Below are 144,179 nucleotides of genomic sequence, written 5' to 3'. Positions count from 1 at the left end.
TATCTGCATTTGGTGATCTGTCAGGGAGTTAATACTGTTCTATGGCCTCTGTGAGGATCTGAAATAGAATATATAACATGTTCAATAATTTACAGAGAAATAAATTCAGACTTAACACCTGGATAAATTACCAGAAATGGCCAATGGCAGAAGAGATGCCTGTCCAGACTCCAAAAATGTCCTGGAGATTCTAGTCCAGGATGCTCCTAGCTTTGAGCCCTCCAGAGTCCACCGGGATATCGGGGAAACTAAAGGACCACTACTATTGCAGAGTTTTTATTTTAAAGTAGGATACAACTCCGACATAACATTCAATAAAAATGTTTTTTCCTACTTTTTATTACCCATACAGTTACCATATTTGCTTTTGAGCACAAGTAATATTGTTTGTTTACAAATTACAAGTTCCCAAAGTACAGTTTATCTGGTCTGAAAGCTGCCATTTTCTTGCATAGCTGCTGAATTTACATATTAAAATCTTGTGATTACTTCTCAGCTGCACCCATACTAAAAGCAGAGAGAGCTCAGTTTCAGCATTTTGCTAATGTTTACTAATTGTAGCTGACAAAGGAATGTAAAAAAAAGATAATGTTATCACCTCTTTGGGTGTGGCAGGAAGGTTTCCACTGAAGGAGAAAGAGCTGTGTTAACTGTTTGAATGCTGTTCTGCTACCAGTGTTTTCTCGTAGTACCTTTTTTGCTGTAAAGAATCTTTTAGAGCAAAGAAGAAATGTTGAAGAAATTGAGTTTCACATCACTTTTAAAATGAAGTTCTAATTTTCTTTTTAAAACGTATTTTTTCATATCAATTTGCCATGAGCGATTAATTTCCAAAATTTCAATCACAATATCGCATTTCTTTGTCAGCATGGAGTCTGTATTTTCTCTCTGCGTGAAGAAGCACTGACTGGGAGCTGCTGATACTGATTACTCATCTTCAATACCTGGTATAATTTTGTGTTTGGAAAGAGGTTTTGATGCTTCCATCTGTCCCTACACAACCCTAACAGTGGACAGGTCACCTGGCTAGTAGTTGTTTTTTTTTTTTTTTTTTTTTTACAAGATTCATAGCTGTAGCCGTCTCATTTGACCCAAATAGGTAACATCGGTACAAACAGCTCAGTAAACCATCAGAGCTAATAATTAGAATTGTGCCTGTCGTTGGGTTTAATGTTATATCTATTTAAATGAATCACATTTGTGACATTTGTTTACCTTTCACATTGAGATCATAATACTTTTAATTAGATGTTGGCCAGCAAAGCAGAAAGGATTTTTCCCAAGAGAATTCTGCGTAAACACATAATTCAGATGAATCGTACCCTCAAGTGACTAAATGATAACAAATGGCAAAAACAGCTTTTCACTTTGCAAAGTAACAATTGGGTAAACTGTCTCTTGAAGAAAAGACATAGCAATATAAAGGACACAAGAACTATAAAATAAGTCAAGTTTTCAAGAGGTGGTCCGTCCCATAAAAAGTCCCGTATTATACAACGACAGTCACAGCAGTGTACAATGGATGCTACGGAAATGTCCATATGTAACTTCTTATTTGTTTAAAAAGAAATAAAATAAGTACACTTAATAAAAATATAAATCCTTTCTTCGCTCTTGTGAATGGAAAAACTCCTTTCGCCTTTCCTGGGCATGAAGGCCTACAAGGAAAAGATACAAAAAATAAGATTAGAAATTATATTCATTGGAAGCATGATGATACACGTTTATTGAATTGAGATATAGTTAATTTGAAGTTTGAAATGTGTTTATTTTATGTATACCATTAGCCTGGATGTTATTGTGATATTTTGATATTTTGTCTATAATAAAAATACCTACAATAAAGAATATTAACTCCTACACAACCGCCGCATCGTGTATTTACGCCCCCCTGCACAATGCTTCACAACCAGGGGCGTACATACACGTACTCGCGCTGTTTACCTCGCCGCTCACAATCGCTGCACTTTCATCGTTCATTTCCACCGCAGTTCCGCCGATAAGGAGATCTGGGACTGGGAACAGCTTGTTCTCATCCCAATCGCTGTCCCTGCGATGAATGAAAAGCCGGCATCACGCTGACGCCGGCATTTCATTCACGTAAACAGATACACTAATTACTTCCAAGTACTGTTTACCGTACTCTGAAGTTAAGTGTAGTGCCATCTTGTGGCTAAAAAGTAAAATGCACTCAAACATACACCCACATACACCCACATACACTTTATATACAGTTATACATACTTTTTATTACATTTTAACTCATTACACTCCTACCCTATAGTTATCCAAATAAAACACTTAAAAAAAATAACACAATTTAAAAAACAACGTATAGACTTTTTAATATGTATGTCAGGAAGGAATATTACTGTTAATTTTGCAAATAAAGGATTTTAATTAGATATATAGAACTAAAAATCACTAAACTGAAAAAAGCACCTTTATTTCCAGATAAAATATTGTCACCAGACATTGCACTAGGGAAATATTTTAAATGTTGCAATAACTGGGACAAATGGGCAAATACAATGTGTGGGTTTTAATTATGGCAGCATGTTTTATTTTAAAACTATAATGGCCGAAAATTGAGAAATAATGATTTTTTTTTCATTTTTTCTTATTATTCCCTTTAAAATGTATGTAACTTAAAATAATTCTTAGCAAAAAGTACCACCCAAAGAAAGCCTTATTGGTGGCGAAAAATACAATATATATCATTTCTGTGTGATTAATAACAATGACGTTATTAGCGAATTAATGAAAGGAGCATGATATGAAAATTGCTCTGGTTTTTAAGGGGAAAAACCTGTGGTTGGGAGTGGTTAAAGAAAAAAAGAAAGAAAGAAATTATATTAATTGGTACTATAGGAATGTAGTGCAACAGGTAAGAGTGTCTATTTTTATCCACTTTTACTTTACATTATTATATCTGCTCCAGCGTCAGAAACTACTGAAAATGTAACCTCTGACTATGTGATTTAGCTTCAAATCATAGTTGAGTAGTTTATTTAAAGGCAACCTGAGATGAAAGTCATCTCAGATTTTATACTTACCTGGGACTTCCTCCAACCCCCTTGAGGCCCAGGGAGATGGCGAGGGACCAAGTGGCCTCAAGGGGGCTAGAGGAAGTCCAAGGTAAGTATAAAACCCGAGGCGACTTTCGTCTCATAAACACTTTTAACCATCTGTCTCCACCCTTCATATTCTCATAACTCCAAAATGTGTCCCTTTTTGGATGGACAGTCAATGTAATTATACATATATGCTAAAAATCTGTTTAATTAACTCGAAACTTTATTCCCATCCTTCAAATTGATATATTTCTTATTTTCAAAATGCTAATATTAAGGAAAACTAATAATGATAGAAAGGACCATTGTGGTCTGGATTATATTACTATGTCTTTTGCTTATGAATTCTTAAAGAGAACGCGAGGTGGGTTTTACAAATCCTAATTGCATACAGAGGCTGGGTCTGCATATAATGCCCAGCCTCTGTTGCTATATTATCTCCCCCCAGGCCCCCCTGCGCTCTGCTGTGCCCCCCAAAGTAAACCGCCATGCTAGCGACACACAGCTTGTCGCCAGCAGGCTGATTACACGTATACTGGCATTCTCGCCGCTTCCCCGCCTCCTCTATGCTGCCACTCCCTGCCCGCATCCCTTCCATCCCCGCTGATTGGAGGGATCCTTTAGAGCTTCCCTTGCCCCCTCTTGGTGGAATTGTTCCAGTGCTGTCTCCTATTCAAATTTGCAGCCCCAGAAGCCCTCGTGTCCCCGAGACTCCATTCTACGCATGTGCTCGCTCGCGCAGTATGGCACCGCATGTTTTCAGAAGCACTCGGGGACACAAGTGTATCTGGAGGTGGCAAACTTGAATGTGATCGTGTTTAAAAGCTCTTGCAGTGTTACACCCATACAGACATACTGTGGTCTGAATGTGAAAGCTGAGACACATTTTTTAAGAAACTGAGAGACAATACAAAGCACTGGCAAGCATGGACATGTGTTAAGGTGTGCTGGAAAGCAGGGACACACAGATGAGGGTACCAGAAAGCTGGAGCACACAAAGAGAGCCACTGGAAAGCTATGATGCACTACTAGGACATGGAAAGTTTGTTGCACATTTTTTTTACACGTGATCTCAGTCCTCCCTTGCACTCAACTGATTTATATCAAAAACCCCTTATCTCCAGTGGCAAGATCATCCCCTTTACCCCCCCCCCCCCCCCCTCAACCTCAGCATCTCATTCCTTTTGCTGCACTCTTTACAAAATAAAATAAAAATGCAAAAGTAAGCAAAAGACCTTTGCATTAATAGAAAGAGCAGGGGGAAGAGTCAGAAAAAGAAGTTTTGACAGAGCTGGTGACACCTGTTCACAATTAGTAGGTCCAAACCATGTTCAAACCACTCGGGCTAGCGTGAAAACTTACTTGCTTGTGAACTTGTTCTCTGATTCACTTCCTCTGATATCGGAGGCCCAGTAGCGGCTGATGTGAGGTGGTCTGGCTTTGACTCCTGCAAAGGGCCTGAATACCTCTCAGGTTGAAGGAGATTAAGAAATGAGCCACATTTTGTATCTGGGTTGGAAACCATCTGAAACTCTGGAACTGAATGGTGATGATAGACAGAACTGACATGGCCTGGAGGTCCATAAGGGTGAAAATGCCATAGATCTGCTGGGTGTTGGTGCTGCTGGTAGACCGCTGAAGAAGTGTAGTGTTCCGATGGTGAGGTCAGTGGTGATAGCACAGGAGATGCCATTTGGGCAGATGGGTTTGGCTGATAGTGCTTTGGCCAGTTGAAATCTTCCACCATCATACTGGCTGAAAAAGCAAGCATAGACAACGCAATATTTATTTACTTTTCTGAATATTGCTTACCGCATATATTTAAGATGTTTACTTTATTATATCAAGTTTGTGAACACTTTTATCATTTTTATTGATAATCCTGGATATTTATAAAGATGGGGAATCTAATAGGGAAATTCTACTAATGTGGTTAGTTGTTGATTCAACAGTTCTCCAGTCACAGCACCCTCTACAACTTCAAATGTTGTAATAGGCCGAATAGTCTGGGCATAGTTATTACTATAACCTATCCAAAACCTAAAAGTTGTAGTGGGAGCTGTGACTGGAGTACTGTTGAAACAGCAACCAATCACGTTAGCAGAATTTCCCTATGAGATTTCCTGCTAGGTCAGCTAAAGCATACTAGCGCCAACAAACTTGGGTCTGGAAAAAAGGGCCCATTCTCACTGCATGCGTTTTGATGCGATTTTCAGAACGTTTGCATTTTCCAATTGCAACAACACTGGAGTGGTAATGTATTTCACAGCGCAGCATTTCCACTAGTGCAATGACATTATGGCTGCTGCAGTTTTTATGTGTTTGCATTTGTGTAAAGTCAATAGAAGAGCAAAAAAAATCTGTATACAGCGGTTTGCAAAAGTATTCGGCCCCCTTGAAGTTTTCCACATTTTGTCATATTACTGCCACAAACATGAATCAATTTTATTGGAATGCCACATGAAAGACCAATACAAAGTGGTGTACGCGTGAGAAGTAGAACAAAAATCATACATGATTCCAAACATTTACAAAAAAAAAATAACTGCAAAGTGGGGTGTGCGTAATTATTCAGCCCCCTGAATCAATACTTTGTAGAACCACCTTTTGCTGCAATTTTAGCTACCAGTCTTTTAGGGTATGTCTCTACCAGCTTTGCACATCTAGAGACTGAAAACTTTGCCCATTCTTCTTTGCAAAACAGCTCCAGCTCAGTCAGATTAGATGGACAGCGTTTGTGAACAGCAGTTTTCAGATCTTGCCATAGATTCTCGATTGGATTTAGATCTGGACTTTGACTGGGCCATTCTAACTTATTGATGTTTTATTTTAAACCATTCCATTGTTGCCCTGGCTTTATGTTTAGGGTTGTTGTCCTGCTGGAAGGTGAACCTCCGCTCCAGTCTCAAGTCTTTCGCAGACTTCAAGAAGTTTTCTTCCAAGATTGCCCTGTATTTGGCTCCATCCATCTTCCCATCAACTCTAACCAGCTTCCCTGTCCCTGCTGAAGAGAAGCACCCCCAGAGCATGATGCTGCCACCACCATATTTGACAGTGGGGATGGTGTGTTCAGAGTGATTTGCAGTGTTAGTTTTCCGCCACACATAGCGTTTTGCATTTTGGCCAAAAAGTTCCATTTTGGTCTCATCTGACCAGAGCACCTTCTTCCACATGTTTGCTGTGTCCCCCACATGGCTTGTGGCAAACTGCAAATGGGAGTTCTTATGCTTTTCTGTAAACAATGGCTTTCTTCTTGCCACTCTTCCATAAAGGCCAACTTTGTGCAGTGCATGACCAATAGTTGTCCTATGGACAGATTCCCCCACCTGAGCTGTAGATCTCTGCAGCTCGTCCACAGTCACCATGGGCCTCTTGACTGCATTTCTGATCAGTGCTCTCCTTGTTTGGCCTGTGAGTTTAGGTGGACGGCCTTGTCTTGGTAGGTTTACAGTTGTGCCATACTCCTTCCATTTATGAATGATCGCTTGAACAGTGCTCCGTGGGATGTTCAAGGCTTTGGAAATATTTTTGTAGCATAAGCCTCCTTTAAATTTCTCAATAACTTTATCCCTGACCTGTCTGGTGTGTTATTTGGACTTCATGCTATTGTTGCTCCCAATATTCTCTTAGACAACCTCTGAGGCCGTCACAGAGCAGCTGTATTTGTACTGACATTAGATTACACACAGGTGCACTCTATTTAGTAATTAACACTCATCAGGCAATGTCTATGGGCAACTGACTGCACTCAGACCAAAGGGGGCTGAATAATTACGCACACCCCACTTTGCAAGTTATTTTTATTTTTTAAAATGTTTGGAATCATGTATGATTTTCATTCCACTTCTCACATGTACACCACTTTGTATTATAGGTCTTTCACGTGGAATTTCAATAAAATTGATTCATGTTTGTGGCAGTAATATGACAAAATGTGGAAAACTTCAAGGGGGCCGATTACTTTTGTAAACTACTGTAAAATGCCAGCTGTGTGATTTTCTTGCGATTTTCCTGTTTTGATGTTATTTCCTTAGCTAGTGCAATAGAAAATTCCAAACAACAGAAAATGTATAAAACATACAAAAATCACATAATGACACAAAACAATGCAAGTTAAAATTGGCAAAGCTTGTGATCCCAGTGTATTTGCATTTGCGCTTTTGTTCTTCGTAGTGGAAACAGGCCCTACAAGCTCAGGACTTATTAACTCCTTGTCCACCATGCAGGTTGGGTGGTCAGGAAGGTGGAGCTTGTGACTGTGATGATTTCTCTCTTGACCAATACCAACATTTAATGTTATGCAGCACCTTGCAAGGATGAAGTGGAAAATCCTCCCCAATACAAAGCAAATTTCTCCTAATGTTAAGAACAGGGGACTCTTCCTTAAAGTGGACCCAAATTAAAAATACAAGATTTCAAAAATAAAATCTATTTTCTAAATTATAATAATAAATAGCAGCCTTTTTTAAGCTGCATGATGACAAATATAAAATATTTTACATTTATTGGAGGAACCCCTCCCTTCCTTTCAAATTGCCGGGATTTTTCCGGCAAACTGGTGGAGTAGATGGTGTCCGGCAATGGAGGAATTGCTAATGGCTGCCCCCAGTATAACCCTAGTTATGGAAAGAGAAGGGTGAAAAGCATGCACTGAAATGCTCATAGGCTTGAAGGAGTGTTTATTTATCTTTGTATGTGTCAGAGTGGTGCCACGAAATATTTTTAATTAAAAAAATGTTTGGTCCAAAAGGTCACTGCCTGTTGATAAACTGGGGGCTTTAGAGCAAACCTGAAGCAAAAAAAACAAAAAAAAACTTATCATGAAATAAATTGTATGTGTAGTACGGATAATGAATAGAAGATTTTTTTTTAAGTTATATAGCTTATTTGTTACAAAATTGCATCATTCTTTCATATATGCAGTTTAGAAATCACACTCACTTCTTTTAACCCCCCTGGCGGTATGAAAAATTTCGCCAGGGGGCAGCACAGCATTTTTTTTTTAAATCATGTAGCGAGCCCAGGGCTCGCTACATGATAGCCGCTGCTCAACGGCATCCCCCCGCCCGCTTCGATCGCCTTCGGCGATCTTTGATCAGGAAATCCCGTTCAAAGAACGGGATTTCCTGGAGGGCTTCCAACATCGGGAAGTCATTGGGAGTCCCGATCCACCCCTTGGCGCTGCCTGGCCCTGATTGGCCAGGCAGCGCACGGGGTCTGGGAGGGGGGGGCGCGCGCCGCAACGGATAGCGGCGATCGGGCGCGGGCCGGCGGCGATCAGTGTGCTGGCGCAGCTAGCAAAGTGCTAGCTGCATCCAGCAAAAAAAAAAAATTATGTAAATCGGCCCAGCAGGGCCTGAGCGGCACCCTCCGGCGGCTTACCCCGTGTCACACACGGGGTTACCGCTAAGGAGGTTAAGCTATAAAACAGCAGAAGCAGAGCACCTTTGAACGTTCCTGCAGTAAAATGTTATCTTCTCAAGCTGCCACTTACTTTCTCTTAACTATTTAAGGGCTTCAGAAAACGGGACTGTATTGACCCAGTGAATCGAATAGCTCAGAGAAGCTGTTTTGCATAGATAACAACTGAAGTTTTTTTTTCTCTTTCTGTACTGGAAACAATATGAGACTTTTTTTTTGCGACTAATGCTCTATTTCTTAGCTGTACTACACATACAATTCATTGTCTCATAAGTTTATTTTTGCTTCAGGTTTGTTTTAAAACATAAAGCACACCACATGCCTGTGTGGACTGGAGACAGCTATATGGATAAGCAATGATGTCACTATTCCAGCTGTTATTACACAGGGGTACACCAAGGAAATAGGAGATGTACTCACACAACTCCCATGAAAGGTCAGTAGGAAAGAAGAAAACTATAGTGGAAAAATGAGTACAGGGATTGTGTTTTGGCACAATAGAAGGATGTGATGCAATGTAATAAATGAATCACCTTCATTAGCTATAATCATTTTTCAGGATTTGCAAACCATGTTATGAGACACATCCAAGACAAATGAACCTATGTATAGCATGCTAAAGTGTCTGTATGAATCTGTGCATAATAATAATAATAAGGTCTCTCGAGGAGCACAAAGAAATGCTAGCCATCTGGTGCTCTGCATCTCAGTTATGTAACAAATAATAGCATCACATTAATATCACAAACATCCTTTCATCTTCTGTATAGAAGTGCAACCAGCTCAATGCTTGACTGAGCTTGCGCCTCTAATTCTCTAATAGGCATAGGCAACAGAATCACACACTTAAAAGCCTTATTTATAGCGCACTCTGCTGGGGAGTGATTTTTTTAAGCTTTTTTTTATAATAAGCCAAGCATTTTACAAGAGAACTATGTGCCTTAACTGGACATACTGTTTTGAAAGGTGTACAGTTGGAGTGACAACTAAAGTGGTCCAGCATGCAAGCAGCTATTAAGACCAGAGAGAGGCTGAGGAAAGAGTGCTTTATAACGGTGTTTGGTCAGACTTGGACTGCGCAAGCGCAGAACGCTCCCAGCTATGGGAGCGCGATCAAGAGAGGTGAGAGGTGTGAATGCGCAGAAGACGACAACCCGTGTCACAGATCATTTTGGAGGGGACGGCGGAAGCCTGAAGCACAGCGTAACTGCAATATCGCACTATAGGCTTCTACAGGCTGGAAGAAGTCCCAGGTATGTAAAGCTGCACTTGTGTTTTTTTACCTCTGATTTCCTTTAGGATACAGTCAATATGTATAGTTGGTTGCCAGAAGACTTACCATTCTTTTGAAGGAATTCATCATTTCTATTTTTAGTACTTAAGTCTTGTGGGTCTTTTGTATTCCGTAATGCTCTAGAAAAGTGCTCATCAACTACACTGTTAATGTCCCCCTGATAATAGGTGAAAACTACGCAACGCGATCCCATTTCTGTAGTCTTCACTGGCTGATCTTTAGTCCTATATTCCGCTGGGCTCTTTCTCAAATCTTCCATGTCTTATTAACAGTCAAGCCTATTAGAGAAATAAAAGAAAGGTAATCTTAGTATACCAAACAGCATTCTGAATGTGATGCTACCAGCAACATACATGGACTCTTATTTATTTATTTTTATTTCTTGACTTCCATGTTTGTTTTTCTTATCTTACTTATACAAAAAGTAAAAAGTAAATGCAGTTACAGTCACATAATAATTAATGGGGAAGAAAATGGGGTAAATGCTGCTGAAAGTCATCCATAGTGAAAATAAAAATAAGTCTTAATTACAAATATCAAGGTAAACCAAAAACAATTCCCAGTAGGGAAAAAAGAGGGCAGAGTGGAAGGACAAGCAGAGAACAATTATATCTTCTCAAACGAAGTACATTTTGTATTGAAGGCCCACATTGTCAGCGTAAGTGATCAAGGGGCCCCAGGTCTTCTGAAAGAGCTGTATAGGATCATGCTTAATTGCCAACATGCGTTCCTAGATCATTATACGGTGAACCATTTGGATGACTGGGGAGACTGAGCGGTTGGGGGATTTCCATTGGGAAGCTAATTACCCTTAAGCTGCTGTGGCTATGAATTGGGTGAGATGGTGGGTGGGATATTTAGTACAACAATCCTTATGGCTCATTAGCAGGATTGCAGGATCAAGCTTCGCTGCAGAACTGAGGACCGTGGCTATCAACCTCCCTCCAAAAGACTGAAACCTGAGGACAGCTCCACCACATATGTACCAAGTTTCCTCTACTTCCACATCTCCTAAAACATCTGTCTGAAGCATTTGGGAAGACCTTATTCATCTTAACTGGGGTAAGAGAGGTATGGTGGAACAGTCTAATGTTGTCTCAATAAGAGAAAGATATAGGCTACCTTTTAGAAGGGAGTCAAAACAATGAGACCAGTGTTGGAAGGACAGTGTGATTCCCAGTTCAGCATTTCACCAGTCCTGATAGGCAGCAATTGGCGAAGAGGCCACAATCAACAAAGGTGCGATATAAATAGGATATAAGGACGCCCTCAAGTGGGCGGGTTATGCACCACTACTCAAAGTATCACTGTGTCAAGCAAACATAATTTTTCTTTTGCGCATGCCAATCAGGCATTTTTAGAAGGTTTGTGTTATTTTCCTATTAAATTGTCAAATATTTTAATGAATTAACATAACAATATAACAATTTTTGTGTATTGTACTATGTAATTGTAAAGCTTAACTGTTTTCTGGTTACCTTTCGTTAAAGAAGAGTTTCACAGAGGGTATTGTACTTATACTTAAGTGTACTTGAAATGTCTGTTTGGAATTTGGTCCCTTCTGCTTCCTGCCCCCTCCTACAGGTCCATTGTCCGCTGGTCTGATGGTAAAATCCATGGTAATACTCTCCACCCAGCAAAGATTCTACTCCTTCCAGTCACAAATCTGGTGACTGAACTACACAGCTCTAGCCATCAAGGCAAGCCCCTAAAAAAAGTGAAAGTCTAGTAGCCATCACAGATTTAGGTATTCCTGAGAACTTCACTGTTGTAACTGGAATCCGAGGAGGCAAAAGACCAGAAATAAAGTGGATAATTAGGGGCAGAGGGGGACTTCCTGGGGTGGTGATTGACTACCCACAGGCTGTTTTTTTTCTTGGGTGGAATTCTACTTTAATGCCACAAAATCAATATATATAATATTGTGCTGTTCTAGAGAACATCATGATTTTAGCCTTCATTTATAACAAAGTCTCACAGTAGTCAGAAGTGACAATTGTAAGTAATTATCTTTAGTTCCACAATGTGGTAGAGCTGAATATAAAGCACAACAGTTCAGAAGCACTAAATACAATCAGAATTGCAAAAATTATTTTGCATACAGAAAAATCCTTGACTGAACTAAACACTAGAATATAGTAATTTTATCAAATTGCCTATTGAAAATCATACATGAGTCTGAGAAACTTCTAAATGGTTGTATAATACAGTTTTATTAGTCTTGCTCCAATACAAAATGTGAAATAAAATCTATTTACAACCTACAAGTACTTTCAGGCTAGTGTGAATAGATATTAGTCATTTGTGTAATAAGCAAAGTGTAATAAACGAGAATCTAAAGTATATTTTGAAGTTTTAAGACAAGACAAATAACTTTTGTCTTGTCTTGTCTTGCTTTGCCTTGCTTTGCCTTACTCTGCCTTGTTTTGCCTTGTCCTGTTCAGTCCATCACGGTGGCATAGTGGTTAGCACTCTTGCCTTGCAGTTCTGGGTCCCTGTTTCAAATACCAGCTAGGGTACTATCGGCACAGTATTTGTACGTCCTCCCCATGTCTTCATGGGTTTTCTCCCACATCCCAAAAACACACAGATAAGTAAATTGGCTTCCCCCTAAATTGTCCCTAGACTACGATACATATACTACACGAGACATAGTCCTATATCTATCATATAGACATATGACTATTGTCACGGACGATTGCGGGGACGCAGGCGCGTCCTGGAACCGCCCGTGAAGAAAAGAACGATCGCACTCGATTCCTGCATCGATTGCGCCTCAGATCAATAAAGCCAAGATCTGATGTGCAGTATCCCTCTGCTTAGGAACAGCTGGGAAATCTGTCTTAGCTGAAATGACAGCCTGGGGGGAAGGTGTTAATTAGCTTGGACATATTCCCTGTGGAAGGCACAATTTCCCTTTTGGCTCTGGGAACCAGGTGACACCTAGATGTTAATTAGTCAGCAGAGAACTCACTCTGCCATTTGGGGAAGACAGGATGAGCTCCCAGCAGGGGGCTATTCAAAAAATCTGCTCTGCTCAGACCGGCCGGAGCCATATTAGAAAGCATGGAGTTTAGTATTTTGAGCATGTTTAAGCAATACCGTTCAGGTGAGAAATGTGAAAGTTATATCATTCTGCTGGTCCGGATCTTGTGAGTGTTTTGATATTAAATTTGGGCCACTGTCCTAAACAGAACTCTGGGAATTCCACCGTTTTTTAACCAGGCATGCAAACATGCCCAAGTTTGATATCATATTAATCGGTAGGTTCTGGGGATCGAGAATATGTACTTATTATTTGTGGGCCGGCCGCGCAGGTCTGCCTAGGGAACATGTCAGGATTATGAGGTTGCTAAAGCCCCTGCCCACATGTGATTACCATAGTCCGGCCTGGAGGGCCGACTCTGGGAGCCCGCCTCTGAGCTCAGCTCCATAAAAAGTGAATGAGCTGCCTGGGAAGAGGTCCTCCACACTGAACCATCTTGCACTCATCAGATGCCAGCTTGAGGATATGCTGGTATCCACCTGGTCTGAACTCTGGACTTTGAAACCAAGGACTTTATGATTCTTCCCACAATAAGGACATCTTTCCAGGAACTAAGTATTTTTCTCCCTTCTTTTATTTTTCATACTGGCTATTACTGTTTTAATAATTGTTGATTTTCATAATTGTCTGTATATATTAATTATTTATATTGCGTGAATAAACGACTTTCCCCAAGTCATTCACTGTTTCGCTACCCTGCTTATCAGCACACACAGAAATGATCCCGGGTCTCTGAAGATACGCTACTGTTTGTTTGTTGTTGGCTAGACAGAATATCGTGTGTTTAACCGTTTTATTCGCAGGATTAGTCAGTCAGTTAGTGGGCCCCACGGTCCCATAGTAACCGCGGTGGTGGCAGTTTACTCTGAACCAGTAGGTGACGTTGTAATTACCCGTGTCTCACAGGCTCCCTTCTGAGTTGTCTGCGGCTAATTCTTAACGGTTCCTGCGCATTGACTGCGACCAGAGTTCGCACGATCTGTGCGCTGGCACCGTTTAGAAGGCTAAGTGCAGTCAGCCACTAGAGCTCCTGTGACAGTGTTAGGCAGCGGTTGGGACCTGTGTTGTGCTGAAAGTATCTGCGATAGCGCTAGCGCTATCGAGAAACGAACTAATTCGTTGGTGTAGCTGGAAGGCAATATATTTTTTATATATACAGAGAGACTGTGTAGCCAGTACCCCTCCCCAAAAGTTTTATTTTATTTGGCATGGAAATGTCCGGGAACTACCAGAACATGTGCCTAGCAGACCTGGAAAATCTTTGCGAAGAGAGGGGCATTGGCATCCTCCGCAAGAACAAACGGGACCTGATAGCAGACTTGTCCAGATGGGATGCCCAGCAACTGCGGGAGCCGGGAGTGTCCGCTGAAGTGGATACCAGCCCATCTGACAGTCTAGGGGAACCAGAGACTGAAGATCCTAGGCGTACAGAGGTTGAGCATCCTGCGGGCCCTGTTGCAACAGTTACGCCAGAGACTGTCAGTATGGACCCCAATCCCAGAGTTTCTGACAGTACTCGCCCGGAACTGGCCAGTACTGGACTGTCCATGGGTGCTGACCCGGTAATGCAGCAGGCATTACAAAAGCTGATGGAGACTGACCTGGACAAGTACCTGCAGTACATGCGTGAGGAGCGTCAATCTGCGGAACGGGAGCGCCAACGACAGCATGAGCTAAACATGGCAAAGGTGCAACAGGCCAGCCGGAGTTCACCGCCCAGCCTCCCTGCTGAAGGAGCTGCAGCACCCGTAAGTGCAAAATTTAAATTTGCTAATATTGAAAAAGACACTGACATTGACTTGTTTTTGCGGTCTTTTGAAAAAGCATGCCGTCAGTATCGTCTGTCCCAAGACCAGTGGGCCAGACATCTGACACCTTTGCTGCGCTACAAAGCGCTTGATGCTTTCGCAGAATTGCCTGCGGAAAAGGATAATGATTATGATGCTATAAAAGACGCTATCATTACTAAGTACCAGCTGACGCCAGAAGCCTATCGGAAAAAGTTTAGGGCCTGGCAGAAAAAGTCTTCTGATTCGTACCGAGATGTGGCCAGCAGCTTGCTCACCACACTCCGCCAGTGGACGCTAGGCCTCACCAAAGGGTCTTATGGCGTCCTGGAGGACTTGATAGTCCTCGAACAATTTCTGAACATTTGCCCTGCTGATGTACGACAGTTTGTGTTAGAACGCAGGCCGGCTTCAGCCACTGTCGCTGCAGACCTTGCTGAGACTTTTGCAACTACCCGGGTGGCTGATACCCGCAGAACTGTCCCATCCAGCTGGAGAGGAGGTCAGCCCAATACCTCGGCAGACCCTCCTGCTACTGTGAGCCGTCCGCCACAGAGGCCACCCAGCGCAGCTGCTGCACCCAGGCCTGCAGCGCCTGGAGAGGTCACCTGTCACTACTGCCGCCAGCCCGGACACATGAAGTTCGACTGCCCGGAGCGGAGACAGACATCACCTGCACCTCACCCACAGCAGAGGCAACCCGCCAGCGAACCACAGCCTAGATCATCAGATTTTGTCCTGTTTGCACGCGGACAGGAAATCCGCGACCGAACCGACCAGCAGCAACTTGTTAGAGTGAACGGCAAAGTTGTCACCGGATTTCGAGACACCGGAGCTGACATCACGTTAGTTCACTCACATCTTGTGCCAAAGGAGAGCATCAGCTCCAGCCGATCCCTTGCCCTTACTGGAGTAGAGGGCACCCTTTTCCACATAGCCCACGCAAAAGTGAAGCTGGATTGGGGAGTGGGAGGAGTCCAAGAACGGGTTGTTGGGGTTATGAAGGATCTCCCAGTCCCTGTGTTGCTAGGGACTGATTTGGGCAAGCTTGTGTCCTACTATGAACCTGCCACGACCGCCTTGTCGCTCACGGAAGGAGACGGACTCTCCACCCACCACCAGGTACTTTATACACTTGGGGGAGCACCAGGGGGAGGTGGGTTGAATGTGCCCAGTTCAAGGGTACCAGGTTCAATAGTGCCTGCTTCAAAGGCACCTGAGTTTGATGTACAGACTGTCTGTTGTGATGATGCTGTAGCTGTACCTGAGTTTACTGTACAACCTATCTGTAATGAAAAAATGTCTATACCTGTCAATGTCATTACTGCATGCAATGATGATTTGAGTAATGTCCGTCTGTGCCATTCTGACAGTGTACCTGTGCTAGCAGTACCGCGCAGCTGCACTGCTCAGAACCCGAGCTCCGAACAGGTGGAGGGGGTTCCGGCCTCCTCCCCCTCCTCTGACCGCAGGGATGAGACCTTTCAGCCGCTGGCCTCGTGTGACATGAGCCAGTTGGCTGAAACTGACAGCGCCATATTCTCAGCCGCACTACAAAGTGACCCAAGCCTGGAGGTGCTCAGGCAGCAAGCCGCTGAGCCCCTCGCAGACGGGGCCGCTTTCAAGGTGTACTGGGAAGGTGGGAGACTGTACAGTGAGTCTGTACAGCCCCCTACAGGTAGATCCCACGCGGATACCAAGTGGCTTGTGGTCCCGAGTGCGTTCAGGGGACATGTGCTGAAATCCGCACATGGTAATCCTCTGACAGGGCACTCGGGTGTCCGCAAGACACTCGCCGGTATTCGGAACCAGTTTTATTGGCCCCGGATGAACAGGGATGTAGCAAACTACTGCAGGGCATGTGCCGTCTGTCAGGAGCTGGGAAGGTCCAGGGATTCCCGCGGGGTTCCCTTAGGTCCACAGCCACTCAGCAGGGGAACCCTGCGTGGGCTGGCTGTTGACCTAACCAACCCACTGCCCGTTGTCAGCAGTCCCGGCAGGCACCACGTCCGACTGCAGTGGCGCAAACGCCCTGTCCAGAACGGTCCAGGTTGGGTCAACCCTGAGGGTAGCAGACCGCGACCGGTCCAGGGGAACCGAGCCACAGGCTCCAATAGGTTTTCCCGCCGTACCGGCAACTCGAGGCCCGTCAGCCAGGTTAGCGGCGCCGCCACACATCTTGCGGATGAGTGGCTAAGCCACGGACAAGGGGGAGGGCTGTCACGGACGATTGCGGGGACGCAGGCGCGTCCTGGAACCGCCCGTGAAGAAAAGAACGATCGCACTCGATTCCTGCATCGATTGCGCCTCAGATCAATAAAGCCAAGATCTGATGTGCAGTATCCCTCTGCTTAGGAACAGCTGGGAAATCTGTCTTAGCTGAAATGACAGCCTGGGGGGAAGGTGTTAATTAGCTTGGACATATTCCCTGTGGAAGGCACAATTTCCCTTTTGGCTCTGGGAACCAGGTGACACCTAGATGTTAATTAGTCAGCAGAGAACTCACTCTGCCATTTGGGGAAGACAGGATGAGCTCCCAGCAGGGGGCTATTCAAAAAATCTGCTCTGCTCAGACCGGCCGGAGCCATATTAGAAAGCATGGAGTTTAGTATTTTGAGCATGTTTAAGCAATACCGTTCAGGTGAGAAATGTGAAAGTTATATCATTCTGCTGGTCCGGATCTTGTGAGTGTTTTGCTATTAAATTTGGGCCACTGTCCTAAACAGAACTCTGGGAATTCCACCGTTTTTTAACCAGGCATGCAAACATGCCCAAGTTTGATATCATATTAATCGGTAGGTTCTGGGGATCGAGAATATGTACTTATTATTTGTGGGCCGGCCGCGCAGGTCTGCCTAGGGAACATGTCAGGATTATGAGGTTGCTAAAGCCCCTGCCCACATGTGATTACCATAGTCCGGCCTGGAGGGCCGACTCTGGGAGCCCGCCTCTGAGCTCAGCTCCATAAAAAGTGAATGAGCTGCCTGGGAAGAGGTCCTCCACACTGAACCATCTTGCACTCATCAGATGCCAGCTTGAGGATATGCTGGTATCCACCTGGTCTGAACTCTGGACTTTGAAACCAAGGACTTTATGATTCTTCCCACAATAAGGACATCTTTCCAGGAACTAAGTATTTTTCTCCCTTCTTTTATTTTTCATACTGGCTATTACTGTTTTAATAATTGTTGATTTTCATAATTGTCTGTATATATTAATTATTTATATTGCGTGAATAAACGACTTTCCCCAAGTCATTCACTGTTTCGCTACCCTGCTTATCAGCACACACAGAAATGATCCCGGGTCTCTGAAGATACGCTACTGTTTGTTTGTTGTTGGCTAGACAGAATATCGTGTGTTTAACCGTTTTATTCGCAGGATTAGTCAGTCAGTTAGTGGGCCCCACGGTCCCATAGTAACCGCGGTGGTGGCAGTTTACTCTGAACCAGTAGGTGACGTTGTAATTACCCGTGTCTCACAGGCTCCCTTCTGAGTTGTCTGCGGCTAATTCTTAACGGTTCCTGCGCATTGACTGCGACCAGAGTTCGCACGATCTGTGCGCTGGCACCGTTTAGAAGGCTAAGTGCGGTCAGCCACTAGAGCTCCTGTGACAACTATGGTATGGATTACATTGTGAGGCCCTCTGAGGGACAGGTACGTGATAAGACAATATACTCTGTACAGCTCTGTGGAAGATGCTATATAAATAATAATAAAATAACATTTATATTGCACTTTTCTCCTGGTGGACTCAAAACGCTTAAGCTGCAGCCACTAGGGCATGTTCAGTAGGCAGCAGCAGTGTTAGGGAGTCTAGCCCAAGGACTCCTTACTGAATAGGTGCAGGCTTCCTAAACAGGAAGAGCCAAGATTCAAATCCAGGCCACCTGTGTCAGAGGCAGAGCTCTTTACTATTACATTATCCAGCCAGCATTCTTACTCTATGCAGCCACCATCCACCATCCACCATGTCCGAGACGTGTATGATGAGATGGAACACCTAGCATTATATTGTAACTCAACTGAAAAGACAAGTATGGTGCAGAAACCTTGACAAATGGTGTCTGAGCATTGTGATATATGTAGGAGCTGTTAGGGGAAGCAAACGTCTTAGAATTTTGTTTTATTCTGCCCCTAAACATCTTCTGCCCCGAAACATCGAATTCACCATAAAGTCAAGTATTAAAAAATATGGTGAACACCATTAATTACAGCCTGAACTTGAAGTCGGAAGAAGGTGCAGAGCTAGTGATGACTGGCTAAGCACTACCCTATATCCAATAGCCCAGGCAACTCTTTCCCATAGGATAGTAGGTTAGGCTTTATCTGTTGCTGGATAGTGTCTGTCTTCCCCTGCTGGCTTCAGTGTCTGTCTTCCCCTGCTAGCTTCAGTGTCTAAAGCTTTGTACACACATCCAATTTTGACTAGCCAGTCATTGGCCAATTTTACAACTTTAATGTAGTATGAGAGCTACCTACACAATCTGTTCATATTATTAAAATCTGTTGGCCCTCATACTACATGGAGGTGGAAAAATTGGCCAATGACTAGACAATCAAAACTGGATCTGTGAATGGGCCCTAATGCTGGGCATAAACGGCTAGATAGTGTGCCGGTATCCCCGCAGTTGCTTTCTAATCAGCGCTTCGTTTTTACTATTGTTCTGCCCGCCGGTATCCAGCGCGGAATCGATCCGGCGGGCAATCGGACCTGTCGGAAATTATCATTCGAGCCATCAGTGGCTTGATTGATAAGGAGAAACGAGCCGTGTATGCCCAGCATAAGAAAAAAAGGCAGTTTTATGTCGACATTGCCTTGTTTGAGACTTTTCTAAGTTTACACTTTTTTAAGATTCATTTTAGTGATATACTGTAGCTGTAGTGCGAATGCAGTTACATGCTGTAGTGTGAATGCAGCGAGAACCTGATATAATAAATAAAGGAGATATTGGGCTTTTTTAACTGCAAATGACTATAGTTGTATGGCAGCCAGTTCACTGATCTTTATTGACGTCTGATATGACCCAGGCAAGATCAGCAAACAGTTGCTACCTAATAGCAGATGATAAAAAAAGAAAAAATTCAGATTTCCAAGGTCACTTATGTTCTCCACTCTTCTCCAACCTTGAAAAACCTTAGAAAGCCAGGCCCAAGCATTCAAATGACCTTTAAAACAACCTTTAATCATATTTCCTCTGTTGTTTTAAGTAAATACTAGCCAAGCTTGTTTTCCGACCCTTAGGCTCTGTTCACATAAAATGTTCAAAAGCAGCAAAGCACAGGGCACTTACTGCCTGCCATTGATCCATAGGTGTGCTTCTTTTCACACTGAGCAGTGATAGAGAGATAGGGAAGTGGCATAAACAGAGTATGTTATTAACTCACAATGGGCCTCAGGCTTAACTGTTTCAACTCTGTCTTCACATTCCCTCCCAAGTAGCCTCTTTCATGATTTGAACCAGCTTTATTCATGGCCAGGAGAAGATGTTTGGTTGCTAGGGGCAAAATGTATACAAAAAAGACCTACTTAAAGAGGAACTTTAGCAAAAGGGGTAAAAAAAAAATCAATACATTGCAACGTGAGAAGTAAAAAAATAGAAGAGATCATGAAATGATTGATATTCGCCATGTAATTTTTTAATATTGTTTGATCCACAATCAGCCTGCACATAATAATCTTTACTACTGGAAGGGCCTGTACACACTGCTGCGCTTGCGCTGCGCTTTTCAAATCGCATGCGCTTTTTAATCGCAAGGTCTTCTGAAAAATAATGAAAATCGTGGAGACCTGTACACACTGGTGCAATGCGCTTTTCCTATTCACATGAAGGCTTGCGCTTTTAAAAATCGCATGCGATTTTAAAAGCGCAGCAGTGTGTACAGGCCCGAAGACATGAAAAAAAACAGACAGCACTAACTGCCATTATCTATAACCACACCCTCTAACAGCGTGATAGGCTAAAAGGTTGTTTTTTAATAGTTATACATATGCACAGAGGAAGATGGCAGTTGGAAGCAGCTGTTATTTCTCACAATGCAACAAGGCTCACAGACAGGAAACTGTCAAGACCTAGGTCCTGACATCACACCGTGGGAGGGGTTTCACCACAATATCAGCCACACAGACCCCCCTGATGATCTATTTGAGAAAAGGTAAATATTGCTCATGGGAAAGGGGGCATCAGCTACTGATTGGGATGAAATTAAATCCTTGGTTACAGTTCCTCTTCAACCTCTCTGCAACCGCCTAACGCAGATTTGCGGCCGCAGAGTGGCTCTGTTGATCCTCAGCACCACCATATAGCATCATCTCACGAGAAGTGAGATTTGACGGGAGCTCACATGAACGCGAGCTCCCGACACTGTAAACAGTCGGCCCCAGCGATCAGCCTGCCAGCGGCTGATCAGCACTGGCAAGCAGTTTTTTTTCAGTGAATTGAATTTCATCATTTATATAGCGCTGCCATCTTAAACAGGTTTGTCACGTAACCGTCCCACGGAAGGGCTCACAATCTAATCCCTGCCATAGCCATATGTATATGGCTATGAAGTAGTGTAAGGGCCAATTTGAGGGGGGTAAAATAAATAGTTGTTTATTTTTCAAAAATATAGGTCTTATTTTAATTAATATAAAATAATAGCAGCAGCAATCAAATACCTCCAAAAGAAAGCTCTATTTGTGAGAAGAAAAAGAGGTAAAATAAATTCATTTGGGTGCGAAGTTGTATAACCAAGCAATACACCGTTAAAGTTGTAAAGTGCTGAATTGTAAATAAAGGCCTGGTCAGTAGGGGGGTATAAACCTCTGGGGCTCGAGCGGTTAAACACAAAGAAAGAATGCACAGGAAAGCACAAAGTTTGTATGTACTTTTGTGTGTACCTTTAAAATACATTCAATCACACTGAACGCGGGTGCGAACAAGCAGGCACCAGAAATGCAGCATGCAGAGCATTTCCCAATGTGAGTGCAATGTGCAGCCTAGTTGGCATACTGCATGGGCTTGTTCTGGCAAATTGCATTCCTTTACCAATTTGCAAGCTTCATTAGAATCAGCACTGGATAGTAACACTTGAATATTATTTTTTATTATTATTTATTGTATTTATAAAGCGCCAACATATTACGCAGCGCTGAACATTAATTTAGGTTACAGACAATATTTAGGGGTGACATACAGCAATATGACAATACAGGAATACAAGAAAACCAGATCACACAGCACAGTATTAGTACAAGGTAATGCTTAGTCAGTCACTGGATGAAGCATGGAGATTAGGCAAGTTAGGTTCACTCAAATGCATGGCATGGGTTCACAGTAATGGAGGTGCCAGATCAGGTAGGACACAAAAGGAGGAGGACCCTGCCCAAAGGCTTACAATCTAGAGGGAGAGGTAAGGACACGAATGGTAGGGGACCAGAGTTCAGCTGTAGGTTTAGAGCACTTGTGAGGGGTAGTAGGCCAGAGTGAAAAGGTGAGTTTTGAGAGCTTTCTTGAAGATGTTGAAGGAGGGGGCTGCCCTAATGGGTGGAGGTAGGGAGTTCCATAGTGTTGGAGCAGCTCTTGAGAAGTCCTGGAGGCGTGCATGGGACTGGGTGATGCGGGGGGCGGTTAGGCGAAGTTCATTGGAAGAGCGGAGTGAGCGGCTAGGTGTGTACCTCTGAGTAAGATCGGAAATGTAGGTTGGACAGGTTTTGTGGACAGATTTGTAGGTCAGACACAGTATCTTGAATCTGATTCTGGACTGGATAGGAAGCCAGTGGAGGGATTCTAGGAAGGGATCTGCCGTGGTGGAGCGATGGGAGCAGTGGATATTTCTGGCTGCCGCATTCATGATGGACTGCAGTGGGGCTGTTCGGGTCATAGGGAGACCAGACAGCAGGGCATTGCAGTAGTCAAGGCGGGAAATTATGAGGGCATGGATGAGGAGTTTGGTGGTGGCAGAGGTCAGGAAAGGGCGAATCTTACAGATGTTACGAAGGTGGAAGTTGCAGGACTTTGTGAGGTTTTGGATGTGGGAAGTGAAGGAGAGTGCGGAGTCCAGGGTGACACCCAGACAGCGGGCTTGAGAGGTAGGGCGAATGGTAGTGTGGTTAACAGTGACATGCACATCTGGGAGGTTCGTGGATGGCCGGGGTGGGAAGATCATAAATTCCGTTTTGTCTAGATTTAGTTTCAGGAACCTAGCAGACATCCAGGAGGAGATGGCGGATAGGCAGGAGGAGACCTTGTCCATGGTAGTGGTGGATATGTCAGGGGTGTGGAGGTAGATCTGGGTGTCATCTGCATACAGATGGTAGTTAAAACCCATGGAGGAGATAACCTTGCCAATGGAGGATGTGTATAGGGTGAACAGTAGGGGGCCAAGGACCGAACCTTGGGGGACTCCCACCGAGAGGTGGTTGGGGGTGGACGAGGACTCATTGAAGGTGGTCGTGAAGGAGCGGTTGGAGAGGTAGGATGAAAGCCAGGACAGGGCGAGATCGTGAATGCCCAAGGACTGGAGGGACTGGAGGAGTAGGGGATGATCTACTGTGTCAAAAGCTGCTGACAGGTCAAGGAGGAGGAGAATGGAGTATTTACCTTCAGCTTTAGCTAAGGCAAGGTCGTTGACCACTTTGGTGAGAGCAGTTTTGGTTGAGTGGGCAGGCCGAAATCCAGATTGGAGTGGGTCTAGCAGTGAGTTAGCATTGAGGTACTGGGTCAGGCGTTTGTGAACCAGACGCTCAAGGAGTTTTGAGGCAAAGGGGAGGAGGGAGATAGGATGGTAGTTGGAGGGTAGCGAGGGGTCGAGTGAGGGTTTCTTGAGCAGGGTTAGTACAATGGCCTGCTTGAAGTCTGTGGGGAAGGTGCCTGTGGATAGGGAGAGGTTGAACAGGATAGTGAGGACTGGGGCCAATATATATTTGAATATTCTGAGACTCTATATGATAATGTGGTACAAGCATAAACAATTATTAACATTTCAGTCTAAAGAGGCATTTTATCACTCAGGCTGAGTTCACACTCAGGGTCGGCCTTTACCCTGAGCGGCCGCTCAGGGCATCACAATATTCTGCTTTGAAAGGACGCCTGCAGGACTTGGTCAGCCTCCTTTCCTCCTGCACGGTGCACACACAAGCCATGAATTCAAGTGCAGCTGGCCACCCAATGTACAGACACTTATGCCTTCCGCACCTAGCCAGTAGGAGCAGAAGCGCTCTTCATGTCACACACTCTGCCTCCCGTCCTGCACCTAGCAAGGCAAGGCAAGTAAGCATCAGCAAGGATCGCCGAGGAGCCAGAGGGTGAGAGCAGTGGGATTGTGCCAGCAACTGCTGGATCTGCATGTCAAGCAACAGAGTAGCTGATCTTTGTTTCTAAGGGCCCTTTCACACCAGAGGGCTTTTTCGGCGTTTTAACGCCACAGCCAAAGTTGGCGTTTTCCTAGGTAAAATGAAAGTCCATAGACTTTCATTTTACCTTTCACACTTAATGCTACGTTTTGGAGCGTTGCGTTTTGAAGCTCCCAGGAGCTTTTTTAGGGCTGACCGCTGCGTTTCTCAATACAATTGATACTAATGTATTGGCGTTAAAATGCCTTAAAAACGCTTTGAAAACGCCAGCAGCCAAAACGCAGCGTTTTAGCCTTTTACTGCTGCCTGTAGTGTGAAAGAGCCCTAAAAGAGATACAGTGAAAAAAACATGTTGTTCCATCAACAAAGATTAACGTTGATAAGTGTAAAAGTAGTTTTGTTTGAGGTCCAAGTAAAACCTAAGGCCAGCCGTGTTCACACTAGGGGCCTGATCTAGTTCACTTCTTATAAGTTTTCTCTTAAGTGATAATTTTCACATCTTATGAATAAAAAGCCCTTTAAACCAGCAGGGACAGCCATACTATACCAGAAAAAAAACACATATATAAATAGATACTTGTTCCACTTACATAAGTGGACTATTATCAACTACTCGTTGCACTTACATAACAGATGTATTGTACTGTCCACATTTTGATTTCAGTGAATTTTATACGGAAAATAAAGAGAAAACCGTTCCTGCCATTTTCTATCTTAACTCCCGCTGACTGAAGCCAATCCTGATGTCATTTCCTACCTTACTTTTTTTCTCCTAGAAACTGCACTGTTATAATTAGCTTGCTTTGTAAACACACGTGAGCACAGCATAGATCATATTTCAGCAGCTCATTGAACTGCCCTCAGCCAATCAGTGAGGAGCAGGAATGTAGTTATGACAAGCTTTATTCTCATCGGCAATTTACCAAATAGAGTCAGGCTTACTAAGATAAGATTTATTACAGCAGAAACATTTCCGAATAGATTGGAGTGCTTGCAATGCAGGGTAAGGTTACAGGCTGCATAATAAACACAGAACAGTGGGTAAATGGAATTTGATTTTTTGACTGACAATCCCTCTTTAAGCCACCAGCAAGCAAGAAAACACTCAGATTAATTTTGACAGTACCTTCTCAGCTCCATTTTGGTACTTTTACAACGGCAGGATGCTGAAAAGTTATTTTTATAGGGCTACGGGAAGATGGCATCTGAAGTCCTGCACTGCCCTATTTGTGTCTCCAGTACAGGGCTTTGGGCACCATCTTCCCGTAGCCCTGCTCAGCCTATGTCAGTGCGGGAGTTTTGTAGCCGCTGGCTGTAGGAAGGTGATCGGGGAGCTGCGCGCCGAGAGAGGAGTCTTCTGCAGGTGAGTAAATGCTTTTTTTTTTTACAGGTGCACATTATTTTCTGGTGAAACATTGCTGCATTACAATTATTTTCTGGTGAAACACTGCCCATATTACGATTATTTTTTAGTGAAACATTGCTGCATTACAATTATTTTCTGGTGAAACATTGCTGTATTACAATTATTTTCTTGTGAAACATTGCTGTATTACAATTATTTTCTAGTGAAACGCTGCCCCATTACGATAATTTTATGGTGAAACACTGCGCATTACAATTACTTTCTGGTGAAATGCTGCCCACATTACGATTATTTTCTCGTAAAACAATGCTGCGTTACGATTATTTTCTGGTGAAACGCTGCCCACCAAGGGATAATTTGTACTTTTTGCCGCCCAAGGTCTACTATCACCAGCTGCCCCCAGACCAACAGCATCCTAAGCTCCCCTCAGAAACGCACTGTACAAAGTGCATTAGGATGACATGATTTTTTACAACGCAGAGATGTGTGAACAAGCCTACACAGTGGTATGGGCAGTGCGTTCACATCCTGCAATGCACCCAGTGTCAATGCACATTCAGGCTGGTTTTATACCTGGCCCCCTTGCATTGCATCGCAAGGCCAAAAAAAATCTATTAATATGATCCTGTAGCAGAGTGCGCCAACATGGTCATATGCATAGTGGCGCCCTCCTGCATGCCGCTCGTAGGCCTTATGTCGCCCATCACCACCCCTCGCCCAGTGATGTACTGTCTGCTGGACAGGAAGTATGTCACTGGGATTCCCGGCTTCCCATCACATTTGTGGCATTCCATGCATGAGCGCCGCACCACTGCCACCAACAAATTAAAAATTTCTGTGTCGCACATTGACTGTGACGCCGCAGAAGTCACACAATAATGCGCTGTTGACTTTGCTGTTACATTACTCTGCATGCAGAAAGGGTAGTGCAAAGCAAAAAGTGTATAAGTGTAAAAGGGGCTTTAATGTTAGAATGTAGCTAATTCTATAACTAGGTTTTGTTGGTGCAAATAATTAATGTACTGCATCTCATACCGGTGCATTCACATGAATACAATCACCTTATTTATATGTCAATGCATGAATAGATTTATTACACTGAAACTAGAATAACATACCTCTTTATAAATTCTGTAGAAAAGTAAATAAAAGTGTACGGCATAATATTGTGTAGGATGTTATAAGGACAGTCACAGCACTGTGTTTCTGGCTGCGTGAGTAGAAGTATGTACCGTACTTGCAGAATAAATATATAATGGGGGGAGGAGAAGCAGAAGTACACAGAGCCAGGGATGCTGTGTGCCCAGGAGTAAGGAAAGGAGTGGGTGTAAAGCAAACTTTTCTCTTTGATACCAACTTAAAAAGCATTAAAACATAATATTTACTTGTTACTTCTTTCTGAATGCCGCCCGGCAGAATCTTCCACTGGCAAGAGTAAAAATTGTTGCTAGGGTGCTACTATTCTTAACTGATGTCAATCATGTCATGTGGGGCAAGCAAGCACCTGGCAGCAGCACCTGGCAGGGGAGTACTGCTGGCAGCCAAACCTGACAGACCACTGTACACTGGCAATTCTAGAAAGGAGGAAATCAGCTACTGTGAAATGTGTGCTATTGACAGCTGTACATCTTTTTGATAAAATAATTCTCATTATGGGGTACATTCACTTCACATATCTGACGTAGCACGCATTGCGCACTTAGCGCAACTCACATTACCTGTGTGTATTATGCGTAATGCACATTATACCAGCAATGTGCTCATTTCAAGTGGACCTGAACTCTTGCACAGTACAGGAAGAAAACAGATAAATGCACCCTGTGTGTATTTAGAGCGTTTAGCCCAGGCATGGGCAAACTCGGCCCTCCAGCTGTTACGGAACTACAAGTCCCACAATGCATTTGCCTTTGTGAGTCATTACTGTGGCTGTCAGACTCCTGCAATGCATTGTGGGACATGTAGTTCCTTAACAGCTGGAGAGCCAAGTTTGCCCATGCCTGGTTTAGCCTGTCTAATTCCCCCTCAGCTGTGACTAATCACAACTGTAATTTGATCTCTCAGCCTTGTCAGCTGACTGCCTCGGCAGAGCAGCTAATTTGTAAACACAGGATGTTAACTCTATGTCTGCTTCCAGGAAAGCAGGAAGTAGACACACTGCAGATGTATTGCAGGATTTGTATCAGCTGTAACAGAGAAATATTTTTCTTTTGCTTATCTTTTAGAGCAAGAGGAAGTTCTGAGTTCAGATCCGCTTTAAAGGTTATGATTCTAGCGCTATGTGCACAACATGCACTACGTCAGTAGTATAAATACTGGTAACTCTTTCATTCAACCAGCAAACAAGGCTGTCCTGTCTCTGACAGTTTGCTCAGTTGACTCAAGATAAGACACAGAGGGCTCCATTCACAAAAGAGTGCTAATTCAGTTAGCACGTCTAAAAGCTTTGGGCGTGCTAACTAGGGTGCTAAGCATTTAGCATGCCCAAAGCTTTTATTGATCACGCACAAAGTTTAGTGCTGCGTGGTGCGTGCGAAACGTCGCACCAGATGCGACTATAACGTTGCACCAGGTACCCCTAAACCATCAGACCGGGTGCGTCTGAAACGTTTCCGGCGCACCCAGTGCGACGTTTTAGGGGCACCTGGTACAACGTTATAGTCGCACCGGGTGCGACATTTCACGCGCACTACGCAGCGCTTAACTTTGCGCGCACAAACTTTTTGTGCGCGTATTAGCGTGCGCAAAGTCTCTTTAGGTGTGCTAAGGGGCTTTTCACAGGCGTGCTAACACTTAGCACCCTTTTGTGAATCAAGCCAATTACATTTATATCATGCTTTTCTCAAAGCGTGTCAGTGCTGCAGCCACTTAGGTAGGGAGCGCTTCATGGGCAAGCAGGATCATTAGGGAGCCTTGCCTAAAGATTCCTTACTGTTTTACTTACTGGCTTACGCCGGGATTCGAACTCTAATCAAAGGCTCAAAATCCCACATCAAAGTGAACAGCCTTACCAGTATGCTTCAAGTGAAGTATAATTTTGAGGATCCATCTGCTTCATGTGATATTTTGAGTGAAGGTATATGCTGCTGGTATGAGATACCTACCTATCTCCTTATTAAAAATCGGCACTGCAAAATGCCCCACTCTTCTGGTCAACTCAGTTTTTCAGCAAGTGTATGGGGAACCATCGTTTTGTTCAATTCCATGGGCTTGATTCACAAAGCCGAGATAACTCTTAAAACGACCGCGATTTCACATGCAAATTCGCATTTGCGCACTAAAAAACGTTACGCGCATTATAGTGAGTGCAAAACGCTAGTGTGACCGTGATAAGCGTTATTACGGCATTGTGAATCAAGCCCCATGTCTATGTTGATTTCCTCTCATAGCCCTAAAACATACATATAGGTTCATTGGCATTTCCCTATTTTATTCTATTTTATACTTTTAAATACAAGAAGTGCATCCATCTTTTTTTTTACAGTTTCCCAGCCGTGTTGTGGTACTCTGCGGATGAACAGCTGCATACTTGTGTTTTTAAAGTGAACCTCCGGACTAAAAATCTACTCAGCAGAACTGAAAAGGCTTGGTGTTTCTTAACAGTTCCACAGCATCAGAACTTTGTTTTTCTTACCAAAGCATCATTTTTAGCTGCATTTTTAGCTAAGCTCCACCCATCAAAGAAAACTGCCCTGGCTTTTTTTCCCTGATGCTGTGCAAAGCATGATGGGATTTCCTATGTTGTTATTCACATTGTCTAGCAACTGGGAGGGGTGATCAGCACACAGGACAGTTGGAACTGTGTCTCATGCTCCCTGTCACCGCCTTTCAACCAAAAAGATGGCTGCCCTCGTGAAATCAAACATTTGCCTGTTCTTTTAAAACAGGGTGGGTAAGAGATTATATTACCTATCTATTTTAATTAACATAACTATTGTAACTTAATGACAGTATGTTTGTTTAGGCTGTAGTTCCTCTTTAAGCTTGGAACTATTTACTGTGTGTGAGCTTCCCCATGGACTAGGGGTTTACTCTACAAATATACTCTGTAAAGCACTGCGGATGATGTAGGCACTCTACTGTATAAACACTAAATAATAATAAGTCAATGTGATTGTTCACACCTAAATGCAAGTTTCACATGCGAAAAAAAAGTCACAACAATGCAGCATAAAATCCTACATTGTTGATCATTAGCTAATGTGAAAAAAACATGCACCATTTAAGGGACCCTGAACAGTACAAAAAATGAAATTGGTACTGACCTGGGGCTTCCTCCAGCCCACCGTAGGCCACAAGGTCCCCCAGCATCCTCCTGGCTCCTCTCCTGGTCCCGCTGATGGCTCAATTACCGGCGACTTTTGGGCTGCAGGTCGGCTATATACTTCCTGAACGAAGACACTCCACGTCATCACGCCGCCTGCTATGCGTCATTGCACCGGCAGTTGTGACAGTCCTGTGCATGCCCGGCTTTCTAACTCTGAACCACGCATGCGCAGGAATATCACGCCAGCATGATGATGCGGAGCATCCCCATTCAAGAAGTATATGGCTGACCTTCAGCCTGAATGTCACTGATAATGGAGCCGCCAGAATCCTCACACAGCACAACAAGCTGCTTTTCCCCAATAATGACCTCTTCCCCTTGCTTGCTCTCCTCTCGCTTTTCCTCCTACTCTGACTGTATGCTGTAAGTGTAAACACACAGTACAAACATGCTGCCCCTGTAACCTCTGTGCCTGATGCAAGTGTTTCACCTTGCTTTATGAAAGAACTGGCCCTGAGTGCCTGGAGCCCTAGTGAGTGCCAAGGGGCCTGACTGCCACTTTCTTTGACCCCACTCACACCTCAGCTTAACAGAGAGATTGTCATGTGGAGCCAACGCTAATATCTTGCCTTGGGCCCTGTTTCTTCTTAATCCTTCTCTGTTTGCATACAAGGAAACCACACAAGATCCTGTGAACCTTGCCTTACTGTAATCCAACTCATTCATTGTGCAATACAACTTCTCCCCACCAGATGGCAAAGTCTTACCAGTATTTTACATTACAATATTTATCAGACAACAGCTACACTGCTATTGACTACTGTTAATTTAGGACAGCATCTTTACAGACTGTACTTATAAAAGTCTTTGGTATATTGGTCTGTCAAAGTATTTACCAGCAGCTGATTTTTTGTCAATAATTCCTGTTTTGAGCCCCTTTAATTCCCTCTTGAGTTAAAAACTAACTCCAAGGAAAAATCACAGGAAAGATAGCAGCTTTGATACTTGTCATTTACATGTTTGTTATGATAGATAAACAATGTAAAAACAGCATGTAGCGGGTCGATGCCTACCTAAGAGGTGGTGCTGTGCAGCGTTCCCGCCTCAGAAGAAGCCCACTTTGATTAATCATGCTTCAAATATATATTTCCTCACCATAAATCAATAGTCAGTTTCAAGGATACAATCAGTCAAAATGCAATAAAGCGTGATGCAAACTCTCCACAGGATTGAGCAAGAGGAGCAATGGTATGATTCATGCTTTACAGTACACAATAGAGCAGCCTTTCTCAACCTTTCTACCCTGGAGGAACCCTGCAGATAACTTTTGGATCTCGAGGAACCCCTGCAAACAATTTGTTTTATCTTGAGGAACCCCTGCATTTATTGTGCAGGAGGCATGGTCTTTAAAAGTATGTGTAGCTGTTTATTTCACTCCCCCCCATTACACTGCCACTCATTATACTGTCTCCTGAGCCCCCAATTTAGTGCTTCTTGTTACAGTACCCCCTATTATAGTATGCTCTATTATACTTCCCCCACGATGGGGTAAAATGCCAAGGAACCCCTGCAGAGTACTCAAGGAACCCTGGTTGAGAAAGCCTGCAATAGAGGCTCCAGCATGGTGCATTGTCTGCTATATGTCCAAACTGTGCCTGGCTTGCTGTGTAGGTGGCTAAGGCTTTGGTCTCACTTAAAGAAGAACTTTAAACAAAGATTGAATTTCATTCCATTAAGTTGCTCATTCTCCTTTCTCATGAGTGAGCTTTACCTTTTCTCAAATAGATCACCAGTGGAGTGGGGGGGCCGGGGGGGAGTGGGTAATATGGCTGATATTGTGGTGAAACTCTTTCCACAATGTGATGTCATGACCAAGGTCCTGACAGTTTTCTGTCTGTGACTCTCGTTGCATTGTGGGAAATAATGGCTGATTCCAACTGTAAAGCAGTAATATCTCCCTCTGTGCATAGAACTCTCAGTAAAGAACATTTAGTACAGATCAGTTGACAGGACTAAAGAAAAAAACTCTGAATGTTAATCAGGGAGAGGAAAGATTTTACATTGGGCAAACACTAACTAAATAATATATGAAAAATTAAAAAAAAAAATAGCAATTCTATTAATTTTGTTATTTTCACTACCGTTCCTCTTTAAGACTAAAACAGACATTTTTTGTCCGTTTTACTACATCGCACATGACAGTGATCCTATTTTATAAATAGGAGCCATTCACACTTGTTAGTCTGCAACGGATCTGTTGGATCTATTACGGTAAGCGGACCACACCTCTGTGCAGTCCGCGATAACCCCGGACAGGTGGATGCATTTCCCATATAGACAATGGTGGAGACACATCTGCCCCTGGCTCCAGGCAGACCACAATGGACCATCGAAGCAGACACTACACTCCTGCTGGCCGTAGATGGTCCGGCTGCAGATGGGAACCGAGCCTTACAGTCAACGCTACATATACTTCAGATTTTCATCTGAAATGACTAAACCCACATACACACCTCCAAACACAATCGTGTGAACTGATCGATGATAGAAATTTCCATGATAAGAAACGATGTGTTGTGACCGACAACAGAAGACTGCACACGAAATTTCAAACGGCCGTCAACCAGTAGGATCATTAAACAATGCAGGATCTAGGCGAAGTGCCATAGACTTAGTGGACACATGATTTAATAATCTCCATAGCTCTGTACATGCTAAAGATTATAAACAATCAGAATAACAATCTGTCGAAGTGATTGTCATGATGGCCGTCGAAAATGCCCAAAAATTGTCACAGATCATTCATTTAAGTTTTTGTCTTAAATTATTAAACATATGACCGCTGTGTTGTTCTTCATTTATTTTGTATGATTTGTTCTCCCCATGTCTATGAGTCAAGAGAGCCTGAGGTCAAAAATAATATTTAAAAAAAAATCAGATACCTAAGGAGAGGGAAGCCTCTGAATCAAATCAGTCAAGTGTGTCCCCTGCCTTAATCAGAAATATCTGAATGATAGCTTCAGCCAAAGAAAATCTACAATGTATACAGATGTTCTTAACTGTATACAGATGTTCTTAACTGTATACAGATGTTCTTAACTGAAGCAAAAAACCCAGGCAATTGTAACACATGTACACAAGAAAGGATGCTGTTTTTTAGAGTGTCAGGGGACTCTGACCATGGAGGGGCGCAATTTCAGTGTTTGCCATAGGCTCTATATTACCCAGATACGCCCCTGCTTTCATCTTCCCCTTCTCTTTATCAAAACAGGCATTTTAAAACCATCACCCAAAATGATAATGAATGTCTTAAGCAGGAAGGAACATTGGTCAGTTTAGAAGCTTAACAGCAAAACCCCAGAGGATGCCTCAATTGTAAGGGAAAAGGTAACTATGCAACTCTGTGTTATCATGTCGCAGGTACTGTACATTGTGTGCAACTGTATATTTGGCGGAAAGGTATCGCTGCTCAAAATAGCTTATGGCTAGAAGCCCTATCAACAGTTTGCTGTTGGGCTGCATGACTTGTAGTTACACCTCTAAGTTAACGTATTATTATCAATAAAAGTCACCTGTAGAAGGGGTAAGAAATCTTAAAAATGGGATCTGTTGGGGTACTGGAGGCCTGAAGCTGATATACACTGACTGGGACACAAAAGTAAAATGTATCTAACTAAAAGAGAAGACATTTGGTGGAAGCATTACTACTGTTACTTTCTTGTTATAATCTTTTTTGTCAGCGTGTGTACAATGTATAGGCTATGTGGGTAGAAAAAACACAATATAGCTTTTCATCCCCAACAAAAGTAGAAAAAAGTCATTCAGAGTATGTTCTCCAACGCTGACCATCACAGAATCACTTGGAATTGTGGAAAGGAAAGTACTATCAAGGTGCAGAACTAGAAATTGCCGGACCCCCAGCAAGATTTTGGATTGGGGCCCCCCAGTAACTCACTTCAGATATAATTAATAAATAATTGACCAGCAGTGGGACAGGTTCTCATTCCTCTCTTCAGTGCAGCTCAGTGTTGTACAGCCTATCTCCCTACGGCTCCTGCATTTTCTGTCACATGCTTCAGAAGTCCCAAGAAGGTAGACTGTATGGACAGCACCTGCACTGTCCTGTGGTGGACCACGTTTACTATTGGCGCTTTACCTCTCTTTGCACCATGTTTGTGTTCCAAGGATTGCAAGGGCACTGTGATTACAATGGAAATTGTCGTGCCTCTTTGCCACCAATGTGATTAGATTTTTCTCCAAGTGCAAATGTAGTGCATGCTGCATTTTTCTTGCATTTGGTTTAACGTCAATGGGAGTGCAAAAAAATTGCATGCCAAATACGGCGCTATGCGATTTTCTTGCAAGTTCTATGTTGTATTTATTGCTTCATCTAAACAAATTGTTGGGAAAATAATCACATCGTGAAAACTGTCACACAAAAATCACACCAAAGCACACAGAAAAGCGCTTTGGTGCAAAATAAAGAAATTATAATCACAGTGCATTTGTGATTGCAATTCACAATGGGAAATATGGTTTATGCTGGTGTCCCTGAGATTATCCATTATCACCAAGTGTTACAAGATAGCCCTATATGCACATACTATAATTCTTTGCTGGTCAAAACTAGAGATGAAATTGAATATTTCATAGGATTTTTTTTTTTTTTTTTTTTTTTTTGCTCCATAGGAAGCGGGATTCTCCTAGGCTGAACTGGAACTAAACTGGAACTGTGCATGGGGTCAAAGAACAACTTAAAGGGAACCTAAACTGAGAAGGATATGGATTTTTACTTTTAAAATAATACCGGTTGCCTGACTCTCCTGCTGATCCTGTGTCTCTAATACTTTTAGCCACAGCCCCTGAACAAGCATGCAGATCAGGTGCCCTGACTAAAGTCAGACTGGATTAGCTGCATGCTTGTTTCTGGTGTGTGATTTAGCCATTACTGCAGCTGCGTGCTTGTTTCAGGTGTGTGATTCAGCCATTACCGCAGCCAAAGATATCAGCAGGACTGCCAAGCAACTGGTATTTTAAAAGGAAACATCCATATCCCGCTCAGTGAAGGTTCCCTTTAACTAAATGTAACTTAATAATTAAAATTGTTTATATTGAACAATATTCATTTATAAATTAATGCTTGCCCATTGTAATTTTTTTCTCTCTCTCTGATTTACATTCTTAAATTGAACACAGCTGACTACATCTTTACTGTTGGTGCATCACTGCAGGGTGTGTGTTTGTTGTGTGTTCCAAAGTAAGCAGAAACAACACCTGTTCTACCAGAGTACTCTGAGGCAAAAGACAGCGTAACCAAATAGCCTAGGGTAAACATCAATAGGAGGGTGGCATTACAAACCAAAATACAGGAATATATAAATATAGGAATAATTAACCTAAAATCCTGAATAATGTTGTACATTCTACTATAGTATAGGTCGTTGCCAGGGCCGGCACTTATGCCAGTTGCACAGTGTGTGTTACAATAGCGACAGGCACATTACTTAGATAATGTGGGCTGTGCTAATACCCAACTGGCATAAGTAATGCTGCCTGAGCATGTTAAATTTACCCCAATTCCAGTATTGCCCAAAACCCAGTATTAGGTAGGCAGAGAGGGCACCCCAAGTATAGGTAGATAGAGAGCCCCCCCGTATAGGTACTCAGAGAGCCCTCTAGCCCCAGTATACAGTAGATAACCAGGGAGCTCTGATACATAGGTTGCTAGAGTGTCCCCCAGTATAAGTACCCAGAGAGCCCACTCCAGTATAAGTGAGCAGCGGGCTGAAGCGCCCTGAAATGCAGCAAGCCATGCACGGCAATTCAGAGGTGAATCGCCGTGCATGAATGGAAATGGCAGACAGTGCAGTCTATGCACAGTCTGCTGTCCCTGCGATCGCGTTTCCATAAGCACACATGAAAGCGCTCTATTTGGAAACAAGTCCTCACACACCCAGTTAAAACATCTACCAAATAGCATTATTTTCCCTGGAGATAAGCATTCCAGTCAATGTCTGCTGTTTTCTTGCTGTGTCTCCAGATGTTCCTTTTCATTGCATCAAAAGTCAATGCTGGACTAAGCAGGGCATTTGTGTTGATGTGTCTGTTGGCGGAAGGCTTCATAGGCAGGGAGATCTTGCATGCTTATTCCATCACCCTCAAGTTTACGGTCAGCATAACAAAGTACTTAACTGGTGTCAACAGCACAGAGGAGCAATACATTCTACTGACGTAAATTTCCACTAACTTGAAACTGAGCGGATGAACTACAAAGTGGGTCAGTGGAAATTCACATATTTTTAGAATTTTTACTGAACGTCTGTTACCAGCAGCGATAAACCTAAAATTTAACTAAATAGTAAATTCTGATTCCACAGGAAGTTGAATTTCCCAAAGCTGAAGCAGAATTTTGTAGTCCCTACTCTGATTCTGGTGCTGCCAATTAATTAATGGGGAGCTTGATTAGTTTACAAGCGTAATTAAACAGCAGGCCCTGTATCTGATTAAACTCCTGAAAAGTTTTGGTTAGGTCACTGCAAATTGTGGTTCTGGGGAACTGAATTTTACCATTTAGCAGGTTTGGATTTACCAATAAGCAGATCCATGGCTGATGCCAAAAAGCATATGATAATATATGATCTTTTGCCTCTGAAGAAGCAGGTTTACCCTGTGAAATGGCTGTAAGGCCAAGATTCATTGTTATGTATGCTAGAGGTTTCTGGAGTTACCTAAAGGTGACTTGCAAAGTTGGTTGGTGCCCAGAGCTTTCTATTCTTCTCCTGCTACGTACGAGTCTACTATCTGGAGGCACAACTAACTGCACCTGCTACCCCAGAACTGCTTGTCTGGCATCTTGTGCCGATTCTCTTCTCTACATGTACAATATGATGCTAAAAGGCACCTGAATATGGCCAGCCCCACCTCCTTCTCCATCAGAGGTGCATTAAGATGTAATGGGGCTCTAGGCAAGGTAGATTTGAGCCTCCTTGTGGTCCTTTTGGTAAGCTGAAGTAAAGAGAGATCAAAGAAGGTGGCAGGTGGGTTCTTTGACACCCACTAGGCCCCAAGTACATGCCTAGGTTGCCTGGTGGATAATCCAGCTCTTTTCTCCACCACCAGCTAATTCCCACCTCCTCTCTCACCTATCAATTCAGAGTTTTTGTAAGGAAGCCTGTATGGCTGCACATAAGACTTTGGTATAGCAGTGTTACCTCTACTTTTTTAAACTCCCCTTATTTTAGCTTTTCAATGTTTATCGGGATAAGAAGGGGGTGACTGAGTGTGTATCACCAGTGGTGTAGCTAGGGAGCTTTGGGCACCCGTGCAAGTTTTATATATGCCCCCATCAAACACTCTCTATGTGACAATTGATATGGACACCAAAACTTGCCAATGTCACAGTATCAGAGAGGTATAAGCAGAGTAGGGGGTCAGTCAGGTGCATAGCTAAAAATTAGGGGCCCCCAACAACATTTTGATTGGGCCCCCAAATGTTCACACCCTTTCCCATGCCTACACCTGACCTCACAGCCTGGGTGCACATCTTGCAAAGGTCATAAGACAAGTGTGGCCATCACAGTCTACACACCCATAACAAGTGTAGCCACAAAAACACCTGATCTGAATAATGGACCCCTCTATTGGAGGAAGTGAAGTAGTAGCTGGGGCCCCCTTACAGCTCTGGGCCCCCCTGCTGTTGCAGGGACTTCTCCGCCTGTAGTTACGCCGTTGGGGAAAGTTTGTTAATGATTACCACTATTCAGATCACCTACAGAGGTGATCATTACCAGCATAAGGCCAAAAAAGATTGAATACAATGGTCGAAGGAGGGCCCTGGTGGTTTCTGCTCTAGGGGCCCTGGTGTGGTCACTACCTCTTTAACCCTATTAGGACTTTCGTGTCAATATACTCATGAGAAAGAAATACAGGCAACTACTAATTTCTAGTTATCATATTAAAATATGGGTGTCAAAAGAACTCATGAATCCAGCACTCGTGTACTTAACACTTTGCAATAATGGTTGTCTGAAGCAATTGTTGTTGATCATTTCAGGTGGTCTTTATTTGTACATATACAGTGTTCAACAACCTTCTGATCAGTGTGTTCTGCTCAATGAAGATGAGCAGGAGAGTGTGAGCGGGTAACAAGTGAATGTGGTACTACATAACAGCCTTATGAGCTGTCACTCATCACAGTTCCAAACAACACATGACATCCCGTCTACAAAATATGTTTATATGGGTCTTGTTAAATATCAAACAACAGTCCTGAATGACTGTGTGCAGTAATATTGAATGGTTGTTTGTAAGAATGTTTGAATGACAAAACGCGTCCAAAGTCCAATTTTTGTGGAAGGTGTAAAAGCTTAAATCTATGTACACGTGCTCAACGAAAGTCATTGTAATGAACGATCCTTGAATAATGACCACCTTCCACCAACCATGCTTCCTAAACAACTCCTACTGATTGGAAACAATACTCAGCAATGTCTACCAACATGATCGTTCTAGACAGCAGGAAATGACATGGTCATACAGGTGCATTGAGGCCGGTTTCAGACTATAGATTGGCGGCAGCGGGGGCTGTACCGCACAGCCAAAAACAGGCCATTGGGGATTACTGCGTTAGTATGCGGTAAACTCCTTCTGACTGACATCCAAACAGGAAGTGATGCTTGCTTGCGCTCACTTGCTGTTTTGGAAATACGGAAGTGCACGAAAATATATTGTAAAAAATACGCTTCTGCGCATGCGTGCCGCACCACCACCGCCATAATTTTTAACACCCCTATGTCGCCTAAACGTACATGACTTCCGATCCGCCACAGATCGCCGCAGCTCGAAGCCTAACTGCTTGGTAATGTAGGTTTGTTCAAGTGTCAGGAATGTGGCGATTACGTCACTTCCATCGCATTGCACCGTACTTCAGTCGTACGAAAGTCCCCATAAACTTTCATTGCCCTGCGGTGTGGTGCGGTAAAATTACCACACTGCCCCATTGTGAAACCACCCTAACGGATGTGGCACCTCAGAAGTATTTGTTCTATTGATCATTGAGGAAGCAATCTAGAAGTGTGAAGAACAGAGAACGTTCAGGTAGAGGCCACCTAAAATACTCTTTCATCATAGCTAAACAATATGAGATAAAGACATCAGTTTGTTAAGTTTCAAAGGCATCATATATAAAAGATTATTTGACCCAGAAGATTTATCTTTCACAGACACATTGTTCGTGGGTCATTCATTTCAAATGATATTTATCTAAAGTGTGATCATAGCTTAACAACACCGATTGGGCATGGTTTTCCAGATTCCAAGCAAGCTGTCAGAGGGAGTCATGGGAATCCAGTACAGCTGGAAAAGGTGCTTGACATGATCTTGAACTATCATTTTGGCCAACCTAAAGCCTCGTACACACTAATGTTGCACGGCAGGAATGGGGCACGATATCTTGGGCGGCCTTTTGTGGGCAAAGCTGCACAGACACGTCTATAGTACATCGATGTGCGGCACACGAAGAAGGGGGAACACTGGACAAAACAATGCAGTTGGGCAGCATTCAGGTAAGATTATCCCGCATGCTGGATCTCTCACTGATGTCTTGGGCCGTTGTGCACACACTAGATTCTCGGCAGGGACGGTCTTTAGCAGCTGCCTCGGCTGAGTTTAGTCTAGAGTGTATAGACTGTAAGGTGCATGTGTGTAGGTCCTCATTCTCTTAAGCAACTCTGTATGTTTGCTGTGCCTCTGGCTCAGGATCATTGTAAAGCTACTAAAAATACTGCACACAAATAATTATTTTCATGACATTTGAAAAACATGACGTGAATCAAATCAGGTTTAGTTTGTAGGGGAATTTTTTCTCATCAACAGAGCTTTCTTCCTGTCTTTTAATCAAATTGACCTACCCCGCCAACAGTTTACTTTTGTTTGTATTGAGAAAAAAACTGCAGTGCACACACAGGTGCACAGTACTGTAAGAAAGTGACCAGATACGCATTCCTAAACTTCCTCTTCTAATACAGCGCAGATACTTAATAAATATTGTCATTAGCCTGCCTACAAAGTCATTGGAGTCCGATGCGAACCCTAACACCTCCCCAACCACATACACATGTCCAGCCCTCCACCCAACTACAGAGACCGAGTACAACAAATAATAGTTCCCAGAGGTCAAGAAGATACCAAGGCCATATGCAATTCACTTTTTCTCCAGAGTTTTCTCCTAGGAGATAATTTTTCTTCTGTTTAACCACTTTCTAACCACAGGTTTTTTTTTTTCACCTTAAAAACCTGAGCGATTTTCACATCACACTCCTCCCATAGTTTGCCAATAACAAGATATCATTACTTATCACATCGAAATGATCTATGTATTGTTTTATTCGCCCAAAATAAGGCTTTCTTTGGGTGGTACTTTTTGCTAAGAATTATTTTATTTTATAAGCAATAGGGAATAATAAGAAAAATATGAAAAAATCATTATTTCTCAGTTTTCAGCTATTATAGTTTTAAAATAAAATGTGCTACAATAGATACAACCCAAATGTTTTATTTACCCATTTATGCTGATTATTACAATGTTTAAATTGTGTCCCTAGTACAATGTATGGCAATAATATTTTATTTGGAAAAAAGGATGTATTTTTTTACTGGTTTTTATACTATATCAATAATTACAAGCCTTTATTTACAAAAAAAAAAACAGTAATATACCATGATGACATACCGTACATATTAAAAATTCCCTAAGGTAATTATTTATGGTTTTTTTTTTCAATTATGTAATTTTTTTATTTAATTTTTTACAAGTGTTTTATTTTGGTAACTATAGGGTAGGGATTAAAGGAGTTAAAAATTCATTTTAAAAAGTATGTATTTTTCTTTATAATAGTGTCTGTGGGTGCATTTTTACTTTTTGGCCTCACTTAATTTCCAAATACTGTAAACAGTTCAAGGGAGTACTGTCTGCTTTCACTTTTGTGAATTAAAGCCTGCATCTCGCTGACGCCAGCTCTCCTTCATTACAGGCACTGTGATTGGGTTTGGGAACAAGCTGTTCCCCTTCACTGATCACAGAATGGCAGGATTGTGATGGAAATGAACAGCAGTGGCGCAAAGATTGAGAATGGCAAGGTTAACAAAGAAGTACACATATTTACACCCCTGGTGCGCAAATTAAGTTTCCAGGGGCATAAATATACATACCAGTGGTCGGGAACTGGTTAAAATAACTTTTCAGCACTCTGCAATTGAAACTGTACCACAAAGTAGGTGAAAAGTTACTGTCAACATGTTTGTAAGTATTTTCTTGCTTGCTGGTGGCTTAAAAGGAATTGTATTGATTATGTGTGAAAATATAATCTAGGAAGAAACTTAGGAGAAAAGGTCAATTGAATAAGGGTCCCTGTGACTTCACATCCCTATATCCATGTTTTGTGTGCACTGTACTTTGCATGTGAGTACTTTGCAAGTGTACATAAAAAATCGTAGCGCTAATGCACACTTCTATTTGAATGCAGTGCTTCATGACTCCTGATGGATATAAGCAGTGGAGTAACTACAATTCATGGGGAAAACCATCAAAACTTACAAGGGTGATAAAACAAGTGTGGCCATCATGATCTTCACAACAATAAGAAGTGTAGCACAAAAGCACCTGATCTGAAGTAGCACAAAAGCACCTGATCTGAAGTATAGTCCTCTATAGTAGCGGAGGAAGGGAAAGTTAGTAGTTGGGGCCCCCCACATTTCTGCCCCCCCCCCTGCAATTGCAGGGTCTGCTCCCCTCTAGTTATGCCCCTGGATATGAGGTATAAGCCACTGAAAGACATAATAATCACAAGTGATCAATGGAAAAGTTGACTTTGTTGTTAACTAGGCCATATCGAATCTGACATTACATACAGTGTCAGTGACATTACCTACAGTGACATTACCTACAGTGACATTACTACAGTGTCTGATCTTGTTTGATGCTGGCCATTACAGTCTGTGCACTCTTTGATGTGACTTCCCTGGGGCTTCTATAACTATAAGTGAGGCTTTGTAAAGGGGCCAAATCCTCAAGCAGTGCAAGAACTCATCCACACTCACTCTACTAATTACATAGTTTTAAGGGTAACATCTTGTTTATTTCTCATGCTTGTTTTGGTGAAAATAAACTAATGAAATAAACAATTGTATCTACCCTCCTTGTCCTAAAAATGACTTTTAACGATATTCCACAGTTTTCTTTTATATTTAAATCTACTTTTTGAAGTACGCCAGAGCTAAAATCTATGAACTGTTGACCATTTGTATCTCTTTCCTGCTCTCAGAAGCCATTTCCTGCTAGGAAAGTGTTTTATAGTTGTGACTTCTTATCAGTGAGGGTCACACTGCAGTCACTTCCTGTCTGAGTCAGGACTGAGTCAGCCACTTACATACCTGATATTTAACTCTTTCAGGCAGAGAAAGAAAAAAAAGGAACACTGCCTAGTTATTTGTGTGCTAGGCACTGTACATACCCATGTCTATCTCATCATGTCATCTCGGGTATCCTTTAAGAATATATTAAATTGTACATTTGTTAGTGCCTCACCTGTTGGTTTGATTAGCTAATTTGGCAAGCAGATAAGCACCATGCCCACTGATTTGGTGATTGATTTAAACTCTGTTGCTATAGGAGATGCAGAGGTTGCGAGCAGTGGCATGACTACAATTCATGGGGGCCCCCCAGCGAAATTTTTATGTGCCCCCCCCATGTGTAAAACTTCTTCCCTTGCCTTCCCATGTTGCCCTTCACGCCCTTAGGGCCCGTCTCAAAATGGTCATAAAACTAGTGTGGCCATTATGATCTTCACACCCATAACAAGTGTAGTAACAAAAACACCTGATCTAAAGTAAAGTAAAAAGTATAGTCCCCTGTAATGGAGGAAGGGAAGGATAGTAGTTGGGGCTGTGAAACAATTCTGGGCCCTCCTGCGAGTTCCTCTAGTTACACCCTTGGTTGTGACCACACCAGGGCCCTTGTACCTAGGTGGGTCCGCATAAGGACCCTCCTCCAGTCACTGCAATAGCTTGTTATTGCAGCTGTACTGGTAATGATCACCTCTCTGTGTGCTTTGAATAGTGTTAATCATTAACAATCCATTCTCTGATTACATGTCTCTTGCATAGTGGCTGTCTTTGGAAAGGCAGTTTTGGTGGTCTGTATCATGTCATATCACATGATCTGATGCTGGGAAAGATTGAGGGCAAAAAGAGCAGGGGACTGCAGAGAGTGAGATGGCTAGAGAGATACATGGAAGCAACAAATAGGAGCTTGGAGAGGTAGTAGAGAATAGAGGGGCCTGCTGTGGTCTGTGGGTTCGCAAAGAATCCGACTGAATAGCAACAATCATGTGATTATCATACATACAGTGCTGGATGGAAGATCATGGCTCTGTAGGTATGCCACTATGTTTAGGCCTGGGGTCAATGATCCCTTAAGGCCCCTTTCACGTGGGAGACTGAAAAGCCAGCCACTGTGACATGTTGTGTCTGAGCATGGCCACAGCCATGCTCAAATGGGACTCCAAAGGGGACAAGAGGCAGTGAAGTCACCACCTTTGTCCTCCCTTGTGAAAGGGGCCTAACTGCAGGATGTATATTTTGTCCGTGTTTAATTTGGGCACAGGTAGAAGCAGAGAGACGACTCTTCCTACGCAAATAATCTAGAGGTATATAAAAAATATATTTCCCTACTGATTACCTACTTCCTCCTCTGCACGTAATTTGGGGTCTGGCTATTGCAGGCACCCAAATTACAGTGACTGTATTGGGGAAGCCTGCTGACTTGCTATGCCTAACTGTGGCTTATGATGAGCTACATGCACCTCTTAGCTACTAAAGATATTGCTGGTATAAATAGCCTCAGTCTTGGCAGAGTCACTTGACTGACACCTACTAAGTTGCAGGTAAACAAACATTGCACAATTTACATAATAAAAGTGTTTAGTGTAAGCAATTGTTTTCAGTATGTGTACCACAGCCACATTCTATAGCTGCAAAGGTTTAAAGGTAGCCATACATCAGGCGATTTGGCGGCTGATTGACCATCTGATTCGATTATTACAATCAAAACGGATCAAAATCGGTGCAGCTAAGTGCATGCCCGATCGACAATGCGACCAATTTGAGAACGAAATTGGGTGCATAAGTCAATCCCGCATGCTGCAAGATGTTGGGACGTCTTGCTCGATCGGGTGCACGGCGGTAACGGCGTACAATTTCAGGACGATCGACGAACCTGACGAAACCGCTTGCGCTGTTCCCCCTAATGTTTAGTGTGTCCCCCGGTGCCCAGTGCATGTTATACATTTCTTTTCCGCCACTTCCGCTTGTCCCCTCTGATTCCAGGCGCACTTCGCTCACTGTACATGTGCGCCCCACATGGTTGCCTAGTAAGGTCGCTCCTATGAAGTCAGACGTCATACACGTGGCCACTTTACTAGGCAACCACGTGGCGCATCTGTATGAAAAACAGAGTTCACCCGCAGCCAGCATGGACAAGCGAGGTCGCGGACAGGTAATGTATAACATGCACCGGGCACCGGGCGAGGGGACGACACTTAACATTAGGGGGAAAGCGTCAGGGTAGCGATGCAGTCAGATGTGGCATCGCAAGGTCGTTTCTGGATCGATTTCAGCATGAAATTGATTGGGAATCAGCCTGTTGTGTATGGCTAGCCAACAGATCTCTCTCTAATCAGATTTGATTAGAGAGAGATTTGTCTCTCGGTGGAATCTTCCCACCATCGCTAGATGTATGGCTTCGTTACGATAAACGGGATCTGCTACTGTCAGCTGTGTGGAGATGCAATAGCAACTAGACAAATAATTTAGCACTTACAATCACTGAAGGGACATTGGGTACAGAAGCTAGATATAAGTCGCTGTTACCCAAGATGGCAACATGTGAGCAAAACTGTATCATCAGTACAGGTATGGCGCAACTTCATTTAGCAATCTGCCAAGCCATATCACTAAATGACCACTGCTATTCCTTTCTCTACTGTTCATTGTGTTCTCCCTGCCACAGAGCTTTCCATACAGCATGTCTGTGCACTGATTATTCCTAAAACTGTTCCTTAGAATAATTACAAATGATTATTCCCGGGAGATAGCAAGTGAGCATCTTAACGAGCCTTAAAGATCCTTTTGCATGTCTTGGACTATCCCTGCAAAGTCGTGTCCAGTACGGTAGGTTCAGTAGGGTAGCCTGGTGTCTTTGGAAGACTGCTGTCACTGCACCTTGTGAAAATCACATCCAGAATGCTGCTATCAAGAAAAATCAGCATCGCACTGAAAGGCACCACACAGATTTGAACCTGATCAGTGCAGATAACGAGAGTGGACTTCATGGTTTTCAGGAGAAGACAGTGCAAATGGGCCCTAATGATAACCATACATAGCCCATTCCATGCAAACAATAATCATTCTTCTAATGATCAGGCATGGTGTGGCCCGTGTAGAGATTTCCAAGAGCATGACAACTCAGTACACAGAGACATAAGAGTACCAGGCATGGTCATGTTGGCCAAGACACAAAGAAAGTCAAGGATAGTCCTGAAAGCGGCATAAATAAGGGCAGGGAAGAGACTTCCTGTTTTATAATCTCTGGCCTCATCAGTTTATGGCATCTATTTTGCATCAGCGTTGTTCCTTAGATTCCATCAAACTTCTCATTTTCACTTTGAGGTATTTTTCTTTAAATGGATCAAAACCATAGTTGGTGTTCCTGATGCTGTGCAACTGAAATTATGATCAATAAATCCTGATCCTGGCATTCTTTAAATGGTTTATCGCGTTCATTTTAGTCAGAAAGCCATTTTGATACGTTTTAGATCAAAAGAAATTATACAATTATTTAACATATAACTAGTGGTGTAGTAACATAGCCATCGGCCTCGGTACACATTTTACAACATCTCCACCCCCCTTCCCCAGCACAGGATGCACAATAATCACATGATACAGACCACCAAAACCAGCTTTCCAAGAACATCCACTGTTTGAGGGAAGTGTAAGCAGAGGAACAGGACAAGTTAATTATTACCACTATTAAAAGCAAACCTGTGAGGCTTATGATGCTCAAAATCAGATACTTACCTCTGGAGGGAGAAGCGTCTGAGTCCTCCAGAGATTACCGCCATCCTCTTCCTCAGGGCTGAGATCCCCAAAGATCTTATTTTTTTCACTGAAGCCTGAGCAGATCCACACTAATCCCCATGCATGAACCATTGACAAGGGACACAGCGCGGAAAGACCCATTGTTGGAGGATGGAGGGGTCTCTGGAGGACCCAGAGGTTTTCCTCTTCCGAGGTGAGTACCCCTTTGGGTCCCTTTTTTTCCCTACAGTTATCCTTTAGAGCACATAGAGAGGTGTGCTATACCACTACAGCACCAATAGAGATTTTACACAGTAAGCGGAGGAGGGCCTCATGTGGGGGCCCTCAGTTCCAGGGGGCCTGATGCTATTGCATCCTTTTCATCCCCAGTATCCCACTGCATAAACCAATCAGAATATTGAAAGCATCTGATTGCAGCATAGGAGCAGGTTCAGCCTACCCAAACCCAAAAGACAAAGCTTCCTATTTCTGCCAAGCTTGTGGCCAGTTCTTCAAACAAACATTGCATGTGAAAGATTATGCCGTAAGTACCACAAACTTTCCCCTATCAAAAAACAAACAAAAAAACGCATAAAATATCATAAAACACACCCTAGTGCCAGGTTAATATCTTGATATATATATATCTTTGCTCAATAAAAATAGTTAAAGGATTCAATCAAATTTCATGTTGGCGATTCTGTTTATAAAGCTATTCTGGTTTTTTTTTTACCTTAAAATATGAACAGCCTATTTTAGAAGAACCACCATCCATTTCATAACTGTGATCTTTGATGTGTGTAGGCAGAGTTCCTACTTGCCTACACCATGTGTAATAATGCGATCATGTATTTACCTTTTCAGATTCTTAGAGAGAAAAATGTTGCTCCCATGTAAAAGCTCTACGCATGATCCTGGGTGTAGCACTGAAGTTCCTGAATCAGTGCCATGCAGGAGAGGCCGCAGGGATATCAGAGTCCAGGGATCAGAGAGGTGAGGCTGATTCCTGCCTGCTTCTTTCAGCAGCACAGCACCAATGTCTGACCTGACAGCTCCACTCTGATCTTCCACCCCGAGATCTGGTGTTAAAGGCGTTTCCAACTCACTGACAAGGAATGTATAAAATGTACCCAGACTTGAAAACCAGGAACAAGGAACCTGGGTTCTTCTGGGTTTCTGCAGCAGTGAACAATGAGCAAGCAATGCTTACTGCAATAGGCTTTTGTTGAAAACAAAACAAACATAAATCAATTAACTAACTGTACCATAGGTAGGGTGTCCGGTGTATTAATATGTCAGATTCTAGGCAAGACATTAAGGTGATTTCAGGCTTCATTTTTGGACAAAAATTGACAGCTCGCTAATTCATCTTATCCACCATGTTAAAGTGCACCTGTCATGAGAGAATCCTGGAGTCTCCCATTTCTGACCTTTACTTTAAAGTGCTAGTTGTGATACAGATCCCTTGGCTGCCATCCTCTGTGTGTCATTCACATGGAAAATGTGTGAGGGTGCATACACACATGCAATTTTGATTGGCCAATCACTAACCAATTTTACCACCTCCATGCAGTATAATGGGCAACAGGTTTTGAATTCTATGAACAGATTATGTAGGTAAGTGCTCATACTACATGCAAGTGGTAATCATTGGCCAATCAAAATTGGATGTGTGCATGCATCCCGAGTGTCTGAGAAAAATACAGTAGATCTGTACTTCTGGCGATTGATTTAGAAAGTATTACAGCCAAAACATCAGCATTACATCCAGCAAACTAAAGCCTGCTACCCGCTTTTAATTATGTTTGGCCAATCACTGACCAATCTTACCACCTCCATGTAGTATGAGGGTCAACAGATATTGAATACTATGAGCAGATTTCGTAGGTAAACCCTCATACTACATGGAGGTGGTAAAATTGGCCAGTGATTGGCCAATCTTAATTGAAAGTGTGTACCAGGCTTAAGCTACATACACACATTAGATAACTATAGTTCAAAACAACAGATGATCATGATGATGAACGTGTGTTCGCTGACTGGAATGCCGATCTCGTAATTGAGCGAGCTCATACAACATATACGGACTGGCTATATTTTCAATCGACCGATCAGCAATAAATATTGGCTGCACATACGTGCGACATCAGAGTTTGTTGGGTGACGATTCTGTGCATGCGCGAAACGATCGTTATCTAGCAACAGCCATACAAATAAACCATCATCGATCATCAGATCCGTTCTGACAGATCTGCACCTCCACCGATATTGGTCGTTATCAGTTTTAATGATCGTTTGCGAAAGTCTTGTGCACAATTATCTGACGATTGGTAGTCTCAGAGCCGTTTCAAACGGCTATAGTCTAAAGTGTGTATGTAGCTTCAAAGCCTGGTACACACATCCAATTTTGATTGGCCAATCACTGGCCAATGTTACCACCGTTGGCGGACAACTGATGTGCAGCCCAGGTGAAGGTAATGTTCATGTTTTCCTATTGCTCAGTCCACATTATATGCATGTTAACTGAAAGCTTTTTCACAATGCATGGTTATGAAACAACTGAACAGTTAAAACACATCCCTTTTTTAGCATACAGTGTGAAAGAGGCTAAGGCCTTGTTCACAGTAGTTATGCACCACCTATGCAACATTCACAGTGCGGTGGTTGCATTGCTGAATACTGGGCTGCCGCATTGTGTATTGCGTTAATGCTAAACGTGCACGTTAACAGAAAATCAGCGCCTGCGCGCCGTGGGCCACGCCTATCTTCCTACGCGTTCCCTCCCGCAATAGAGTCCTGCACTATAAGCGCAGGGCACTATTACGGGCGGTAACGTGAAGAAAGATCCGTGTGGCTCGTCGCGCGGGCGCCGTTGCTGTCTACTTCCAAGTCTACGATATGACAGTAACGAAACTAGCTGGCGGAGGGGCAACGGAGAATCATGGAGGACCGGCGCGGGACAGGAAGGCTGCAAGGGGCTGGCAGACGCCCCAGGTAAGTGAAACACACATTTTTTTTTTCTTTCAGTTCAGCTTTAAGTTACAATGGCTCATATGCAATTACTTTTTTTCTCCTGAGTTTCCACCTAGGTGATATTTTTACACTTTGTCATAATATAATTTTTAAACTACAAACAAGCAAGAAAATATTCAAAATAATTTTGATAGTAATTTTTCACCAACTTTAGGGTACTTTTTCAATTGTAAAATGCTTGAAAGTTATTTTAAAGATAATATGAAAATGATCTCCTAGGAGATAACTCAGGGCTCTTTCACACTGTTGCAGTGGGGTACGGTAAATTTACCACACCCCACTACAACCTAATGAAGTCTATGGGGTAGTTCATACATTGCGGTGCGGTGTGCTGTGCCGGAAGTGCCCCACCCAACGCGTGGACATACCTACGTTACTATGCGGCTCCTGCGGTGATCCTGCGGACCGGTAGTCATGTATTGCGCATCGGCGCGTGCGATCTCCAGCAAAACACGCCCCCAGGACTGCATGCCAATTGCCGTTAGGCGGTCGCCTAGTAGTTAAAGGACAACCAAGGTGACGTGACATTATGAGGTAGACATGTGTATGTACAGTGCCAAGAACACACATAACTAGACTGTGTTCCTTTTTTTCTTTCTCTGCCTGAAAGAGTAAAATCAGGTATGCAAGTGACAGTTTCTGTCCGGGTCGGGACCGGGTCAGACTATAGCATAACCCATACAGCCATAAAATACTTTCCTGTCAGTAAATGACTTCTGAGAGCAGGAAAGAGATAAAAAGAGCCAATCATTTATAGATTTGAGCTCAAGCATACATCAATGAAGGTGACATTGAGCAGAGACAATGAAACAGTAAAAACTTAAAAACTAGATTTAAATATAAAATAAAACTGTGGGATATCTTTAAAAAAAGGGTCATTTTTAGGAAATGGAGGATGGATACAATTGTTTTTCTCATCTGTTTATTTTCAACTCGGATGTCCTTTAACCATGTTTCACCATGTTTAACACAGGTTTCTACTTACCAGAATGAAAAATGTTTGTAAGTAGTGGACTGCCATGTGCGACACAAATAACAATATAATCGCATCAAAACACAATGCAGTAATGTTTCAATGGTGCTTTTACTCTGACATGTTTGTGGTATGGTGCATGCGCAAGCGCGAAGTTCAGGGTGTGATACAAGTATGAGTCTATGGACTGTATGATGACTGTATGTGTTGTATTTCCACTTTCCATCATTGTTGCGATCATATTTTTGTGAATGTAAACTCAACAAATATAATGTGAAAGAAGCCTATGCAGTTCTATGGGGCTGTTTACATCTCTGCATTGTAACTGATGGCATTATTCTTAAAGGTGGCCACTAATGATCCAATCTTTTTCATCCAATCTTACCATTTCTATGTAATATAAGGGAACTGCCTGAAGTATCCATTCAGTATATTCACTCAATTTACCCTTATACTACATAGATTTGGTAAGGTTGGATGAAAAATATTGGATCATTAGTGGCCACTATAACTCGCTGCATGCAGGCTCTGAATTAATGTCTATGTCCAGTCTCCATTGAAGTTCACACACATTACAACGTGTGCGTAATGCAACTGACCACTGTGAACTTAAGCCAGTTTTACACCAAATGTTTCCATTGCGGGGGATACGATGCTTCTACTGCATCCCACCGTGACACAAAAAAGACAAACATATGACCCTGCAGCACAATACGCCGACAGGTTCATATGCATAGTGCCGATCCACGCTTATTGATGTACTCCCTGCTGGTCAGGAAGTACATCACTGGGATTGCCATCGGTCCGCACGTTTGTGCCGCACCACCCTCTCTCGTTTACACTAGGTGCGTCACCCATAGAATTACATCATTTCAAGCACCGAGCGTTAAGTATGGGGCTTGCAGTAATGCGCGGTTGCCATTTCGTCGGCTTGGATACTTCCAGTACACCACAATGGACCGCAATAAGTGTGAAAGTCTCCATAGACTTTCATTGCTATTGCGGCAAAATAGGGTAACGCATTGAGGCTAGATTCACAGTGGGACGTTGCGTTTTGATGCCACGTTAAAGTCGCACCGCAAGCTTACAACGCAACGCGCCCAAAAAGTGGCAACGCAGCGTTACCGTCGCATACAACAGATACAGTAAAAAATACAGGCAATGAAAAGTATGCTTCCAAGTCATTACTGAGCATGTGCAAACAGTCCAACGCAGCTAATAACGTGTATAACGCACTGCATGCAGTACTATTACTTAACGTGCAGCGTTAGACACCAACGCAACGTGTGCACTGTGAACAGGGCATTGATTTTTCATTCCAGTGAGTTATTCTGCGTTAAATGCTGTTTTAACGCGCGACTTTAACGTCCCACTGTGAACTTAGCCTCACTCTGCTAGTGTAAAAGTGGCCTAAAGTGCTGCAGAAGATGTCGGTGATATCTGAATACAAATGAAATAAAAAGACGGCATCAAGCTATATAAAGCCCAGTGCAAAGAGGTTGCAGGATACATTTCTAACATCTAAAAAGCACCTTTCTGCTGGTGGGACCAAAATATAAAGTGACCACTTATAAGCCTATGGCTCAGTTTTGCCTGCACTGCATCTTCTTGCTCACAATGTTGTCTGCAGTGACTAGCAAGATCTGACTGTCCAGCAGTGAGTACAATGCAAGCCTGGCAGAACACACAATAGACATCAGTAACCTCTTTTCCTATGTGTGACATCAGAGCCTGGCGCATTCATTGAGTAGTTATCTAAAACAGCCAATTGCATTGCAATTAGCCAGCTATTTCCCCAAATACCTCCTTGCTTAGTGTGAGTTCTTCTGAATTACATAACTAATTAATTAGTCCAGCGCGCGACACATTCAAATTGCAGGTTTGAACCAACTGAGTGAATTAAAAATAGACTTCAATCATATGCTTGGATTAGTCATTAGCAAAACATCCTGCGAATGTTACTACAAGGCTGGATAATATCCAGCTTTCCTCCCGGCAACAATTGATGGGATGCATCAGCTGCTCGGTAAATAGGGACAGAATCCAGGTTACATTACACAATGTAGCAGTCACTGTCCTAACAAGAGCAATTTAGAGATTTGTGCCCAGTAATGGCATTTTGAAGGTGAACTCCACCCATTAAGTATGTAGATGGTTTCATCTGCAATTATTTCATAATTAACAAGTTAGCAAAATGAGAAAAAAATATTTATGGAAAGAGAACTCCAGCAGATCAATAGCAGGCAATGGAAATGTAACAAAGCCTAACTACTATATTTTCAGTGACTACAATTAAAGCTAGTTACACATCTTGTAAAACAGGAGTGCAACAGAGAGGAAAAGTAGGAGACGGGGAGGTTAGTGTAAGGCACAGGAGAGGGGATGTTAGTGTAAGGCACAAGAGAGGGGAGGTTAGTGTAAGGCACAGGAGAGGGGAGGTTAGTGTTAGGCACAGGAGAGGAGAGGTTGGTGTGAGCAGGGATGGGCTGAGGGCTCCAGCCTCTGAGCACAGGGCTGCAAGGGCGCAGAGAGGGGGGCTGACATCCATATCTAATTTTTCCCTCTCCTCAGCCCCCCTCCTGAAGGTTGTGTGTGGTGCGCTCACCACCTCCCTCCTCCTTTCCGTGGCAGCATTCCGGAGCGGGGAGGATTACAAGCAGCCCACATACACTCACTTCTCCTAGGTTCCAACGCAGGAGGTTCCACCTGCCTGCCCTGAAATACTGTCACTCTGCTTTAAGTTCCATTACACTGCCAGGGGGTCATGTGAAGCTGTGGTGGTGAGCGCAATGCTCAACCTGCAGGAGGGGGCACACAATGAGAGGGAGAAGTTAGATATACATGTAGGCCCCCCTTTCCCTGCGCTTAGAGCCATGTGGGGAGGGGGGTTCCAGTCATCAATAATTCTGCCAGGGAAAGGGAGCGCATTTTGGAATCTCAGCATCTAGTGCTGGAGATCCTTGTCCCGGCCCTGGGTGTGAGGCACAGTAGAAAGGAAGTTAGTGCTATGCTGGGAATACACCATGAGTTTTTTTTGGCAGATAGATAATTTCCGACAGATCCGATCTGACTTTGATCGTTTTTCTGAACTTTTTTTTTTCATAGAAGTGAACGGAAATCGGTTAAAAAAATGATTAGAAAATCGACCGGTATATTAAACGATAAAACGATCGGCCAGTAAATATGCTGAAAAAACTCATTGTGTATTCCCGGCATTAGGAATCGGAGAGTGGGAAGGAGGATAAAGTAAGTGCTAGGCAGAGGAGAGGGGGAGGTTAGTATTAATCAGAGAACAGAGCAGGGTAGTATGAGGCACATGAGAAGGGAGGTTAGTGTTAGGCCGAAAAAGGGGAGGTTAGTAGTGTTAGGCACAGGAAAGAGGAGGTAAGTGTTAGGCACAGGAAAGAGGAGGCTAGTGTTAGGCACCAGGCATGGGCGGAAGAGCCAATTTCCGATTCCGCTGTAATTCCGCATACCGCCATAACAAAATTCCGCTTCCGCTACATTCCGGTGGAATTCCGCTACATTCCGCGGAATTCCGCCACGTGCACTTTCCGTATTTTTAAACGGATTTCCGTAAATTTAGGAGGAATTACTCAATCGCTCATTTGAAATATCGTTTTTGTATCTGAAATTTAAGATGATCATCAATACTGTTGATAACAGTCTATTGTTAATAAAGTTGATTTGTATTTTGTAAATTTGGATTAAAAAAATGTTGAAACCGTTATCTTAGCGCGGTAACATTCCGCTAATTATGATTGGTCAACTCATTCCGCATCTCCTGATTGGGCAATTCATTCCGATTTTGCCGGAATTCCGAATTCCGGATTGCAATTTCCGAATTCCGCGGAACCATGCAGAAACCCCAATTCCGGCGGAATTTCGGAATTTTAGCTTCCGCGGAATTCGGAAGCCCATGCCTGTTAGGCACAAGAAAGGAGAGGTTAGTGTAGGCACAGGACAGGGGAGGTTAGTATTTGGCAGAGGAGAGATGTAGGTTAGTCACAGGAGATGGGAGGTTAGTGTTAGGACCAAAAAAAGGTGAGGTTAATAGTGTTAGGCACAGGAAAGAGGAGGTTAGTGTTAGGCACAGAACAGGGGAGGTTAGTATTTGGCGGAGGAGAGATGTAGGTTAGTCAGAGGAAATGGGAGGTTAGTGTTAGGACCAAAAAAAGGTGAGGTTAATAGTGTTAGGCACAGGAAAGAGGAGGTTAGTGCAAGGTACAAGATAGGGAAGGTTAGTGTAGGCACAGGAGAGGAGAGGTTAGTGTTCGCCACAGGAGAGGGGAGGTTAGTATTAGACAGAGGAGACGTGTAGGTTAGTGTTAGGCAGAAGAGGGGGGGGGGGGTTAGTGTAGGCCCAGGAGACGAGAGGTTAGTGTTAGTCACAGGAGATGGGAGGTTAGTATTAGGCAGAGGAGATATGTAGGTTAGTGTTAGGCAGAAGAGGGGGGGAGGTTAGTGTAGGCCCAGGAGATGAGAGGTTAGTGTTAGTCACAGGAGATGGGAGGTTAGTATTAGGCAGAGGAGATATGTAGGAGAAGAGTGTTATTTTTCCACCCCACAATTCAACGGCCCTGCCCGACATCACAATCTCTGTTGTTGGTACTTCAATAACGCCTGTCCCCCAGGCACGCTGCCTACATGTATTACTGGACTTTACTGTTTCATTCACCACACATTGACAAACTATCTTCCTCTTGTCGCCTCGACCTAAAAAACATCTCCCGCATCTGCCCTTTTCTCACACGCAGGCGCAGAAAGCTTCCGGCGGGTGACGCGAAATGGGGGTGCGGCCAGGCCGCGCATGCGCACTATGCCACGGACCGGAGGACTTACTAGGGCCGAATGTGGAAGATACAGTAGGCTGCGGAAGACGGCGTGGGAGCGTTCAGCCTGAAGGGGGGCTGGAGGAAGCCCCAGGTATGTACACATTTTTTCTCCGGCCCCATCTCAGGTTTAATTTAATGCTGTGTAATGTATGTGCATGTATTCCACCTTTATGTAAAAATATGTTATTGATTTGTTCACTGCGTAAACTGTAATCCACATTTGTCTTGTACTGTTAACTGTAATTTATATTGTATAGTTATACCTTGTATTCTGTCGTACAGCACCACGCATGATACTGGCGATATGTAAATCAATAATAATAATAAGTAACCAGTAGATTCATAAAGGTTTGCAGAGATTACAGGTATTTTTAATTGCTGTAGAAAAATATTGCAATTAAACAGTCTTTACTGAGCACACTGCTGGATTAAGGCTGCTTTCACAGTGCGACGTTAAAGTCGCACGTTATAAAAAGGAATAACGCAGACTAACGCACAGCAATACAAAGTATGTGCCACATTCACAGTGCTCACGTTGCGTTGTGTGTAACGTGTAGCAACATTTAGAAAGTGCTGCATGCGTTATATGCGTTATTAGCTACGTTGGACTGTTTGCACATGCTCAGTAATGTTTTAGATTTTTTTTTTTAAATGTGACGCATGCTCAGTTTTCGTTCTATCAGTATGCGACGAAAACGGCGCATCAAGAGACGCATAACGCAGTTCAATATAACGTCCAACTTCAAAACCAAACCTTAACGTTGCATCAAACGCAACGTCCCACTGTGAAAGAGCCCTAACTGGTGATTCTTTTTTACTTGCTTGGAATTCAGCTGCAGGCTCGTTTTCCTCTGGGGAGATCCAATCCGACTTTCGGAACACATGCGTTTGGCGATAGATCTCTACTCACAGAAGCACTGTGATTATAATGCTTATTGTTTCAGACTTTGCATTTAGGGTGAAATGGAATCCCATCAATGAAAAACAGCGCATGCTTAATTTTTTCTTGCTTTTGCATTTAGGGTAAAGTCACTGGCAGTGCAAGAAAATCACATACCAAACCTAGTGCTATTTTCTTTTGCAGTAATGAATTGTTGGAAAAATGCAAACAAAATCCTCACAAACCATCGCATGAAAATTGCACTAAAAAGCATGCTTGGTGTAAGTAAAGAAAATCACGCATCTCAGTGTGTTTGAAATAGTGAAACGCAGTGGAAAACTATGGAGCTATTGGGGTTGATTCACTAAGACAAATAGCATGCCTTATAAGAGTTAACACGCCTTATAAACGTTAACATGCCTTATCAGAGTAGCATAGCGAGCGCTACAAACTTATACCTGCTAATTAGCAATGACGAGAGCTCCACTCCACCTACCCTGACCGCCTGCGGGTCCAATTACTTTAAAGGACATTATCCCCGCACTTTAATTGGCCCAATAGGCTGCCTGTCAAGTTTCCTGTCAAGTGACAGGCAGCCTATAGGGCCAATCAAAGTGAGGGGATGTCCTTTAAATTCATTGATCTGTAAGCAAATGGATGGCAATTGTGGCGGGACACAGGGTGACAAAGGGAGCAGCAGGGATGGCACTTGTGGCCGGACACGGGACAAAGGGAGCAGCAGGGATGGCACTTGTGGCCAGACACAAGGGACAAAGGGAGCAGCAGGGATGGAACTTGTGGCCAGACACAGGGGACAAAGGGAGCAGCAGGGATGGCACTTGTGGCCAGACACAGGGGACAAAGGGAGCAGCAGGGATGGCACTTGTGGCCAGACACAGGGGTCAAAGAGAGCAGCAGGGATGGCACTTGTGGCCAGACACAGGGGACAAAGGGAGCAGCAGGGATGGAACTTGTGGCCAGACACAGGGGACAAAGGGAGCAGCAGGGATGGCACTTGTGGCCAGACACAGGGGACAAAGGGAGCAGCAGGGATGGCACTTGTGGCCAGACACAGGGGACAAAGGGAGCAGCAGGGATGGCACTTGTGGCTGAACACAGGGGACAAAGGGAGCAGCAGGGATGGCACTTGTGGCTGAACACAGGGGGACAAAGGGAGCAGCAGGGATGGCACTTGTGGCCGGACACAGGGAGACAAAGAGAGCAGCAGAGTTGACACTTGTGGTCGGACACAGGGGGACAAAGGGAGCAGCAAGGATGGCACTTGTGGCCGGACACAGGGGGACAAAGGGAGCAGCAGGGATGGCACATGTGACTGAACACAGGGGGATAAAGGGAGCAGCAGAGATGGCACTTGTAGCCGGACACAGGGGGACAAAGGGAGCAGCAGAGATGGAACTTGTGGCCGGACACAGGGGGACAAAGGAAGCAGCAGGGACGGCACTTGTGGGGAGACAGCTTTGTGCCCCGGTCCGAATTGGAGTATTCTGACTATAAGACGCTGACTCCGCACCACCACCAAACACACGCACGCGCGCACGCACGCACGCACGCACACACACACACACACACACACACACACACTCTCTTTTAGGGGAGAAAAAGTGTCATATGGTCCGAAAAAATACATGTTCTGTCATCTGGCAAAATGAATTCTAACATAAGAGCAATCATTTTTTAGGACATTATTCTTATTAATATATATGTTGAAAAGACAGTTCCAACCCTGGACACATTTATGATCACATAACATTTCCCCTGTACACATCACTATGTACTGATCTGAGACAGGCTTATGCGCTTTGGTTCCTACAGGAGAAAAGCGCTTTACAAATAACTATAACTTTCCATTGAATTACCGGTATGTGAGAACGAGAAGAAGCTTTTGCCGCTTTCAACAGAAAATAAATGGTTAACACTATAGTTTTATGGAGATGAATCTAAATGGAGTTGACAAACGTAGAAAGAGATTACATAAATTCCATGAGATCAATGTTTCTGAAAAGATACCGGGGGTTGTGTTGTATAGTTCATGATTGATCATGTTTGCAACATTGAGTTGTCAATTCCATTTGCTACTGAGGAGAGATGGTCTCTGTATGAGCCCTGCTAACCTTTACTGGGGTCACTTGTAAGTTATGTGCATTGATCCATGATAAACTACACATACAGTATGTTCTATGCTACTACTGCTGCTTAAAGCTGGTCTACAATTTTGTTTTCTATTGCGCCTCTCAATTAAAGGGAATCTGGAGTGAAGGGGATATGGAGGCTGATTTATTTAATTTTAAACAATGCAGATTGCCTGGTAGTCCTGCTGATCCACTGCCTCTAATACTTTTAGGTATAGACCCTGAACAAGCATTAAGATCAGATGTTTCTGACAAAAATCTGACAAGTTTAGCCACATGCTTGTATCAGGTGTGTGATTCAGACACTACTGAGGGCATAATGATCAGAGCAATTTTCACATCATGCTCCTCCCATTCATTCACCAATAACTTTATTGCTACTTATCACAATGAAATGATCTATATCTTATTTTATGAGAGACAAACTAGGCTTTCTTTGGGCAGTAATTTTTGCTAAGAATTATTTTATTTTATATGCATTTTATAGGGAAGTAGCAGAAAAACATTGAAAAAAAATCACAGTTTCTCAGCTTTTATCCATTATAGTTTAAAAATGAAATGTGCTATTGTAGATAAAACTTACACATTTTATTTGTCCATTTGCCCTGGTTATCACAACATTTAAATTGTGTCCCTAGTACAATGTATGGCGATAATATTTTATTTGGAAATAAAGGTGTATTTTTTTTCCTTTTACTGTTTTTTTTTTAATAATATGTCAATAATTACAAACCTTTATTTACAAAAATACCATTAATATACCCGCATGACATACATGTTAAAAAGGTTTCTAAGGTAATTATTTATGTATTTTTTTAATTATGTAAAAAAAAAATATTTTTTACTTACTTTTAAAGTTTTTTTATTTAAATAACTATTGGGTATGGGTGGAAGGGTTTAAGAAAATCTTAAAATGTATTAATCTTTCTATGTAATAGTGTATAATCGTGTATGAGGATGTATTTTTACTTTTTGGCCACAAGATGGTGCTACACTACGTTCCCGAGTACTGTAAACAGTATACGGAAACCCCTAAGTATAACTGTTTACTTTCACTTAGTTAATAAAAGCCGACGATTTGCTGACGCCAGCTTTTATTTATCACACACACTGTGATTAGGTTTGGGAACAGCTGTTTCCCATTCACTGATCATGGAATAGCAGTATTGCAAAGAAAGTAGAAAGGGAGCGGTGCAGCACTCGTGAATGGCTGCAGTAAGTAAATAATACGAAGTAAGCCACAATATCATTGAAGTGACCCAGCCTCCTGTTAACACTACTAGGAAGGGCATAGTTGTCACACCATTCAACCCCACCATGATGTTACAGCCACTGGCCTCCATTATATCAAGAGGCCAACACGGGTGGGAGGAGGCACTAATATGGGAGTGATGCAGGGGTTTCTGAGATACAGCATGGTGGGTTGTGTGAAGGAGATTCAGGACAATCCTGATCAAGGCCAAAGTGGCTCAGAGAGCTTTGGGTATCATGGATGTTCAGCCAGATGATGGAGTCATCTGACCATGAGGCACACCTTCCAATACTAGGGTTACAGTTACACATAGAAGCTAGTGCAATGTTTGTTTGATTAAAACCATATCTTCCGCCACTCCATATTTTTAGAAAGTCTGCTTGTTGGAATTAAGGGATTCATGGAATAACTGTCTAGCAGTGGAAGAACAAGTAAACAAAGAGGGGGGGTGGGGGGGAGAATAACTACCAACCACCAAATTGATAGGCTGGATAGACCACACGTCCAATTTTCTGGTAATAAAGGGTTGGGAGTCAGAGGACCTCAATACTCATCAGCTTCTGCTAAAATGGAGAATGTCTTGGGCCAACTTAATCCATGGTAGACTAAACAATTTTGAGAGATTGAGGGTGAATTTAACTAGGTGTTAAGCTATCGAGAAACTGGGGAGGATAAAGAGTAAAAGAATGGATAAGGATTTGATAAGGATAATCATCAAAGGACAACCGAGGTGACATGTGACATGGTGAGATAGACATGTGTATGTATAGTGCCAAGCACACAAATAACTTGGCTGTGTTCCTTTTTTTCTTTCTCTGCCTAAAAGAGTTAGGTATGCAAGTGACAGTTTCTATCCGGGTCAAGACCGGGTCGGACTGGGTCAGACTATGGCCTCAATTCACGGAGCATTATCAAACGTTTATCAAACACTTTATCAAACGTTTGATAATTTACCTCATGGGTAAAATCTCACTAAGGTGTTATATATTTGTTGAACGTTTTATCGGTAAAACATTCGATAAATATATAACACCTTAGTGAATTTAAAATGAGATTTTACCCATGAGGTAAATTATCAAATGTTTGATAAAGTGTTTGATAAACGTTTGATAATGCTCCGTGAATTGAGGCCTCTAGTGTAACCCTCACTGACAAGTAATTACAGCCATAAAATACTTTCCTATCAGTAAATGGCTTCCTGGAGCAGAAAAGAGATAAAAGGGGTCAATGATTCATAGATTTGAGCTCTAGCATACTTCAATGAAGGTGTCATTGAGCAGAGACATTGAAACAGTAAAAACTAGATTTAAATTTAAAATAAAACTGTGGGATATCTAAAAAAGTCATTTTTAGGAGAAGGAGGATAGATACAAATGTTTATCTCACCAGTTTATTTTCACTTCGGATGTCTTTTAAGGTGCATGTCTGAGTGATGGTGTATGCTGAATGAATGAGTGATCCATGACATAATTGTGGTTTCTTCACACTAGGTTACTATATGAGCGCTACTCTGAAGTCACCACAGTAGATAGACAAGCACAACGGAATTGACTCTCTAGGTGGCAGAGTTGGTCGTTGGCTTCCCAGGCATATTTCATCCATGCGCTGATAACATCAACAACTCAATACTGCATGAGCGAATGAGTGACATGACGCATGATGGTTGCGCTTCCTTGGGAGTAAGGCTGCTTTCAGCGTCATTGTATGCACATGACCATGGTATGCGCAGCTTTTTTGCAGGACAACCAGGCAGAGTTCCTGCGTTGCTATCGCTACATGACTTTGTATGAGCGTGCGGCACACATTATACACACATACTTGAAGAGAAGCACACAGATCGCTGCACCTGTTTTATTGCAATAAAGTTATTAATAAGATATTCAAATTATGATGCAAACCTTGGACCCAACAAAGAGCGCAACGATGAAGTCAATTGTATATACCTGGGTCAACTGATCACTGAGTTTGGAAAAAAAAAAAAAAGTAAGGGGGAGCAGATTGGTCTAGTGCAGGAGGACTGGGCATTCACACTTGGCTACATGGTGGTAGTAGTCATGTGTACTGGTGGTCATGAGGTGTTCAACAGAGAACAAAGAAGATTTCTATAGAGGATTGAAAAAAATTGGGTACCAAACCCTAAGGTTGAAACAGGTTATGAAAGGATAGTATTGGAGGGAGTTAGGCACAGATAAGGAAAGTAAAAGGTTCAAATTGGGCATCAAAGGTTTTCACCAGGAAAGCAAGGATAACGTTCAGCATCAGAAAGGGGTTATTGTCAGGACAAGGAAGTTAGTTAGAAGTCAGGAAGGGGGTTTTGATAAGGGAAAAGATTGAGGGCCCTTTTCCACTAGCAATCGCTAGCGTTCGCGCTAAACGCTAGCGATTGCTGAATCGCAAGTGCAGGAAACTTACCGGCGATTGTGTTGACGTTTTTGCTATGCAATGCACTGCATAGAAAAATCGCGGCAAAGATCGCTCCGCGGTGCGATCGCGTTTGTGTCAAAAACGAATCGCGGTAGTGGAAATTACCTACCGCGATTCCTATGTTAAAAAGCAAACCGTAGCGATTTCAAAATCACTAGCGGTTTGCGATTTTGCGATTCAGCATCGCAAACGTCGCTAGTGGAAAAGGGCCCTAAGGGTAGGTTTTATGCAGGGACATCAGTTACAATGAGGCAAATGACAAGGAGAAAAAGTACCAAAACCCCTTCACCAAATTAGTGTTGTACTGCTGAGTTAGAAAGCCACTGGGAATTATGTATAGGAGAAGAGGTGTAACCAGGGCCCGGGACAGGCTCCTCCAGCACAAGAGACTCAGACACCAAAGGGAGGGCTGGCAAGAAATGGTTAAAGTCCCCGTTTCAATCAAAGCAAAATTTAAAGGGACCTGGGCTTAAAACTCACAGATAGCCAACGGCTAACACAACATCCCAAAATAAACAAGATTGTTGGTACCACGTATCCAACAGGCATGTGGGTTAAGTCCCTCTGCCAGCTTCAAGGCCAACCTCCTAGAGGGTTCCCTATGCCAACAGGGTGCAAACTGACATCAAGGGGGGACCACCAGTAGATTCCCCTGTTCCTCTGCACACATAAAACAATACACAGCATAAAGATGGTAGTCACTCATTCAGACTGATAACCATCATATGACCAAGGAAGACAGGAGTTGGATATACTCCAAGGTAGAGCGATCAGGCTGGGGAATGGTTTGGGCTGGTCTGGATCCACTAACATGCAAAAATACAAAAAAGAGCGCTCTCAAGGAATGTAAAAGTGGAGAAAAATGTCCCTATCCAGGACTGATCTCACCACATGTAGTGTGGCTGTGTTTAGAGACCAGCCAGTAGACGCTTGCGTCTCTCTTAATGGCCGGGTCCAGGCTCACCATCAGGGGTGGAGTGCTGAGGCTTCCCAGGTGGTATCTCCAGGATGGGTGGCAATTTCCGAAATGGCAGAAGCCGTATGCTAACCGCAGAGCCCACACACTCTCCCACTACAGGAGGGAGCGTAGGCACGAGGGATGTGGATGACACTATGTTAAAGAGCCACGTCACCGCTAATTAGCTTTGCAATTGACAGCCATGCTGGCAAACAGTGCGGGCATCCAATACCAATGATCTGATGAAACGGAGGAGAGACTTCAGAGAAACGCGTTGTCTGGAATAAAACAAGTTTATCCTTACCTTCCCTGCATGCCCGCACTGTTTGCCAGCTTGGCTGTCGATTGTGCAGCTAATTAGCAATGACATGGCAGCACTCTGTTACAAACATCCCTGAATTGACTTCTGAAACCATTGTCTATGAATAGGCAGGGGCGTAACAATAGACCCTGCAAGGGATGCAGCGCAGGGGGGTCCAGAAGCTACAGGGGGGCCCTGAGGAGGGAGAAGTTTCTTTTTCCTGTCCTGAGAGACTTACAACTAAGGGCACGTAGAGAAAAAAACGTTCTGCTCTCTGCACAATTGTTCTATTGACTACATCTGCTCGGCCACTGATAAGGAATCAGACAAAGTTTTGTAGGCAGTCCCTATTCGGTGTTCAGCAGGGTCTTGTGTACAACGCCCCAACCTCTTTACCCCACCCGAAGTGCTCTGTACTGTAGTGATGCTGGAGAAGTCTGCAGAGCCAGTTCTGCTCCATCAGAGATGGACAGAGTAAGTGTAATAAGCCGAGGCTGGGAGCACACTTGTCCATCGGTTTTCTGTATGCCCTTTCTGCACATGGTGTGTGACTGTATGAGTGAAAACAGAAAATGCCTGCAGTGCATCACTGCTGTCTGTTTTTATTTGCATAGGGAAAACACATTCAAATGTGCACTAGCCAATTGAATAACATTGGTTCTCAGTTTACCTGTGCAGAAAGTGGGAGGAGATGGCCGCATCTAAAGTTTTACAGGGGGGCCAAGTGATTTCTAGTTACGTCCCTGTGAATAGGGATAATAAATAAGATGCAAATAATTCCATGTTGATGCAGGATTATGCAAATCTCATATGCAAATTTATGCAGGTTGAAAGTGGGCCAATCAATTTAGCTTAGTGAGCGATTATAGGTCCATTTTCAAAATGCATAAAATTACATGTACAATTTATATAGTCTTGCATCAACTAAGAATAATATGCAACTCCTTGTTGCATCCACAAATGTAAGTGTAATGCTTGGGGGGTATACTCTCTGAGTCAGCGACGCGTGTATGCTCAAGACCGGAGGGCTCGCTCTTCACCTGCTGACCCTGCCTGGTACTCCACTAGCTGACCCTCAACATGTCCCTGCCTGGCACACCACCTGCTGGCCCCAACAGGACTTAGGTGAGCAAGTATACAAGCTGATGCAGAAAGCACACCTATCACCAAGAGCAACAAGACTATGTAGCTGGTTAATGGAAGAGGCTACACAGGTGGCCACAGGAGTAATGAACAAGGGAGCAAGATTGCCCAGAGCAACTGTAGCTTTGGGCTTCCGATACCGCCTATCACACTACATGCTATGTGATACAATACACAACAGACATAGTCGGTAACAGGCTAGGGTTATACACATTAGATCAGATGGCTGCGGTACAATGGAGTTGGCAGAATCGGAGTCGGTAACAGGCTAAGGTCATACACGTTAGATCAGATGGCTGCAGTAAAAAGGACTAGGCGAATGAATGGTCAGTAAAGCTAAGGTCGTATCAAAGTCAGTCTGGCAGTCGCATTGAAATACAATAATTGAGTAATGAAAGTCGCATTAAGACACAATGTCTGCTTAGTGCAATGCCGCACTAAGCCTCAGGCTGAGTAACAAGACAAACAACAGACAGACAGACGGAATGCTTTGCCAATCTAGTCGCTGCCCCAGCGACGGCAAACATTCACACTGACATAGACAAGACAAACAGGTAGGAGTGTAACTAATGGCAACCGCTACTTCAGTTACATCCTCAGGAACAAGGCAAGAAGGATAACTACAAGTCACCAGCGTGGTGAAGGCAGTCTCCAATTAGCAGGATAGTGGACTTCACTGGCCCCCCGTGGGTGCAGCAAACATCCAGCAGTCATGGAAATACAAAGCAAGGCAATACACAATACTTTCACAGCATGGACCCAGCAACAACTCAGGGAGCTGTACCCTATGTCGGGCCGAGTCTGAAATGGGAGGCAGACTTTTATGTCGACATCAGCCAATGGATGCAGGCATGCAAATTCCCACACAGCTGAATGGTAATTACTCAATCCCGAGATAGCTTGATTACAAGCTGCTAGCTGTGAAAAATGACTCTCATAACAAATACATGCAATATTATGCAACAACATGCATGTAGGAAATCCAGGGCTATCTGGCTGCAGTTCAACTGCAGCAAGCAATAGGAGGAATCATGACAGCCTCCTGAGCTGCTCTAAACTGCAGAGTGATTGCAAATGACAATGAGACTTATTGCAAATGCGCAACCGAATGCAAGCAGATAAGTCAGAACTGCCCGGTTGCAGTTCCACTGCAACCGACAGAACATGCTACAGGAGAGATCCTGACATTAAGTTAAAACTATATCATGCAAAGAAGAAACTATATAAAAACAAGATCCAGAAAGAGCCCATCACTTTGCAAATGTACTAGACTGAAGCAAAAATTGCCTCAAACAAACATCTGGAACGCAACCTAAAATGCTGGGACAATACATCCTTTTGTTCTTTTAAAACACCTCAGTATAAGAGCATGACATTTTGAGCGTATATCAGCCCTTTATCTTAGAGCGTTTGATAAAACACCTGTGTAATCCTGAAGTGTTATGCATTTATTCTATGATATTCTAAAAGAATAGAAAGAATAAAAGGAAGCATTCCCATGGCATTTCTGACTGAGTCCTTTTTTGAAGTTGGATTGTATGCCCATAGTGGTTGACTCCCTGCAGAAAATGGAATATTACAACGCATACATTTATACACTTCATAATTTATCAAAGTACAAAACTTCAGAAATTGTGGACACCACATTCTTTGCGCTAAAGAGTACAAGCACCAGATCAGTTAGTGCACAGTTCAAAAGCCAGCATCCATGATAGTATGGGTATGGGGGCACATTAAAGAGTATCCGAGGCGACAGCTCTTAATAAAAATATGTACCTACTTTGGTGTATAAATCATACGGGATGCGGAATGTGTCCTCCTTTACCCTCTGATTGCCTTCAATTACGTAGAATAGTGCCCCAACTGGGCCCTGCCCTTCCCCTGGGTCGGGAGCCTTGACCCAGAAGCAGTACAATGCAAAAAGCGCTGTGCCTATGCAGTTGGGCAAGCTGTGCACGCGCCTGCACACTTGTAAGATCTCGGCTATCAGAACTGTTCCCGGTGGCTACCAGAATGCTGTGCATGCGCGCTGACCTCACTGACACGTGCGAGCATGCACACACGGTGTTCTGGCGGTGGCCAAGATCTTACAAGCGTGCAGGATGTGCAGGGGAGCCGTCTATTGCACTGTACAGCTTCCGTGTCAAGGCTCCAACCCAGGGGAGGGTCTGTTTAATTAGAATTTTCTGTTTAATTAGTGACAATCAGTGGAAAAGGAAGCCTCTTCCAGAAGCAGAAGTGCCTGTGAGATGCATTAAGTTTGTTTGCGCTGGGTGTATGTTGGTCCTCCTTTCCTGGAATCAACACGTAAGCACTTTTTTCACTTGTCACAATCCTTTCTGCACTACTGCACTTTTGCTCAAACCCTGTGGTTAGTTACTCGCTTGTCCTATTCATTAATATAGCAATACATATGGTTCTTTGTACCCATTTTGCAGTGTCATTTGCACTTTTAAATACAGTATTTGTTGGCTTTTCCATGTTATAAGGAAATTGGTCTATGTGTGACCCTAGATGTTATTACACAATGATAGAATTGGGAGGTCCCTGTGAATACCTATTATCTCATTATTGACCTTATACCTTGATAACACTATGCATCACCTTTGGTGATTTTAAATGTCTTTTAAAATTGATTTGTATATTCTTAATAAAATGTAGCTAACATTTTGTGATAAATTGAGTTGGCGTGATGCTGTTAAATTGGGTGCGTCTCTCTGTGGTTCTTTGGACCTAGAGGGGTTTAGTAATTAATGCCCCTGCTGGAGCAGGTGAGAAGTTTTTCAGCTTTACCATGCGCCCAAATTTCCTGGTGGCTTAATTATATGTACACTCCTGAGATGGCTATCTTATTTTTTTAATTCCCCAAAGTTTCAGGTTTACTTTAGGATAAATTTTCAGCACTCTGCAATTGAAAAAGCACCAGAAAGTAGGTGAAAAACTACTAACTACTGTCAAAAGTATTTTTTTTGTTATTCGCTTTATAAAATGATAATTACAAGAAAGGAAACCCCCTTATTGCTGAGCAAATTTGAATTAAAAAAAAAGAACATGTTTAAAAAAAAACAAAAAACACTTTTTTCAATTCCATTATTTGCTATGTCTTTCTTTCTTTTTTACACTTTACACAGGGTCACAACTTATTAAAATGGGTTTGTAGGTTCTAAGCATTCTTTTCACCTGATCTAAGGCCCTTCACAGTGGCAAGGTAGCAAACCATATAGTTATTGATTACTTACCTGAACAGTACAGCTGCTTGTGGGGGGAAGGGGGGTAAAGAGAAACCATACTGAAAATAATGCAATGAATACAATTACTATTTTTTAACAATATTACTATACACTATTAAGCTAGTGTTTGTCCATTGTAAAAGCCTTCCTTACCCTTTCCTCTCCCTTATTTCCATTTGGAAATTTACCACTGGTGGCAACATCTTTACTGCTGGCTGGTGCATCTCTGCAGAATGTTTGTTTACTCTATGTTCCAACGCCAGTAGTAAAAAATTCCTGGTCTCACAAAACGCTAAAAAATAACCAGTGGGCATTTTTAAGAAACCTATTTAAGGGATTAATGCAATTTGTTTTCTTAAAAAAGGGAAGATACGGTATGCGCTATAAAGATCTCACTATAAGATGTACCTCTTTCAGGAGACAACATATACAATACGACTTATTTTGCAATATTAGATTAATTTTGGGAGATGGGATATGCTTTAGGTTGAATATTTTCAATGTGAACCTGATTTTTTAGTACACAAGAACACGAGAATGTGAACACTGTACCTACCTGAGTTTTAGACTGATTTTCTTAGAATGATTCTCTTTTGAAAAAGGTACAACTTTCTGCCTGAGGATATTTTTGTTCTCATTCTGTGACAAATACAATGCTACCAGATGCTTCAGATTACATTGGCACACCAGACTGAGTTATAGTCAAATTATATTAGGCTTTATTGTGGACTGCCCTAAGATTCTTGGATGCCGCTCACATAGAGAGTCACATGTTTCAAATACTCATTTGCACTTGAAACATATTTGGGCAACTTCAGCATGTAAAGAGATTGCACATTTCAGGAACATGATCTGCATATGGAGGAAAAAAGTTTTACTCATTTATCTAGAAAGGGGTCCTTCACAGTGAAAGTGGTTAAAATCTGGAATATCTTACCTCGGGAAGTAGTGATCACAAACTCTATAGCTGCATTAAAAGAGGGTTTGGATACTTTCCTTGCATTGAAGGGCATCCATGGCTATAATAACTAGGTCATTCCTGGCAGAGTTGATCCAGAGTTTTATCTGACTGCCATCTGTAGTCGGGAAGGAATTTTTCCCAGTTAAGGCTAATTGGCCCAATCCTTGTTCTTTTCCAACCAAACTAAGTAACCATGGCATCAATTCATCAAGGCTGTTCCATAAAAAAATAAGTTGGGGAAATACAGCATTCAGTATTTTAGACTTTTGTGAGCTAATTCATCAATTTTTTCACAGGTGCAGTAGAAGTTGATAATTTACCGAAGCCCATTTTTGGTAACAGCAGAAGCGTGTGAGCAGAGACATCATTACTATAGTAAAAGGCATCCCGACATCCCTTTAGATGTACATGTTTTGTTTTAGTTTGTTATACTGTCTCTGCTCGCTTTGAATCTGTCCATTAGTCTTTCTTAACATTTTATTTAATTGCACCACAGCTTGATGAACTTCCAGGAGACTTTACACATGCCCTACTTAGATGATTTTCCCACTTGCTCCTCCACATCTTCAAACAGGAGCCTAAGAGGTTAAACTGTGTATGGGAGGCAGGGTAAGCTGCTTTTGTTCTGTGATCTCTGCTAGCTGCCTGGGGGGTAGGAAAGTTAGACCCACCGGAGAAGCCAGTGGGTCCTATCAAACTGCATCATCAGGACTTGCAGGAGACAGGGGCTGTATATATTGGCTTCTGCTCCTGTCAGCCATAGGTAATCGTTTCTGCTTCTGTGAGTTCTGTGAGTCCCGCACTGATACCGACAGAGTAGAACTGTCGGTAATGGAACTCTGTTTTACCACATGCTGTAACCTTGATAAATTAATTTACTAACATCTGTTGAGGTATTAACCGCACAAGTCGGTAAATTACCTAACTGCTCGATAATTTCAGCTTTTCATGCGGTAACAGCCTTGATGAATTGACACTTTCCTAAGTGCTCGGTAAAATATGCTGTTTTCAGCATTACCAAATGCGGTAATGTTTGATGAATTGACACCTATGTAACATCGCAGTAAGCCTGCCCCTTCCTGTTTAAAAATGTGGCTTCGTCCATAACGGCCCTTTTGCATTGGCGAAGTGATGCAAATGCGGCTTCCTTGTCGCATCGCCTCAATTCCGCATGTCCTGTTGTGGAAGTGAATGGAAGAGACGGGACGCGGATGCGGCTGTGTGAGAATCTGCAGCATGCTGCAGATTCTCGGAGCGCTCCACGCAACCAGTACACAATGGAAACTTCCATTGTTCCATTGCCCTGCTTTGGATTCAGTTCAGCTGCGGTGCGATGCAGCTATGTAGCCACATCACACCAAGTGTAGTGGAAACAGGCCCTAAGTCAAATTTTTCAAGGAGCGATTACAGGGACAAGGAGGAGCAAGGAGAGAAATGGACAATGCACAGAGGTATCTGGATCCCTGAACACACCTCTATCCTAACCAACTGACACACAGATTGGTGAAATTGGCAGTTGAACATTTGTCAATTGTGTTTTAAAAACATTTTGTGGGCATTGACTCAAACAACCATGTGTGCTGGAATTCAGTTGGTATGATTCTGTGTGGGTGCTGCAAGGCTTTGAAATTGGTTACACAGCAATCCCTTTGTAGTCTAGCAATTATTATGCCTGTGATAATCAGTGGAAGTTTTCAGTTGGACGGTGTTGATTTCTAGTGTCAGTACTCTGCATGAAGTTCAATGTCAGATGACATTAGGCAGAACCAGTTTGCTAAAGAATGCAGCTATATTATTTGTTGGCTAGCCCTCAGCGAACTGTCCTGAACAGAAGAGGTGTATACTTGCACACCAACGTGCAAATCAAATCAAACTAAGGAACACACAACATAAAGTAACTGCATGAACATTTTAGCCACAGGGGTTCATATTTTAAAGGCAGGAACTAAAAGATTTGGTATTTTTTGCCAAGGGTTCTGCAATGTGATATGCAAATACGTTATAGAGTTTTCCTGTAAAACTTGTTTGGCGGCGTTAAACAGAAATAACACTATACTTTAGATAAAGGTGCACTATAAGAGCAGCACTGCCGACAATAAAATGGTTATATATCTAAATTGCTATACCCCCATGCTCCAATCCCTATGCTTTATTTCTGCCCTGCTTGGCACAGTAACCATTAAAGGGGAACTTGAGCCTAAACAAACATACTGTCGTCAAGTTACATTAGTTATGTTAATTAGAATAGATAGGTAATATAATCTCTTACCCACCCTGTTTTAAAAGAACAGGCAAATGTTTGTGATTCATGGGGGCTGCCATCTTTGTCATGGGGGCAGCCATCTTTTTGGTTGAAAGGAGCTGACAAGGAGCAGGAGACACAGTTCCAACTGTGTCCTGATTACCCCTACCAGCTGCACACGTTAGGCTTCAAATGTCAAATTCAAAATGTTAGAAAAAAAAATTGCACCAAAACAGCAGAACGAGAACAACAAAATCAGAAATCCCATCATGCTTTGCACAGCATCAGGGGAAAAAAGCCCGGGCAGTTTTCTTCTGTGCAGCTAAAAATGAGGCTTGTATAAGAGAAACAAAGTTCTGATGCTGTGAAACAGTTAAAGAAACACCAGGCCTTTTCAGTGCCGCTGAGTCGATTTTTAGTCCGGAGGTTCACTTTAACTGTTATGTCTGTGCCAGCTCTAGTACAGGGGCGGCTATTGGGTAGATTGTGATCTGCCGGAAAATCGTAAAGGAATTATGGGTGGATCCCACACCTCCTGTCTAATAGATGAGCATATGCTGTAGTTGTGGCTGGCATCTGTAGGTACAGTAGATTCTACCTGGTAGATCATTTTCAATTCATAATTTTTTTTAAGTATCTCACACGCTGAGACAGTGTGGTCATCGCTGCTGTAGTATAACAGTTTCTGTGCATCTATGTTGTCATAGAACTTATGCAACAGGAGCCTTAACTGCTTTGGCGCCACATGTGGTTAAATCTATGCAGTATTTATGCATTACATGGTGTATATTTAACTACCCCGGCCTGCTTGTACGCACTGCCGCTAAAGCTGAATTCCATGCCCCGATCAGGAGGTAAGCTCATTGACTCTTGACCCAGTGATCACTGTAAATGTGGCCACACACACACACGATACAATAAAATGATCCAATTTTACAGCAATTCAATAAAAACGATCAGTTGTACAGAAAAATCTAACTTTTTATTAATTCGAGAAATCTGATTGAAATACATGTTTGTATGTTTTTCAATATAAGTCGATTGGGAAAGGTGGAATTTTCTGATCAATTTTTATTAAAACTGAATGGTGTAGGGTAGATTGAAAAGAAATAAACATGTCCGCCTCCATAGCCCTCTCACCTCGGGTTAACTTTGAGGGGGCAAAGCCAGGCCCGGATTTCTGTAAAGGCCACCAAGGCCTGGGCCTATGACGGCTGCAGCCCAAGGGGGCATCTGGACATGAAATATGGGTTACTACATATGAAAGAAAAGGCAGCACGAGAGCTGTGCATCAAAGAGTGGGGCTGCAGTACAGGGATGATACACAAGAAAGAGGGGGCAGAACATGGATTGGAAGGGGAGCCCCAATATACTTGGCCGAGAGGCAAAAAAAAAAAAAAAAAAAAAAGTATAAATCCAGCCTTAGGTAAAGCCACACGGTACAAGGGAAGTGAGAGGTGTATGTAGGCTGCCATATTTACTTCCTTTTAAACAATACAAGTTGCCTGGCAGTCTGGCTGATCTCTTTTGCTCTAGTGTCTAAATCACACCACTGAAAGCAGCATGTGGCTCATCTAGTCTGACTTAAGTCAGGCCACCTGATCTTCATGCTTGTTCAGGGTCTATGGGTAAGAGTGTGACAGGCAGTGGGCCAGTAGGACAGTCCAGCAACATGCATTGCTTAAAGAAAAAAAAATGTTAACCTCCATATCCCTCTCACCTCAGGTTCCCTTTAAAGTTATAATTAAATAATTATGGTAAGACAAAACTGCAGCACCATTAAACCACCTTGGCAGTAATGACAAGCTCAGCTCGTCCAATACTGCCACGGTGGATTGCTCAGCCCCTGGAGGGTTTTTTCTACCAAATTTTCGGAGGCACTTTGCTACCTACATCACCCCCCCGATCGTGCCGTTTTATACATACCCCCTCCCCCAGAGCCCATGCCGGCGCAGCCTCTCCATAGCCTCCAGGGGTCGCTGTGGCGGCGATCGGAACTGCACATGACATCATGTCCGATCGTCGCCATAGCTTGTCTCGGGGATCGTGGCCAGGTAAATATCGCCGGCGGCGAGCGGAGGGAGGGAGGGGGATAGTGCCGGGGGAATTGATGGGGAGTGTAGCCAGCCTAGCGCTAGCTACACTGAAAAATAACCTTTAAAAAAAAAAAAAAAAAAAGCCACCTGCGGCCGCAATAAATTGAAATCCAGGATGGTTAAGAATGGTTTTGAGGGCTCTCAATCTGAATTTTGCATTACATGTATTCAGCCATAGCAATGACTGTAAAGCTGCCCTTTTCTAAAGTGCAAAATGAGCATTCTGGACACCATTATTATCAGTTGACTGGTGCATAGTTCTCACTGGTTTTTCCGGTCTTATCAATGCTCTATAATGCTCCTTAGTAACAAGCCCTTCAAACACCTGTCAGTTTTGCACACAATAGGTGCTATTGAATGTACAACCTGCTGTGTCAGCATTTTGTGAGTGAAAAGTCTATGATACTGAGGAACACTCTTCTACCTGAGCACTTTAACCCAAGGTTACATGTGGCCACAAGGATTTACACAACACTGGAAGGGAATATGTAGAGTTTTTAATAGATTTGTGATATTTAGTACCAACATTATATTTCTATTTTTTCATAAGAGGAACATATGAAATAATATCAAAAGTTTCATTTTATTTATTTTTCATGTTGTACATACCGGTGCATAGTGATGACATCTCCCACAATGCTTTTAATGTTCATAGCCATGTCACTAACTGTCCCTCAGAGTTCCTCACAAAGTAACCCCTACCATAGTCACACCCAGTAAACAAGCCAGATGAAATATGGCCGAGGAGGGTGATAGAGACTACTACTGCCGAGAATCCAGCAGGTCTACTGCAGCCCCCGACCCCCTTCAGCCAGTGATCTGCCAGGTGAATTGCTTTGGCCAAGAGCATTGTTGTCCCAACTCACCATCACCTGCTTGACGCCACATTTGCACCACTATCAGTGCCCCCCCCTCCCCCCATTGCAACAGAATTCATGGCTAGCCTGCAGGTACAGGACCAGCCCAGTGTTCTCCCCAGAAATTCTTTCCAGCCTGGTGGCATGAAAAAGTAGTCAGGTGGGGCGTGATGGGAGAGTGCAAGGTCAGCGCAACTCTGCTTACAGCACAGGAGGAGGAGGGCGAGCTGATGACAGCCGGGTGCTCACCTAAATTAGCCGGGTGGAGCATCCGGCTAAAAGAGCCTGGGGAGAACACTGCAGCCCCTTAATATTGCCCAAGGGATTGGGTACCGATCCTCGCCAGGAAACATTACTTTTATGTAAGTATGTACGAGGCTATGTGTTCTCCATCATAGCCTGTTTTGAGGAGAAGCCATTAACCTTATCTGTATGCTTTTGAAATGCGAAAAGGAACCAGAGAGCCTGGAGGAAACACGCAAATACACAAACTCCAGATGTGAACCAGGGAACCTGCGCTACAAGGTGAGAGTGCTATCCACTACCACTCCATGGCACCTGGAGCTCAAGCTTTGCTGGCTGATAATACAATATTTCCTTAAAGTGGCCAGAGCTGGTATACAAAAACGTTTTCTACATACTTGGGGCTTCCTCCAGCCCCATACGCACGGATCATTCCCATGCAACCGTCCTCAACCTTCCCGCAGCTCCGATACCGGGTCCCCGCATTTCCGCCAGTTGGAGCCAGTTTGACGTAAGAGAAGTGCACTGTTTACATATCTCTCCAACAACCACTGAAGAGATACGTAGAGGGCACACGTCCCTTGCGCAGACTGGCCTGACTGACGAAAGAGCGGGGACCCGGTGTCGGAGCTGCAGAAGGCTGAGTACGGCGCCATGGGAGCGATCTGTGCGTATGGGGCTGGAGGAAGCCCCAGGTATGTATAAAATGTTTTATGTATACCAGCTCTGGTTTCCTTTAACAGTGGTGGAAAACATTTTGAAAGGGTAACTACACAAGTTTTGATTGGATTTCAGTCTTCTTGCAATGTTTTTTTAAAATTTATTTTAGAGAAAAAAAATAACTACTGAAGATGGGTTACTTCTCTCAACCAGGAAATTTAAAGCTCTATCTTTGCAATCTAGTAAAAAAAATCCAGATTTTATTTAGTAATGGAACAAAACATTCAACTGAAAACTTCCACAAGTCAAAATCAGCAGAACAATGGAAAAGTTATTTCACTCCTTCTACAGTAGTTAGCAACACTATATACATAATAGCAAAGAATCTCTAAAATTATTTACAGTTTTATGCTTCCACATAGAAATAATTATACTTCAAACTTTATTACAGACAAAGGTATTTATAGAATATAAAAATAATTCATGATTAAAATATACATGCTGCACACACTGAAAAGGATGCAGGTCGCCACTGTTAATATTGAAAGAGGATTCAAGGTTAGCTACGATGAGTGAGGTTTCATTGAAAGGCAATAGCTGAAAGCCATCAGGCTTATATAATCACGCAGTGTGAAGCGCAATAATACCACAGACAGCTGATCACTACAATCCGACCAGTTTATGATTTGTTTGGTTGCTATGATGCATTGCACTGAATAGGCCATAGAGTGATACAATGATATCAAGCAAAGACCACATGGTATGATGCACAAAGTGCAATTATCCATGGCAACTAGATAAAAAGCCCAAGCACAACTGTGCTGTCTTTGGATGATAAAGCCATGTACCATCAAATAATTTTTTCCATTATGCTGATTAATTTATACAAATGGGATGGACAATATAGGGCCCTTCCACACTATCTACTCTGCATTTGCGTTTCTATTCATATGAATAATAATTGTAGCAAATTGCTGAAAAAAAAAAATGTAGAGATTTAGAGAATTCTCATTTAAGTGACTGGAAATGCATTTTTTAAAAATCAAAACGATGCAGAAAATGAAAAGCAAACCAGCTAGTGTGCATGGGCCAATACAGGAGTTCTGTGGCTTAAAACAATGTCACATTGATTCAAGTGTGAAACATTTCCGGTTTCTATAAGTTGTCAAACAGCTGGGGGATATAAGATACCAGATTTAACACTGACCAAGAAAATAAAGAGAATAGTTTCTAAAATCCCATCCTTGTAACAGGCCTGCTATGAAAAAAACAAAAGTATATATACATATATATATATATATATAAAAAGCCTAAAAAATGTAGCTCAGAAAACTAACCCCCCCAAAATCTTTGGATGGAATGATCTTGGTACTTTGGACTCTTCCATTTTACACAGGCAGTTATATTCAAGACTGATGTCATCCACTACCTACCCAGAGAGGCTAAGAAGTGGGCTTCTCATACCACAGCTCAGGCTCATTGCTTCTTTGGGTAGAGTGGAGGAGCACTAGGCTACAAGGGACAGATCAGATGAATCAGAATATCTTAAGGTGGCCACTAACGATCCAATTTCTAGCGAAAAATCGTTCGAGTGATCAGATAATTCTGATTGGAAAGAAAAATCGTTTACTACACCATCAACAAACCAATCTTTGCTTCCTATCTATCACAACCAACAAGAAAATCCAAATAATGGTTTGATGAAAATCCAATCGGACGACTATTTTTATAATTGTTTGAAATCGATTGGGCCCATCAACTGAGATTATTTACATCCAATCTGTTTAGAATTTCTGAAATTGGACCGTTAGTGGCCACCTTTAGACAGGATGTCCAATCTATTTTCTAAAGCATTTTTGAGTGACAAAAAAATTATTTTATTTATGTGTATGTGTGTTAAAGGGATACTGTAGGGGGTCGGGGGAAAATGAGCTGAACTTACCCGGGGCTTCTAATGGTCCCCCGCAGACATCCTGTGTTGGCGCAGCCACTCCCCAATGCTCCGGCCCCGCCTCCGGTTCACTTCTGGAATTTCTGACTTTAAAGTCAGAAAACCACTGCGCCTACGTTGCCGTGTCCTCGCTCCCGCTGATGTCACCAGGAGTGTACTGCGCAGACACAGACCATACTGGGCCTGCGCTGTGCGCTCTTGATGACATCAGCGGGATCGAGGACACAACAACGCAGGCGCAGTGGTTTTCTGACTTTAAAGTCAGAAATTCCAGAAGTGAACCGGAGGCGGTGCCGGAGCATCGGTAAGCGGCTGCGCGGGCACAGGATGTCTGCGGGGGACCATTAGAAGCCCCGGGTAAGTTCAGCTCATTTTCCCCCGACCCCCCTACAGTATCCCTTTAAGTATAGTTCTGCATTGAAAGTCAAGTATTTTTCCATGAGATGATATTCAAGGAGACTATTTCAGAGTTAAGGTAAAAGAAAATCTGTTAATTGGTCCAGCTGCGCCAGCATGGTGCTCAACAAATGTAAACGCTACACGTAGCCTAGCTACAGGGCTGACCATACATGAATGTGCATTCCACATCACTGGAACTTTTATATTTTAATATAGAGTATACTGAAATAAAAAGGAATATGAAGAGAGCCACCTTCATATCAGTGGCCTGTCCATGACAATCTTTCCACTTCAGTCACTCTTACAATAACTATGCACGCAGTGCAGTCAGAACATCTCCATCAGCATACTGGTTGTGGCTCAAAAATGTTTTAAAGCAAAGGATCAGTGCAGTAGCCAGATAAATAGAATCTTGTTTTTTTAAAAGCAAGTGGAAGTCCTTCCACCTCTGATTTTTTTTTTATTTAGGCTGGTTTCACAGTGGGACGTTACAGGCGCACGTTAGAGCAGCCTGTAACGCAGCCCACCGCACAGTAATAAAAAATCAATGGGGCTGTTCACAGTGCGGACGTTGCGTTACATTGTAACGCTGCGTCACAAGACAACATACTGCATGCAGTACTTTGGACGCAGCTGAGCCGCGTTAGACTGCTTGCACATGCTCAGTAATGTTGGGGAGGAGCGGAGAGCGGCCAGGCACATGGCTAATTAATATGCACTGCACGTTATGACGTGCAGTGTTTACTTCCTGGAGCAGCCGCTCTGTGCGGCGATTGGCCGGCGGGACCACGTAATGCCGCATGCGCACAACAGTGCGCATCACGGCATCACTGACGCCAGAGTGAGCTGCACAACGCGGCTCACTCTGACGTCCAGATCCAGCACCACCAGGTGTTGAGTTAGGGGGACGTTATGCGACCTTAACGCCCCCTCTAACGCAACGTCCTGGTGTGAAATTAGCCTTAAGGTATGGTTTATCATGTGAGAAAAGCGTATGTGTGTACGCTACAACTATGTACCCCACCCTAAAGTAATTATTCCCTGACTGAAAATAGCTACTGAAACGTCATACCTGCTAGCCTGTAGAGAAACCTAGCTCACTTCATCATGAGGAAGATACCAGTCATGGAACTGGAAGTGAATTGTAACATACATTCATGTCTTCTTACACAAATATTTGAGATCCAACTTCGGTTATCAAGAGTTGATCTGGTATAACTGCAAATAAATTCTGTAGAAGCTCAAGTAAATTTACAACTCCCTGATATACCATATTTTTTGGACTATAAGATGCTTCAGACTATAAGACGCACCTAGGTTTAGAGGGCAAAAACCAGGGGGAAAAAAATACTAAAACTGGAGCATCTATGGTCCAGGGGCATCTTGTAGATGTTCTCCCCCATTTATTGTGTCCTCCCTCCTGCTCCCCTTTGTGTCCTCCTCCTGTCTCCATTGTCCATGCTTCTTCCCTGTGTACAGGGAATGAGTGGCGGTGGGACGCGTAACTCGGTGCAGATGTATCCACCTCCCCGGGATTATCACGGACTGCACAGTAGTGCGGTCTCGCGGATCCACTGCACGATGACAAGTGTGAAAGGCTCCCATTTATAAAATAGTAGTGTTCACTGTTCGTTTAGCAATGAGCGGAGAACGGACAAAAAATGTCCATTTCCCACTCTAGTGGGAACACAGCCTCAGAGACAGGCTTCATATCCGACAAGACAAAGACCAGACAATTTTCTACTGTACACTTGCTCTCCTAAAGCAAGCACTTAACCAAATATAGCATTTTCGCTGTGGATGAGTTATTCAAGTTTTTATTTTGCCTGAGGTTCTGTTGAGTCTTTCTACCCAGAAACAACAATGTTTCAAAAATGCGCCAATAATTGATTGATTGATTCAGCCTGGGAGGTAAAAGCATTTCAAACTTCAAAATTAGTTCTATTTACTGAGAAAAGGACATTAACTGACACAGGTATAAGAATAAAGGCATTCCAAATTAAATTTAGCAAAAATTCAAACAACACACTTAATGATGCCTTGGTTTCATAATAAGCTTTTTTTTATAAATTGTTTTAAAGTTTGAATAAAAAAATCGTATACAACACACAGATAAACATAGTACAAACAGCAAATCATTTCACAACACTAGCTGAAAGCCAGCGCTCTCAAATAACATTTAGTGCCGTAAAAATGATACTCAAAGAGGAGAAGAAAAAAAAACTAGCTCAACCAGACTTTGGGCTGCTGGCAAATTCTCACAAATTACACAGGTATACTTGCTGCAAGGTTTTGAGGTTTATTTTTACTTCTGATTTATGTCAGAACTGAACAAGTACCAGAGGCCAGGTAGAGAGTACACTCTTCTATTGGTGGAAATGAAAGTGTAGGTTTACAGCCTCTTCGATCAGGGCCATGACTATGCTGCTGTAACAGGTCACCGCAACGTGTCTCTAGGTGCTGCAATTTGTACTAACAATAGACAGGTATTTTGAGTAGATTGGAACGACAAATCCATTATTAAGATTCTGGAATCAAAAATTTTAATCCTACCTCCCATTTCAGCACAACAAATCCATTGAATCCTGCGGCACATGCGACAATACGCTCCCCTGCCAGATCCACACCCAGCCCATTTGCTTTCTCCTAAGGCTCCTGTTTTATTGGCAACAGCGCCGCCTGACAGCACTTTCACCAGAGACAGGAGGCATAGGATGAAGATGGGCCGCATACGGATCTAAGAGCGGGGAGTTACGCCTGTCATCTCTCACGGCATATACTCGGGGTGCCCTTGGGCTACCTATACAGGGAGGCCTCTTTGGCTACCTATCCAAGGGGGGGGCTCTCTGGTCACCTATACATGGTGGGAGGGGCTGGGGGCTCTCTGGCCATCTATACTGGGAGGGGGCTCTCTGGCTATACTTGTGGCAAAGATCACAATTGTATGCGGTGCGTTTGCATTTGACAAAAGCCCTTAGGGTTATTGTTCACAGTGGGATGTTTATAACCCAATGGAAAATAGTACTGCACATTGTGGCTGTGTTGCATTGCATACAGTCAGTGAAAAGTATGTGTGTTTAGGAATAACAGTGTGCAGTGTGTTACCAGACCACATCCCATTCGAACGCAACCTTACCGCTGCTCTGTAAAAGTAACATAGATGGTGCATTGCGGTGCGGTAAGCGGGGTTACAAAGCGGCCGTTACACCGCACCACTGAACGAGGCCTTATGCTACAATCTGTAGATAATTATTCTCTTTTGTGGTCATTTAGGTAACAGTTTGCCTATGATCACTGTTGAGATATGTTGCTGGGATAAATGCCAAGCAGTATGTTGTGTTCTATGGAGAAGAGTGTAGAGTCCATGCAGATGGCATCTTGTTGTGGGGCTGTAATGGTACATAAAAAGAATTTTCTTAACATGGAAAATTGCTGAAAAGCACAGGGGATGCCTGTACATATAATAATTTGTAGCATATACAATCTCGTTTACAAAGTTCACAAGCAAAATGACCCAACGGCTGACATTTCCATGAATTGTACATTACAGGCCTGATTCACTAAGCTGCAGTAAGGTTGCCATACGCATGCAGCACACAGCAGTTTTGGTAGGAACGTTAACATTTCCATGCACTGCCTGCACATGGCAATCTTACTGCAGTTTAGTACATCAAGCCCTACATCTGAAAGCTCCTGAATGAGCACAAAGGAAACCATCAATGTGATCATAAATGAATGCTCAATTTCAGGCAACTGAACAAAATAGCATTGAATCCAGGAACTTCCAGAAAGAATGATTATTCCAACCTTAGGTTTAGTTTAGTAAAGTTAGGCCCGATAAATACTTGCTTTAGCTGGAAAACAAAAAACCTTAAATACCTAAAACTGGATGCAGTCATATGACCACTACAAGTGCAGCTTCCTGGCTCTGTGCTCATTGTAATCTCTGCTGAATACATCACTCCTGCTGGAGTAGCAAAGGCCTGACCCCATCTTGGTTCTATCACAGCCTTCCCCAGAACCTGCCCACCCCAGTAGAGCACAGGATTGAACTCCAGCAGTCACATGACTATTTACATTCAAATTCAGGTATTCTGGTTTATCATTTACATCAAATACTTATCACTCTGCATGCGGTGGATGTAAGGAGAGCAGTAGGCTCACTGCAAACACTACCGAACTTTGTTTCATTGCGATACCTTGTATGGTATAGCATGTTCACACCTGGTATGGGCAAGCATGGGTTTCAGTTACAATTAGAAAACAAATTCACACACAGGTGCAATTCTTAATTCCAAGGTCTAGTATTGCATATGTTACATAATTTCCAATGAAAATGGCCAACAAAAAAAAACACTAGAAGAGATAAAAAGCACAAGCAAATTCCTACGAGTGTCCTTTCTCCTCTTCATCATCGCTCCCACCAATGCTACTGTCTGTGGAGGCTGCATCGTCAGCCACATGCTCGCCCTCAGTGCTTCCAGCAGGCTGTGCAGTGCTGTCTGTGTCATGTGTGGGCTCTGTGGCAGCATCCTGCTTGCTTTCAGACTGTCCATTACTAGGTAAAGTAGTGTTGGGGTCATTAGATGCTGCTAACTTTTTCTGCTCATCGGTCTCGAGGAACTTCTCCCAACCCTTTAACCTCTCTTCTCTTTCTCGGGACGTCTCTTCAATCTGGCAGAGGTAATACAGTATTAGAAAGGTTACTCATTTTATTGTGGGTCTTAAATTCTTAAAGTGAACCTGAACCAAGTAAAAGTAAACACATAGGGCTTGATTCACAAAGCGGTGCTGTTAGCACGCCTGTGAAAACCCCCTTAGCACGTCTAAACAAGCTTTTCGCGCATAAAACTTTACGCGCGCAAAACTTTACGCACGTACTGCACAGAGCACAGGGCGCACCGCGCGAAGTGCCCATTAAAGCCTATGGGACTTAGCGCGCGTAAAACTTTGCGCGCATAAAACTTTACGCGCGCAAAGTTAGCGCGCGATCTGATTGAGAAATCCGCTAATAATCTACTTAGCACCCTGGTTAGCGTGTCAAAAGACTTTAGACGTGCTAAGTAGGTTAGCACCGCTTTGTGAATCAAGCCCATAATGTTCCTGCAAATGAACATTACATACTTACCTCGCCATCAGTTCCTTACAGAAGCTCACCATTTTCTTCTTACGATTCCATCCAGTTCTGTCAAGATTTTGTCAGAACTGAAATATATCAGTTGCTGTCAGTTATATATCAGTTGCTGTCAGATATAACTGAAAGAACAACTTTATAAGCAAGGTAATGTCCATGTTTTCCTATGGCTCAAGTGAGTGATATTACAGTTTAACAGTATGCTGACCAGGAAGCCGTTATGGGGTAATGGCCATTTTCAAAATGGAGGACGGAAAATTCTATTGATCACAGTGGAGAAAAAAGGATGCTGGAGAGGAGAAAGAGATTGATGAACTGACTACACGGGAAGTATGACGTGCGTATGTTTATTTTGACTTTTAGTTTTTGGTTCAGGTGTGCTTTAAGCTTTCTGAATCACTATTCAATACATATTTTCATATGAAGAACAGGTGACGGTGGGCAACATCCAAGGCTCCCTTTCACAAAGTATAACTAAAAGTCATAGAACTTATCACTTTCATTAAGAGACCCCTCATACATGAACTATTTGAATATCCAAAAGGAATACGTTTCTGTTCTTCTTAACAAGCCGTCAGACTCGCTATTCCTTATTGCTGGAGAAGAGTAGATCACTTGACAACACATCCCTAAAGGCTAGCAAGAAGAGTCACCACAGTTCCAGGCTTCCCTTTGAGCTGAGACCATTTCTACTAGCTGGAGATTTTTTTACAGAAAGGTAAAAAAATATCTTCTTTCACAGTCAGTATAACTCCACTTAAACAAAGGGCTCAAGACCGGAACTGGATTTTCCTGACTTTTGGAAGCCACATGCAGTCTTCTGCTGCTCCTATAGTCTGTCTCAAACACAACCCTTGCCTTAGCTACTCTCTTCTTCTATTTTTTAGTCAGTGTCTCATCTGAAGCAAACGCTAAATGATAAGTCTGGTAACTACATATGCCATGTTTCAGAATCCAACTTCGGCGATACACAGTTGCCATAGTGAGTGACAGGAGACCTAAGTCTGAGGACTGACTGAAAAGTAAGGAGACAATCCCAGTTTCTCTTTTAAGACAGGTATGGGAATCCCATGCTGCTGTTTGTGATCATCTGAACCTGTTTTCTTCAGGCAGGGGTCACACTTGTCTTTCAGTTTTTTGCATGGTTTTTCCTGCACACTATGAGGGTTTGTATGCAGAAAAATGTGTACTTTTTTTACAGTAGCGAATGTAATGGATAGAGAAAACTGACAAAATGTGCAGAATTATGCTGCAGGATGTCGAGGTTTTTTTCAACACATTCAAGTGTGAACTAGCCCATTGATTAACATGATTTCAGTTTAAAGGGAACCAGAGAGGTTCAAAGAAGGGTTTTATACATACCTGGGGCTTCCTGCAGCCCCATGCGCTAGGATCACTCGCACGCCGCCGTCCCCTGCTGCCTGGATCCGCCGGTACCGGGTCCCGTCATTGCCGCGAGTCGGCCGGCGGACGCGGCTGATTCTCCGCATCACACGGCGCTCCCTCTATACAAGTACGCATGAGGCTGCCTACTGCGCAGCCGCATGCGTACGGGAATGGAGGGAGCCCCCGTGATGCGGACAATTGGCCGCGTCCGCCGGAAGTGACGGGCCCGGTACCGGAGGTTCCATGAAGCGGAGGATGGCGGCGTGGGAGCGATCCAGGCTTATGGGGCTGGAAGAAGCCCCAGGTATGTATAAAAGCCTTTGTCTATTTTAGCAACCCATTCCCCTCTGGTTCCCTTTCAATCAGTTTTTCTGTGCAGAAAACATGGACTCCTGCCTCAGAGCTCTGTCACAGCAAGAATCATCATCTTGCCTGTGTTGTCACAGTGGATGAACAAGTTCCTGTGAGAGTATAGCAGCGGCGTGACTGAATTTTGCTTTAAAGGGAACCCGAGGTGAGAGGGATATGGAAGGTGACAGGTTTAATTTCTTTTAAATAATGCACATTGCCTGGCTGTCCTGCTAATTTTCTACCTCCAATACTTAAAGGAATACTATCGAAGTATGCATTTATTTTGAAATGCTGTATGCTGTAGCACACAATAGGACAAGTACTAGGAGTAATTTGATTCCTCACACAGCTGTTCCTCTCAGCTGTAAAATGAAGTCAGTGTTGGATACAAAATGTATCTATATACTGGGCTCCCAGAGGGCTAGACCATGTCTTTGCACAGGGGAGTTGCTATCAACTCCTCAGTTTATACTTTAATTATCACCTTGCTGAAAGAATCTTGTTGATGTGGTGGTAAGGGGTTAAAGATTCTAGCAATGTGTGTTTATTATCTTTGCTTCTCTTGACTAATAAAGATACTAATAATGCTAATTGTAGACAGTGGTCTGCCCCTCTCAGCAGCTTGTAAAGTGGATGCAGCCTGGAGTGAATCACCTCAAGCAGGCAGCCAGTCTGAGTGTAAACAAAGACTAGTGTTATAGCTTGTTATATTCCAGCAATATTACAGCTAATTTAGTTACCTGTTACCACCTCAGATCAGCCTGTTTCTCCTCATGTCTCCTGCATGCTGTGAGTGACACAGTGAAATCTATTTGTGAGCTGTGTGACAGAGTAACCAAGCAGCTCAGGGTGACCCAAACTACTATGAGCTGTGTGAGAAATGAATTTTTAAGCAGGGATAGTGAGAGAGAGACCTGGGTGAATAAATAAAGTGCCCCTAGCACTAGTGGTAATGTGTACACTAATAGAGTATTAAAAAAAAGTAGTTTCAATCGATAGTATTCCTTTAAAGGAGAACTGTAGAGAGAGGGATATGGAGGCTGCCATATTTATTTCCATTTAAGCTGTACCAGTTACCTGGCTATCCTGCTGATCCTCTGCCTCTAATACTTTCAGCCATAGACCCTGAACAAGCATGCAGCAGATCAGGTTTTTCTGACAATTTTTACAGATATGACAAGATTAGCTACATGCTTGTTTCTGGTTTGATTCAGCCACGAATTCAGCCAAATAGATCAGCAGGGCTGCCAGGCAACTGGTATTGCTTAAAAGGAAATAAATATGGCAGCCTCCATATACCTCTCACTACAGTTCTCCTTTAAAGCCATAGACCCTCAACAAGCATCACATGTCTATGTTTTCTTTGTGATTTACATCCTACTGACCAGAAAGATCATCAGTACTGCCAGGCAACTGGTATTGTTTAAAGTGGTATTGTCACCATAAAAATCAAATTTCAACAGCAACTGGTCTAAGTGTATTAAGTAATCGAGATGCTAATCCTGCATTCAAAACTTGCAAAACTTTTTCTTCTGTTATGGTTTGGAGTTATCACATACTTTAGGAGCACTGGCCTTCGTGCCAAACAGTTGAATGCTGGGAGTTCTTTTTATCTATAATATATTCCTCCTCTTCCATTTATTTCCCTGCCTAGCTTCTTATCTGCTCATTTGTGTTTACAAGCAAGGCTGAGGTGACTCAGCGATTGGAGGATAAGACAGTGCAGTTCCTAGGTTACACCTCAGTGGGAGTGTCTGAAGACTCTGGGAGGAGGGCAACTAATGAATACACAATGAGCAAGAGAAGGGAGCGGGGAAAACAAGAGTCAGGGACAGGGCCGGCCCTAGACTTTTTGGCGCCTGAGGCAAATTTTGAAAAAATTATTGCTGACGCCGCCCCCCCCCCCCCCCCCCCCGTGGGGGAGGGGGGGGCCGCCGCCGCCGAGCTGGAGGGGTAGCGGGCAGGGCGGGGGTATTGGGCCTAGCGGCGGGGAGGGGGGGTCGGAACCCCCCCTCCCTCGCCTGGGTCCCCCGTCCTCCGCTCCCCTCCAGCCTTAAATCCATCAGAAGCGCAACTCTCGTAAGAGGCAGTGGGCGGGGAAGACTCACCTCTTCCTCGCTCGATCCAGCGTGCGCTCCACTGACGTCCCTTCCTGCAGCGCCGTCCATTTACAATACAGTGCGCTTGTTCTTTTGTTTTGAGATGTCAAAACAAAATCTTCGGGCCCAAATAGCACATAGCCAGAGAACAGGCGGTTCCCAGAAGCAGCAAATATCTTCTGCACCATATAAAGAAAGTCCCATCCCTGTGCTGGAACAAACAGCACGCCTCTGTGTGAAATACACTTACGCCCTCATTACAGACACGTTAATATAGTGTCTAACCTCAACTCCTCATGCACATAGACCCCTAGACATGGGGCACCAGAAACTCACGTAACCCAGAAGTGGCAGCAGCGCGGACATCGCTAGCACAAAGGAAGCCAAGCGTTCTACTCCTGCGGCATAACAGTAGTGTTAAGGCTGGCCAGTGTATAGTGCGGCGGCCACTTCGGCATCTGGTGTGCGGAAAAGGGGGAGGAAGAGTGGCGGAGGCACGGAGAACACTGGTGCGGCTGGACTTCTGGGTGCGGCCTTCTCATGTGACGCGTTTCGTCACTAACACGTGACTTCCTCAGATGCTTTACACTGGTTTACATTCTTAGATTAATCAGAGATGCTGGCATATTTACTACTGACAAGGTGAAACAATGGAATGGTTCTTCACAATGTTATGGCATTTTACAGTGTTTATGGTGAGGACCACACAGAGGGGGTTAATTCACCTAAGTCGCTGTCTCTTGCTGATGTGCTCCACATTCTCCACACTTCCCCCTTCACAGCGCAAGTTCCGGTTTAGATGGTGGAAGGGTGGGGAAGATTGAGAGAGGCACGGAGCACAATGACAAGAGGCTTAGGTGAGTTAACCCCCTAAGCTTAAGCATTAGATTGCTGCTTTTAGGGGTAGTGGTGAGTGGTTTCTATTCAACTTTTTAAATAAAACTCTTAGAAGAATGTAGCTTCCCCTACTGCATGCAGTCTGGTATTTCCCAGAATGGTCAAGCCCATGTGCCTAGGGCTCTGCCGCTCACATGGTTCCTGATGTCAAGAGGTAATCTGCAAGAGTGCAGCAAAAATGCTACCTCACTTTAAAAATACCTTTGACTGATTTAACAGACATGGGTGCAATCCAAGCTACCTGTGCACAGATTGGGGTAAGCACTGGGGGATTAATTGTAATGGAACCAGGATACCGCTCCCACAAATCGGTAATGTTAACAACTATACCTTAGGGGTCTCACTGGTGAGTTGGGCGCAGGGTAAGCCAAATTCCCGGCAGTGTAAAATTCTAATATACTATTCCCTTTCTGAGTCATAGCAAACGCAGAGGGAGAATTACCTGCGCTATAGCGGTGCCGAAGTCAGGTGCTACATGGCCCGAGCCGGGCGCTGAAACCACCTGCTTTGGTCTAACTGACCCTTGCCATAAAACACATTTTACAATATGCCCATTGTAGTGCTCTGTATTCTGTTTATTTTACTTGAAGACCCCGTCATCCATGTCAGCCTGTCTGCATCACTGCTACTCTGATCTGAAAGGCTGTCCTGACAAAAGCATTTTTGAATCTGCTGCACGGGCACCTTACTGGCCCACTTTGGAAACACTGACCCACTAATCTACAGCTTTCAAGCCACTATTTACCTGATAATCTGTTACACCATCCCATGCTTCCACGAGAAGTTGCCGACCTCCAAACCACCGTCCATTTAGAGCCAGTATGCAGGCATCACTTTCTTCTGCTTCTTTAAATGACACAGATGCTACTCCATCAGGATGTCTCTGAAAATTAAAACATAAAATTTCAGAGAAACAAATAGGATAACAAAAGCAGACATCTTAACCACTTCGTGTCCCTGGTCATTTTCACAGTTCAGCTCAGTTCTGATTACTTTGGCAATAACTTTATCAATACCTATCACCTCTAAATGATCTATATGTTGTTTTTTTCAGGACAAATTGGGCTTTTTGTGGCCGATAGTTGTTTTTAGTAATTACCTTATTTTCTAAGCATTTTAAAATGAAAATAGGGAAAAAAGTAAAAAAAATACACAATTTATCCACTTTCATGCATTATAGCTTTAATGTAAACAGTCCTATTGTAAATTAACATTGCGCCGCTCAGGAGGTTTTGTTATATTATTTGGTATATTTGCACGATTTTTTTTTATTTGTGCTAAATGGCTATAAATCCTCTAGCTAGCACTAGGCTAGCTATAAGAAGTCTCCGGGCACCCCCCGATCGCCGACGCTCCCCCGTTTATACATTACCCAGCCTGGATCCAGCTCCGGTCTTCACGATGGGGAGGATTGCAGATGACGTCGCCGACGCCATGCGCAAACCCGATCCTCCCCATAGAGAGACCGGAGCTGTGCCGGGAGGTTGCACGATCGCTGGATCCGGGGGGGGGGGGGGGGGGTGGGGGGGGGGGTAACGTATAAACGAGGGGATCCAGGGGTGCCGGAGGCTCTTACTAGCTAGCCTAGTGCTAGCTAGAGGATATACGGCTATTAGGCACATTTGTTTATTTAGAGGTGACACAGAGGGGGACACTGAAGGCAGAAGGGGACACAGAGGAGGTACAGGGGACAGAGACAGCACATTGTTCCGACTAAAGGCGCGTACACACTCCATACTGCCGCCAATGATGGGTCCGTCAGACCCTCCCGCTGGGCGGACGTTCAGCCGACAGTAGCACGTGTGTACGCTCTGTCGGCATACTGATAAGGCTGTTTCTGAACGATCTGCTGTGCGGTAGGGTCTGAAGGACCCGTTGATGGCGGCAGTAGGGCGTGTGTACACGCCTTTAAGAACAGATTCAGGTTAAGAAGGAACCTACAGTCACTATCTCGTCGAGTGTGCTGCTCAAGAATACCTGTGTCCCCAGGCTTGTACAGCGGAGTGTGCCAGCAACGTGTCAGCGGTGCAATAATTGGAGACTCTTCTAGTGGCGTCTTGAGACACAGCAGTATCATCCTTAGGGCACATCTGGCTATGGGGACGGGGGCTGACTTGTACTGGGGGCACATCTGGCTACTGGGGAGGGGGCTATACTTGGGAGAAGGCTTATATGCGAGTTAATCACTTTTTACTGGTTTCTGAGGGAAAAGTGGGTACCTCGGCTTATATGCAAGTATATACGGTACTATAACAATTATGTTATGCATTTTCTTGTTTGCTGGCGGATTAAAGGGCTATTTATTGATAAGGTGTGATCACCAAGGAGACAACTTTTTCTCCTAAGTTTTCTTCCTAGAATATAATTTTTCATCTTCTGTTTAAAATAATTTTTCAGCACTCTGCAATTGAAAAAGTTCCAAAAAGTAGATAAAAAAGTAATATTCAGCTGGTGCCTGCTGCTTTTTACACACACATCCTCCCATCTCTCTGAAGAGGTTTTGTGATGATAGAAAATGAAATTGTACCTTTGTGTTTTGCTGTTAAACAATATTTATGACCAGTTTTTTTTTTTTTTTTTTTTTTTTTTTTTTAAGGAAAAGGAAAGGTCAAACTGAAAATCTAGAGGTCACAGTTGCATTCTGTAGCCTCCAGACAAAAGTTTACTGGACAGAAAAAAAGTGAAGAGGTTAGCATAGAAGGTATAGGCTGCAAGGACAAAGAGCAGACTTGTGGCTTTTCGACACAGAATGTTTGTGTATAAGAATCTAGAAAGAAAGCCCAAGAGTAAGACAGGGTTTTTTTGCAGCGGTCTAGGGAAAAAAAAAAGTAGCACAATCTGACCACCCTCAGGAAACATGACCTGCAGGCACTGACACTGGAATGTTTTGCTCAGTGTTTCTATCAAAGCTACAGAGAGGCGAGGCACCAGCTATTCACAGACACTACCAGCACTGGCTAATCAATCTCTTGTCCTCTAGATCCAAAGATCTGCTTTTCAATGTATACCTGATTGCCAAGGTATTGTCCTGACAAAAATATATGTGGAACAAATCTATTTCTGGGCCTATGCAGAGCAGCAGGGAGAGGATATTTGGATCATGTCAACTGGGCACGGTGATCAGCAGGACTATAATATACGACTGTGTTAATTATCGGCAATTGGGGGCTGAAGTGGTAACTTGGGCGACACATGCAGATAACCATTTCAGCCGCGCGGACGTGAGCATCATGTCCGCAGCAACAGGTGCTAGAGCCGCAGGGACGCGCTAGTCACGTCCCTGCAGTTTTGGGGGTCTGCAAGCGATCCTGCGCGCGATCGTGCTGCTGCTGCTAGCATCGGGGATTGGCTGCAGGGGACAAAAGTCCTGTGCCAATCCGAGCATGTCCGGCGAGAATAAACACTGCTTTTTTTTTTCTCCCGCCGCGATTTCCGCCGGTTTCTGCCGCCCGATCGTTAAATTTATGAATGGAAACAATGTTTCCATTTATAATCTCCCCGCCGCCGCTGTGATCGGATGCTTCCGATGGAAGCCTACGTCACTTCCCTGGTTACAATGTAGTGATACATTGTATCCCAATTAGCGTACATTGTACACTAATGGGATTTTTGCTCAGTAGTGGCCAAATAGTAAAACACACCTACTGACTTTGGGGAATAAAAATAAATGATTATTTATGTCAAGAGGACATACAATTAATTAATAATGGGTTAAAAATTTGTGATGGATGTAAAACTCAAAAAATGCACCTTTATTTTTCCAAATAAAATATTGTCACCATACATTACTCTAGGGGTATAATTTTAACGTTGCAATAACCGGGACAAATGGTCAAATAAAATGTGTGGATTTTAATTATGGTAGCATGAATTTTAAAATTGTAATGGCTGAAAACTGAAAAATAATGAATTTTTTCTTCTTATTCCCATTATAATACATTTAGATTAAAATAATTCTTAGCATAATTTACCACCGAAAGAAAGCCTAATTGCTGGCGGAAAAAACAAGGTATAGATCATTTCGCTGTGATAAGTACTGATAAAGCTATTGGGGAATGAAAGGGAAAAGCGCTGACAGGGGAAAATTCCTCTCGTCCATAAGGTGAAAAATCCCAGCGGGCTAAATGTTTACTACATAATAATTAATGGTTGTGGCTGATCAGCTACAACTATCAGTCATTTGGGCATCAGGGTTACGAGGATACTTTCGATCACTTACCGGGGGGATTAAGGTTAGGCACTTACTGAGGGGGGGTTTAGGCAGTAGAAGAGGGAGTTGGGGTTATGCATCTACAGCAAAGGGTTTAAGAGAGAATGGGTGCTGGATAATTTATAGTAAAATGTCAGTAATCTAAATTATCGATAGTTTACTACTAGCGGCAGCACCACCCAGCGAGTCTTCTTGTCTAGGTACATCCAATCATGAGTCAGCGATTCTGCAAACTGGGCTCATATCTCCAACTAACAAAAACTCTGCAGTGCAATGACACACATTTATGATTTAAAAATATGAACTTCCAACCCATACTGTCCAGCATAACCCACAATCTGACCTGATGTCAGCTGGCCAACAGGGATGGAGTTTGCTGGGGCAACCACGTTCAAGAAGGATCCATCCATACATGCCAATGGCCATCTGACTTCAGGTCTGAGGTTCTGTGATGGAAGCGCGCCCATGGAAAAAAAACAAAGCAGCAATTCCATCCCTACAGGCCACTAAAATAATGACACTATCCCTACAAACAGTACTTACATCAAATATAAGGACTTTCTTCACTTGTCCGAACTTCTCACATTCTGACCGAAGATCTTCTCGAATTTCATTCAAAACCAGAGGATCCTCCTACATAAGCAGAATATCAAGATACAATAAAGTCAAAACAGTTATTACAAAGTGTCTGAAAAAAACACACAAAAAAAAAAAAATCAAGCTTTTGTGCTTCTGAAACTCCATTTAAATTTTCCATAATAAGGGTTAAACATTTTTTTTTTTTTTTTTTTTTTAACACAGGAAAATGAAAGGCTTGAACCTCCCTTAAAAAAATTATCGAAGAGAATTTGTACTGTCCGTTTTGTACAATAAAACAAAACATACCAATCGAGTCACTGATCTCCTGGATCCCTCTTTGCCGTTTCCGCCATGATCCTGGCTTTTAATCGCCAGTTTTAAGCAGGGTTTACAAACAAAAAACATGGCTGCTAGCCAGGAAGTGGGGTGTGTGTGTGTGTGTGTGTGTGTGTGTGTGTGTGTGCGCGCTCACAGTTTCTCAGCATGTGAAAGGCAGCTCCCTCCCCCCTCAGCCTCACAAACTGCATCATTCACAGTCAAGCTGAAAACAGAGCAGAGACAACTGTTTGTGAGAAATAAACAAAGCACACAGAGGCAGTGTGCATAACTTGTATTCATTACAACAGAGGCAGCCCATTCCTCCCTGGGTTGACAAGCTTGATAAAGAAAAGATGATAAGATATATTACAGAAACAGTGCAACTAGAAAAGGCTCCAATAATCCAGAACACATTAGAACAGGTATAGGAACTTATAGGATAGAAGAAATAAGGCTGAAAATTTTGTTACTCTTGTTTGTTACTCTATTTTGTTAATCTTGTCAATATATGTTAATATTGTATATAGTATCACACTATATATGCACATATTTGATTTTTAAGCCGGACACAGGCCGCAGAGGACATGTCTCAACAGGAACAATAAAAATGCCTGAAAATGTCTTTGTGTTTAGACTGGAGTAGAAAGATAAAGGATAGGGTCAAGCAAGCATTAGTGAACCTACCAGCTACAATGTCCTTTGTTTTTTATTACCGTATTTTCATGTGCAGATGTGCAGTAGAAGGTCCCCTGCCTAAACAAATACGCATGCTGCACAGTCTAGCTGAGGATGTATGTTCATGTGCAACCACCATGATTAATCAGCTGTAATCTGGATACAAATTATGGATGGCAGCAGAGAACTTTTACCTCATTGTTGTGGTGCAGGCAGGCTTATACGATAACAGAAAACTACCTTAGTTATAGGCCTCTTTCACAGTGGGACGGTGTGTTTGATGCAACGTTAAGGTCGCATAACGTGCCTTTAATGCAACGCATTGAAAGACTATAACTTGGACTTATAGTACATTCTTTAGCCCTGCGTTTGGTGCGCCGTTTGTCGCACAGTGATGGAACCGAAACCGCACACGCATTGCAGTTTTGACAACTTGATAAAGAGCGCAAAGCTCGAAACAGCGGTCTGTCGTTGGATGACTGCCTTTTAATCTACATGACACAATAAAGCAATTACGTTTGAATTGGTGGTGCCTGCTGAAGTGGATTTCTACACGTTACACACAACTTGTGCACTGTGAATGTAGCACAGACTTAATATCGCTGTGCGTTAGTCCACGTTAAAACATTTTCTAACGTGCGACTTTAACGTCGCACTGTGAAAGAGGCCATAAGGTTACTTAGTTACAGTACATGGTTCAGAGGTGCCAATGTGAATTTAAATTATTAAAAATAGTTTAAAAATAGAGGCGGTAAAGTTACCTTCTCTCAGGTAAAATAATTAAATGGTGAGGTTAAAGTGGATTTGAGACAAACTTTTGCTGCCTTCATTTTTCTGCCCCTTACATATACAGTAGTTTATTGGCCATTCTTCCCCCAAAATGCTTTTTTTTTTTACTTTATTTTTACCTAATTACATGTAAATGAATGTAACCACGCCCCCAGCTCCTCCAGCGCCTAGGCATTCTGAGTCCCATGCTGCAAGTGCTCATGGGAGCTCAGCCTGGGTAGGGGGCGGCTTTTGCTAAAGCATGCACAATATTTCAGAGGCAAGGGTGCGGAGAGGGGAGTGGAGTTTTCACAGGCTGAGGGGTGGAGATAAAGAGCAGCTTGGCTGTGTAATGATGACAAGCAGAATATGGCTGCTCTCATTGTATCACATGAATAAATAATCATATACCGTTGAAGCTGTTTGCAGCTAGATTTACAGTGTAAACTATCTAAACTTTAAATAAGATATATAGATAAGTTACTTGCTATCATTTTAAGACCTGTAATTTTAGTAAAGTCTCCAATAAGCCATAGCACAGCCTAGCACCCCACTGAGGAGCTAGGCTCTAACACTGCTCATTGGATATTTTACTCTCTTTATATGACTGAAGAAGCGGGAACTTCCACAGAAACACGTTGCAATGTATGAGAGTTTTGTTCATTTGAATCAATACAATGACAGTTCTTAACATCACCATTTTGGTATTTACCCGACAGGAGGCAAGTTTACCTTTAAACTGTTTTTGTTTTTTTTATTTATTTTATTTCACTCTGGGGCATCTGTACATAATCAAACCAACTCGAGTGTATATCCCTTTTTTGTTTTGTCCATAATTGCAGAGAGTGACTTTAACCCGTTTGGGGACAGGTTTGTTCTCCCCACCAGCCTAGTGTTGTGCCACACAAAAGTGAGTAAACAGGTGAAACATGGAAAAATTAGAGTATCGTGCAAAAGTCCATTTATTTCAATAATTCAACTTAAAAAGTGAAACTAATATATGAAATAGGAACCTTTTGCAGGTGTTTGGGATTAAATAGCGGAATAGAGAGTGACACTTTGAGCCTAGAATATTGAACCTTTTCACAAAAGTCTAAAGTTCTAAGATTTAGATTTTAGGGTTTTCATAAGCTGTAAGCCATAGTCATCAAAACTATAACAAATAAAGTCTTATAATATCTCACTTTGCATGTAATGAGTCTATTTCATGTATTAGTTTCACCTCTTCAGTTGAATTACTGAATGAAATGGACTTTTGCACGATATTCTAATTTTTTTTCGAGCTTCGTCTGTACATATTCAAGTTGTCTAAATACCTGTGTAACAAACTTACTACAGTACATTGGCCCTTGGTTCCCACCCACATTCCTCTCCTCCCTTTTTTCACACCTTAGCTACAGGGTGACTAATGTGAATAATAATTTATGGATCCTGAAGTTCTTTACATAGTTTTTTTTTTCTTTTTAAGTAACTGTAATCTTCACGGTCACTTACGAGTTTACAATTCAAAGTATAAAAAGCAAAGCAGCAATGCACCACTTCTAAAGATGTAAATCTAGGGATTTTTTCTGTTCACAACACACAACTAAAGCCATAAACAATGTAATAAATGACTGGAAATGATCACACACAGTGAAACATTCAGCTCTTTTATCAGTAACTGTGCGAGTCTGATCATCTGAAAGAGCTAACAGTAGCAGCCGGCTGAGCGGTGGAGGTTAAACCAGTCACCCAACCCACATTCCACAGCTTCGTAAAAATATACAATAATCTGGTCTGACTGGTACCTGCATATCCAGAAATTCCATTTATTTGTCATCAAGCAAAGCTATTCTCTTTAATACAGACTTGCAGTGCCCCAATTACTGCAAATGTCCTAATAAAACCGAGGCTAAATACTGATGATCTTATTCCTATTACATGAAAAGAGCAAACTGCAGCCAAGTGGAAAACCACTGCATTAAATGTAGACATTATTTTATAGAGGGCCAAGTTCTGCCAGAAAGCACATGGCCTGTCCATAAATTAGACTGAAGCAGCTTATTTGGTATGGCAGAGCAATAAGAACCCCAACCAATAACAGACATCTATCACCGGTGGGAGTTTACTGAGAGCTGAAGCAATCTGATTGCCCGCTAGGATTTATTGTACTTTGTATATATTTTTCTGCTATGCATAAGCAGTGCAATGAGCAAATAGTAAAGCTGTCACAGAGCAACAGTAATCTCATGAATATACAACTCCAAGTGATGGACAGCAGCAGTCAATCCAGTGAGCCAGGAAGACCGAAAGTCAAAGAAGGAGAACACAAGTCATTTGGGTGCCGCCGTAGACCGTAATGTGAAGAATGGCTAGAACGAGGCTCACTGAGTAACTTGGGCACTGGCAATAGCTGGTGTTTAAGACATAAACACAACAGAACATTTATATTGCGCTTTTCTCCAGGTGGACTTAAAGCGATACAGGGCTGCAGCCACTTAGGGCACACTCCACTGGCAACTAGGATCATTAGTGAGCCTTACCTAAAGGCTCCTTACTGTTTTAAGTACTGGCCTGAGCCGGGATTCGAACCCTGATCAAAGGCTCAAATCCCACATCAAAGGCAAAAGCCAGTTAGCAAGCTAACCAGTATGCGATCCAGATGACCACATTAAAGGCAAAATCCAGGAAGCTGCTGACCACATCAAAGGAAAAAGCCAGCAAGTTAGCTAACCAGTATGCCATCCAGCTGACCACATCAAACTCAAAAGCCAGCAAGTTAGCTAACCAGTATGCTATCCAGCTAACCACATCAAAGGCAAAAGCCAGCAAGTTAGCTAACCAGTATGCTATCCAGCTGACCGCCTCAAAAGGCAAAATCCAGTAAGCTGCTGACCACAAAGGCAAAAGCCAGCAAGTTAGCTAACCAGTATGCTATCCATCTGACCACATCAAAGGCAAAAGCCAGCAAGTTAGCTAACCAGTATGCTATCCAGCTGACCACATCAAAGGCAAAAGCCAGCAAGTTAGCTAACCAGTATGCTATCCAGCTGACCACATCAAAGGCAAAAGCCAGCAAGTTAGCTAACCAGTATGCTATCCAGCTGACCACATCAAAGGCAAAAGCCAGCAAGTTAGCTAACCAGTATGCTATCCAGCTGACCACATCAAAGTCAAAAGCCAGCAAGTTAGCTAACCAGTATGCTATCCAGCTAACCTGATTAAAGGCAAAATCCAGTAAGCTAGCTAACCAGTATGCTATCCAGCTGACCATCTCAAAAGGCAAAAGCCAGTAGGCTAGCTAAACAGTACCCTATCCAGCTGACCACATCAAAGGCAAAAGCCTTAAATCAGTATGCTTTGCAGCTGACCTGTTCAGTAGCAATAGCTGCAGCCTGCATTACTTCTCCCCTTAATCAGTCAGTAAGGGAATAGTTTTGAAAATGGTTGTGAAATTTGCAAGAGCAGGGTGAGCAGTCTTTTGGCTTCACCCTGCGTTCAAGTTTTTCAATGCCTTTTTTACATGCAAGCTACAGATATGTCCTTCAACTTCAGTTTATCGCAGAAGCCTGGAGCAGCAGGAACTTCCAGCCACAAAACCTGATCAGTCACTGACTTCATGGACGAGCTGTAGTTGGTATATATAGCCCAATTCTGGGAAATATTTTTCATTCAATTCAAGCTTTGAACAGGAAGGGGTTAGAAACATTTGCAGGTTAATACTGCTGTCCACGTCATCACTGAAGGTACTTTCTCTTACTATGAAAACTGGTACCACAGAACAGAATAAGATGGACACTAAGGGCTTGTTCACACTATTAGCGTTTCCGATTTTTAAGAGCTGTGATTTTAGATATCACCCTAAAAGCGCGTGTGCAATGATTTCCTATGAGTGTGTTCACATGTGCGTGTTTTGATTTTATTAAAAACGCAAACGCGCTACATGTACCATTTTCTGAGAGTTTTTGCTCAATGGAACACATAGGGAAATCGCAAAGAGCTAGAAAAAGCGTTTTGAATTGCGATTTCCCGAGCGCTTTTAAAAATAAATACATTTTATTATTTTACAGGTCAGAGTGTTCACTACCTGACTGACACCAGGAAGTGAATAAACTAATCGCTCTACAAAAGCTCTTACAAAAGCGCAAAGGACAGGGGAAAACACTTTGAAAAGCGCTCTATAAATCACCCAGCGCTTGCGATAGTGCTGGCGATTTATAATGTGAACAAAGCCTAAGAGGAAATCAGGGTTCCAACCCAGAACTTTATTAAAAAAAAACACACACATAAAAAAAAAAAAAAAAGAAAGTATGAAGTCGTTCCCAATTTCTGTATAGACAGGAAATGATGAAAATTTGCAGAAAAGTATTTTAGAATTGTGCACCATATGGGTTGATGGAAAAAGCAAGAATACATTCTTTTCAAAGCCTTAAAGGATCACTCAAGTGAGATGTACAGTATATGGAGGCTGACATATTTCCTTTTAGGCTACTTGCACACCAAGACGTTGCGTTAGGTGCTACGTTAAGGTCGCATAACGTGCACCTAACACAACCTGTGGTGCTGCAAGTGAGGACGGTAGAGTGAGCCGCGTTAGGCGGCTCGATTCCTACAATGCCTCCCAGAGTGGCGCTGATTGGCCAGCGGGACCACGTGATGCGGAGCGAGACACTCCGCATCACGTGGTCCCGCCGGCAAATCAGCGGCCGCCAGTGTAGTGAATATTAACTAGCCATGTGTGCGGCTACTGTAGCTGGCTCTCCCCGCCTCCTCTCCGCCCCCCACTGCGCATGTGCAAACAGTCTAACGCGGCTATAGCCGCTGTAACGCTGTAGCATGCTACACTTTCCGGAGAACGTGCAGCGTTACATGTAACGCAACGTGGGCTGTGTGAACAGCCCACTTGTGTTACATTGCTGTGCGTTGGGGGAGCGTTAGTGCGCCTGTAACGTCTTAGTGTGTAAGCAGCCTTAAGCAATACTAGTTGCCTGGCAGTCCTGCTGGTCTACATGGCTGCAGTAGTGTCTGAATAAAACTAGAAACAAGCATGCAGCTAATCTTGTCAGATCTGACAATGTCAGAAACACCTGATTTGCTGCGTGCTTGTTCAGGGTCTATGGCTGAAAGTATTAGAGGCAGAGGAGCAGCAGGACAGCCAGGCAACTGGTATTGCTTAAAAGGAAATAAAAACGACAGCCTCCATATCACTCTCACTTCAGTTTTTTTTTTATAAGTATTATAGTTTTTATTAGATTTTCAATATTAATTCCAGCATACAGAAAAAGAAAATAGTGACATATTTGCATCTTATGGAGAGTCCATAACACATATGTCATGAATGTCACAGTCAGGGTAATACACTTCTGGGTCCTTAAGTGGTTAAAGGAAAACTGAAGTGAGAGGGATATGGAGGTTGCCAAATGTATTTCTTTTTAAGCAATACCAGTTGCCTGGCTATCCTGCTGATCTTTTGCCTCTATTACTTTTAGACATAGACCCTGAACAAGCATGCAGCAGATCAATTGTTTCTGCCATTATTTGTCAGATTTGACAAGATCAGCTGCATGCTTGTTTCTGGTGTTGTTCAGACACTACTGCAGCCAAATAGACCAGCAGGGCTGCCAGGCAACTGGTATTTATCAGGAAATAAATATGGCTGCCTTCATATTTTCTTCACTTCAGTTGTCCTTTAAGAGCCTTGTGTATCTCTGCAACTGTTTCACCAGAATCTGGGACCACAGACTGAACACACAAGGCCTCTTCATTAAGATGCTGAGGAATACCAAGATGCATCACACTTAACATACAGACACGTTCATTAACCCCAAATAATAATAATTATTTGCCTCAGATGACAAAGACAGGACTATGATAGGGATTAGGTTGTAAGCCATCTGAGGAACATCTACAGACAACACAATATACTGTGTAAAACACCACAGGAGATGTCATTGCCATATAAATACAGGATTTAAAAAAACATCCCGTTAGTTATGTTAATAACAAACTGGTCATATTAATTTACAATTGGTGATGTGTTACACTGTGTAAGCCACACATAGTAGTACAGAGAAGAGCAATACAGGACGCACTGCTTCTCAGCTATCTTATCTTTAGTATAAGCATACAGTATTTTGGTGTATAGCATACAGTACATTGAACAGTTACATAGAGAACGTTACATAGAAATAGAATTGTCCATTGCAACAGAACGGACACAGTGTGAAAGGAGTCTCAGTGCTTCACTGACATTTATTCAGTCTGATGAGGACACAGTTTACCCTGCAGTGACATCTAGTGGCATTTTGAATTAGCAAACAGTAATGAAAAAAAAAACAAGAAAAACTAAAGCTATGGCATACACACACATTTTGTTAATGAATGTAATGGTTTAAAGTGCAATTAGCCACCAAGACATTTTTAAATTTCCCAAAAAAATCAGAATGCCAAAAACCCAAGCGTGTGACGGGCTGCGACAGAGCCAGAGTATATGATGGGAACCCACCATTGTTCCTCCACCATAATGTAAACCAAGCCTTAGGCAGGGAGCACACCTCAGATTTGTGCACAGTGCGATACATGCAGCAAAACACGCACCGCCCATCAACTTGAATGGCCCACGCCTGAATTACATATTCTAGTTTTGCATTTTTTTGCTGCAATTTAAAACTAGACATCTCTTTGATTTGTCCCCACACGATGCACACTTTCCCAATTCCAATGTATTTCACCTCACCCTAAAACTTGCAAACGAACATGGACATCATGTGCAGAATACACGATTGCAAACAGGAACACAGAGCAAATGCAGAGTGCCACAAGCCCAGGAAAGGCACGCGTATTCACACATACAAGCGAGATACCTGCCTAACTGTGGAACTTCCTGTCTCTCTTTTTAGCTGTACTATGTGTATTCTTTCATCCATGTTGGCCAAGAGTGCTGTAGCGTCCCTGAGGTCACCATGGGATTAATCTAATAAAAAGGCTGGGCCCATACTACACTGGAGTAGTAACATGAATGGCGCCAGTGCATCCGATGTACAATCTGCTGTGGCCAGGGAGACTATAGCAGACATGTCCATTTTTTGTGTGGTGTTCAGACACTCCCGTCCCTAATCAGAGACAACTGATATGTTGGAAAAAGGAGTGTCTGAACAGATCCTATAAAATAGATAACATAGTATCAGTCAATGGCCTCAATTCACTAAGCTTATCTCCTGTCTTTAATAACGTTTCTAGAGTGATCACCATGGTGATGAGGCATGTCGTATTCAGGAAACATTTTACCTCAGGCAAACCTAAAGTTAACTCTTCTGTCTTTAAGTTAACTCTTCAATCCTTAAAATAACTCCAGAGTTAAATACAGGCTGTTTATTAACCTGTATAGGTAAATTAACTACAGGTATAGGTAAATTAACTACAGAGGAGGTAAATTAACTACAGAGGAGGTAAAATTAACTACAGAGGAGGTAAAATTAACTACAGAGGAGGTAAAATTAACTACAGAGGAGGTAAAATTAACTACAGAGGAGGTAAAATTAACTACAGAGGAGGTAAAATTAACTACAGAGGAGGTAAAATTAACTACAGAGGAGGTAAAATTAACTACAGAGGAGGTAAAATTAACTACAGAGGAGGTAAAATTAACTACAGAGGAGGTAAAATTAACTACAGAGGAGGTAACTTAAAGGGAACCAGAGATGAACGTTTCACACAAAATAAACATATCAGTTGATAGCTTGTAAAGAATAAATGCTCTACCTGATAATTTTGCCGCTCTGGTGTGCCTTTTTTAGTGTTTTTTATCCATTATTGCTCCAGGAAAAATCAAATATGGCCGCCGGCTCATATCCCTTCTCCTTCCGGGTTATATGAGTTGTTCTGGATGTGCTGTCTTGGCTATATGAGACTATGCTGCTATCTAGGCTAAATGCAGCCTTTCATCTATGTGCTTTCATTTTGGTATGATCTGCCTGTAGGAAGTGTCACTGATAATAACTGCAGTTTCATTCCTATGAGAATCTAGTGCACACAGAGCACACAGGGATCATATTACAGCCACAGAGCTTCTCTCTCAGGAGCAGCAGCCCCTCCCAGTCATAACAGCTCTCAGTATGCAAAGCAGAAGATCTAAGCCAGGAGGGGGAAGGCTTGGGCTTGAAAGGACTCCACAGAAGAGTGACTCAGCTATAATGATTCCAGGTCAAACTTCGACTGAATAGTGGGTGGATTCTTATCACAGTTGCTAATAGACTAATTAAGCAGATAACAATGAAACTAAAAGCAGGGTAGGTGTTTACTGTCATGTTCCCACTGATAAATGTAATAAAATACATGAGGGTGCTTCATCTCTGGTTCTCTTTAAGGAATGAAGAGAGAAGATAACTCTCTTACTGTGTGGTGGTACGTTTTCTCTTGCCTTATTATCTCCAGCATGATCTTAGTGAATTGAGGCCATTAAGTCCGTTTTTTGGTCTCTGTCCAATTTGCAGTCCAGTGTGAAGGTAACCAAAGACTGATCGTAATTTCAGAAACCATTTTCTAAAACTTCCACCAGCTTTGTTAGAACAGAAGCAGATAATGGCCTCAATTCACTAAGATCATGCTGGAGATAATAAGGCAAGAGAAAAAAAAGTGAATGTGTCACACAGTTAAAAAAGCATCAATGTCTGGTAGATTCAATCATGGTGATCAAACCTGCCAGAAAAAAATTGAATAGTGTATGGGCACCTTTGGAGAGGTCTTTCAATCTAGGTAGGATGATACTAAACACTTCAGCTGGCTCTGGTGGGCAAAATAGGCAGCACTCTGATATATTTTTAATATAGTAGAATCCATTTATAGTAAACTTCAAGGGATCAGGAAAAGTCATTTACTATATCAGAAGTTTACTACAGTACATCAGAATTGGTCATACATTGTATATTTATATAGACACATTTTCTGGGACTTGAGGGCTGAGTTTATTATATCCAGAGGTTTGCGATATTAACGTTTACTAAAATGAGATTCTACTGTAGGCTTAATGCTGTAATTTATTGAAAATCTTTTTGCAGGAATAGGTATGCCTTTCTGATCTAAAGGTAAAAGAAAAAAAATGTAGACAGGTTCTAACTGCAGGAAACATTCTGGTTTCTTCTCAAGACAAGACTCCTTAACTAGAAACATCTGACGCTTTCAAGTTTATATTTATTGCTTACTAAAATAATCAATATGCATGATATGCAGGTAATATATTGCATTAGTATGACATCTGATTCAACAGTCTAGAATGTCAGCTGACTGCAAAGATCACACCTTAGTAGCCAAATCTTGTTTATCTTTTTGCCCAGAGGCAAAGATGTCCGCCTTCCTCAAGTTTTGAAGTGCTTAGAGCTTCCTGGATGTTATTAAAATTAGCATTCATTGTGGTATTAGCACTGAAGAATATTTGTCAGTTGCCTTATCCCTTTAGGGGTGTGTACTGTTTATACAGCTAAATTTGGCTCCATATGCTTTATGACAAAAGCTTCACAAGGAGGAGCTGTTTTCAAGCCCATTATCAGCTACTAAACAGAGACACCCAGACGAAGGTACAATGTGGGCTTCATCATTTTACTTTACCAACTCTTTTCAACTTCTCAATCACTCCTGGCATTTCCCTTCCTCATTTAAACAATTTAAAACATTATTTGGATCCTACAGTCCTCTGTAACTACCCTCCAGTCTTACTTCTTTATTTTCCTTCCAACTGTTGGAACAGTACATTCATTCAAAACTGTCTGATTGCTAACAACTTCTTTAGACCCGACTTCTATGGCTTCCAACCCCAGGGATCCACCGACCGAGACCTAACTGAAGCCGCTAGTGACCTCATAGTTACATAGTTATTTTGGTTGAAAAAAGACATACGTCCATCGAGTTCAACCAGTATAAAGTACAACACTAGCCTGCTCCATCACATATCCCTGTTGATCCAGAGGAGGGCGAAAAAACCCTTACAAGGCATGGTCCAATTAGCCCCTAAAGGGAAAAATTCCTTCCCGACTCCAGATGGCAATCAGTTAAAATCCCTGGTTGCAAAATACTCAGGGCTATTCCAACTATATCTCAAAATTTCCTCTGAAACAGTCGATCACTCTCTGCTCCTCCAGACTCTAGTCTTTAGGGATCAAGGGCCTAGCACATTCTTGGATTTGCTCTAGGTATACCTGTCTGGAGGGTCTTCTTCTACAGTCTCCAATACTAATTCATCTCCAGAAGGTTTATGGCAACATCCATTAAGCCCTTTGTCTTTTCATCTACTGTCCCCACCCCACTACTATTTAGGTTGTAAATTTGTAAGGGCCCTTTTCCACCAGCGCAAAGTCGCAAACCGCTAGCGATTTTACAATCGCTACGGTTTGCTTTTTAACATAGGAATCGCGGTAGGTCATTTCCACTACCGCAATTTGTTTTTTACGCAAACGCGCGGCGGAGCGATATTTGCCGCGATTTTGCTATGCAGTGCATAGCATAGCAAAATCGCGGCCGCAAAACATTGGGGAATCGCCGGTTTTGCGATTCAGCAATCGCTAGCGTTCAGCGTGAACGCTAGCGACTGCAGGTGGAAAAGGGCCCTAAGGGCAGGGGACTCTGCAAACATGTATCCTTGTATTGCTGAAGTTTTAAACCACACATGAACATATGTATAACACTCTGAATTTTTAAATCAGGATGATACCATTTATTGGCCAACTAAAAATGAATAAGAATAAACAAGCTTTCGGCCTTGCAGCCTTCGTCAGGCTTACATCCTGTTAGTTTGCAGGCTGGTGGTACAGACAGCTATATACATGCAACATCAAAAGGGAAAACAGATTTTTTTTCAAGCATAACTCTAATAGGTAGGCAATATGGGGGGCAGTACATTAACCTTTTAAGATTTAGGGATGTGAATACTAATTGGCTCTCCTGTGCATTCCAGGATGCAGTTAAATAGCCACCGAGCGCTCGTGCAAATTCGAGCATTCATTTAACAGAGAATGACTGCTGATAATAGCAGCACCCATTCATAGAAACAAAAAGAAAAAAAAGCTCAATAGTAAAAAAAAATAAAATAAAAGTATTAAAGTGACAGTGATCCCCTTAAATAATAAAGTGTTTCTCCCTCAAATGCCCTCAATAAAATATTAACACCTACCTAAAGAACACCTTGTGTCACCTACACTTGAGATTAGTGGACACCTGTAATTAGGGTGCTGTAGAGATGGTATGACGGCGGTGGTAGGCGGAGATGTACAGCTCCGCCTACCGCCGCCGTCATACCATCTCTATCTAGTGATTGGTGGCGCTGTGTGCTGCTCTGGACTGGACTCTCCCCCCCCGCTGCCCGGCCCATTAACAGTCAAAAATATGCACTGGTATTCTGGATGGATACATCCTGGGCAGCGTGTCACATTGTATACATGCCCTGGTGTGTGCTCGCTGCCCTCTGTGTACATTGGCTGTGGCCTGGCATTGCGTGCGTGCTTCGGCCTGCACTTGGCAGGCTGTGTGTGCTGTGGAGTGTGAATGGCATGCTGTGTGTGTGTCCTGGAATGCTGGTGGTGGTCTGTGTACTTCATCTAGGCAGATAACATCTATCAATATCTCTCTGTACTGTGAAATAACTGTCTATGCAAGTCCTCAGCCGCTGTGCTGTGTACCTCCTCTGTGTCTGAGCTGCAGGGATCTCATTGTAAACTGGAGCTGGTCAGTGACATGTTAATTCTGGTTTGCATGCAAGTCTGAATAGGTCAATCAAAAATGACAGGAAGTGCATTTGATTGGTCCAATTCCAAGCTTGTGGCTGCTACCTATACTGGAGGCACCTACCTAAATAACCTATACTGGGGCAACTATACTGGAGGCACCTACCTGGCTAAACTATACTGGGGGCATTGTGAATTTAGTGCTAAAGCTTGATTTGAAGAAAATCATGAAAAAAAAAAATCGAAATCGTAATTTTTGAGAGAAAAATTGCAATTTCAATTTTTTTCCTTAAATCGTGCAGCCCTACCTGTAATAGCTGCTGCCCGTAGCAAACGGACGAATCCCAAAATTCCTCAAATCCAAAAAGATTCTTGGATCGAATACTGTACACAAAAATTGTGCGATGCGTGCAGAAATAGTTAGACTATATACTATTCTAAGTCAAAATACTATTCTTACACGGATCACACAATTCTTAAGTGCAGGATTAAAGAGATTCAGAAGATTTGAGAATCTTTTTCGATTTGGATTCAAAGAAATTTGGGATTCGTCCCATCTCTCCTAGGGCGACAACACCAGTGCCCAACACTGTACAGATGTATCGCTGTGCTGTTGCCTAGCAAAGTATCTGTACAGCACTGGGGTTCCCAAACTGTGCACCATAGCGATCGGATCCAAGTGCTACAGACGCACAAGCTGGAGATAATGGTATGCCACATTCCCAGATTTTAGTGTCTAAAAGCAGTGCAATTTTTTTTGCACACTTTTTGACCCTAAAACCAGGCGGAAAGGAGAAAAACTTTGGAATGCAAATTGGTTACAAAGTAGCAGTATGATCATGAGAATGATAATAGAAACACTATAATAATGAGCAGTGTAAGTTACTGTGAGTTATAATAATAAGCATTACAATGTGGGGCACTATAATGGAGGCCATAAAATAAATGCACTACAAATTAGGAAGATGGCATTTGTGCTCAACAAGGAGGCTGTACAATAAAAAGTGTTCACACCATGCATCTTATGTATGACAAGATAAAAAAAAAAAAAGAGAAAGAGAAAGAGAAAGAGAGAGAGTCCACCAGGTGGAGGCAGACATTATTGCAGCTGAAACAATATATCTCACCTCAAAGTCTTTAGGATGGAACATATTCCTGATAATTACAACCCTCTCATGACGTTTTCTTACATCATCTGCCTTCTTTTCTGGCCGCCAGTCCAGCTGTCTATGTGAAAGAAAGACATTTACATGAAATTCACACATTTAAACAAAAAGTAAAATGACACAAACTACAAGTCCCATGGCACACCTGAATCAAGATCTCCAACATATTTACCCGAAGGTTTGGGAAAAATCTAGTATTGACTAATGCACTGCTTAGTTAAACCAATTAAATCAATAGTAAAGGGCTGTTTTGGCTCCCTTACCTATTCAGCAACCTAGCTGCATAAAATGTTGAGGTATCCTACCTTTTTCAAACCCAATCACATTCATCCTTTCACTACCACAGGGCGCGGCAATTCCCTTCTTGCCGTGTGTGTGTGTGTGTGTGTGTGTGTGTGTGTGTGTGTGTGTGTGTGTGTGTGTGTGTGTGTGTGTATGTATGTAGATAGATAGATAGATACACACACACATATATTACGCAATGTAAACTTAATTCTTGAAATCTCACAAATATTTAAGGATCACATGTTGCCCTGCTACATATTGCCATTTGTTGCTAAGTGCTGCGGTACTGGGCAATATCAATTACAGTGAATGGGGTGGAGTGGCATAAAAATGCATTGTTGCAATATTGCACAGTATTACCACATATCACACAGGTATCAAAAATCAGACATTGGAATGTCCAATGGTTTTTGTATACTGAACATTCAATCAAACTCGGTATGCACACCTTCAAAGTAGCAGACAGCAGATGGGTGCTCAGTTGATAAACCAGACCTAACCAGAGGTCTTACACTAAGTCATATACATAGAAATAACTGGCACACCAAGCAATAGTGATGCTTAAATCCGATTATATTATAAAGAAAATATACATAAACAGTATACAAACAATGCAAAGACAATGTGCAGTGGGCTCTGCATGACAAAAAGTGGCCCAAACAATGAGATCATACATGCATGACAATGGGCAAACACAGCAGGAGATGTAATGGACAATCAATATAGCATGTGGGAATGAACAGCTGCTAGAGATGTAGCACAATGCTTCTGCAAAAGGCAGATCAAATGAATGGGCTGCTAGCAGCAGTCAGAGGAATTGAATGATTGTCCAGATAAGCAGAAATAGTTACCCTGACAGCGCTGTTTCGATTAGTCTTTATCAAAGGGTAAGAGGTGGTCCCCAGGTAGTGCTGCACCATTCCTATGTGTGGCCGCCATTTAAATAGCGATCTGCGCTCGGCTGCATCCACGCCAGACACCATGGGCCGGCCCATTGACGTCGATGACGTCACGCGGCGCCCTGCCGCGACGTCAGTACGTCACTTCCGCTTCCCATTCATTGGGAATAGACACTGCCAACCACCTGGGGCCAGCAATTGCCAGCCACAGTATGGGAGGCAAGCGCCCCTTCTCCCAATGGTGGGACCGGGTATTGCAACCATTAAATACATGTTTGGGGAAATTTGCATACAGAAGCCTGGAGCTGAACAATAGTGTAATAGTGCGGTGTCCGGCTTGTCCGATCATGTCGGTGTCTGGTCGTGGAGGCACAGTTGTCCTATAATTTAGAACAAAAGAGAGAGTATTAAAAACATGTAACAAGCACCACAAAAAAGGAGGAAGGCCTCTAGTCTTGTGATCTCACCCTGGATGCCTTGGATAGTTAATGTGATAAGATCAAGACTGCATTTGTTCAAAATTTTGTACCACTTTTTACAGTACTCCCTGTTGTTTCTACAAAATGAGGGGCGTATGTTTAGGCGTAGTCCTCTGGGAATACGTTTGGCACGGAGATATTCTACCAAGGTATCTGAGTGCAGCTTATACTCGATTACTCTTTTCTCTAAATCCTCATATTGTCTCTTCAGAAAAGGTACATCTGTAGAAATATTGCAATGTGTATTGGAGTACTGGGAGACAACACCATCAATCTCTGTTTGAGTGAATGCCAATGTGTCAGCTATGCGATTGGAGCATCCGAGATTCTCTGGTTCACGCCAGAAGTATAACCAATCCAAATTCTAACCAAGGTAATTGGCTTTCCAACTTAAATCGACCAATAGGCATGTTCCCCTGTGGACACTGTGTCCAGTGTGGTTTTGTACGACGGGGTCCATCATTCCCCCATCCACAAACGGGCAAAGCCATTTTTTTGAATGAATTTGCTAACTGCTCCTCAAAAAATGTTGTATATTGTCTGAATTGCCCTTGTGGCAAGGTCTATGTGGGCCAAACCACACGGGACATCCGAACTCGCATTAGCGAGCATCGGAGCAACATAAGATGTGTTAATTTGGATTCACCGGTTGCGAAACACTTTCTTATGGCAGGTCACAGTGTATCCCAGTTGCGTTTTAGGGTGTTAGAGATTGTGGGTCCATCTTACAGAGGTGGAGACTTAGAACTCAAACTACTGCAACGTGAACTATATTGGATATACAAATTGCAATGTAAAGTTCCTTTAGGTCTGAATGAGGATGTTAGCCTAGTCCCCTTCACACGATAATTAAACTTATCCTGTCCAGATCATTACTCATACTTTTTGTTTTTCTATCATTAATATAAATTTTTACATCACCGCTTAGTCTGGATATGACCCATGTGAATAAATATTTTTCTAGTGACTTTTTGGACAACCTATTATGTTCTAAGTCCACTGCCTGTGCTAGGTAGGTGTACCTGAGTACTGGGTACTGCCATCCATACTCTGTTTGTATAGCATTAGATCGCCTTCTGCAATCCCTGCTATTTTCCGTATGTCCCAGATCTCTATTTGATTAATGGGTTGTCTCCTCCTTTTTTGTGGTGCTTGTTACATGTTTTTAATACTCTCTCTTTTGTTCTAAATTATAGGACAACTGTGCCTCCACGACCAGACACCGACATGATCGGACAAGCCGGACACCGCACTATTACACTATTGTTCAGCTCCAGGCTTCTGTATGCAAATTTCCCCAAACATGTATTTAATGGTTGCAATACCCGGTCCCACCATTGGGAGAAGGGGCGCTTGCCTCCCATACTGTGGCTGGCAATTGCTGGCCCCAGGTGGTTGGCAGTGTCTATTCCCAATGAATGGGAAGCGGAAGTGACGTACTGACGTCGCGGCAGGGCGCCGCGTGACGTCATCGACGTCAATGGGCCGGCCCATGGTGTCTGGCGTGGATGCAGCCGAGCGCAGATCGCTATTTAAATGGCGGCCACACATAGGAATGGTGCAGCACTACCTGGGGACCACCTCTTACCCTTTGATAAAGACTAATCGAAACAGCGCTGTCAGGGTAACTATTTCTGCTTATCTGGACAATCATTCAATTCCTCTGACTGCTGCTAGCAGCCCATTCATTTGATCTGCCTTTTGCAGAAGCATTGTGCTACATCTCTAGCAGCTGTTCATTCCCACATGCTATATTGATTGTCCATTACATCTCCTGCTGTGTTTGCCCATTGTCATGCATGTATGATCTCATTGTTTGGGCCACTTTTTGTCATGCAGAGCCCACTGCACATTGTCTTTGCATTGTTTGTATACTGTTTATGTATATTTTCTTTATAATATAATCGGATTTAAGCATCACTATTGCTTGGTGTGCCAGTTATTTCTATGTATATGATTTTGTATACTGAACAACATGAGTAGTGCTTTGGTACCACATAACCTAATCATTTGCCTCTAATACTCCAAGCCATAGACCCTGAACAAGCATGCAGAGCAGATGTTTGACTCAAGTTTGACTGGATTTGCCACATGCTTGTTTCAGGTGTGTGATTCAGACACTACTGATGCATGAAAGATCACAAGGATTGCCATGCAATTGGTATGGTTTAAAGAGACACGGAAGCGAAAAAAAACGAAGATATTATGATTTGTATGTGTAGTACAGCTAAGAAATAAAACATTAAGATCAGATACATCAGTCTAATTGTTTCCAGTACAGGAAGAGTTAAGAAACTCCAGTTGTTATCTCTATGCAAAAAAGCCATTAAGCTCTACGACTTTCAAAGTCGTGGAGAGGGCTGTTTTCTGACTTTTATTATCTCAACTGTTATTGAACTATTTACTTTTTCTCTGCTAGAGGAGAGGTCATTACTTCACAGACTGCTCTGAAAGAATTATTTTGAATGCTGAGTGTTGTGTAATCTGAACATATTATAGAATGATGCAGTGTTAGAAATAACACTATATACCTGAAAATAAAAATATGGGAATATTTTCTTTGCTGCTAATCTTCTAGTAATTATTCATAGTACACAACCAATTCATTATATCATATATTTTTTTTCGCTTCAGTGTCTCTTTAACTACTTTGGCCTCCTGGACGTACTAGCTATGCCCAGGAGGCCATGTGCGCGTCCGCGCGCTCCCGCGGCCGATCGCACGCGTGCGCTCCCGGCCGCGGATCGTTAGCCCACGAACAAGTGTATCAGGCAATGCTGCCCGATCACTAATTCCTCTCTCCCGCAGAAAAAGCGACAGCTTCTCTCAGAAGCTCCGCTTTTTCTGGCTGTTGCGTCTCCCGTGCGTCCCTCTAAGCGTATGCTACGCTTAGAGTAACATCATGTAAACAAACTCATGGCTGCCATCTTGTGGCCAAAAAGTAATACTACATCTGAAATTAAAAAAAAAATAAAAATTAACACACATTTACATTATAAACACATTGTTTACCTCCCACCCTCCCAAAAAAAATGTTTAATATAAAAAAAAATAAAAAAATGTAAATATTTACCTAAGGGTCTAAACTTTTTAAATATCAATGTAAAGATGAAATATTTCTATATTTTTTTATTCTAAACTTGTAAATAGTGATAGATGCAAAACGGAAAAAAATGCACCTTTAGTTCCAAATAAAATATTGTCGCCATACATCGTTATAGGGACATAATTTTAACGGTGTAATAAACGGGACATATGGGCAAATACAATACGTGAGTTTTAATTATGGAGGCATGTATTATTTTAAAACTATAATGACTGAAAACTGAGAAATAATGCATTTTTTCCGTTTTTTTTCTTATTCTTCCTGTTAAAATGCATTTACAGTAAAGTGGCTCTTAGCAAAATGTACCCCCCAAAGAAAGCCTAATTGGTGGCGGAAAAAACAAGATATAGATCAGTTCATTGTGATAAGTAGTGATAAAGTTATAGGCTAATTAATGGGAGGTGAACATTGCTCGGATACATAAAGTGAAAACGACTGAAGGCTGAAGTGGTTAAAGAGACTCCGAGCAGTGCAAAAACTATGGAAAGATGCATATCATTTTAAAGCTTTCTTTCTCCTCTTTCCAATGATATATAAACCGACACCCTACGCCTTTTAGTTTTTGCTATTTGCGCGATTGAAATTGCAGCGGCCACGATTTCGATCGCGAAAATAGAGAAAACTAAAAGGCATAGGGCGACGATTTAGGTGTCGTCAGAAAGAGGAGAAAGAGAGCTTTAAAATGATATCCATCTTTCCATAGTTACATTGTATTACACAGGGCGACTTTTTCTCAAAGTCAGCAGCTCCATTCAGCAGAAAAAGTCGCCCTGTGTAATAAAATGTAACTATGGAAAGATGGATATCATTTTAAAGCTCTTTCTCCTCTTTCTGACGACCCATAAATCGTCGCCCTACGCCTCTTAGTTTTCTCTAGTTTCGCGATCGAAATCGCGGTTGCTACAATTTCAATCGCGAATATAGCGAAAACTAAAAGGCGTAGGGCGGCGATTTATATATCATTGGAAAGAGGAGAAAGAGAGCTTTAAAATTATATGCATCTTTCCATAGTTTCTGCACAGCTCGGAGTCCCTTTAAATGGTAATAAATACGGCAGCCTCCTTATCACTTTCACTTTAGTTGTCCTTTAAACACCATATCAAGGCAGAAACAAACCTTAAATAAAATCTAAACTTTTGTGAAACAGAAAATCCCTAAAAACCCCTACATCCCTCATTCACACTAGCCAGGGAGCTAAATGCATGACAAAGAACCAATGAAAAGTGAGAATGGGTTTGTGAGTTTCTGTGCATTTCCATGAGTTTTAACTCCCAATGAGTTGAAATGCACTGCTCAGCGACTCACCGTTGTAGTGGGAATGATAAAATTAAAGTCTATGGACTTTCATGTTCCCTTGTAAAATGCAAACTACGTGCAGTGCATCAAAGCTCACTGCAACAGGTAAAAAGAAACTGCTAATTGGTGGCATCAACCTGATGAAGTAAACAGTCTCTGCAAAGGAAGTTCTGGGTGTGGTATTCATCAGTGTACATGGTCATGGCTGCAAGTAAGCATCTTCTGAATCATTTACCATGAAAACACATTAGATGGCTGCAGAGTAGAAAGTAAAAGTAAACTCCAATGGACCTGGCCAAGTAGTTTACTATATCAAAAGTTTACTATATCAGAATTTGTCATATATTGTATAATTATACAGATACATGGTCAGGGCCTAAACACTGATATAGTAAACCTCTGGCTATAGTAAACAGTTTACTGTAACGAGATTCTACTGTATTACGTAACTGCTTGTGCAACAGTGATATGCTGTATGTTGTATTAGTTTCTCAAGTAAAGCTTAGCTTTATCTGATTCACTAATCCCACCAATGGCCTCCTAGTTTGAATTAACTGGCTCATTAGGATAACTTTCTGCTCAGCACTACTGATCATGAACTAGAAGCAAAATAGCATATACTATATTTTTGGGGACTATAAGACTCACTTTTCTCCCCAAAAAATGGGGGGGGGGGGGGGGGGAGTCACTGCGTCTTATAGTCCAAATGCAGGGAGTTTCTGACTGGTCAATGGCTGCCAATACGAACCTCCAACCCGCCGCAATGTCGGGGACTTCCTGTACTGTGCCCATGCAGAGGGAGACACAGGGGGACATACGGAGGACACAAAGGGACATAGAGGAGGACACAAAAGGGCAGAGAGGCGGACACAAGGGGAGCAGAGGACACAAGAAGTACAAGGGAGCATGAGTTAAAAAGGGGGCATAATCCACAAGATGCTCCTTCATCGTGGATGCATCAGGTTTAGTATATATTTTTTCCCCTGGTTTTTCTCCTCTAAACCGAGGTGCGTCTTATAGGGCTCGATTCACTAAGACATATAGCATGTCTTATCAAAGTTAACACGCCTTATCAAAGTCAACACACCTTATCAGAGTAGCATATCGAGCGCTACAACCGGCAGGACAAGTGGAGCTCTTGTCATTGCCAATTAGCAGGCATACGTTCACTGTGCTACTCTGATAAGGCATGTTAACTTTGATATGGCATGCCATTTGTCTTAGTAAATCAAGCCCATAGGCCTAAAAATATGGTAATCCAATCCTCCCATCAGTATCCTGAAGGAGACATCACCCCTAGTGAAGGATTGGAGCACCAATGCACACCAGGTGTATATGCAGGCCAGTGCAAAAGAGACTTTCTGCTTAAATACACACTTAGATCAGTAAGATGCAAATAATTCTCCCTGCATTCAACATTAATGTAAAGGTTATGCAGCTTGTCCTTGGACCAAAAAAATTTACAGGAAGTTATTCTGGTTAGTCCAATTGGCTGGAAAGTGTAATGGTTAAGGGCTCTGCCTCTGACACAGGAGACCTGGGTTCAAATCTCGGCTCTGCCTGTTCAGTAAGCCAGCACCTATTTCAGTAAGGAGTTTCTTGGGCAAGTCTCCTTAACACTGCTACTGCCTACTGAGTGCGCTCTAGTGGCTGCCTCGCAAGCGCTTTGAGTCCGACAGGAGAAAGGCGCTATACAAATACTGCCATTCAAGCTGCATATAAATTTACATAAAAACTGAATGCAAGGAGAAATGTTCACTAATCATTCCTGCAGTATATAAAGGGGTGAACAGGTCGAGCGCCAGAAACAATGGCACTTTCCTTTTCTTCATTATGGTGCCAATGGCAATATTTATAAACTAGCAGTCAGATTGATCTCCACTTGATAAGGGACCTGCAGAGTCCCTGCTCAGCACTACTGACTACAAATCGTCAACACATGAAACTATGAACGGTGGTATTTTTTCAAACACCCTGTTTGCCAATATCGCTGTAGCAGTGGTAGAAAGTAGTGACAAGAAGCCACTATGAAAATCAGTAAGTTGTTTACCTCTAAATCTAAAATAATGGCCGGGGCTAGAACGCATACATTTGAGTGTTACCCTATCCAGTTTTGATAGCCATGTTAGAGTATTTACTGTATGGGAATTAAACATCCTTGAAATCCTTATCACCATGAAAAGAAACCTCCACTTTTACAGATATACATAAATAAGCCTTTAAAAAGATGTAAAAAGTGGCAATTTGTATCTCAGATCGATGCTTAATAAATTCTCAATGTTTACATTTATAATGGGAGAGTCCACTGTCTATTTCATAAACTGAGATTGACAACAGTTAGGCAGGGGTCACACTTTGAGGACTTCCAGGCAGTTTTACAGAATCAGCTGTTAATCAATGAGCCAGGTCACATTTAGTGCAGTTTCCGCATGCAGGAAAAAAAACTTGCTGCTTGCAGTACTTTCTGCACACCGCATGCGATTCACGTGCGATTCCCATTGCAGACAGTCAGCTGCTGTCAGCTGACTGTAGACTAACGCTGCAGAAATCACATGCTGAAAAAAGCACCACTAAGGGCTGGGGGCACACCGAGCGGCTTTTTGAGCGTTTTTCCAGCCTCTTGCGGCTGCGGATATGCTAGGGTAATGTATTTCAATGGGGGTGTGCACACCACAGCGGGAGGCGTTTTGCAGGAACAAATCCTCCCGGGGTGAGGCATTTTTTGGATTGCGGAGGCGTTTCTGCCTCAATGTTAAGTATAGGAAAAACGCAAACCGCTCTACAAAACGGCAGATCAGAGCGGTTTGCCAGGCGGTTTTGTTACAGAAGCTGTTCAGTAACAGCTGTACTGTAACAATATATGAAATATGTTACACTGAAATCCGCAGCAGCAATCCGCAAAACGCCTCATAAAAATAAAAAAAAGTGTTTAAAAATCTGCTAGCATTTTGCGGATCTGCTAGCGGGTTTTGGTGTGCACCGGGCCTATCTGTGGGAAACCATGGGCGTTGCAGAGAAGTGTGACCCCTGCAGGTTAGAAGGATGCACAATTTGCCACATACTTCTGCTGCTGAGACATCTTCTTCTTGTAGTCTTTAGATTTCTTTTTCTTCTTTGATGCGTCGTACTCCCCCTTCAGTTGGAACTTTGCACTTTCAACGTGAAACCTGTACCCTCTGAGCTCATACTCATCCAGGATCTTCAGTGCTAGTTCAACAGATTCTCTCTTTAATGAAAACAGACAACATGTTAGCGTATGGTTTAAACTAAGATACTCCAGTTTTTTATATTGTGTACTTTAACTTAACCTCTAGCCGACCGCATCACGGCAATGGGCGTGGACGCGGTGGCAGCCCCAGGGCCGCCCAAAGCCGATCGGCGTAAGGTCTTTGGGGCGGGGATTGCAGGAGATCGGGCGCATTAAATCTCCGTTAGACAGCGAAACCGCCGTCTAATAGACCTGTACAGTGATGCGATCTAAGGCAGCGCTGTACTGGGGACAGCCGAGTGACGCGGATGTCCCTTCCATTGGCTCAAGGGTGATCTGCTGTCATAGGCTGAAGCCTATGACAGCCAATCACAGTGAAAATACCCCCCCCCCCAAAAAAATTTTTTTTAAATATTTATTAAAAAAAAAACAAAAAACATTAAGGCCCTGTTCATATTATGTGCGTGTGGAAAACGTGCAGAACGCATGTAGTAAACGCACTGGAAAAACGCATGCGTTTGTACGCGTTTTTGTAATGCGTTTGTATGCGTTTTTTCCTTATGCGTTTTTGATCATACCTGGAAGAGTCAGCCACACTTCCGACGAGAAACGCACCTCCGAATACGCATACAAAAACGCATGCCATGCGTTTTTAGTGCGCGCCCATTGACTTTCATTATAATGCGTTTCTGTGCGCGACGCACAGAAATGCATCCAACTATGCGTTTCTGCCACGCATACGTTTGCCACGCGTATATGTGAACGAGGGCCATACCTTTGCATTGATTTTTCTGGCCCTCGCAAAACGCACACAAAACGCGTACCTTAAAAACGGACACAAACGCGTGCAGTGTGAACGGGGCCTAAGGGAGCGATCAGACCCCACCAACCACTGTTGGTGGGGAATCACTTGTGTGCTGTGTTGTACGGCCCTGCAGCGAGGCCTAAAAGATGCAGTGGCCCTTTTTGTGAAAAATAGCCTGGTGTTTAGGGGGGTTTAACACTGCGGTCCTCAAGTGGTTAAAGCACACCTGACCGAAGGCAAAGCTACCTAAGGAATGCACAGAGGTAGGTTCATGCTGAATCCACATACCTCTGTGCGTTGTTCCCCCCCCCCCCCCCCCCCCGACCTCCGTACTCACTCCATGAAAAGTATGACTTTTGGCTGCAGTTACATTTTCAGACAGGAAGAGGCAGAATTGCCATGATGTTCCCTCCTATCACATTTCCAATTCCTTACCTGCCCTAGTCAGTCCTCATAAAGGACATCTGAGGTGAAAATATATTGATGAAAAATACAATTGTTTCTATCCTCCTCCTCCTAAAAATGTCTTTTATAGGTATCCCACAGTTTTATTGTATATTTAAATCTAGTTTAAGTTTTTATTGTTTCATTGTCTCTGCTCAATGACAGTTTCATTGAAGTATGGTAGAGCTCAAATCTATGAATTATTAACACTTTGTATCTCTTTCCTGCTCAAGGAAGCCATTTACTGACAGGAAAGTACCGTATTTAATGGCTGTAATTACTTTTCAGCGAGGGTTATGGTATAGTCTGACCCAAATAGAAGCTGTCACTTGCATGCCTGATGTTTAACTCTTACAGACACTAAGAAAAAAAGAGGAGTGATTTGGGGGGGTGGGGGGTTTAATCGGAGTGAACATTACAGCAAGCCTGCCTCTTCCTGTGTAAAAATGCGACTTTAGCAACAAGTCTTATTTTTTGAGGAGAGATTACAGGGGCTGAGGGGAGGGGGGCAAGCATGAACATACATCTGTGTTTACCTTAGGTAGCTGGACATAGAAAGGAAAGAGCATTGTCAGAAGTCCTTAGGCTTCCAGTGGAGCTACTCCAACTAGATATCAGTTGAAAATGTAGTGGGGCTGAAAAAGGGAAGACTGGCCTTTAAAATAAACACCAGTGTAAGCGAATGTGCTCTAACTAATGTGTACTGTACTAACTTTAAGGTTGCTTTAGGTACCTTTAAAATATTAGTTTAAGAATGGTTGTCCTTTTACTATACACAAGTAGTGATGGTTATGGCTAGAAGTCATGGAAAAGCATGTGATCAGTTTGGTCAGGTGACTGGTATGTAAGTCTCTGATTTGCCAGTCATGAGTATGTGCTAAAGCAGGATGTGATCACAGCAAATAAAAGCTTTACAAATCTATCAGCTGATCATACAAATCACATGCTTTTCCATGAGTTTTCCTAGACATGACCTTCACTATATACAAGTGACTAGCTGATTGCCCGGGAATGTATTTGGCTAGTGTTGGCTCAGCCCACTTTTTCTAACCCTAACACACAATTACTCAATGACCAAGGTTGTGAGCTTTGCGGTCTTTGGCATCAATAATTTGCATTGAAATGAAAAAAATCTGATTGGCTGTTTGTGGCTCCACCCCATTTTCTGAATTTGAACCCCAGTCACCCAATGACCAACTGTACCAGGTTTTAGGCCTGTGCCATTAACAGTGCAAGAATGGCAGCAATTAAATATTCCCCTTGAGAAGCAATAGGTGAAGTTTGATTCACTTTTGTAGGCTCCACCCAGTTTTCTGAATATTAAACCCAGTCACCCAGTGACCAACTGTGCAAAGTTTGAGAACCATGCCATTAACAGTGTAAGAATGGCTGCAGTATACATTTTCCCAGTGAAATTTTTATTTGTCTCCACCCACTAATGACCCGGAACTGCCCGTGTATGTATTTGACCAGTTTTGGCTGCGCCCACTTTTTCTAACCCTAATGCACGAACACTCAATGACCAAGTTTGTGAGCTTTGGGGTCTTTGGCATCAATAATTTGTATATTCCCATAGAAATTAAACAAATCAGATTGGCTGTTTGTGGCTGCGCCCCTCTCCAGCATTTGAACCCCAGTCACCCAAAGACCAACTATAGCAGGTTTGAGGCATCTGCTATTGCCAGTGTAAAAATGGCAGCAATTTAAATATTCCTCTTGAAAATCAACAGGTGAATTTTGATTGGCTATTATAGGCTCTACCCACTTCCCTGAATATTAATCTCAGTCACCCAGTGACCATCTGGGCAAAGTTTGAGATCCCTGCCATTAACAGTGAAGAAGGGCTGCAGTTTACATTTTCCCAGTGAAATTTGTTTTTGGCTCTGCCCACTTTTTGTAACCTGGACACACAGTCACACAATGACCAGGTTTGTGAGCTTTGGGTCCTTGGCATCAATAATTTGTGTTTTCCCAGTGAAATGAAACATCTGATTGGCTGTTTGTGGCTCTATCCTCTTTTCTGAATTTGAACCCCAGTGGCCCAATGACCAACTGTATCAGGTTTGAGGCTTGTGCCATTAACAGTGTAAGAATGGTAGCAATGTAAATATTCCCCATGAAAATCAATAGGTGAATTTTGATTAGATGTTGTAGGCTACATCAACATTTCTGAATAATAATTCCAGGCACCCAGTGGCCAATTGTGTCAAGTTTGGGAACCCTGCAATGTAAAAAAATTAAGTTTCTGGCACCGCCCACTTTTTCTAACCTTGACATATAGTCACTCAATTACCAAGTTTATCAGCTTTGGGGTCCTTGGTATCAATACTTTGTATATCTGATTGGCTATTTGTGGCTCTGCCTCTTTCTGAATTTGAACCCCAGTCACTCAGTGACCAACTGTACCAGGTTTGAGGCATCTGCTATTAACAGTAAAAGAATGGTAGCAGTTTAAATATTCCCTTTGAAAATCAAAAGGTGAATTTTGATTGGCTGTTGTAGGCTCCACCCACTTTTCAAAATCTCAATCTTATTCACCCAATGACCAACTGTGCAAAGTTTGACAACCCTGCCATTAGCAGTGTAAGAATGGCTGCAGTTTATATTTTCCCAGTAAAATGTGTTTTTGTAACCTTGTCACACAGTCACTCAATGACCAAGCTTGTGAGCTTTCAGGTTCCTGGCATCAAAAATGTGTGAATGGAAGCAGTTTATCCAGCAAAGAAATCTGATTGGCTGTTTGTGGCACCACCCCTTTAGTGAATTTGGACCCCCAATCACCCAATGACTGACTGCAGCAAGTCGGAAGCCTCTGCCATAAACAGTGTTAGAATGGCAGCAGTATATTCCCCCTTAAAATCAATAGGTGAATTTTGATTGGCTGTTGTAGGCTCCACCAACTTTCCTGAATCTTACTCTTATTCACCCAGTGACCAAGTGTAGCAAGTTTGAGAACCCTGCTATTAACAGTGTAAGAATGGCTGCAGTTTACATTTTCCCATCTAAAATGAATGAATGAATGAATTTTGATTGGCTGTTTTATGCTCCGCCTGCTTTTCCTGGATTTGTAACCTTGGTCACCAACTGTGCCAAGAGTGGGGACTCTGGCTTGATTACTGTGAGAATGGCAAACTTTTACATTTTTTCCATTGACATGAATGGGTGGAATCTGATTTGCTGTTTGTAGCTCCGGCCAGGTGTGCAGGGGGGACACGAGACCCCCAGAACATATCATCCCAGGTAGTACGTGATCTGTATACCAAGTTCAAATCGGTTAAGGCGTTTTGGACACACACACACACACACACAGACGGACACACACACACACACACACACACACACACACTTTTATATATAGATATACAAAGAAACAAATTGCACTGACCTTCAGATAACAGCATAAGCCATCTCCTTTCAGGTTGCCCTCTTTGTCTTTGTACAATTTTATCTTAAAGTCCTCTGTCAGAGGATCACGCATAATTATACCGCATTTTGACATAATTTCAATAAATTCATCATATGTGATGTCAAGAGGAAGTCCTGTAAGAATAGACACATGTACATAAGAGCTTGCAATAAAGTACCAGAAATGGCAGATTAATTTTAGTACATTTTGTTGGAACTAACCTGTGACATACACATTGGTGTTTCTCTCTTCCTCTACATTGAACCAGCCTATAATAACAAAAATAAGCGTAACTGTCAAGCAAGAATGACTTTCATAAACAAAAACAACTTTAAAAACTTGAGTTTTACTAGCTGGCTCTGTGTCAATGTAAAGATATTAATGAAATGCCAATGACAGCAGAAGTGTAGGCTTTTAAAATTTATTAAAAAGATTCTGTAACAAAAAAAAACATCCCCTGGGGAGTACTCACCTCGGGAGGGGGAAGCCTTAGGGTCCCAATGACATCTAGCATCAGCTTGTCTTTATCTGCATCTCATTGACATCTCTATTAGTATATACATGGGCACTGGTACTAAATTCAGCAGTGGCTCTGATCATTAATTAGTTACTGCAATTGAACACCTTTACACCAATGGATGGCTTTCCCACTAAGCACAGGACTGCCTGCACCTCTGCTGTTTCCACAGGCCATCGATCCCATAAATGTGATCATTGGGATGTGCACATATTCTAAGATGGACAAATACCCGAGAGATAAACATTTAAAAAGCACAACTTTGAGGGCTCGTTTCCACTATCGCGAATCTGCATGCGTCCAACGCATGCAGATCCGCACATGTAATACAAGTGGATGGGCCTGTTTCCACTGTAGCGTTGTTGAGGTGCGTTTTTTTCAGCGTGAAAAAAACGCACAAAAGAGCCAACGATTTCGCCTGCGTCGGGAATCCGTGCGAATCGCCGCTAATGTATTTAATAGTAAAAACGCATGCATTTGTTACATGCGTTTTTACCCGCGATTTCGCGTGCGATTTCGCACCTTTTTCAATTTTATTTAGCCCTGGCAGTGTCATGGTTAATTTCGCATGGCACCCTGCCATGCGAAATCGCAGGCGAAATCGCGGGTAAAAACGCATGTGGAAACGCATCCGCATGCGTTTTTACAAGCGTCGGAATGCGGCCGAAATCGCGTCGCAACAGTGGGAACGAGCCCTGAGGGTGGTTTCACACTGGGGCGGTGCAGTATTTTGACCATACCACACCGAAAGCCCAATGAACGTGGTGCACCACCGACGTGGTGCAATTCGGTGGAAGTGGTGTTTTTGCTGCATCCCCGATGCAAGGACAGATCTACGTTATTGCGGGGTTCTGTGGCAACCTGCACCGACCCAGAAGTCCTGTAAGTCTATGGAGACGCAGGGTGTTTATAAAATTTACACAGTGGTGTTGCGTCGCCCATGTGCGGAAGCGCATTAAGGAGAATCTAGCATGTGTACTGGGGCCTTGCAATGTCGCCTTAAGATGCGACATGCCTGATCTTTAAAGGGAAGGTGCGAGGTGTTTAAAAAAAATAAGATCTACTTACCTGGGGCTTCCTCCAACCCCTGGCAGCCTATGTGTCCGTCGCGGCAATAACAATAACTAGGTTTATAAATTGTACTGTACTTGTTGCAAAAATGGAGGATATTAACTTACAAAATGGATTACATGCAACAATCTACACGGGACCATTTCACCAGCATAGCTCTGTGGAAAATAGTCCCTACTGCCTATACTGGTTAGCAAGCAAACATTTCTTACTCTTGAACCCGAGATTCACCACGAGGCATTTTTTTTAAAGGAAACACATGTATGCACATTGATATGTTTTTGAAGTGTGCCAGAGACGAAGGCTCTTAAAAATTTTATACATACCTGGGGCTTCCTCCAGCCCCATCTGCACGGATTGCTCCCACGCCGCCGTCCTCAGTGTTCTCAATCTTCTGAACCGGATCCCGTAAGTTCGGCCAGTCACAGCCAGTCCGTGCAAGCACAAGGCACTCCCTCCTCTACCAATATATGTGTTTTTCTTATTTCTAGGTTAGCATGGTTCTTTAAAAGACTTCATATACTATACAGATATTATCCAAAAACCTTTGAGCACAATCTGAGATCAATTTATGTAAAGGGAATAAAAAAAAATATTATTTCTATTAGTTTTCAGATTTCAGTCATTAGTTTTAAAATAAAATGTTTTACTGTAATTAAAACCCACACATTTTATATGCCCAATTGTCCCGGTTATTGCATGGTTTAAATTATGTCCTTAGTACAATGTATGGCGACAATATTTCATTTGAAGATAAAAGTACATTTTTTTCACTTTGTGTTTTTGGTTTTCTCATTGTACTCTATCAATAATTACAATCCCTTATTTGCAAAAATAACAGTAATACAGTAATGGGATAAATATTTAAAAAGCTGAGTCCTTAATGTAACAATTTATGTATTTTTGGTTTTTAAATTCCGTAACTTTGGCTTTTTTTTCTTAACAAGTGTGTCATATGGGGGCAGGGAGAGGGAATGAGGGATTAATGGGCTTGTTATAGGTATTGGAAATGTATACCGTACATTTTTTGTGTTTTTTGCCCACTAGATGTCCCCACACATTTTCCTGTCTAGTTAGAACGCAGAATTGCTGCATTCCAGCCAGCAGGAAGTGACAGGTAACTTCCTTTACAATGGAATAATTACTGTTGCCTGTTACAACAGCAATTATTCCTTATTAGACACTTAGATTAGTGAATGAGAACATATGTTGCCTTTCACCAATTTTTGCACTACCGATGGCCGCCTCGTGCACCCCCTGTGATCGGAAGGAACAAGTATCTACGATCTACTTCCCTGTGAGCTCAAGCGCAGATTTCAGGGACGTATATACTCGTCCCACGGGAGTGCAAGTTGTTAAATATCTGGTATGCTGGATCAAGACGAAATGGCTGTACTAATGCTAAATTATCAACCAAGACTGCCCCAACTGGCCACCTCAGCCAAGAACATTCTATGGGTGGGGGTTCTCCACCATTATCCTGCTCAGGATGTCCGTCAAGGCAGAACGGAAGGCTACAAGCGGGGCCGCATTTCAACCAGCTGGCTGCAAAGTGCTGACCCTTCTGAAGAAAAAAAAAAAAAAAACACACAGACTTTTTATCTAAGTCAGGGGTGCCCCTATAAAAACACTGCATCTCAGCCTTAATACGAGACTTGACTCCTTACAAACTGACCTCTCACTTGTTAAGGATGACATGCGGAAAATTCGCGAGCGAGCCATAGAGTCTAATCAAAGGATCAGCGACTTAGAAGATACAGTGGGGCCCATCAAGATGTCACAAGCAGCCATTAATAAAACATCAGCTACGCACACTTTAAAACTAGACGATCTAGAAAATAGATCTAGAAGATCCAATATTCGTTTTATTGGATTCCCTGAAAAGTCTGAAGCCAATACACCTGAAACCTTTCTTGAAAACTGGCTGAAAGCAACCATTCCGAACTTAAATTTGTCCCATACGTTCTCTATAGAGAGGGCTCATAGAGTTCCTGGAGGGCCTCCAAAACCTGGCAGCACACCGAGGCCTATTATAGCAAAGCTCCTGAATTATAGGGACAAAGTTGAAATACTACAAAAGGCAAGAACAACAACCAACTTGGAGTATAATGGTGCAAGAATATCCCTGTTTCAGGATTTCTCAGCGGAGATCCAGAAGGCGCGCACCTCCTTTAATGCAATAAAAGCAGGTTTGAGATCCAAGCAGATACCATACAGTATGCTTTTCCCTGCAAAGCTGCGCATACAGTTTAATGGCAAAACTCATTTCTTTCTAAACCCTCCAGAAGCAACATCTTGGATGGAAGCACAGGATATACCTATCCCCATCCTTACTGAAGGATCAAGAAAGAATAGACTTGATGCAGTAAAGTAATTGATGACAGTTACCTTTAAGAACTTAGATATGAGAATCTTTTCATTATTATGACACCAGAAAGCGATAACCCCTTTTCTAATGGGGAAAAAGCAAGTACTTGTATTGCCCTCTCATACAGCAAGATTTACATGTAAAGATGTCTCATCTCTTCTTTATAAGAACTGGTACGTACTGTACTTTTTTTTTGCCTTTCTCCGTATGTGCTTCTAACATCAAACTTTTATTCCGGATCCCATTGGGTGAAGCTTGAATTGCCCCCCTTTCTTAAGAAGAGGGACAGACTATGGGTTTTTTTTTTCCTCTCCTTTTCTTTGTTGTTTTTTCTCCTTCAAAGGACACTGAAGAGGAAAACAGAAGAACTTCTTTTACTTCTAGCACATAAAACTTCACTTATGATCCTATGCTGACCTCTAGTGGCGACCATTTAAAATAGATCTTAGGTGAATGTAAGAGGCATACTGTGAAAATATCTGGAATGCCACTTCTTTATCTAGGAAACCTATTATAAGTTCACAGTTAAATGGCTAGAAATATGTCTCTTTTGAATGCTCTTATGTACTCCAGCATGGATAATATGTGAATACTATGATATTAAGATTCATATTATGAGTGCTGTTATTAATAATAATAATAATAACTGAATTACTCTATGACCACTTATAGAGTATACTATATATCATAGCTCAATGGAAATGAGAATAATGTGGGCTAGGTTGATTTTCACACGTCAAGGATATCTCTTTTTTTCTGACTCGATAATCTATAACATGTAAGATATTAATATACAGAATATCCTATTATAGGCTGGTATAGGCTGGTGTCGCTAAAGCGGAACCAGGGTTTTTTCTCCTCTCCGTCTCTATTCTATCCTTGATGATGGGGATGGACATAGCGGCCATTTATATACATCCCTACTTATACGATCAGAGTTTAGGGCACTACACTCTCTGTAGTTGTAAACAGGGGGTAGGGCGGGTTAGGGATAAGGGTTAGAATTAGGTAGATGGTTATACGACTGTTTCTTTTTCTTTCATTACTTCAATTCAGCATTCTCTATATTTTGATTACTCAGCAGGACATGACTCAGAGTAGGACAATAATGAGAATTCTTTCAAACCATTATATTATTATAACACCATGCCTATAATATCACTAATGTCATGGAATGTTCAAGGAATGAACAATTCCATCAAAAGGAAATTAGTGTTTGATTATATACGCAAACAATCTCCACAGATCATATGTTTGCAAGAAACGCATTTACTCGGAACCAAAGCCTTCTTATTAAAGAAACCCTGGATTGCAACATACTATTTATCTCATTATTCGTCCTTTTCCAGGGGTACGGCCATACTAGTAGCAAAATCTTTTCAGGGAAGTATAACAAAAGTTAGAATCGACCCTAAAGGTAATTATGTACTTATTAACTGTAAAATCGATGGAAACCCCTTACTAGTAGCATTAATATATGTCCCACCTCCCTTCAATTTGACTCCTTTAATGGAATTAATGGGGAAAATACATCCTATTTTAGATGGCCCCTTATTAATACTAGGGGGTTTCAACGCAGTAATCAATCCTGAATTGGATAGACTCAGTAAGAGTGGTAGAGTGTACCCCTCACTTCTAAACTGGCTAGACACCTACAGTCTGCAAGAAATCTGGAGATGGAAAAATCCAAAAGATAGGGTATTCTCATGTTTCTCAGACTCATACAAGACAATGTCAAGAATTGACCTGTGCTTTGGGTCCCCAGACGCACTTAAACTGATTGACAGTGTAAAATACCTTTCTCATGGTATCTCCGACCATTCCCCTTTAATGTGTACTTTACGATTCCCAGGTCATATGATGCCAGCGATCTGGCGTATGAACCCAGCTTGGCTGGAAGACGAAACTGTATTAAATGACTGCAAAGAGAGTATGCATGAATATTGGAGGATTAATGAAGACACTGCAGGGGTAAATATATGCTGGGATGCAGGGAAAGCTGTTTTAAGGGGCTCATTTCGTGCTTCACTCTCTAGAATCAGACAGAATGAGAAAGCCTCACAAGAATATCATGAAAGGAAAACACAAACAGCTCAACTGACCCTGATATCAGACCCCCACGTCCACTAATTATACTAATTGGCAAGTAGCAAGAAGGGAATTAGAACTAACGCTATTAGACTCTACTAAACGTAAAAATCTTATACAATTACAAAAATCTTTTGAATACGGAAACAAGTGTAGTAAATTACTAACATATCTCCTTACATCTATAGTAGAAACTAAAGCCATACCTAATATAATCACTCCCGCTGGTATAGAATGCCATACTTCTCAAGAAATATTAAATGCATTCTCTGATTTTTATACAGAACTATATACTGCAAAATTAGGCCCAGTCGAATTAGATACTGAACAATTTCTTAAAAACCTTGACCTACCAGTCCTAACCCCTGACATGATTAAAATACTGGATGCACCCATCACAGCCCAAGAAGTCTCTATATCAATAACGTCCTTTAAACATAATAAAACTCCAGGCCCTGATGGAATCCCAATCGAATGGTACGATAAAAATAAGTCCTTAATGGTTCCCCATCTAGTATCATTATTTAAACATATATATAACACGGGAATCCTACCTGAATCTATGTATGAAGCACTAATTACAGTCATTCTTAAACCCAACAAAGATCCTGTTAAATGTGACTCCTACCGCCCAATCTCCCTCCTTAATACTGACATAAAAATTCTCACAAAAATCCTAGCTATTAGACTTAACTCCTGCATCACCTCTATAATTCACCCAGACCAAACGGGCTTCATACCAGGTCGTTCAACCAGACTGAACATCAGACGCCTTTTCTCAAATCTCAACTATCCCCATAAGAACTCCAAGTCAAGAGTCATACTATCTTTAGATGCCAACAAGGCATTCGACTCAATAGAATGGCCATATGTGAATGCAGTCTTACAAAAATTTGGATTTGGTGAAGGGTTTCACAGATGGTTCCGGATACTATACCATAGACCCACAGCTAAAATCAAAATTAATGCAGCCCTCTCTAATTCCTTTCATATTAATAGAGGAACGAGACAAGGTTGTCCCCTCTCCCCACTTCTCTTTGCTATAGCAATAGAACCCCTTGCCCAAGCCATCCGTATCTCTCCTAACATCCGGGGATTAAAAATTAATCAGATAGAGGAGCGCATATCTCTTTACGCGGATGACATGTTAATCTATCTCGCCGACCCGGGGCCATCTTTGGAGGCCACCTTAGAGATATATGACAAATTTAAACATATATCGGGATTATCTATAAATTGGTCCAAATCCTATTTATTCCCTATAGACACCCTTGATTCGCAAATGATCACAAAGAACTCACAGCTCCAGATAGTAACAAACTTTAAATATTTGGGCGTATCGGTACACCCCCCTCCAGTGTCCTTTATTCAATCCAATGTTCTACCACTAATAGACTCAATTGAAATAAAACTTAAAAAATGGGCTTCACTCCCCTTAAACACAATTGGAAGAATCTGCGTGATCAAAACGGTTATGGCTCCAAAAATCCTCTATGTGCTGCAGATGTCGCCAACCTGGATTCCGCAATCTATATTTAAACGAATCGATTCCATTATGACAACTTTTATATGGTCAGGCTCTGTACCCCGAATCTCTCTATCTAAATTACAACTTCCTACATGCCTGGGAGGCCTTGCAATACCAAATTTCTATATATACTTCTTAGCGTCACAATTACTCCCTATCCAGGGATGGCTTAGTGGAGATAGATCGGACTCCAGTATGGCGACAGAAGCGGACATAGCAGGTTCATATGAGGCCTTATGCGCTGCAATATACAGATATACCATTCCAAATAAGAATATAGGCACAACCTTAATTTTTAACACCATCAGGATATATAAGAGAACTAGAAAACTGCTTGGTGAACCAGTAAAGTATGTATCTCTTAGTTCCCCTCTCTGGGGCAATGAAAACCTACCTGAATTATCCACCATTCCAGATATTGCCTTTTGGTATAAATACGACATTAAATACCTCTCGCAATTATATGCAGAGGGTGCATTTAAAAGCTTCTTAACTCTCAGATCCGAATTTGGTCTCCCGAAACAGGCTCTATTTCGATATTTCCAACTACGACATGCCCTGAAAATGCAACTTGGTCTAGTAAATGTAACACTATCCCCATCAGAATTAGAGAAACAACTTTTGAACAAAGACAGATCCAAGCAGATTTCTACCTTGTATAGTTTCCTGATAACAAATAATACCACCTGTAAACCATATGCTACTAGAGAAAAATGGCTAATAGCTGATCCTACGATAACAGAACACTGGGAGGAACATATGGATTTTTATACTAAAACAGTTATTGCTTCCCAGGACAAACTAATAAATACCAAATGGTTCCACCAAGCATATCTCTCCCCATTGAGACTTTCTAAAATGCAACCTATATCGAGTAATGGATGCTTTAAATGTAAACTGAGTAATGCAGATTTCATACATTGTGTATGGTCCTGTCCAATGGTCAATCAATACTGGAAGTCAGTACTGCACTTCATGAGGGACTCATTAAATCTACCAATTACTTTGGACCTAAAATTATGCCTACTGGGGATCATAGGAGATATTCCATGTAATAAACATCAATTGTCCTTAATCCGCATACTCCTATACTACGCTAGGAAATTAATAATACTTAATTGGAAACTTTCTGTGCCACCTTCCCTATCCAACTGGAAAAAGTTGATTAATGATGCTTTACCACTATACAAACTCACATATCAATCACGTAACCAGTTTCAAAAATTTGACAAAGTATGGAATAGATGGGTAAAAGCAACAGACTCCATTATCCCGAATCTTAACATCACGGCCACTGTACAGGACCTTATACAAGCTTAATTATGGTGATACTTATGCTGGAAACGCATCAAACACTGATTCTATAATCAATATACCTCTGACTTATGTAAATCTTTCCTCAGACATATCTCTTCAATAACTATTGAATGTATCTAGATAGTTTTATCACTGCTCTGATTGATGTCACGGTAATTATAATGCATCTAATGTAACCCAGCTGAATTACTAAACCTTCTGAAATGACATGATTTGTTACTTGTTTAAAAATTTAATAAAAATTCTCTTTTAAAAAAATAAGTCAGGGGTGCCCACACTTTTTCGCCTCGCGAGCTACTTTAAAATTCGCCGAGGCCAGGAGATCTACCGATGTTTCAAATGCACCCCCCCCCCCCCCCCCCCGGAAATATAGTTAGGTATAGGTCACTTCAGTATAGGTTAGCCGGGTATAGGTCCCTTCAGTATAGGTTAGCTGGGTATAGGTCCCTTCAGTATAGGTTAGCCGGGTATAGGTCCCTTCAGTATAGGTTAGCCGGGTATAGGTCCCTTCAGTATAGGTTAGCCGGGTATAGGTCCCTTCAGTATAGGTTAGCCGGGTATAGGTCCCTTCAGTATAGGTTAGCCGAGTATAGGTCCCTTCAGTATAGGTTAGCTGGGTATAGGTCCCTTCAGTATAGGTTAGCCGGGTATAGGTCCCTTCAGTATAGGTCCCTTCAGTATAGGTTAGCAGGGTATAGGTCCCTTCAGTATAGGTTAGCTGGGTATAGGTCCCTTCAGTATAGGTTAGCCAGGTATATGTCCCTTCAGTATAGGTTAGCTGGGTATAGGTCCCTTCAGTATAGGTTAGCCAGGTATAGGTCCCTTCAGTATAGGTTACCTGGGTATAAGGCCGGTTTCTTCCTGCGGCGGCGTCCAGGTATTCACTCCCTCAGCCGAGGCTCCGGTGGGCAGCGTGAATGGAGTTGCTCTGCTCCCCCGAATGGCTGCGCGCCTCTCCTCCCGATTGGCTGTGCACCTCTGCTCCCGATTGGCTGCGCGCCTCTGCTCCCCTGATTGGCTGCGTGCCTCTGCTCCCCTGATTGGCTGCGCGCCTCTGCTCCCTTGATTGGCCAGGCTCTCTCCTCCTTCGCGATCAGCGGCCAGCAGCAGAAACTGCGTTCTACAGCTGCTGGCTGCTAAATTCAATGGGACGCGGCCAAGAGGCCGCGATCTACCGGTAGATCGCGATCGACCTATTGGGCACCCCTGATCTAAGTTAACTGTCACGTAATTTCTTTTATATATAGTGTAGCAGCACCAGAGGCTTTATTTCCTTGTGATTCCTGGAGTTCAGGATGTAATTGGCAGTTGTGTAAATTAATCAGCTGCTCAATAACTGCACTTTAGGGCTTTGCTGCAGATGGCGTCATTTCTTTTTCCTTTTGAACGTCAAGTGAAATTATACTTCTATCGGCATGCTTGTATGAGCAAACATTTGCACATCACAGATGGCGGTTTTCCCTTGCTTTTTATTGATAAGCAATACAACATTTAAAAGGTGGCCGGCCGGGGACGGACGGACGCACGCACGCACACACACACACACACACACACACACACACCAGATTTGTCCATCAGATAGATCAAATCTGATCAGAGAAGTATCGAATCCTTCCACACACTAGGCATAGATTTTTACTAGCTATAGGTCATCAATCTGCCACAGCTCCCGATCCATCACTGCTCAATGGCCTCTGTTGAGTGTGATGGACTGATTTGATCAATTTCCCCCAAAATACCATTAGGCATCAATTTCTAGCAGATTCAGAGTGATCGAATGACCAGGACAACGATGGGAAAAATCAGTAAGTATATTTAAAAAGTTTACTTTGCTTTCGAAACAAGCTTTTTACTTTCAAGGTGAGTTTAGTTATTAATCTTTCTGAACATTATTTGTCCCTTTGAACATAAGAAGCCTAATTTAAAAAGCACCCGACCTATGGAAAGTTGCCATATTTATTGGCTTTTAAAGAATATCTGTTGCCTGGCAGTCCTGCTGATGTTTCTGGTCAGTAGGGTCTAAATCACACACCTGAAACAAGCAGGTGGCTAATCTTGTCAGATTTGTCAAATATCTGATCTGCATGCCTGTTCAGGGTCTATGGCTTAAAGTATTAGAGGCAGGGGATAAACAGGACAGCCAGGCAATGTGCACAATTTAAAAGGAAATAAACATGCCTACCTCCATATCCCTCTCACCTCGGGTTCCTTTTAAAGAGGATCTGTAACGTCAAAACGTCCCCTGGGGGGTACTCACCTCGGATGGGGGAAGCCTCCGGATCCTAATGAGGCTTCCCACGCCGTCCTCCGTCCCTCAGGGGTCTCGCTGCAGCCCTCCATGAAAGATGACGTCAATATTTACCTTCCCGGCTCCTGCGCAGGCGCTCTGACAGCTGTTGGCTCCGAAGTAGGTGGAAATACCCGATCGCCGTCGGGTCTGCTCTACTGTGCAGGCGCAAGTTTCCGGCGTCTGCGCAGTAGAGCGGACCCGACTGAGATCGGGTATTTCCCTCTACTTCGGAGCCGAAAGCAGCCACAGCGCCCCCGCTGGAGCCAGCAAAGGTAAATATTGAATTTACAGTCGGGTCTGTTGCCGGCTGTTCGGAGGGCTGCAGCGAGACCCCCGTGGGACAGAGGATGGCGTGGGAAGCCTCATTAGGATCCGGAGACTTCCCCCACCCGGGGTGAGTACCCCCCAGGGGATGTTTCTGATGTTACAGAGTCTCTTTAAAGCGGTCAGCCATATTATTTCAGAAAAAAAAACACATATATAAGTAGATAAATACTTGCTCTACTTACTTAATGTATTGCATTGTCCATGTTTTGATATTAGTGATTTTCTTACAGAAAAAAAAAAAAAAAAAAAAGAAAAAAAAAAAGAGAAAATCCTTCTTAGAATTTCCCATTTTAAAGGGAAGGAGAATATAAAAAACAAACTGCACTTACCTGGGGCTTCTTCCAGCTCCTGGCAGTCGATCGGTGCCCTCGCCGCAGCTCCTCTCCCTCCCGGTCGGCTTCCAGGTGCTCCACGGTGGTTGGTCACGTGGTGTAGGGACGTCATCGGGTCTCTACTGCGCAGGCGCAGAACTACTGTGCCTGCGTAGTAGAGACCCGATGACGTCACTTACACCGCGTGACTCGCGCCGTGGAGCGCACAGAAGCCGACCCGGAAGCCGACCTGGCGAGGTCGGCTTCTTCACCGCTGGACACCGGGAGGGAGAGGAGCTGCGGCGAGGGCACCGATCGACTGCCAGGAGCTGGAAGAAGCCCCAGGTAAGTGCAGTTTGTTTTTTATATCCTGCGCGGATCTTCCCTTTAAGTGTGGTTATCTCAGCCAGGGCTATGGAGTCGGAGTTGGAGTCAGAGCAAATTTGGGTACATGGAGTCGAAGTCAGTGGTTTCATAAGCTGAGGAGTGGGATGATTTTTTTTACCAAATCCATAGCCCTGGTAAGAATTAGACTAAGGCGTCGGAGTCATTTTGGGTAGCTGGAATCGGTGGTTTCATAAACTGAGGAGTCTGAGTTGGATTATTTTTGTACCGACTCCACAGCCCTGATCTCAGCATGAGAAATACTGGCCATTTAGAGAGGAACAGAGGTGTGAGAGAGGAAACCAGGAGGGAAAGAGGCTTCAGCCAATCAGACTGCATTAGTTAAGTCTGAGAGGAAGTAGAGAAGCAAAAAAGGACCACCCAGCCCTGCAACTTCCTTTTTGCGTACCAAATTCTGTGTGTACCAAATAAGAGTCAGGTAAACTGGGGAATGATCATTTATCAACAAGAAAAGAAATAGTGATTTTAACTTTCGGATTACCTGGTTAGTATAAAAATGAAGAATTGATTTTTGATTTTATGCCCGACCGTTAACTTTAACCCTTTCACTGCCGGCTGCCTAACACCCCCCCTCCCCCGTTTGAGGGGTGAGGGGGGGGGGCGCGGGGTCAGACAGCCGGATCCCTAAGCTAGGTGTGGTGTCCTTAGTGTGGCCGTATTGCAGGCAGCCTTTACTCACCTCTCAGACTCGATCGATGAGCAGCTGTAGACCCCTTTGCTCTGGACAGCATCCCCGCTGGTACTGTCGCTCGGTTCCGGGTCGCAGCTTGATGACGTCATCAAGCCGGGACCCGATACTTAAGTCAGAGCGAGCGGGGATGCCGGCCAGAGCGGAGGGGAGCGCCGATCGCTAGGGAAACGGCAGGAAGGGGGGTGGATCCTGTTCTACCCCCCCCCCCCCCCCGCCGCATCACTTACAATGATCACTGCAATCTGCCAGCAATCGTAGTGATCACGTGATCAGGAGCCAATCGCGATGGCTCCTGATCATTGAGGGGAGATGTCAGCTGTCAGCTTAATCTCCCCTCGGGAGCGCCCGATCGCAGCGGGATGCTTCGTTTACTGCGGCGTTAAATCTACGTCCTGTCAGAGCGACAGCACCACCTGCTGGACATAGATTCGTACTACATCAGTCCCCATTAGGTTAAGCTATAAATAATGAAAAAGTGAACCCATAATATCCTCTGCTCTTACCAGGGTCTGCTTTTCTTTTCTCTCCTTTCCCCTTTGGATCCCCACTTTCTGGCTGATGTTTGGGCTCTTCTTTGACTTTCTCTTCATTCTTTGCTTGTTTTGGAGCTGTTGCAGTTGGATTAGCTTCTGATGGAGCTGAGGGTGTAGCATCTTTATTTTCTTGATCAAACCCATAGTTTGCATGATACATTGCCAAGAAGTCTTCCGAAATCTGTTTACAGAATTAAACAAAACTGAACAGGTTTTACAGGTCTTTTAGGAACAAATGCTATGAAGTAGTTCTGCTCAAGTTTCCCTTCCTCAGAACAGCAATTGATGGTAGTAAAGGGGCACTGTGGCAAAAAAGTATAACAATTACAATTCATATGTACACATACATACAAGATGTACATTTGTCCCGGAGTAAATGCACTATAAATGTTTTACTTCCTATGTAGCTGTCACTTCCAGAGGATATTATAAGCAACCAACTTTGAACCTCTTACCAACAGGTTTTGGACTAGACCATCTCCTCACAGGGTATTCTCTGTACTTCTTTTACTTTTAAAGGGTCCAAGTCAGGGAGTGCTTTTGAAACAATTAAAGTTTGAGAATCCTCCATGAGGAGATGGACTAATCCAAAACCTGTTGGTAAGAGTTTAGAGCCATCAGATTATACTACCTACTGTAATGCTGGGTACACACGATGCGTTTTTTTCCATCGATTTTCCGTCCGATCTATTTCCGATTCGACTCTGTTATCTTTTCTTATCTATTTCCATTCACTTCTATGAGAAATCGATCAGAAAAATGATCGAAAATAAGATCGGACATGTCAGAAATTATCTATCTAACACAAAATTGTATGGTGTATTCCCAGCATAATGGATAATTCACACTACAAGAGCTTTTCTAAGTGCTTTATGATTTTAAAAGCTCTTGCTAATGTTATCCTGTGTGTGTATTTAAACTGGAGCGATGTGATTTTGTAAATACCCACCATAGCATTGCATTAGTAAGAGCTCTTAAAATCTCTAGCATTTAAAAAGCTCTTGTAGCGTGAATCAGCCCTAAGGGCCCATTCACACTAGGAGCACTTTTCTGGGTGTTTTGCGATTGATTAGCGGTTCTTAAAATCACTTCCATTCACTTTCATTTAAATCGCTGAAAAAATTGCAGAAAAAAATCGCAGCAATTTGTATTCGCGAAAGTCGTGTCAATTTTTTTTGCGATTTTTACTGCGATTTTAATCAAAGTGAATGGAAGCTATTTTAAAAAACGCTAATCAATCACAAAACGCTCAGAAAAGCGCTTCTAGTGTGAATGGGCCCTGAGGGGCGATTTCCACTAGAGCCCCGCATCCAATTCCGAATTGGATGCGGCATGCATGCTTGTGCGAAGCCGCAGACAATTCACTATAGTTGTGACACGCACGACTATAGAGATTGAAATGCGTGCTGCAGAAAATTGTAGCATTCCCTCCGGAATCACATCTGCATGCGATTCAGAGGGTAAACGTTTTACCTGAATAGGCAGCATTTCACCGTCTGACTGACATGGGGGGAAACAGGCCCTATGTGACCGATACATCGCATTTACTCTGGGACAAGTATACATACATATTTATATATAGGATTTAACATTTTCCAATTTTTTGCCATAGTGTTCCATAAAAACAGTTCCTTTCGCTTTTTTACCCTTATTCTACTGTATGGAGATTTGTTGAGCAAGACATAACATAGCTGTACTCAATTTAAATATGGTTTCTAAACATCTCCCAGTGGAGAAAAACAAAAACAAAACAAGTTTATAGCTGACAAAAATAGAACATGTGCAAGCCTGGCTATATGCGGCTATATAGCAGGCCTAAAGGCTGTATCACTATGATGAGGCAGATGACTGAGGCACACAGCTGTCATAAGGACTGCAATGGCTTCTATGCAGCCTTTTCAGTATGGCCCATCTGGAGTCCAAGAAATGTAATACTGAGGATAAGGCAAGCAGCTAAGCACAGCCAAATATTTAATTCCTGAAAGGCCATAAATGCATGGAACCACTTTCCCAATTAACGAGAGGAAGCACAATCTCTCCAGCCACAGCACCTGACCACAGTGATCAAACTCCTGTCAGAGGTATGATGAAGTGCAACCAAACTCGATCTGATACAATACAGAAATGGTAGCACAAGCACATTTCCACAAAGAAGAATTTAAGGCCCGTACCCACCTCACAATTTTTCTGTCTATTTTCTTGACCAGTGATGTTTTTGAGCGACAAGCGGTCGTTTTGCGATCTAGCAACGTGGGTTCATGCGTGCGATCACACAAATGTTGTTTAGCGTTGCGCAGCAATAATGACCATCACAGCGGATCTGTAAGATCCCCCGAAGACTCACGTCTTCTCGTTACGCTCGTCATCACAGGAGGTCGCTGGGATCCTGGTTCGCGAGGCGAGTATGTAGCTTTAGCAGATGTCAGTTAATTGACAGGAGCCAATGAAAATGTCTAAATGCCTTTAGACAGCTGAGTTTTAACTTACGATGTAGGTTTAAGTTGCGGTGATTCCGAATGGGTTAAAGTGAACCAGAAGTGAGGTAACTCACTTCAAGTTTGATACTTACCTAAAAAGAGGGTAGGCTCTGGAAACTATAGAGCCTTCCTGTTCCTCCGTGCTGGTCGTTATTCCTGAGCCAAGCCCAGATTAAGTTTTTCAACTTGCTAGGTCTGGACTGCCGAAGCGCTAGCAGGCCAGGCAGGTTTAACCGGGCACGGTGCAGAGACGATGGCCACCGCAGTGGGACGGGGAGACTCTATAATATCCAGAGCCTCCCCTCTTCTTAGGTAAGTATCAAACTTGAAGTGACTTTTCTCACTTCAGGTTTGCTTTAAGAGGACTGAATTCTAAACCATAGTTGTGACAATCTAATGTACAATCAGCATTTTATTTATTGCATTCATAAAGCGCCAACATATTACGCAGCGCTGCATGCGGAATAATACATGACTCCCCCAGCGCACTGTAGGCTGCACATACACAGCAACATGATTGCTAAGGCCATTTGCTTTGCCCATAGAGGTTTACAGAGCATGGGTGTATAGAATGGACCTTTATTGGTTGTTTGCCATTGCAGCAAACACGTAGGGTGGAGCTAGCAGAGGTGGGAGAGTTTCATTAAACAAATATAGGTGGGGGCAAATTTAAATAATAGTGGGCAGTAGGCAGGATTTATAAAATATCTGCCTCAGGACACTGCCATTTGAGCAGAATACGTATATTCTATGTGCTATCCTGGTTAGAATACACCGATCTCCGCCTGCTCAAAACCTCAGTCCCCTGAGGCAAATTTTGCACAAATGCTGCCATCATGCTGTGGGGCTCTGTGGCCAGTGCAGGGACTGGGAATCTTGTCAAAGTTGCGGGATGCATGGATTCCACTCAGGTCCAGCAGATTCTGGAGACCAATGTCAAGGAATCGGTGACAAAAGGTGAAACTGCACCGGGGCTGGATCTTTCAACAAGACAACGACCCTAAACAATTGCTGTACTAATTAAAGGACAACTGTAGCAGAATGGATATAGAGTCTGCCATATTTATTTACTTTTAACCTCCCTGGCGGGAGGGAGGCACCGCTCAGGCCTCGCTGGGCCGATTTGCATAATTTTTTTTTTTTTTGCTAGCTGCGTGTAGCATCCGATCGCCGCCGCTACCCGCCGATCCGCCGCTATTCCTTGCGCCACGGCCGACCCCCCCCCCCCCCCCCCCAGACCCCGTGCGCTGCCTGGCAGCGGCGGCTCCAGCTTCAGATTTTTGGGGGGGCTCAAAAGGGGCACAGTGGCTGGCAGGCGGGGCTCATGGGAGAAATTACGCGCCGCGGTGAAAAATGGGCGTGGCCGTGATGTCATGTGGGCGGGGCTAACTAATGTAGTTATACCAGCTAATGTAGTTACATGAAAAAAATGAAGTAAATGCACATAATCACAGACAGCGTTTCCCCATTAAATGCACATGATGAGAGGCCGTGTTTCACCAGTAAATGCACGTAATGAGAGTCAGCGTTTCACCAGTAAATGCACATAAGAGACAGTGTTCCACCAGTAAATGCAAGTAATGACAGACCGCCATTCACCAGTAAATGCACGTAATGAGAGACAGCGTTTCACCAGTAAATGCATGCAATGACAGACAGCCTTTCACCAGTAAATGCACATAATGACAGTGTTTCACCAGTAAATGCACATAATGACAGACAGCGTTTCATCAGTAAACGCACGTAATGACAGACAGCCTTTCACCAGTAAATGCACGTAATGACAGACAGCGTTTACCCAGTAAATGCATGTAATGAGAGACAGCCTTTCACCAGTAAATGCACATAATGACAGTGTTTCACCAGTAAATGCACATAATGACAGACAGCGTTTCATCAGTAAACGCACGTAATGACAGACAGCCTTTCACCAGTAAATGCACGTAATGACAGACAGCGTTTACCCAGTAAATGCATGTAATGAGAGACAGCCTTTCACCAGTAAATGCACGTAATGACAGACAGCGTTTACCCAGTAAATGCATGTAATGAGAGACAGCCTTTCACCAGTAAATGCACATAATGACAGACAGCGTTTACCCAGTAAATGCATGTAATGAGAGACAGCCTTTCACCAGTAAATGCACATAATGACAGACAGCGTTTACCCAGTAAATGCATGTAATGAGAGACAGCCTTTCACCAGTAAATGCACGTAATGACAGACAGCGTTTACCCAGTAAATGCATGTAATGAGAGACAGCCTTTCCCCAGTAAATGCACGTAATGACAGACAGCGTTTACCCAGTAAATGCATGTAATGAGAGACAGCCTTTCACCAGTAAATGCACGTAATGACAGACAGCGTTTACCCAGTAAATGCATGTAATGAGAGACAGCCTTTCACCAGTAAATGCACGTAATGACAGACAGCGTTTACCCAGTAAATGCATGTAATGAGAGACAGCCTTTCACCAGTAAATGCACATAATGACAGACAGCGTTTACCCAGTAAATGCATGTAATGAGAGACAGCCTTTCACCAGTAAATGCACATAATGACAGACAGCGTTTCCTCAGTAAATGCATGTAAGGAGAGACAGTGGTGTAAGTGGGCCTGCCGGGGAAGTTTGAGCATCCCCGTAGTTTCCCCCCAAAACACACGTAATCTGGCAGCACTCCAAAGGTAGAGTCATACATCAGGTGATGATGGGCAGATTCAGTCAAGAGACAAATCTCTCTCTAATTCAATCTAATTAGAAAGAGATCAGTTGGCTGCCCATGCACTGCAGGCCAATTCCCGATCGATTTTATGCTGATATCGATTGGGAATCAACCTTGTGATACCTTAACCACCGCCTTGACGCTGCCCCCGCCCCCTTCCTGTTGCACTACACTTAACCTGTCTGTGTTCGCTGGGGGCTTCGTCTGAAATCTGCATACATGTGCCCCAGGTGGTTGCCACAGTAACGTAGGCAAATGTATGCAGATTGTGGATGGAGCCAGCTGCGGACACATTAAGAATAGCACACATTTGACTTTAGAGGGGACAGTGCTGGGGGTTTAGTTGCTCGTCCTGATATTGCTCGCGGTTACAGCTGTACACCTGATCAACCACGACGGCTCGACATCTTTCATCATGTCCGATCAATACATGCAACCAATTTCGGCCCGAAATCGGTTGCATCATCGTTCAAGCATTCTCTTAACAGCACTGATTTTCATCCGATTTGATAATCAAGTCGGATGGTTGATCAGCCACAAAGTGGATAAATGTATGGCCACCTTAAAGTAGACCTGAAGATTGAATAAAAACAAAGAGATTCACTTACCTGGGGCTTCTGTTAGCCCCTGCAGGCATCCTGTGCCCGCACATACCTGAACCGATCCTCTGGTCCCCCGCCAGGTGCAGTTTGTACTGGTTTGCGGACGCAGTACAGATTTTCTCATACTGCACCTGCGCAATACACTGCCGGCCACAGGAGCGCAAATAAGGATGTGTGTGGCCAGAGCTGCGCAGGCATAGTGGCCGTTGACTTGTAAGTCAGCGGTGAATAAACCGAGCTGCGGTGGGGGACCGGAGGATCTTTGACAGGATGGCTGCAGGGGGCTGGGAGAAGCTCCAGGTAACGTGAATCTCTTTATTTCCCAGTCTTCAGTTGTGTTTTAAGTGTGGAGAGGAGGTAAAACTTATGAGTTAAACTGACCCCATTCATGGCTGGTCAGCAGGAGGATATCAGTGCACATCATAAGGCTCCCTTCCCCCATTATTACATTCTGTGTGCTCATAAGAAACTCCAGGCAGACCTAATTGATAAGTGAATGCTGGCAAGGTGGGGGGATTGTGGGGGATGATGAGGAAGGAGAGGAGAGACACTCTCAGAGAGGGAAAGACAGTTCCCCCTGCTCGCAGCACCTGGGTCAGAGCTGCAGTTGGGGGCTGGGAGAAGGTACACAGGCAGTAACTACAGACAATGAATGTGAGACTGTCAGCACAAACCTTTCTGTGGTAATTCATTGCTGGGCTTAACTGGCTGCTTTGGCTGCTGTCACTTGTATCTGTGGCAGACTAGCTACACTTTCCTGCAGGCTACCTCGTTCCCCAGTCTCAGTCTGTGTCTCGTGTGCTGTAGAGAGGGGGTGGAGCTGGAGCCCGGCTGACAGTGAGATAGAGGCTGAGAGGAGGAAAAGCTGGGCTGCAGTTGGATGCCTGAGCTGAGGGGTGGGACTGGAGTCTCTCCCTCTGTCAGCCAGCTCTGTCTCGATTAGCTGTGCGGCAATGATGCCCCGGCTGGCGGCCCCGCCCCCCGCTGTAACATTTTTACGAATGCTGACCATTCTGTTATGGATTGTACGGGCAGGGGGGCTTTTGTGGGGGCTGGCAGCTTGTGAGCTGGGGCTTAAGCCTGGGTAAGCCCCAGTGTAGCGCCGCCACTGCTGCCTGGCCAATCAGTGCCAGGCAGCGCTGTGGGGTGGATGGGAGTCCCCTTTGACGTCACGACGTCGATGACGTCATCCCGCCCGTCGCCATGGCGACGGGGGAAGCCCTCCAGGAGATCCCGTTCTTTGAACGGGATCTCCTGATCTCCGATCGCCGGCGGCGATCAGAGGGGCTAGGGAGATGCTGCTGAGCAGCGGCTATCATGTAGCGAGACTTTGTCTCGCTACATGAAAAAAAAATTATTATTTTTTAAAACACTACTTTGCTGCCCCCTGGCGGATTTTTTTAAACCGCCAGGAGGGTTAAGCAATACCAGTTGTCTGGCTATACTGCTGATCCTCTGCCTCTAATACTTTTAGCCATAGACCCTGAAAAAGCATGTAGATCAGATGTTTCTGACATTGCCAGATCTGAAGATTAGCTGCATGCTTGTTTCTGGTGATATTCAGACACTACTGCAGCTAAATAGATCAGCTGGGCTGCCAGGCAACTGGTATTGTTTAAAAGGAAATAAATATGGCAGCCTCCAGATCCCTCTCACTTCAGTTGTCCTTTAATGGGTTTAAAGAGAACCCGAAGCGGAATACTGAAATCTTAATTGGACACAGAGGCACGTCATGTGCACAATGACATGCCTCTGTGTTGTTCTATCGCCGCTGCCAGCCCCCCGCTGTGCCCCTGCAAATATCGCCAGGCTAGTGACAATCTGCTTGTCACTAGCCTGCTTTGTTTATCTGAGGCTTGTCAATCAGCCTCTTCCTTACCACTGCCTCCATGACAGGCTCGCCGCCTCTGCTAGCTTCCTCCAAACGGAAGCCAAGCCGCGACCCAGGAAGTAATCCTAGGTCGTGGTTTGGCTTCCAATTGGAGAAAGCTAGCAGAGGCAGGGGGAGCCTGACATGGAGGCAGCGGTGAGTAGGAGGCTGATTGACAAGCCTCAGATAAACAAAGCAGTCTAGCGACAAGCAGATTGTCACTAGCCTGGCAATATTTGCAGGGGGCCTGGCAGCGGCGATAGAAAGAAAACAGAGGCATGTTATTGTGCACCTGACATGCCTTTGGGTCCTATTAAGATTTCAGTACACCGCCTCGGGTTCTCTTTAAAGGAAAATGTATTCTTTCATAATTACCCAGTATGCATATCTGCGTTAGATGTGACAGCCAATGTTAATCAATGGGGTTGTTAACTTACAGCAGTGCTGAATTTTTACACACACCAGAAGCTCGATTCACTAAAGCGTGATAACTGCTATCACAGCAGTTATCATGTGGTCTGCCGCGCGCTGTGCTTTGCGCGCGCAAAGCAACACTCCGTGTTATAAAGGAAGGTTTGCACGCACTCGCTTGAAACAAGTGAGTGATCGCGCGCAAACCTTCCTTTATCACACGGAGTGTTGCTTTGCGCGTGACAGCAGTTCGCATGACAGCAGTTATCACGCTTTAGTGAATCGAGCCCCATGTGCGTTGCTACCGCGAGAAATGTGTGTGGTGTGCGATAATAACAAAAGAACATGGCAGAAACCCCCGGCCACTGTCCTCCCAAATGTTTTATGTGCCCTCCCCCCCATGTGCCCGTGCATTTACACTATACCTGTCATGCCATCCCCGAGCGACTGATATACTTCCACATTGGCGCCCCACGTGACTACAGACATATTGCACGTGGGGCACGTGTGTGACGTCACGCAAGCACCCCATATGCTATATGATGGTAGTCACATAGGGGAGCCAATGCGGAGAATCAGTGTGGACACATTTGGGGACAGCTGACAGGTAAAGTATAACTGCTCGGGCTCCACTGGGCAAATAAAACAATAGATGGGGAACTCAACAGCGGAGGCGGTGTAGTGAGAAATTTTGCTACCCATCATATTTTGCAACTTGCCATAGAGGACAGTGTATGACTGTGTAGGCGTGGCTCCTCTCTGTTAACACGCCTGTAATTTTTTGCAACCACAGATCCCATTGAGCTAGAAGGGGGATGGTTTCCTCCAGGGGGGGTTATTAGTTGAGCAAGAGGGGGGATTGTTCCCTCCAGGGGGGGTTATTAGTTGAGCAAGAGGGGGGATTGTTCCCTCCGGGGGGGGTTATTAGTTGAGCAAGAGGGGGGATTGTTCACTCCGGGGGGGGGGGGTTATTAGTTGAGCAAGAGGGGGGGATTGTTCCCTCCAGGGGGGGGGGGTTATTAGTTGAGAAAGAGGGGGGATTGTTCCCTCCAGGGGGGGTATTAGTTGAGCAAGAGGGGAGGGTTCTGTGTGAGAATAGGGTTTGGTTGGGTTGCATTTTCTGATACAGATAGGTTAAAGTCAATGGTTAGGTTGCACTTTCTGATAGCTATACCTATAAATAAGTGCAACCGGTTGCAAAATCTGATAAAGTTGCAAAAAATTTCACCACAGCGGCACCACGAGGACAATCTCAAAAAGTTTTAAATGCTGAAATCAATCAGGAATTGGCTTGCGGTGTATGGGCAGCCAACAGAGGTCTCTCCGATCAGAGAGATTCTCTTGGTCAAATCTGACCATCATCACTAGATGTATAGGCGAATTAACAGCCAAATGTTTTACATTTTGGATAGTAGGATTGAGTCACCATTCAAATCGTTTTGGACGAGCTCTCACCTTGGGGAACCAGGCTTTTTTCTCGGGGTCCCACTCATACTCCGTGCCATCAGTCGGGTCCTTAAAGATATAAGGGTCTTCCCCGTCCTGCGTGTCGCGGTGTCCATACAGCTCTTGCAGTCGCAGCTGCTCATAGAAAGCTTCATTACTATCCATGTTGTAAACCAGCAGCCACCGTACAAGATAAAAGTTCCAGCTCCCGATACGGCTCCGGTACGCAAAGCGACACACTCAGCAAGTCCACGCATGCGCACAACTCCAGAGCCTGTGCCTAGCCACTGGGTTAGCGCAGAAGAATGACGTTTGGCCTGTATTGCGCATGTGCAGCTGTCATACTCGCTGCTCAGAGCAGGTCCTGTTGCTGTGGCCATATTGTTGTAGCCAGCTAGCTTGCTGTATTTATGATTTTGACAGCGCGTAGATACGCCTGTACCCTTTGATACGCCTGTCCCCTTTGTCTTTCTGTCTCAAATGCTGTTAAAGCAAACAAACTGAAAAGAAGAAAGAACACTGTATGTGTTGTAGCAAAATATATAGAACTGTCCTGGAGTCTCACAATGTCATTTAAGTAAGGAATTTTAAAACAAACCTTTTAGAAAATATATTTTAAAAGTAGTTACCAAGGTAGAGGGAAGCCTCTGGATTATCCTTAGGCTTCCTATCTCCTCTTGGCTGTGCTCCCCTGCATGTGCGAGTGCAGCCACGCTGCATCTGCGTGAACCCCAGGGGCAAAGCCAGGATTTTCAAGGGGGGATTCCTGAAATGTCTCCCTCAGTCACACACAATACAGTATAATAATATGGTAGGACATCATGCTGGGTACACATAATGCAATTTCCTGTCCGAATGACAGGTTCTGTCAATTATTTCCTAAATGTCTGATCTGCTCCCGATCAACAACGGGATTGACCAGGAATAGTTGGGATACAGATAATAATGAGGACAGCCAACATTGGTAATGAAGAGGAAAGTGAAGCATTCACACAGCAAGGCACAGGGCTGTGCTCATACCTGACTCTGCAGATATTCTGGTGTCTCAACTTGTGCCTGTCCCCAGACACTGCACTGGCCCTGGACTGGAGCTGTGCGTAGAGTGGTGGATTGAGCTGTGGATGAGCGTGAACAGGAACAGTTACAGGAGGAAGCGTTGTGGGCCTGTGGCAGCACAATGGGGGGAGGAGGAGGAGGAAGAGCCGTGTGGGGGAGAGGAGTCAGATGATGAGGAAGGTGTTTTTTTTTTGAGGAGGAGGAGGCAGCAGAAGAACAACCGCAGCAGGCGTCGCAGGGGGCTTGTGCTGCTCAACGCTCCCGTGGTATTGTTCATGGCTGGGGGGAGAAGGAGAACTTACCTGACATCACTGAGGTAGAGCAAGAGGAGTTGGATAGTACGTCTGGATCCAACTTTGTGCAGATGCTGTCCAGCCTTTTGAGGGACCCCCGTATAAAAAAAACTCAAGGGGAATGAGCTGTACTGGGTGGCCGCGCTACTAGACCCTTGGTATAGGCACAAAGTGGCGGACAAGTTACCAACTCTCCTGAAGGGAGAAAGGATGCTGCACATGCAGAACAAGCTGGCAACTATGCTTTACAGTGCGTTTAAGGGTGATGTCACAGCACAACGGAATAAAGGTGCCACTGCCAGTAATCCTCCTCCTCCCATGTACACCCAGGCAAGGACAGGA

At 43.1% G+C, this 144,179-nt stretch overlaps 2 protein-coding genes across 2 annotated transcripts in view; both read right to left on the bottom strand.

Annotated features, from left to right (window-relative positions):
• The window catches only part of VGLL1 (vestigial like family member 1), a 48,256-nt gene extending 1,426 nt beyond the window's left edge, over positions 1–46,830 (bottom strand). Inside the window, exons 1-4 of the mRNA XM_068250982.1 lie at positions 46,580–46,830; positions 9,835–10,067; positions 4,437–4,829; positions 1–1,658 (exon numbers count right to left, since the gene is read on the bottom strand). The exon at positions 1–1,658 is cut by the window's left edge and continues 1,426 nt beyond it. Of these exons, the coding sequence (XP_068107083.1) occupies positions 1,585–1,658; positions 4,437–4,829; positions 9,835–10,048 (681 nt within the window). The 5' untranslated portion in view covers positions 10,049–10,067; positions 46,580–46,830 and the 3' untranslated portion in view covers positions 1–1,584. The remainder of the gene's footprint in view (positions 1,659–4,436; positions 4,830–9,834; positions 10,068–46,579) is intronic.
• A 33,765-nt stretch (positions 46,831–80,595) lies between these two features.
• HTATSF1 (HIV-1 Tat specific factor 1) lies at positions 80,596–142,751 on the bottom strand. The gene is made up of 9 exons (XM_068250981.1): positions 142,498–142,751; positions 132,929–133,139; positions 119,734–119,781; positions 119,492–119,646; positions 114,712–114,875; positions 105,546–105,645; positions 90,932–91,021; positions 86,924–87,061; positions 80,596–80,985 (listed from the first exon to the last, which is right to left on the bottom strand). The coding sequence occupies exons 1-9, from the start codon at positions 142,651–142,653 to the stop codon at positions 80,698–80,700; spliced, it is 1,350 nt and encodes a 449-aa protein (XP_068107082.1). The 5' UTR covers positions 142,654–142,751; the 3' UTR covers positions 80,596–80,697.
• Between the last annotated feature and the right edge of the window lie 1,428 nt (positions 142,752–144,179).

The sequence above is a fragment of the Hyperolius riggenbachi genome, chromosome 8, assembly GCF_040937935.1.
Source record: "Hyperolius riggenbachi isolate aHypRig1 chromosome 8, aHypRig1.pri, whole genome shotgun sequence".
In the NCBI taxonomy this organism is placed as follows: Eukaryota; Metazoa; Chordata; class Amphibia; order Anura; family Hyperoliidae; genus Hyperolius; species Hyperolius riggenbachi.
The sequence above is the reverse complement of the archived record's forward strand: the minus strand, read 5'-3'. Positions and strand labels throughout refer to the sequence as shown.

Bases quoted from the DNA above. Each gene is read 5' to 3' on its own strand.
- HTATSF1 (XM_068250981.1), bottom strand. From the start codon at position 142,653: ATGGATAGTAATGAAGCTTTCTATGAGCAGCTGCGACTGCAAGAGCTG. The intron at 119,782-132,928 runs GTAAGAGCAGAG...TTGTTATTATAG, and splicing joins GAAAAGAAAAGCAGACCCTG to GCTGGTTCAATGTAGAGGAA. The intron at 119,647-119,733 runs GTTAGTTCCAAC...CTATTCTTACAG, and splicing joins CACCAATGTGTATGTCACAG to GACTTCCTCTTGACATCACA.